Source organism: Urocampus carinirostris, chromosome 4, assembly GCF_059441175.1.
Source record: "Urocampus carinirostris isolate Australia breed hairy pipefish chromosome 4, RoL_Ucar_1.0, whole genome shotgun sequence".
NCBI classification, from domain to species: Eukaryota; Metazoa; Chordata; class Actinopteri; order Syngnathiformes; family Syngnathidae; genus Urocampus; species Urocampus carinirostris.
Genome location: NC_142352.1, coordinates 10,137,538 through 10,251,849, shown reverse-complemented (window position 1 = coordinate 10,251,849; position 114,312 = coordinate 10,137,538). Strand labels below are relative to the sequence as shown.

Sequence of the window (114,312 nt, the reverse complement as noted above, 5' to 3'; positions counted from 1 at the left end):
TAGGTGTGAATAAGCGAGTGAGTTGTCTGTCCCTGTGTGCCCTGCGATTGGCTGGCAACCAGTTCAGGGTGTCCCCTGCCCACTGCCCGATGATTGCTGGGATGGGCTCCAGCACCCCCGCGACCCTACTGAGGATAATCGGTGCAGCTAATGAGATGAGATTTTTTATTATTTTATTTTATTATGTTTATGTTTTAGACCCGTGAAGCTCTGAACCCGCGAACGTGGAACCGCGAAGTAGCGAGGTCCCACTGTACTCCGCTTTCGCTAATCCACTTCCGGGTGTTCCACCAGTTCAATCCGTAAGAAATCCACCTCCAGGTATTCCAGGCGGCCGTTGAAACTGCTGCTCGACGAAATCCTCGCAGTTCTCACACCGAAGGAGCGACGCGCTGGTACTCCCTCGCGCGACGAAGAAGACGGAGGAATTAACCTGTGTGGAAAGCTATTCGCTGTGGGATTACATCGGCCGCCGCTCGCGGGAGAGGAGCGAGCTTGTTGTTGGTCTTGCCTGCTGCACCTCAAACATGTCCTCCGCTCCCTCCTCCCCCTCCGGGCTCGGTCGTCTTGGTTGTTGACGCGAACATTATCTCCACTCGAGATGGCACAAGTCCAATGAATCGCTGGCCTCCCTTCCTCTCCTGCGGTGGATATCTTTGGGGATTGCGCTGCCGCGGCTTTTTCTTGAGCTTTTAATGCAACGCCAAAGCCGTTACTCTTGACTTTTATTCCTTCCTTTTTTTAACGGAGTGGCCGCCACCATGGAAAAACGAGGACCGGGAATACGCATGGCTAGCTAAGTCAGTAAGTTTATCGTCTATTATGGTGACTACAGGACTCGTTGAGTGTTTATCGTTAGCCCCGGGTTGGCTAGCTCGTGAGCAGATAGCCAGTCAAGGCGGCGTGCCGCAGAGAGGAAGCTAATGTAGCAGACCCCTGTGCTCATTGTTTCAGTGTACTCGTCAGATGAGCTGATCAACTCCCCGCGTGCCTCTTCCAGCCTTCCTAATAAGAAGTGCCCGCTCTCAAAAGGCAGCACATAAACCTCATACAAAGTACTCGAAGAACGGTACATCGTGTAAACAATTAGTATGCCGTCTCACGCCATTTTCAGAAAGCAATGGACGCCACTTAAATACAGATCATTAAATGGAGGGATTAAAGTGTAACACCTCATACCAGACACGAGCTCACTAATAACTGGAAGGCTGGTGCAACTTCTTGAATAGGTGTACCGGGGACCCCAGGGGGTCCTCGGGAGGTCGTTCTCACGAATGTTTCAAAGGGAAAATATTGTTAATGGAGTGACTGTTGAGGGAATTTCCCATTTGAACATGTGCCTGTCAACAAGAGTCCTTGCAGTGTTTCACTATGCTAGTAAACCAGTGGTACTGAACCCCACTAGTTTCTTATGTACCGTAATTTCCGCACTATAAGGCGCACCCCCCAAAAATTGTTTTTGGTCCTATATTTTCCATACACAAGGCGCACCGCATTATAAGGCGCTACAATTGAAATGTCGACAAAACAGTCAGATAGTTCAGTCAAACTTATTACCCTGTGAATTTCCCCACGGGGATGAATAAAGTATCTATCTATCTTAACATTCCGAAAGCTTGCAAAGAAGCAAATACGTGTCATAGACACGTGCGGATGCGGTGTCTGTACGATGTCACCAAACAAACATTTCTTAGTTTCCATTTTATTTTTTGCTGGCAACTGTGTGGACAGCAAAGTAAGAATTTTATTGTGCAGGGAAACTGGGTTCTTTACTGTGCATATGATAATAAACACTTTGAATTGAATTTAGTTTAAACATAGACTCATCACAGAAACATCAAGATCGTTCTAAAAAAAGATACCGGGAAAATATAAATCCGCACAGCTCACCTAAGTTCTCTTGCAGCCTTCACGTTCATTAATGATACGTAACCATGGTCTTCTTACAACCGTGAGTGTAGTAAATCCAGGAGAGTAAAATATTTACAAATACAGAATAGTAAAACTTGTTTTCTCAATCCCGTAGTGCAACCCAACATGTGATTCACATTCAACTTTTTCGGCCAATTGCAGGCTTTGTTTCGCCCCTTTAGCCTATGCGAGCCTGTAAATGATAAAAAGGATCCGCCCCTTTTACCGCCGGATAACTTTAGCCAATAGTGACTGATTCAAATGATGATTGACACATTGGTTAGGAAATGAAACGCCGGTATATAAATCCCGGCATACACCGCGGACGACTTTGCTTTCGGGGGAAAATCTAGTCGGCGGCTGCTTGCTTTAGTTGCAAGACTTTGCGACTTAGTATTGATCCATATATAAGGCGCATGGTCAGCTTTTGAAAAATAAAAAGGCTTTTAGGTGCGCTTTATAGTGCGGAAAATACGGTACATTTACTGAACCCCACTTCAGTGTAAACCGGGTTCGTCTTTGAAAATGCTTGAATCTTAATGTTCTTATTTCAAAGATTGAAAAGTGCTGGAATTTTGGTTGAAGTTCTAGAAATTGTTGCAGTTTTTCCCGGGTGTCCGACTCGATAGACCACGCTTTAAAGGGAGAAAAATAAATCTCAACTTTGCTTAAAAATGCATGCCTGTCAACCTTCACGGCTCCATGCCTGTACAAACTGTCGTATTTTAAAAAATACAAAATAATCGTACACTATATTTTTTTTTTTTCCGGAATGATGCATGATGGGAAATCCCCATGCGGCAGACGCATGCGATTGACAATTTTGCTTTTTTCCGTACAGATTTCCTTTACGTCGTACTCGTCTTAAAATACATAAAAAACTAACTTTGTACGGCAAAACCACATAGGTTGAAAGGTATGAAAATGACACTGACAGGCTTGCTGTGATGGCTTCGCTTTGTCAGTCCGTCACATTTATTTGTATAGCCCTTAATCACAAAAATGTCTCAAAGGACTGCACAGGATTACATTTACACCATCGCCTGATCTTGAACCAACATGCGGGCAAGGAAAAACTCAAAACCTCAGCGTGAGGAAAAAAGAAACCTTGACAAGTGGTTATCCCCCTTCCAGGACGACCATGTTGAAATAGATTTAGTACTGAGTACCAGTACACAAACAAAGTAAACATCAATAAAAAGAGAACACTAGGCAACCTGTTGAAATTTGACTGGAAAGTGCATGACAGCAACGACACTTCAAGCCTGTAAACTAGTCCAAAATGTCCATTACATCAACGGCGCTTCCCATCTCTGCCAGCTGGTCGATGCAGGCTTTGCCGTTGTATTTCTTCTTCCCTCGTGATTAACGTCAGCTAGCATTAGTTTATATGGATGCGTAAAATCTCATCATGTCGCTCTCAAGAGGACATGTGAAGAGACCAAGATGCCAGGGTACTGGAGAAATTGGAAAATTGGCTTTGAAAGTGCCCAAAAAGTGCTTGAAATTGTCCCTGAAAAGATGTACGATCCCTGTGTCAAGAAAATGTTTTTTTTTTCTCAAATTCAATACATCGTTTTTCCACTGGTACACAAAAATGAACAGTGCAAAGGTGATTGCTCGCAAAGGTATGTTGTAACATGTGTTATAAAAAAATACCCTCCAGGGCTTTCTTTGGCAATAGCTGGATACTTTTCCATTGTTGACACCCAAAAATTGAGTGTTTGTTCTGAAGAGTTGTGGATGAACCTGGTTATTCAGAATTTTCATAATTGATTTTTGTTGCCTTATTAGCAAAACACGAATGGCCGTCGCATCCATTTTGGCTTGTGCAGGGAAGTATCCGTCAATAGACTTTGCAAGCTTATCTAAGTGTGTGGCAATTGCTTGTTTCAGTTCCATGGATACATAAGTGTCACCAATTCCAGGCACTTGTTCCAGCTTACACAGTTGGCATGAGTTTGCATAGTTTATAGAACATATTTGCCAGACCACTTTATTTTTTTTTGCTGGACATAGTATGGATTTCAATAGGAAGAGGGTACATGATGTACTACGATGATATTCACATGTTTGATATCGGTCCACCGATTACCAGGCGGGCTGATTATCGGCATCGATATTTGGGAATTTGACGGATGTTGGGATTGGAATTTTTATTTCTTGGTCGGGATGATTGTTTAGGCTCAGATACAGCCAGGACGTTCTCTCCCTGTCTTCTGCCTTCTTTTTGATGCTTTCCTCCCCGTGCCTTTCGATTCCATAAGCAACTAGGGGCATAGACACTGAAGCAGGACGAGTAACGTTGGAGTGTAGTGAACAGCGGAAGCTCTGCTAACTCATGAGGCCCGACATGCCTGTCAATCAGACTGCTGATAATATTGAAATTTTTAAAAGTCAGTGGTAGAAAGCATGTGTTTGATTAAGAGATCATGTAAAAAATGTATTTAACTGGTTTTAGGGAGGCACGTTCAGGGTGAGACTGATGTATTGGCTCTTATCGTAACATTTGTCCGTCAATCAAGGGTATGTGTTTTTGATGGAGAAAGAGCATAAAAAGCATGTTAAAGTGGAACGCTGACTCATTAGCTTTCTTACCTTAACATCAGTTTGTCAATATGGCTCTAAAACAGGAGTGGCCCCACTTCTCAATTTGCGAGCTCAGCTGAAATTTTGATACACTTTTTGTCTGTTGATTTAAGTCATGTTGGCTGTATTGACATTTGTATTTATGTATTGTAAAAGACAAGTCCGGGAGCTTTTACGTTTTTATGTGCCTTTTTAAGAGATGTTGCTAAGCCTTAATTAATTCCTGCATTGATAGTCTTTGGTTTAAGTGACAGATTAGAATTATTAGTTGTGTTGCCATTCAAATGTACTGTATTTACCGTAAAAGGTTTCAGAGAGCTATTCGTGTTTGATTTGAATTCATGACAATTGTTTCTTTTTGCATTATTAAAAAATATTATGCCAATTTTAAGCTTTTACAGACAATATTGTTTTTAGGCTTCCTCTCAATACTAATTATCAGTTTCAGTATCGACCCTTAAAAACTCATATCGGTCAAACCTTACTCTTGAGTGTGCTAAATCCCGCGCAGAACAAATTGGCCAAGTAATGTCACGTCATCATCTTTAGCCAGGAATGGTCGAGCAGGGTGTGTCATCGCGTATAGACATGATAAGTCAGTATGTCTTAACTTCTGTGGCAGAGGCCCCACCATACCGCTGAGACTGACTCACCGTAACCCAGGGGTTTGGTCAAACCCAGGTTAAGAACCACTAGTAAACCTTGAGTAGCACTCTTAGGAGATAAGGATAACACTATGGCTACCAGCTTTCCATCCAAGCCAGATTGCCTGTAGGAGATTTTCTATGGTAAATGGTTTGTTTATAAGTCCCATACTTTACCCTAAGCACACAGCCACTAGTTAAACAAATATAGCTGCTCCTGTGTGTCATTTCGGTAGGTGGTATTTTTGTGTGGTTTCAAAGGCAGCTCATCAACATGAGCTTTGCAAGCCTGCCAGCAAGTCTAACTTGAGGAAGGAATTGTCCTGGTCAGACACAATCTGAGCTCCAGGAAATGCTTGGAGTTGAAACGGAGGTGTGGCCCCTGAGTAAAGCCCTTCTGAGACAGAACTATGTGTAAAACGTCTGTTGTGGTCGCACAACCGGTTTATAATGTGTTCGGTCACCCAAGTTTATGTCAAGTCTTCCGCTTGGAGAATTCTGGTAGTCGTAGTGTGGTTAAGGTTTACCCTACTCAAGCAAGGACACATTCAATACAATCACATCAAATTTACATTACCATTAGGCACACCGTACTAAAAGGCGCAGTCTGTTGTGTGTGCCCTTGCTGTATTTAACGCACACATAAAGCGCACATTATAATGGGGTTTGTATGTTATATACAATAAGCGTGCTAACTACCACCGCCTTACAACAAAGCACACACACACAAACCTATAAGAGTGCATATTTAATTAGAGCGGGAGCAATAATAAATCCGAATTACAACAAAAACACTTACAAGCATGCATATTTAAAACTACAGCGGTAGAAAATTTGAGTTTGGTGGTATCGATGACAACGTTTTAAAAATGATAAACAGGTGTGACATGGTAAAACACAAATCAAACAAGCACAAAAATAGAGCAGGAACAGAGTTCGATGGTGATGCGTGGTATTCTATGTTGTTCTGCATAACGCGCATACTTGTTCTTTTATACTGTATACTATCAACACCCATATCCCCCCCTTTAATGTTTTCATGGTGTCCTCTAATACATCTGCCTTCCAAGAAGAGCTGCAGCAAACTACTATTTTAATTGACAACCAGTCACTGACTATTGAAACTATCCGTCGAAACATCGGGTACATTTTTTTTCCTTCCTCTTATTTAGCATTAAGTTGATTTAATCACATGCAAAAGGAAAATGAACATAAGAAAAATGGGTACAATGAAAAGTACATCTTTTGTTGAACATACATTGAATTCGTACAGTAGAGATACCAATCCATAAAATAACCTGTATCATTTTTTAGGGATAGGCAAATAAATGCTAAATTAAAATTGGATAACCATTTTTTATACCTTATTACCAAGAACAGGCTCATTAGCACCGGTAGAAAAGTAAATAAATCGAGTGCATTTTTAAAAGTACATTTAGTGGTTAACTGGAAAGTCTGTAACAAAAGTAACGTAATTATTCTTAACAATTTGAAATAATTTGGTTTTAACGTCTGATGTTTGTGGTTTTTAACGTTTTAACAACTCACTTTTGTTCTACATGCATTTAATTTCAAATACAATTGTCTCACACTGCCTGGGATATTGCTCAAGCGCTCATTTATAGCGAAATATACGCGTCTATAATGTACGATGCATGCCATAGAAACTGTATTGGCTTAAACGGGACTTGCATCTCACCCAGGCGAGACAGACTCTGTTTTGTTCAATTGTTAGACATGCTTTTTAAATGTTTGAGTTAAAATGCAAACTTTATAAGCTTTGGTACGCTTACTTGTCATTGACACCGTCATTTTTGTATGTTTATGTTACCGCTCAAGACAGACACTATTGCGCATGAGTGACTCTCAGCAGTGATTATAATCATGTACCGGTGCTTCACTCTGTTGGAAAACCATGTCTGGCCACAATGGAATTCATTGTCTACTTTCTATTATCGATTTTTGTCGACAGTGTGGTATAATCGTTGGAGGCCTACTTACAAGAACATACGGCATATCACACTGTCGGGCGCGCCTTACTCTTTGAAGGAAACCATATAATTCTATTTACGCCTTACAGTTGTGAAAATAAAGTAGCTTTTTAAGTAATTTTTTTTTGATTGGACTTATTTAGCACAAGCAATGATGATTATTTTGTTGCTTTCTGCCATTTTGACAATGAACGCTATCTTCTGTAAACATTTTTAACGTTGGACAATGGTGAATCTTAGCACATTATACAGAAAAATATGTTACAGAAAGTTAAATGAAGCCAAATTACTTGGAGGACAAGTGTTTTCATATAGTGTATTTATGAACTGGTGTCAGAAACCAATCAAATAAAGTCAAGTGGGGTTGACACACAAATTGTGGTTTAAAGTTCATTCGGGAACATGGTTTGGCTTTGGGATAAGGTTTGTTAGTATAGTGTAACAACCTGGTTGTAGACTCGTTTTTTATATGGATATTTGGGATTAGTGTTTTAGACCATTTTGTCGTTTGAGTGGCCTCATTAATACAAAGTCAAACTAGAAGACCCAGCATTTACCTGCCTATGGCTTTTACCCAAGAGTTCATGAAGGCATGATAGTACCTCAACTTTGTACGCTTTAACCCAGTGACACAGCATTTTGCCACAAAGATAATTGTAATCGTACTTTCCACTCACCACAACAGGGCAGGCGAAGTGAGTGTCTGTTAAACGTCAATCTTCTCTCCTCCCGTTTAAGCATTCTTACATTTAACAGTTCTCTCCAACTGCTGTTACGCTCATGATACTAATTCGGAGTGTGTAAAATTGCAGAGTTGACTCTATCCAAATTTGTGTCGGTAGCAGTTTTCAGAACCGTGACATTAAAAGGAAATGGTTTTACAAGGAAGTTTGACTTTTTTTTCAATGGATTAATGTTGCCTCAAATTTCCCGTGAGACAATTTGCATTTTTCAAGGGCGACATTTGTTTGGTTTGCTTTGCACGCAAGTTTAATCTCAGCATGCATGCATACAAAACCTTGATGTTGACCAGGGGCTTAAGTGACGATAATGCATCTTGCTCGTTACTTTTGGTGAGTTTTTACTTTTGAGCGAAGTTTGTCAAACATGTTTTTTCTGCTTGACCTTGGTTATAAACTTCACTGGCTTACATATGTCTGATTAGTGCTGCCTTTGCTCACCTCAGTCACTAATATAGTCAAGATGGCGGCGCTCGCAGGTGGAGCAGCTAATGACTTTCCAGCTATTTTTTAACATTTCTTACTGTTCTCATCCTTGTTCATATCTGAAATATATGACAATTTTCTCAAACACTGTTGGCAAAATGCAGAGTGAGTTGATATTAAAATGTATGAATTGGCAAATAGTTTTTAAGTCAATCCGTATCAGTTGAAACAGTAGGTAATGGGTCATGCTGTAAAAAAAAGTATGTCCGTGTCCCGTGGTGTCCAACCAATTGAACAAATTACTCGCGCCAGTATTGCTAGTGAAAAAGTTGGTGTTGAGCCCCGATTGATCAATAACTTCTGGGTATCTAACACTTTGAGTTTATGCTACATTATTCTTCCAATTATTATGTTCAGGAACTTCTTTGCAGCATTGGGACCTAAATCGCTTGAATCAGTGCAGGTTATCATGCCATTAAACATTATTAGGGCCTTCTTTTGACAAATGTCTTGCTTTGTTGTTGTCTGCATCATGTACGTTTTTAAACTAGATAATGACAACCAATGCCCTACCAGAAATGACTAAAAAATCGCTGACAGTGCAAAGTATTTTAACCGTTTTGTAGTACTTTTTTGAACTCTATGAATTCAAAATACTACTTAGTATGCTATAGTTTATGTTCAGGCTCTGTATGATTACAGGCATTTCTATCTCCATTTTTAAAAGTAATGGAAATAATGGATATGTGAAGAACAGTTGTTGACAATATCTAGAGAAATATTTCAATTTTTTTATTACCATTTAACTTTAGAATTTTCTCTATTTGATAAGTTATTTCCCTACACACACTGTTTACATGTGACATACAAGAGTAACATTTGAACTATTATTTGAACAAAGATTATATCACGGTACATTCAAAATTTGTGTTTCGATGAAATCCTGAATGTAAGTGCTCATACAAGAACACAAAGCAGTACCACCTTGGTTACAGAACCCCTAAAAGCTATATAAATTAATGTGCCGTGGAAGCTTTATGGCACTATTGTTAACTTGTGTGTAAAAAAAGACTGCAGGGTCACTTTGTGGACTTTGTCTAATCCGCGTTTTATGATTTGATCTTTGAGTGCACTTGGAAAGTTGGCTACTGGTGCAATGTATTTTGCCATTAAACTAGGGTAATTTTTGCAACATGATAGTGCAAACAGTGTTGTTTAAATCTGGCTAGTCTCGACCATTAATGTTATAGCAAGATTGTACCTCTGTGTCTTTCATAAGCTGATATGAGAGCTTTGTTTCGAAGGTGCACATGTTTCACTTCCTTTTCGTACCGTCATGGACAACATAGAAAACTCAACATCTGGAATCCCCTTGTCACTCAAGCTTTTTATTTAGCATCATAAACCTTGGGAAAATTCCCCACTGCATTGCGGTCACAGTACCGTTTGATCATTGAATGGGATGTTGGAAACATGTACTTAGGAATCTGATATGGTACATTGCATTGATGCCACTTCAAGTTTTTATACTCACCATCATATTTCGACTAGTTTTTGAGCAGCTCAATTAATGTTTTTGGAATAATGGTTCAGCTTTTGATTTATGAGATCAAATATTGTTTACTGTCAGCCGGCACATGGATCATAATATTTGACAGTGAGAAAAGAAAGGATTGGTTTGTGGTTCACATTTTTGTGTGAATTGTTTTTCCTAAGGGAAAAGACAAAGATGTGACTCAAACTCTATCAGCAACATTGTAGTTTCATTTTTTTGCTTGCGTTATGATTTTGCTGTGTATTTCATTTTTCACATGACTGTCTAGGGTTTTTGGTCCATTTAGGAAAAAAAGGCCCACTCTGTTTAACTTCTTTACATTGACAATTGAATAGAATTTTAGTCAAAGTAACGGCTAAAATTCACATCAAACATAAGAAGACAAACTACTTAATTGACTTATAATGTGACATGGTTGTTGTAGTCATATAGGCTGTTTTTACCATTTCAAAGCCTGTTTATATGATGGAACTTTTGCACACCCTTTGGGTTAACACAAATAATCGTCCCTCAACAAGGACTAGGATTAATTTAATACTTTTTGAATACTTATGGTCTAAATAGTGTTCCGTGCATCCGTCAGTTGATGTGCACATATAACCGACTCTACATTTTCTTTAATTTGCAGAAGCTTCTGTGAACCTCAGATCACAGTAGAAAAATGATTTTTAAAAAATCTTTGTCCTTTTACAGTGGCAAATTTAAGTGTCTTTAATGGGCAACGTCTGAACATTTGAAGTTACCTAGTGTCACCAAGGTAATCGACCGTTAAACACTGCTCATCTTGGACTGTCTTCCTCAATAAGACACTTACCTGGTTACCTGCAGTTAATAGTCAAATTAAGATCAGAATATTATTATATTACGGTCATGTAAAGCCATATAGATGCGCACAGAAATCTGATTTAGGTCTATATCTGATTGCTCATTCATGTGTACTCATTCGACATGTCCGACTCCAGGTGCGCATTTTTGCGCATGTTCAATTTTCTCCGTCATTGATGCTTCAAAAAATCTGAGGATTTGTAGTTCAAGAACGAATGATATACACTGATCCTGTTAAAGTCTAAAAACACTTCATGTGATTGTGGCTATTGAGCTCCCAGAGACATTTCTGTTTTATTTAATTTGTCCCTCCACGGCAAAAATGTCAGTCCCATAAATATACAGAGCAAGTCCATGCTTTTGGGAAGCAGCGTACAAGCACAACTTGTAACCCTGAGTTGAAGTAACTGAGCAAAGTTTTGGAGACAAAGGAACAAAGACGGTACTTTTATTTAATGTCAAACCATAGAATTCAGAAACGTGTATTTGGGTATTAACGTCACCCGTGCTGCGCCACTTCCAGTAAGGTTATGCCCAAATGGGGTTAACTCTTGGCACTAGTCATGTAAATGGGTTATTTGGATTGGTCCAAAAACCTGAAATATCTTCTCAATTGGACTATTCCCTGCATGTATATGTACCCACTTTGTTTACATGGCTTCACCTTTAGGGTGTTTGCAGCATTATAGATTTTTCGCATGTGATGATGTATGACTTCAATATGGTGAGAAATGGGTTGCCTGTGAGAATTAGGACATCCCTGCAGGCAACCATTAATTTAGGCACATATTAGGGTCAGTATGTGCATGACATAAAACATTTGCCTCCTTCTAAATGTATTCATTTGATTTGGTATGGCCGTAACAAATTTAACTCTGTAGTAGGTCTGAGCAAGATTTTGATAAAGATTTTCAATCCATCCATCCATTATTTGCGCCGCTTATCCTCCCTAGGGTTGCGTGGGTGCTGGAGCCTTTTTCAGCTATTTTTGGGCAGGGGGCACCATGAACTGGTTGCCAGCAAGTCGCAGGGCACACAATACCGGACAACTCAATCACTCAGTCACACCTAGGGAAAATTTGGAACGGCCAATTAACCTGGAGTGCCTGGAAGGAAACCCACACAGGCACAGGGAGAACATGCAAACTTCGCATCGGGGAGGCTGCGGTCATTGCAATTGAAACCTGGACATCCGCACCTCAAGGCTGTGTGCTAACCACCCATTCGCCGTGCCGCCAGATTTTCCCATATTAGTATCTATTTATTGTTATTGTAATTAATTAAAGAAATTGCAGTCTTTCCCCACCACATTATTTCTGCATCCATTCTAGCTCAGAGGGCATTATCGATAGCCAATTTGTGCATTTGTATTGGAATTGTAAACTTATGATACATTTTTTTGGAACATCCATACAAAGTATTTATCAATGTACCTCAATCATTTTGCAAAGTCCCTTTCTGAAAAGTTTTGATGCAGTGCAACAATAGCTATTGATGATTATTTTATATTGGATACATTTAGCTCTAGCTTCTCCCACATAATGATCTGACCTGGAAAGAATCCCCTCCCATGTTTTCTTATCAAAGTTACAAGATAGGTCCTTTTTTTCAGGCCAGTTTGGGCATATCACCACAATTCATATTTTTCCGGGGGCACACCTCACACCATCTTTGTGGTGTGTTTTTAGGTAAATGGAAATAAAGTTCAATTGTAGTTTTATGTCAACCAGGGGAGTGGATTCTCGACTGGCAGTGCCTAATTTTCAAATATTTCCATGAAATCTGCTACCTTCCAGGTGGAGTAGTTATCATAACAAACCATTTGTCCATCTTCGAATAAGTCACTCAAAGTCCTGATACTTTTTTAACCACTCATACCAGCAGTGTCCCCAGATTTTTACTTTGGGGTTTTGCCATATTGGTACATATTTTTGAATTAACTGGGAGATTTTGCAAGTTTTGGGTACCCTCTGACAAACCATTTTGGAGTGATCTAGGAAAGGAATGATGTTTTTTAGAGGGCGCTGAAAGGTATTCTATTGGCTTAAAAGGGAAATTAATCTCCTGCTCAATAAGAAACCAATCGAGTTCAGCATTATTTTGAATCTAAAGGTTTACAAGTTCACACATTTCAAATGAAATACTTTAATAATTGAGGTTAGGCTGTGACACTCCACCCCTCCTACATAAGTAAAATGTATCTAGACAGATATGTGGTTTCTTCCCATCCCACAAATGTTTTATCATATTAACATAGTGCATCCGTATTTTTGGGGGGATGCATAATAGATATAATTCCTTTTATGTAATTTATGTGTGGTTTCAGCGACATTTTAATTGTATTAACTTTTTTCCACTATGTCCTATTCAATTTTCCCCACTTTTCGAGATCCATTTTTACTTTGTGCAAAGCCTTTTCCATATGAATCAAGAGTTTCCTTAATTTTATATATATATATATATATATATATATATATATATATATATACCACAGCCATATCCCCCTAGTGGGAGGTGGCTAGAGTCATTTCTGACTCTTTTTGGGTGATTGATTTAGAGGAGGGGATTCCCAGCCCCCTCGCTCAACCCAACTGAGGTGTTGGGAGTCATTAGGTGACCAAACCCCCCAATTCCAACCCCTAATGCTGAACGCCAAGCAGGGAGGCAACGGGTACCAATGTTTAAGTGTTAGCTATGACTCGGCCGAGGCTTGAACCACAACCTCCCAGTCTCGGGGCGGGTGCCATACCCCCAAGGCCACCGAGCTGGTTTTCATCAGAGAAACCGAGTTTCCTTAATACCTAGAGATAATTCTATGCCTAAATACACCATACTTTCTGAGAGCCATTTGAAATTAAAGGGTGCGGGGTATTCCTGTGTGTGCTGATATGGGAATAACTTCAGATTTGTGCCAATTGATGCAGTAACCAAAGAGTTTGGAGAATATGGAAAATGGAACTTGCTGGTTTCTGGCTCAGGAACAACTTGTCATCTGTAAAAAAGAAACAACTTATGCTACTTGACATCTTTTTTAAATAGTCACAGTTGTGATTTCATCTTGGTTCTTTATATTTAGTACCATTTTTCAATTCTATTTTCTTACAATTTTCTGTCATGGTAAACTAAAAGAAAAAAATATGTTTTGAGCCAACAATGCATTTTGAAGAGCTTTTACCATTATTGGGTAAGTATCCAAATCTGTATCAAATGTGCATTGAGTTTAACAATAAGCCAAAAGAGGAATTAATTTACACTTTTCCCTGCTATTATTAGCACCTTAGCACACATTGCCTTTAATCTACTCAGAAAACAGTTTATTTTCTTAGCCCCTCCTTCACATGTCACAATTGATGATAATGGTAAAAATAATAATCAGTCTCCTGAAAGACTAGCAAAGATAGATAAAAAGAATAACAATTATTATACTAACAATAAAAACAATTATAATAATAACATTTACAACGGAAAATAAGTAAATTTTACAATATTCTGTTCTCATTATTTATGTAATATGGTCCCTCGATGTCCATCAATATTTTTTAAAGAAGGGTCATATAACAAAATACAAAAGCAGTTTGTAAGCTATGCCTACATATGTTCTTCTGGATCTCGTTAGCTGGTTTGAGTTTTGCAAGTGAGTGTTGAGTTCATTGCGGCGATCAAAGTATTATCAGCCACAATCGGCACGCAGAAAAGATTTTCTGCTAATGGTCACCCAAATCGACAAAATAAAAATAAGCAAGTCTTCCAACTGGTGTTTTATCAAAAGCAATCAAACTAAGACACGACTGCTTAGGTCGATCGCTTTGCTACTGTGAAGGTCTACCCCCGTAGCGCTACAGACCAGGTAACCTAGACATTTAATGTATTGATTTAGTGGTCTTTTTCACATTGTCATTTAACCTAAAGATGAATAGCCACTTGGTTTTAATATTCTTGCGTAGTAGTAGTTGATTTATGATTCTTCTTTGTAAAATCGGTGATTTTCTATATGCGGTAGCCTGATCATTTAGTCTAAAGTATGCATCATATCCTGAGGGAAAAACTTGTCTTTATTTTTAATAAAGAGTTGGTTCTCTTGTGTAATTTACCATGTTGCATCATCAAGCCTAAACACATCATCTTTAAAGCCGGTTAAACGGATAAAGAAAATTATCTCATTAAAGACGAAGGTATGGGATGACAATGGTGCATTGAACCACAAACCGTGATAAGAAACGTACTTGTCAAAACGACAAGGCGAGGTAAAGGATGCTCTATCAAATACAAATTCTTCTCAGACACTCATTGGTATGTTACATTTTAATTACAATTTCTAACCTAAGATGTCCCTAAAAACATTAATTTGTATAAAATGTGCATTATTTAGTAAATTGAAATGAAATATTCACAGACCATTCATTCAATTGGCAACGATAAATAAACAGACCGTCACCTTTGAAGACAAGAAAAAAAAAACACAGTCTTGGTAGTGGAAATCCCCAAAAAGGTAGTTGAAAAAAAGATACTATTTTGGTAAATATCTGTCAACATTACGATACATATAAAAATTGTTAAATAAAAGACCATAGTAATGTAGTGCACTATTTGAAAAAGAGTCTTGGGGTGAAATATCATCACAAATACAGTGACAACCGTCCTTTTCACACAACAAAGCAAAATTAAACCTCTTACCGACAATTACCGTACAACTGTAATGGGAAATTTGCCAACTGATCAGATTATATAAAGATCATTTCACCTCGTTTGATAAAATTGCACGCAAATCTATCGAAAATAAGGCTTTAACTGGCATTAAAATGTCTCAAATCCAATTTTGGAAAGTCTGAAAAATGTAAACACAGATTTACTGTTAAATTCGGACTATAAGCCGCGACATTTGTCACAAGCTTTCAACCCCGCGGCTTGCGCAATTATGCGGCTAATTTTTGCACCTCGCTGTAAAGGTAAGAGTGAGGCAGGTGGATTATATATCTCGAGAAAGGAGCAAGTTTATTGTAACTTTACGCTTTGTGCATAAATGAAATTAGCATGAATAGACCCTCCTCATAGAAAAAGTGTCAATCAGAAGGGGAGCGCTAACTACCATAATGGGAATCATTGTTCGAGTCTGGTTATTAGTAAACGGAAATGATATGGCGAAACAAACGATTTATAAGAAGCCCCGCAAACGCACATAACGCGCACTGCGTATTGCAGTACCTCCGGGAACGGTGCATTCGCAATGATCGCAACAAGGCTATAGGGCTAGGACCTTAGCTTAGCCTTTTGGCTGAGAGTAAGTGTCCCGGCTCCTAGGCTTTGTAGCGTATAATGAACTGACCGATAACGGATAATGGATAATGAATAACGAAGATAGATCAATAACCCTTAAAAACCCCAAACCCCATAAGAAGCAACGCCCAACGAAGGAGAAATGTTTAAAGCGGATTCCTATTTTTGTTTCTGTCGGCATTATTAGGTGTTTCGTTGTAAATTTTTTGAGGTTGGATTCTATGGATTGTCTTCGTCTTAAAGTCATTTTCAAAGACATTCAGAGAAGTTTAAGACAGCCAGTGGACGTATGGTGAGTTACCTCGGCTTTATAGTTTTCGGGTCGGGATGTTTCTCTAATGATATCGTGACTCTCAAGAGTTTAAGCTTTCCAATGTGGCATGACGTGTTTCAGTGACTGGTGACATCATACAGACACATTTGTTTATCATAAGTACGGCGGCCCACTGGCAGAACGTTAAGGAGTTAATGTACTCAATTTTTTTAAAACTCTATGTACCGCCTTTCTTTGTAAATATCTCGTGTTTGAATGTGGGAACATGCTTCTTATAGTCAGGTTCGGCTTATATATGTAGAAAATCGTGTTTCTTTTAAAATTGTACTGGGTGCGGCTAATAGTCTGAAGGGAGTACAACACTTTTGTGTTTTGCTACAGTCCAAATTATTCATGAATATACAGTAGTAGTGTTGTTTTTCCAAAACGTTTTTCACTGGACCCAAAAGTCATTTTTCATGCATCATGATAAAATGTTTCAGGAATGTAGCAGTAGTGTTCCATGGAATTAGTAGTTATCCGCCAGTTTTTACCGGTGATCCTTGAAGTACTGTAATAATCCCTATGATTTATGTAATTGATTCCCAAACTTTGGAGAGTGCTATCTTTTTTCGGTAGAAAGTTTCCAACTGGACTGTGATTTAACAAACTAATGATAAATGTTTTTTTTTTTAAATCGCCTCAATCATGTTTTTTTGTTTGTTTCATTTGTGTTTTTTGGGGGGTTGATTTGGTGTTAAATTTGGTTTTAAAAGGCATTAAAAAGTATTTTTAAAGAGTCTTAAATTTAACATACCTTAAGCTGTTGGAACCCTGTTATTGTTCCAGCTCAATGTTGGGACTTGTTGTCAAACACTGCTCTGAACCTCTACAAATGTAATATCACCCAGAGCTGTTTGGTTAAAAAAATTAGTTGTCACATTTGACCATAATCTGTCCTTTGAGTTACACCTTAACTATATTCCTAGAACAGCATTTTCCATCTTGGCAACATTAAAAAGATTTGGCCTATGCTGTTTTAGTCTGATGCAGAGATTATAATTTATGTGTTTGTTACTTCCCGTCTCGATGACTGCGATGTAATCATCTCTGGTCTCCTGATGTCTAGCACCCAAGGTTTGCAGGTGATACAAAAGGCTGCAGCAAGGCATTTAACTAGGACAAGAAAGTTAGATCACATTACCCCGAATTTAGCTGACCTGCACTGGCTTCCTGTCAGTTTAAGATGTATTTTTATGTTCATGTTCATGGATATTCTGTTATCACTTACGTAGTTAATGTTGATGATGTCTGTGTACTGCAGCACGGCAGCGCAGTGGTTAGCGCTTGTGCGGCACAGTTCATGTCATGGGAACCTGTCGTGGGTTCAAATCCAGACTTCCTGTGCGGAGTTTGTATGTTCTCCCCGTGCTTGCGTGGGTTTTCTCCGGGCACTCCGGTTTCCTCCCTTGTTCCAAAAACATGCATTTCAGGTGAATTGGCCGGTCCAAATTGTCCCTAGGTGTGAATGAGCGAATGAGTTGTCTGTCCCCGTGTGCCCTGCGATTGGCTGGCAACCAGTTCAGGGTGTCCCCTGCCCACTGCCCAGAGATGGCTGTGATGGGCTCCAGCCCCTTGGCAACCCTAATGAGGATAAGCGGTACGGCTAATGAGATGAGATGTCTGTGTACTGTCTGTTGATGGCCTTGCAACATCCATTGCAGCCTGGTCATCCTGGAAAGGGGATTACCTCATGTGCGGCCATCTTTTTAAGGTTTCTTCATTTTCCTCACTCTGAGGTTTTAAAGCTTTTCCTTGCCCTCATGTAGGGGATGTTTTAATGGTGGTCTGTGGAGGCCTTTGAAAATTTTGTGATTGAGGGCTATAAAAATAAACATGACTTGACATGAAGGTGTGGTGGTGAAAAAAAGCACATGGGCTATTTAAACTTAGTTGGGCATTGTTAACACATATTTAACTGAAAATATATTTAACTTTCAATTTTTTTTAAAGGACACCTCAAATCATGCATCCTACTTTAAAGCCTGAGGCTAAAAATCCATTGAAGCTTTTGCAAACACAAAATTGAGTTTCGTTGTTAAATTTCCGTTGTAATGTATTGCTGTTTATTCTTATTTTTTTTAACGAATTGGTTGCAGTTTTCCCTTTTTTTGTAATTAAATTGATTTATACTGTGAAATAATAATACAAAGGAAATTATAAGAGCAATATGTGTGGGGAAAAATTCCTGTCAATGTAGAACATTTTAGCGTTGTACGCTAACTTTTGCACATAGAGCACGGTCAATAGTTAATGTTTAGTTTGTACGCATGGCATAGTTTATGAACTGTGTAACTTAACCGTCTTAATTGGGTTCAAACAGGTTATTGCCTTCATATAAAAACACTTACTAAGAAACCATAATGGTTTGACTATTTGCTCACAAATTATTGAGCATCACCCTAACCTAGCTTTTGAAAAACTTTGCCGTAATGCTTATTTTAAATGCAGTGGGTGCACTCCCCTTGCCTAAGGAAAAATGGTGGTGTTATCCCCGTTATATGCTTCTGACGATTAGTGCTTCGTCAGTCATGTTTTTAGGATGGCTCTTTTTGACCATCACGTCAAAGCGACTAAAGGAACATCATGAAAAACTGTTTTGGCCCTAAACACTCCTAGCCAAACAGATGCCCGCATTTTCCACCCTATGCGATGTCAGAGCTCCTTAGCTTCTAGCACCAGGGAAACAAAAACGACTATGCAGTTTTTTAGTTCTAATGGTTCCAAATGCGCAATTTTCACTGGGCTTATCTGACCATGCAAACTACGTTTACTACAATACAATAACCCTGCCAAAATCATTTCGCTCTCAGAGAAATATAGCAAAGCCAACATGTCTGGCAGGCAAATACCTGTCTGCTCCCTGCACAAATGCTGACAGTTAAGGGACTGTTCAGCACTTCAGCTCATACCATATGCGTAATGAGGAAATGAACCGATTTATCTGCAATAAAACCGAGACGCTACACTTTATAAGGAAAATCCTCTACCTTAACTTCAACAAGGAAAATGGGCTTCAAAATTGATCTTTATACTATGCTCATTTTCAAATATTGACACTTGATTCCACGCAATGAAACATTCCGTACATGTTATCATTGTCTCCATCCTTTCAATTGCATAAACATACTTCAAACATCATGATCCCTTGCCAACGAGGGAACCATAGACTTTGGTCTGTGTTTGCTCCCTTCCATGTCATATGTGCACAAGCTTGTAGCATTCTCATTACGAATGCTAATGAATACAACCGCGATGTAAATTCCATTTTGTCTGCCTTATTACTTAGTGTGTAATGGGGCCATTGGTAGAATCTGGGTCAGTTTTGTTACACCTTTTGTCATAAAACTGTTAATTGGCCTCCTTGCAAATCCTGTGTGCTACATATTTTAGCCAGCATCTATTTAAATGTTATGTGTATTTGATCAAGACTGTGCATTACCTAAGGATACTCAAAATACAAAACCACAAAACATTCCTTGCAACAATCAAAAGTGATACCTTTTTCTTTTTGTCCAAAACCTGAGTCTTTACAATGTTCTTTTTCAGTTCCAGTATGTGCCATGAATATAGAGGCTTTCTGTATTCCTCTTTTTTTCTTTGTCATGTTGTAGGATACCATCTGAAAAACTACATCACTATAAATTCATCTTTAGCACACCTAATCACCAGCTTTCTAATGGAAGTTTGAAAATAAGTTTTCCTTTCAGGGAGTGGTCAGAAATGTTTTTTATTTTATATTTATGTATGAGTGCATTAATAGAAAGTTTGCGTTTGTCAATCAACAAACGATACCCAGGTACGGAGCTGGAAATCCGGTGAGACAATAGCTTCCAGCCTTACCTGGTACCTTGTCAAATTTGATCTCAATCTGAAAACTAAACATTGTATTTTACACATTTTTATAATGGTAGGTCTAGGCGTTTCCACAAGTGGCCATTTAGAGACGACCAGTTAACAGCACTAAAAAATTTGCAACTGTGCATTTTACTTTGGCCATTTTTATTAGACATTTTGAAAGAGTTTAAAATTTTTCACTTCTCTGTCCAGAAGTCAATGATTGTGCACACTCGTGCATAATAATGGTGCGGAAAAAATGAATCCTGAATGGCGTTGCACACTTTGATTATGGGGCCTAATTTGAATACACAATGAATATCTGCGTAACGTTATGTTCATAATTTCTTTGGCTAACCATTGTGTCAATCCTCATTTAAATATGTTACGACTGGCCCTGAAAAACCCATACCAGTCTTTCCTTTTAATAATCGATTTTATCAATTTATTGTTGAAGCCCTACTGGTTTGCGATCCCTGCAATAAAGCACAGGGGCTTTCAGTTTAACATTATTAACAGTTTAATATATACATGCACATATTCAGTAGACACCATATTACCTGTACTTTTTTAAGCCGTAAAATAATACTTTGTATTAACCTCTTAACATTCCGTCAGCCTGCTAGCTGAACAACGGACTTTTGATAAACAAATACGTGTTTGCACAATGTCACCAGTCACTGAAATATGTCACATATCATTGGAAAGCTTAAACTCTTGGGATTCAAGATATGATTATTCTAATATCAAGTCATCACAGAAACATCACGATCAGTCTAAAACAAAATACCTGAAAACTATAAAGCCGGTGTAACTTACTAAAGGGCTCATCTTGTAGCCATCAAATTCAATGAAAATACGCAACCGTGGCCTCCTTACATCCGCAAGAGTCTCGTGAATTCAACCGTGTAAGATATATACTCCAATACACACGTTGATGCTGTCAGATAAAAAAAATATCTGCCTAAATATATGTCTCGTTTGAGGTTTCGCTCCAAATCACTCCTTTAAAAATAAATTGTCTGGTCAGATGACTCCTGGTCTTTCAAGTCAAACATTTACTACTCTTGTACAATGTTTAAAAATTGGCCAAAGTCAAATGCACAGTTACAAAACTTTTAGAGCTGTTTAGTGGTTGTCTTGAAATCACCACTTTAGGAAACACCTAGACTTACAATTAGAAAAATGTGTATAATACATTGTATGTTTTTAGATTGTGATCAAATTTGACATGGTACCAAGTAAGGTTTCACGCTATCTCACCTGGTTTCCAGCTGAGATGCCCATGCTACACTCATCTGCAGGCATTTGATTTGATTATTGAACTACAGGCGAGAATAAAGCCTTAAGTTTCTGTGTGTTCCAACTAGGATTACTTAATGTTAGTAGCACTTTTCAGTTTGGGACAAAAGTCTCATCTTTCAAAAGCAACCCCAAAAAAATTCCCTATTCTCCAAACTGTTCAAGAACAGCATTCAATTTACTCTGGGTACGTCTAAGGTTGGGATTTTAGGCTAATTTTACAGAAACCCTAAGAAGTCAAATACCGTGTTATTTTTTCTTTTCTTAGCATTATTTTGCCAAGGCAAATGCCCATGATCCACTTTTTGGTCCCAACTCACCAGATGAGAAACACCGATCTTGATCCATATCTAAATTTATGTAGCACTTTTAGCCAACAAAATGTAACTTGAGACAAATTTTACAGAAATGTTGAGGGGTTAAACAAGGTTCTACAAATTTGTCGAGCGGAAGGTTATTCATTATACACATCACATGTCTACACGTTGGTCTAGCCGAGCAGATTCGGATATCAATCAGTGTTTAGATCTTCACAACGTAGAATTTATTACAAGCTAGACAATGCGTATTACCAATCTGTGTGTCAGTAAATCTCATTGACGGAGCAACATGATAATCTTTTTTTATCAGCAGATACCTGACAGAGGCACAGGCAATGACAAAAAAGGCCGACCGACACTTAATCAAATTTGTCAGATTCCAAGGGGGCAAGCAGACAACTTTGAAATGCATTTCATGGAAAGCTGTGTTCTTAATCTTTGTCTGTCCTGGTATTAATGTTTCCAAGCACAGCTAGCAACCATTGTTAACATGACCAAGGCACGCCATGTACAGCATGCTCACATTGCTGCACTTAATGATTGAATAAGTGTTTCTTAGCAGCTGTGCGAAGCTTTGTTGGACTCCACATGATTTTTGAATGACGAGGAAATGGAAATAGTCCACACGTTCCCTTTTGTCATTCTACAACAAAGGTTATGATCCAGTGAGTCTGTTTTGCTTGGTTAATGTGTGCTAAAGTTCAAAGTAGATTTCACCCTATGTGGTCCCTTGTCAAAGATAACCCAGTGAAACTGGATCTGTGAAAAAGGGCAAGCACTGTGAGTGTTGCACAACCCACATGCCTTTTGCTCAATGAGGATCTCATTTGGACATATCCCACAGTGGGGGCTTTTTCTAAAGTGCTTGCAAAGCAGCTCCAGCTCAGGGCAGTACAGTAGGTCAACTGCTGATAGAGTTACAGCGCCTCTTTTGTGGAGGTGTTGAACAAATTAGACCCTGCAACTGTTTTTATAGTCAAACAGGGACAGCTGTCTCTCTCTTTAGCTTCACAAAACCTGCGAAGACATATCCGTAGAAAAAAAGCAGGCACAGAACTAAAACTATGTTGATCATAACCAGAGTGCTTTATAGCCTCTGTTACACAGATCATGCGTGAAAGCTTTATTACAGGCTTAAGCGTAGATAAGATGTCTTTGCTCTTCGACTCTGAACCGAACACCTGTGTGATATTGCTACTACTTCATCAACATGGAGGCATTTTTAGGGGAAAACAAGTCAAATGAAGACATTCTAATGTTCAGGGGTGCAACAGAAAACTACAATTATAGTTGAAATGATTAGTTCACTAATTGTATAATTATTAAAAAATGTAATTCTGTTGATTTATTTATTTGGCAAATTTTAATAAACGCAAGAAAAATGGGTGGAATGGAAAGTACATCTTTTATTGAACATACTCTGGATTCGTACAATAAATTTATAAAAATGCGTTCTTATCTAAAACCAACCAGACACTTTGCTCAGTCAGTAGTGACACAAATCAGTGAATAAAACTGTCAATTTCTTTTAGGGGCAGGCAAATAAATAATAAATTCAAATCAAGTAAACATGTTTTCTTAACGTAAACCAAGAACAATTTCAGCAGCAGTAGAACAGTGAATAAAACAAATAGGATGTCCATTTTGTGAAGTACATTTAGTGGTCAAGGGCAAAGTCAGTACCAAAAGTGCTTAACGATTCTCAAGCGGTTTGCATGCATTTATTCTCAAATGTTTGTCAAACGGTCTGGTATAACGCTCAAGCTCTGTTTTTATAGCGAAATATTCACAATGCATATCATCAAAACCATATTAGCACAAATGTTATTTAAAGCGAGTCTGAATCTGTTTGGTCCAAAATTCCGACATGCTTGTTAAAGTTTTGTGCGTCACCGATCTACCACAACGCTGTGCAAGGTCTGGTCTGCAAACTTTGCAAGTAGTTTTTTTATTGGCCGTATCCTTGGTAAAATGCTCCAAAAGTTTTGGTACGCGTGTAGTTGATTTTGACGCTGCCATTTCTGCTGCTTGAGAGAGAGACGCTAATGCGCTTGTGCAAGTCTCAGGAGAGACTTTATCGGGCTGCACGATTAACCGAAATCTAATTGATATAGCGATGTGACGTTGTAAGATAGTGTAATCGCAAAACACTGCGTTTTTTCTCCCAAGGATTCATATACCAACTTTAACACAGATCCCCAGAAATAGGCACTGTTTATTCAAATTAAACCCCTTAAAAATCCTGTAAATTTCACCTAAAATCCCAATCCAAGACAAAGCCAACGTAAATTGAATGCTCTTGTAGAGTTGTTTGGAGATTCTGGACTGTTTTTGTAATTTTTGAAAGGTAACACTCTAAGGTTTTGTCTCCAACTGTAAGTTAGAACACATATAGACTGTTTTTACTCTGATTTATTTTCTTTCAGTCACAATCCTGCAGATGAGTATAGTATAGGCATCTTAGGTGGACTACAGCTGGGACAATAGCATGGGGCCTTACCTGGTCCTAGGTCAAAGTTGGTCACAATCTGAATAACTGAAAATTAGGATTTTACACATTTTTCTAAATGTATCTCTAGGTCTGGGGTTGGACCTTTTTGATCAAATGAGCCATAAAAGCAAAAACATTTTTTTTAGAGAACCACACTACATGCAGTATTTTAAGGTAAATTTCAACAAAACTTCCAAACCCGAACTCCAGACGAAAAGGCAATTCTTTAGAGCATTTTATTTCCCTGTGTGATTTTTGATGATTTGCTAAAATGTATGAAATTATAATAATGCCAGAGCCTCTCTCCCATATCAATATAAATTTACAACGTACAATTTTTCTCCCTCCCGCAGCTACTTGAGTGTTGAGGTTAATTTTGAGGATCATATTTGTCAAACAAGAAGGATACCGACTTATTTAGCGAGAAATGAGTGCTTGCGCTATGTGTGCATAGCTCTGCCCATCTCTACCTCTCACTCAATTAAATTGGTCTTGGTGCTTTGCTGGCGCTTATGGGTGTTAACAGTTTTTTTCTGTGCGTTTTCATCATAAAGTATGTCAACAGTGAACATATATTGTTTAGTGAGCTTCCATATTGTGTAGGGCTGCAACTAACATTCTTTTTAATAATTGATGAACCGGTAGTTTTTTTTTTGACACACAATTCTCCTCGGATGCAGAAAAAAAACGTAGAGCTGGTTACCGGTCACAATACATTATGAAAGATGCAATGAAATGAATTGGAGATCTGGGATATGGAGATATGGGGCGGCAGTGGCTCAGGAGGTAGAGCGCTCGTTTTGGGATCAAGAGATCGCAGTTCGAATCCCGGCTCCTCCGTGTTACATGTCGAAGTGTCCTTGGGTGAGACACTGAACCCCTAATACCCCTTACATGGCTGCACGGCGGCTATTGGGAAATGTGAAGGACAATGTAAAGCGCTTTGGGAAGTCTTGACTTGAAAAGCGCGGATCGTCTTAAAAGGCATTGAATTATTTTAGAAATAAGGCCTTAATTTTCATTAAAATGTCTTAAATTTTCAAAAGTCGCAAAAATGTGAACATATTAAGAATTATATCTGTTCGGACTAAAGATTTAGTACCATTATTGATTGTCTTTTTTTTTTTAATAATTCCGCGATTTACTTACCACTATAACGGAACTATTAAAAAGGTAATGTAGTTTTAGTTGCTCCTTTAAGAGCAGACCCACAATACACATCGCAACTTCGGACTCAGAAGTTTACTTTGGACCTTGGAAAGTGTACATTTAATGAGAAGTGGCTGTCCAACAAACGTTTTTCACCATGGCTAAAAGCTATGCCTGGTAATGTGTACGAGACACGATGTGTTGTGCAAGAAGTATTTGTTTTTGTTGTTGTCGACTTGGTCTCGAATTTGATTTTAAAAAGCATTAAAAAAAAGTCTCAAAGTCTTGAATTTAACCTTGGATCTCAAGTCAAGGGGTAATGGCCGATCGGCCTGTGGCCTGGCTGACCAGTTTCGGCCAAGTGTGTTAAACATGTATTATTTTTTTTAACTTGGTTTTAGAACGCGTCATCTTTTTTGCACCTGTTACTCCTACATTGCAAACGATTGGAGGTTACCGATTAGGTATCGATTGATTTGGGTTCTTCCGGGCCAATACCGATCATGAGTATTAAGAGTAGGCCAATAACCGATATTTGGAGCCGATATTCGTTTGCTGTAAAAGCTTAAACATTGGCCCAAGAATGTTTTAGTCATTAAAAAAACTATTTGTTATGAAATTAAATTAAACTCAAATAGCTCTCTGAGAAATTAATAAATATAAATATATTAGAATGTAAACAAGATTATCTATCTACCTTGGTCATATCCCTCAAGAGGGGGGACCGACAGCAAGACAAACACATACAATAACAAAGAAAATAAAAGGGAAAAAATTAGCAAAAAACACACAGAATTTTTGGACCATGGCCAACCCAATTGCCCAAACACCCAAACAAGTTAGGCACCTCTACACCCAAGTTGGTCATGCTTTCGTCCCACCAGATGAAATGGGACACCAGAAAGTGGCCATGTCACTCGGGTCAGGGTGACACAACACACTCTTTTGTTCAACAGCAGGGCCCGACAGCTTTCACTGGTTTACCCCTGCCGCATCATACGGGTGTACAGCCCATCCTTAAGAAAGCGTCCACAATCCCACTATCCTTTCACAACACCTCTCCACTCTTTTCTATCACCAACAAGAGCTCTAGCTTCCATTATATTTAGACCTCTTTCCTGCAGTTCACTCATAACACCATCCATCCACGTCAATCGCTGCCTTCCTCTTGGTCTCCTCAAACAAGACTAATATGACTAATTTTTCACTTAAATCAACCCGTGCAGGAAATCAAATCGGGCTTAGCAGTAGCTTGTATAAAGGTGCATAAAAACTTCAATAGCTCCCTGAAACTTTTTACAGAGAATGAATTCGAATTTCAACACCACTAACAAGACTTAAATTAACTTAAAACAAAAAGTGCATGGAAAATTAAACAAAGCTGGCAAATAGAAATGTGTGGGCTCCCTGTTTTAGAGCCAGATTGACAAAGTGATGTTACGGTAAGAGAGCTAATATCTTCCACTTTGGTGTGCTTTTTCTGCTCTCTCTCTCAATAAACACACATTGCTGATTGACGAATTAATGTCATAATAAGAGCTAATATATGCGTCTCCACCTCTCTGAAACAAGTTAACCACACTTTTTACGCTATCTCTTAATTGCAAACATGCTTTTATGTTACTGACACAGGCATGTCAGGGCGAATTAGCTGAGCAATTGGATTGTTATCGTCTTGGCGCGTTCGTGTCATGAAACGTTGTCGCTTTTCCATCCGGACCAGGACTACAATGGCACAAAAACTTCCAGCGGATTATAATTAAAAGAATGGATTGTCGACACTTGGGCTAACTTGCCTGCTGGGACTGTTGTTCGCAAAAGCCGGCATCATTACCAAGGGGCTGCACGGCCCGGAATGTGACTCTGAAAGTAAAGAAAGTGAATCTTTTCATGGAGATTAAGCAAAGCCGTTCTCGTCAGAAAAAGAGGATGATAATTTTGATGGTTTTTTTAATATGGATTACTGGTTGAAAAAAATATCTGAATATGCACCAGTTCTGAATTTTTTTTTTATCCGAGTTGTTTACTTTGTAATCAATACTTAAATAAACCAAAACAAAACAACGTTTTGTATTCGTTTTATTTTTAAAGTCGTAACGCGGCAGCAGCAGAGTACTCCCGCACCCTATCGTGCTGTGCGCCCCGTGTAGTGTTAAATGGAACCAGCTACGGAGACTACCCCTTTTAACACGGTGTGCCCTATGGTCATAAAAATTTGGTATATTAAATAGATTACCTGTTTTTTAGATTCAATTTGTTGCATGCAGATATCTTTTTTACAATTGAATAATTTGCAAATACATCTGGAATAAGTTTTTATTAGAAAGTAAAAAAACTCTATTTTCCTTTTAATGTTGTCATCCTAGCCTGGAAGAATAATGGGATTTGACATTGGACAAAAGGAAATCATCTTGTAGACAACCCCATAGTTAAACCATTTTTCTGGATTTCATCTGGTTGTCACAATACAAAGGGCTAATGTACGTTTCTATTACTACCATTAAATCTTAGATACAATTAAAAAACGTCAGACAATTGAATAAAATGTGTGAAATGAAAGGGAACCCTAATCAACTGCATTTGTTAATGTAGGGCAATTAAAACAATTTTAAGGACGTTGTAATAACGTCACGTCATAGGTTATGTGAGCTCTGCGAAACAGGCTTTCACTCCAGGCGGAGTTTTTGCAGGATTAGGATGCATATTTTTCATTTCTCAGAAGATGGAGCAAGCAAGATTTTTTCCATAACTCGTGTGTCCCAATCCTCACAGGTTTTTTTGTATTCGCCACACAGACTTTGGCTAATGTTTACATGCTAACACTACAGCAGTAATTTACCGCAGTTCGGTAATCTTTAAAACCTTCACTGAGTCCTTGACGTTCATTTCCTTTCGGCCCCAAAGTTGAATGACTGGCACTCAGTCAACGTTGTGCAAGGAGAGTATAGTTTACTAATATTTTACTCTGCCAAATATGCAAAAGTTGATCCTTTTCAAGTTCAGGAAAGTACATGAATTTTGGGTGCAGTGCTTGAAAATGCTTGAAATGATATCCTATGTCGTGTTTACCGGCAGTCTGACTCGACAGACCGAGCTTTTAAATCAAGAAGAAATTTTAAAGAGTGCGTAAAAAGGACACCAATGGTGGCCCCAGTCCTCGTTATGAAGTTTTCTAACTAACTATTTGAATAAGTGTGAAGACTAGTTTTGACCTCTGCTCAGGAATCTGACTTGATAGAGAATGAGGACGATGCATAGGACCAATTTCTGGCAACCCTAAAGGTTTTAAGAAATGGAAGATATCCTCTTTATGCTGTGTCAGTAATTATTCCAAGTTCTTTGCACCTTTTTTCATTTTATTTCTGTGTGTGAAGAATTGTAGTTGATGTGGGAAAAAAATCCTCTTGCAATGCAACTGAAACGACGAAACCAAAAATAGAGCTCTGCGAGCAACCAAAATATTTACCTGAACAAGTGCGACTAGTGAAAAAAGATCATGTATTCATGTGAGACGCACTTAGCTACCTGTTGTGCCCCGCTCAGTCGTTCCTGTACTACAATGCTATCATGTAGGAAACAAAAACGAAAAAGCAGGAATTGTGAATGTTACTTTTAACTTCTTCTTATTTATTTATTTTTTTTAACAAAATGGGATAATCCCGGATTGATAACATATTCTGGGTTAATGCATTTGTATGGCCTTTAGAAACCTTTTGTATAATAATGTAGATTTATCAGTCGCTTAAGTAGTCTCTTTTTGTGGTAAATGAGTTTGGCTGGAATCCTAAAGCCTTAGTAAATATATGTGAGTGTTTTTAAATGCATAAAAAGATTATTTTAACAACTCTTAAATGTCAGTGGAATTGCTAACCTGTCAGCCACTGTGTATTTTTTATTTATTTATATACTAACTTGAAATATATTACCCATGGTACATTTTAAGGAACAGTTCCAGGCATCAGCTTTAGGTTATTTTTTGCTTTTAATGCAAGATTCCAGTGTCATCTCGAGTTGAAGAAGCACAGCATCATAAACAACAAGGGAGTTATCCCGAGTGACACCAACAGCAGGGGTTTATATAAAGACATCCAGTCATTTAGAGCAATGGGGCCTCCTTGGCTATCAAGGCAGGGTTTTGGGCTAAATTTCCCACAGTTGTCATGGTAACAAGGAGAAGTGATTATGAAGAAAGGGTTTCTTTTACACCAGTGGGAAGTATCATCGGGATTTGCACAGTGATCATCTCAGAATGAGCAGTTTATGGGAAAACATTTTCTTTTGTAATTAACTAGACGTTAGCTTCTTTAAGACTGGATTGTTTTATATTAATGTTTATAATTTTGTTTTCTTTTCAGAACAAAATGTGGCCAAATGGAACAGGAACGATTAGACCGTGAAGATCCTTTAACCCCTGCCCTTGAGTCCCAACCGTCCGAGATAGCGTTGGACCTCACAGAGGCAATCCTGGGCCGTTGGCACTAAAATGTCCCTAAGTGGTGGCACTGCAGGCGGGAAAGGTGTGGACTCTAATGCGGTGGACACTTACGACAGCGGGGATGAATGGGATATCGGTGTTGGAAATCTGATAATTGACCTCGACGCTGACTTAGAAAAGGACAAACTTGAGATGTCTGGGACCAAGGACGCCATGGCGGCACCACCGAGTGCAGTAGCAGCGTTGCCTGACAACATAAGATTTGTTAGTCCGGTGTCTGGCTCTCAAGGCAAGGAAGGCAAATCCAAATACAAGCGTAGTAAAAACTCTAAAGACAATAATAGCAAAGCTTCAGCTGGAGATGGAGCCAAAAAAGAAACTTCAGGGCGGACTCAAGGTGATCCAACTGGAATGGCAGCAACTGCAGTGGTTGCAGGCAGCAATTCAACCTCTGGAAAGAACATAGAGAAAGGGGGAAAAACCTCCAGAGGTGTTCTGAGTGGGAAAAAGGACAAAGAAGGGGCTTCGGGCAAAAGTAAAAAGGACAAAACCGAAGGAGCGGCAGCTGTGGCAATTGCTGCAGCGGAGAAAGAGGTTGTATCTCAAGTTCAAGTTGCTCTGGGGAACTGTCGTAATACACCCTTCGAGGGCACGCAATCAACAGACCTAGTGGATGCCAATCAAATTGGGAATATTGCTCTTGAACCTGTGGGGATATTACCAGCATTAACTACGAAAACGGAGCCGGAGGAGATTGAAAATGGTAATGCTGAATGCAAGACCCTGAAGAAAGTGAAAAATGAAAAGGTATGTTTTCGTATTTATAAGTGTAATTTGTGGCATGCTTTCTTGTGAGCTATGGTTATTTGTGAATGGCTAAATGGTTTTATTCGATTTAAGAGCTTTATTTGAGAACTGCCTAATATGTCAATAGTAAGAGGGTGTTTATAAACTGCATCTACGCAATTAAGGACATCAACAAGCTCATAGCATTATTTGCAATAAAACAAGACGTTTTTATTTAGATGTTTGGATACAATATTTTTGAATGGGCTGAGTGAACAAGTCAACAACAAATTGAATTAGTGTGTAATACAATAATAATCTCTTAATGTATTTTTAAATAGCCTGTACATTTTTTTCTTGTTAACCGGCTACTATGTTTATTGTGTCTGGACATAAATAAAGAACAATTAGAATTTTTCCCGATCCAACACAATATTGATACCATCCTTATGGACCGCAAATCATCATGTTTCGAATTCCTAATTTGTTTTTACCGAGACCCCAAAAGCTTTTATTAGTGTTACCTCTTTAGGTATGATCAAACATGAAAAGTAGATATTTCCCTCTGACAGCCAACAGCAATTTATCATAGGAAGTTAATCCATCAAGTCTGTTTTTTTGATTAGCATAATTTTAACACTATCACATAGTTACTTTAGAACAATGAACTGATCTTGGTAGTTCTTTAGCTTGTTCACTCTTAGAGCTGCTTTGTAACTGTGTCTATTGTATGTTTCGAGACACCCTTTTCATGCTTTGTCAATTTAAAAGACAGAAGAACAAGGCTGTGCTGAGGACAGTTTTTGTCTGTCATTGTGTTCCATTCCTAATCCCACAAGCCCTGGCTATGCCTGTTGTAGCAGTATGTGGGGGAGGGAGTTTGTGCAAAGCACGCCTTCATAGTTTTCCTGCTGTTTTAAACCTAGCAGGGGGGATGGTGTGTAAGAAAGCCTATTTGAATCTTTAAGGTCTGTTCAGATCGGATGCGAGCTGTATGTTAATGTTAGAGCGTTTCCACATTTGTCCGGCAGCATGGATACAGGGTTAAAAGAAAATGTTTTGCCCCTGCGCTAATTAAAATGTTTGTAGATATTTTAATGGTAATCAGTGTTCTTTACTTATGAATCATTGGATTTCTTCTTGTCCAAGGACATTGCAGCAAGCTGTATGCATGGGGAGATCTCAGGAAGTGTATCAATAATCAAATTATTCATGAGTTTGCCTGGCCGCAATGGATTTGAGAGGAAACCATTAACGCTGGTCTAAGTAGGCAATTCCAAATGGCAGGATCCATATGCAGCTTTCAAATCTATTTATATTCCTGGTCTGAAACATTGCGGTGTCCGGCAAGCCAAGGAGGTCGATTGTTGGTTTGGGGACGTAGTTGATGGACTCAATTTCTGTCTGGCAAAAACAAACAAGGAAACTGAATATTATTCTATAATATTTTTCTTGATAACAATCAACGGACCACGTGTGTTCTGAACAAAAGCCATTGATTGGATCACGGATCGATCCTAATCTGTTGCACTACCAATATTAGTAATGTCTGATATTTCTGTTTTGTAACCTGGATTAGTGGCATTGCTGAAAGTTGTTTGTAACATGTAATCATATTTTCCTTTTTTTCCTTTCCATTATTATTATTATAGTTATACACTCACTCCCTTAGGAAACATCCGATTTACACCTTTCAAATTTCACTTCATTGGAAACACTCGGGCCATGCGAACCCGAAGAGCTGTTATCGACCCTACTCGCTGTTTCATAAAATTGATCTTTGATTATTAATAAGTTCCTATTGCCTTCCATTGACACCTCAATTAAAAGCGCACATTTCTACATCTATCTGCTCCCACATACATCATCCAATTTATACAGTTGGAATTCCAAATCGTTGCAATACTTCATGGCTACAATATTTATTGAGTTCAGACTCTCACTTTTTCTCACTCACAGAATCACCCTTCCAGATATATCCATGAGCATCAAATAGATTAATCCCCATTAACACTTGCCTAAAACTGTCCTGGAAATGCATTAACATTTACATAGTCTTAATTGATAAAATAAGAACTAGGTTTCTACTATATGTGATAGTATGCAACTGCTCAGTTAATTCACAGACTAATTGCTCAACTAATTAAGGGCTCGCAAGGTCACACAACCCAACCCAGCTAGATTATATAAATGCTTTCATTATTGTATGACTGTAACAAACACTTGCCTGCCTGAGTTCGATCCTCACCTAAAAAACTAAAACTCATAAAAATCTTAGTTATATTTTACTTCTTTTCCTTAAAATTTCACGTACTGATTGCACTACTTTTTACCAATATTGTGCACCTTATTCTTGTTCCGTTTGGAGTTTTACATTTCTCAATGATTCTTCATAAATCAGCAGACCTCCAATAGGCATTTTTCAGATTTCAGAAATCACACAAAAGTGGAATTCACTTTGTCTAGTTTTAACTGATGTAGTAGTGTAATTTTTTTGGGAAGGGACGATATGCTTTGGTTACGATTGGATTGTATCACTAAGGTGCTGATTGGATTTATATCACAATTCTGAATAATTGCGATTCTACAAGAATTACAATTTGATGAAATTGACGACTGCGATTTCATTTTCCATCTTAAAAAAAAAAGCAAATTAAATCGTATACTTACGGGACAACAACCCATGAATGATGTTCATACAATACACATCTGCCAGTCCGGAAGCTGACATTTAAAAACATAATTAAGACAATGAGAACTTTGTCATCAACTGAAGTGTCATCGTAACACAGCGTACTACTTCTGCAATAAATAAATACTACAACAGAAATACTACGACTGAAAGCCTACAAAAATGACGGATATGACATCACAAAAATCGATGCCTGGTAGAAAAGTCAATTTTAGAAATTGCCCCCCAAAAAATCTTGATATACACTTGAATCAATTTCTTTGTCCCACCCCTATATAATTCTGTGACCTTTACTCCTGTCCCTTTTTTCACAATACAATTTTATTTTGTAAATGGTCTGCATTTATTTATATAGCGCTTTTCAAGTCAATGAAGACCTCCCAAAATGCTTTACAATGTGCTTCACACTTACCCACACCAATAGGGAGTCAGCCATGCAAGGCGCCTACCTGCTTATTGGGGGCATTAGGGAATCAGTGTCTTGCCCAAGGACACTTCGACATATAACACGGAGGAGGCAGGAATCGAACCTGCAACCCCTTGATCCTAAGATGAGTACTCTACCTCCTGAGCTATTATGTAATATCATAATTCATGTCATGGCAGCTTTATTGGCTTAATACCAGTTTTTATATTAAAGTGTGAGTATTCCCTTTCTGCGGTTTTGGAATGACATACACCATGGGAAATGTGTTCAAAAGTATCTTAAAAATTGTCGTCTTCATACATTGCTAAAGGCACTCTTATTGCTTTCTTAATGTTCATAAATATTCAGGGAAATTGGATTACAAAGTGAAATGGGAAATGTGTCGAGGTTCGTTGTGCACCCTGCATTTTAATTTGTAATAGATCGCTGTCCTGTCTCAAGCATTAATAATCAGAACTATTAGTATGCAATTTGCGAGCTGAGCTTTTTCCCTGCGGACTGGGTGTGACGGTGTAGCTTCATGGGTAGTGTATGAAGTTTATGCTTCCCAAAGCACTGAATCACACATGCCGTAGAAATCTTCTCCAATTTCTTCGCACGAAGTCGTATGCACTTCTGAGTGCATCTCACTCTCCCACCTCTCATTATACATTGTAGAGGCGTGAGACATTCCTCAGCTGTCTTGATCTGGCACCGGGCTTGATAAATGGAGCAACTCTCACAGAAAATTACATTGCCAGTGCTACGGTCCTACTTTCAGAATGGCATCTCTGCACTTAAATGAAATAGTTCAGCCATCACCTCCAGTACTGCTGTTGTTTTAATGTTCGATGGAGTAAGTGTATTTTTCTTCTATTGATAAGTTAAAAATGTTTACGCATTGTAAGAAATGTTTCAATGTTCTCTAATATTTATTTGGATGTAGTCAGTTAATAATTCAAACCTCGTGTGAATTCGTCTTATCACCATTGCAACGATTGATGGTCCTGTTGGAACATTAATGAGTAGACCAGGCACCCCGTGGTTTGGTGTAATTACTAGGATAATACAAAATCTTATCAAGTGGCACTAAAGCGGCACATTTACATACTGGCAATATTTAGGTCAAACAGTGTGGCACGCCCTCCCATGCTCCGTTAAGTGGGGCACGGGCGAGTTTGACCGTGGAACTTTTTAAAAAAACTTGCCTAAAATGTAAGTGCAATTGTTCCTCCACTACACTAGAGAGCAGTGGTGCTCTCATTGGCGGAGGGTTTTGTTTAGATTTAGCCTCTTTCAACTAGCACAGAGTATGAGCATTGCGTATGTAGTGTAGACACGAAGTGGACAGACCCTCAAGTGACCCCATGAAAATACATTGAACAAGACACAGCCGAAGAGAGACTGTGTAAAGAGAAAAATCTCTTTCTGAAAGCTATGATGAGGAGGTTTGACCAAGCGCACATGGCGCTTCAATGAAACCTCGATAAGAGACAAGCAAAGACCGACGTGCTGGCAATGTTAAACACGTTGGCAGTGGACAGTTCTAAGCCAAACAAGCCCCCCAAAAAGTCAAAGAAAAAGCACGACAAATACTAAGTTACAAAAAGTAAAGAATATTATTCACCGATTGTCGTTTTGTCCCCAACCAAGATTACGAGATCACTTAAAAAAACGATCAATCGATGAAAGGGCTAAATCACGTTATCTCCTGAAGCACACAGGCTAAATGTATTTGGTTGCATTACCTCTGTTTCACGTGAGACTTGTTTTGTCATGGTTTGGATCCTCACTAATGCCAAACCCACGTCCTCTGTGCCAAATATTGCCAACAATCATCCCACTTTGTGACTCCTACGTCAGCGAGCGTTGTTGGCATCATAAAAATGAGCAGAAGCCGAGGGTTGCCTGGTCCTGCTTTTAAAAGCTGTTTATTGCAAAACTTGCTAATTCATATAATCTGATGGTGATGTGATTAACCCCTTAACGTTTGGACTGTTGAGATGCAAAGTTGTGTCGTAACTTTATCATCAGTCACAATTATACGCCATGCCACATATCATTGGAATTCATAGGGATTCAAGATATGCTGACCATTTCCAAATATACTCATCACAGAAACATCATGATCAGTCTGAAACAAGATATCTCAAAACTATAAAGCCAGGATAGCTCAGCAATAAGTCCCCTGGGCAGTCGGCTCATGAGTTGATATTCTCTAAACATTGACTTGTTACATCCAGGAATGTCCAGTGAACCCAACTGTGTAAATTATTTACTCCAAAATACACAATAATACCAACAGATAAAAAGTAAATCTACCTTAAAACATTTCTGCATCTTTGGACATTACTTGTTGCAATTCGTTTGTTTCTCCAAATAATTACTGATCAAAAATAGACTCGTAAAATTATTTCCAATTTGGCCGTTAGCTTATAACCGTTTGACACTACTGTCGACCCACATCAGGCCTTTTTTTCACGGTCCATAGCTCACATTAGCCCTATTGGCCTCTATTGATAAAATGAACATTACCTTCTTTAGCCCTGAATATCTTTAACCAGTAGTAACAGTTTAAAATATTGATTGACACATTAGTTAGCTAATGAAATTCTGAAAAACAACGATACGGCAGATGTTGGGAGGGTATTCAAATTAGAACCCAAAATAAATGTGCGTCTCGCAACTCATGATCAATTTGTACGCACATACTACATGCGCAGATGTGTATTATCATTAAGAGGTTTTATAGCTGTAAACTGGTCGTCCCCAAATGGCCACTTTTGGAAGCGCCTAGACCTATTGTTGCAAAAATGTATAAAATACAATATTTAGTTTTTAAGATTGTAATAAACCTGACAAGGTACCAGGTAGGGCTTCAAGCTTTTGTCTCACCTGTTTTCCAGCTAAGATGTCCAGGCCACACTCATCTGTAGGCATTAAATTGCAATCAAAAATTCAAGCGATATTACAGACCTTCTATTTCTGTGCGTTTCAACTGAGATTGCTCTGTTTGTAGCACCTCCAGGAATCATTTCAGTTTAAGACAAAACTTCAGTGTTTTACCTTTCAAAAGAGACCAAAACTATCCATATTCTCAGAAAGTTCCAAGAACAGCATTCAATTTATTTAACGTACGGCTTGGTTTGTGATTTTAGGCAAATTTTACAGGGACATTAAGAGGTTAAAAAACATCAGCACTATTATTATTTTGCAGGTTTTTTTTAAAATGTGCAGTTGAGTTAATTTAATCAGTTTGTATGCATTATTGTTAATCTACGTATGTTTTCTAATTTCATTTTTAGTATATAGTCTAACATGGTCTGTCAAAAATGTTTATAGTTTACGAATATTCAAATTTTAGATTTTCTGTTACTGATAATGAAGCTATTCTTCGTTGTAAGTTGGTCCATAAATGCATTTTAAACTATCTTACAACCAGTGTTCATTTTACCTCTGAAAAGTGATGGGTCCCCAAAATTAAGTGTTATCGAGGTTGAAATTGTAAATCGGCGACAAATATATAAAATAAATCTATATATTCACTCAGTTTTAATCATCACAGTTTATTGGTAATACAAATCAGTTATCACTTCAAGATTTTTCAGTTCACAACAATATTATACATTCTACAAAATAATATTGCTGAAATAATTATATTAATCTGTATTTTCATTCAGTTTTAATCATCACAGTTAATTGGTAATACAAAGCAGTTATCACTTCAGATTTTTTAGTTCACAATATTGTAAATTATACTAAATAATATTGCTGAAATATTAGTGTATATATTCATGCAGTCTTAATCATCACGGTTAATTGGTAATACAAAGCAGTTATCACTTCAGATTTTTCAGTTCATATATTCTTCGTGGTTTGCTGTCACGCCACAGTTGTAATGCCTTCTCAAGGTCCAATCCATTATCATCCTCCTCACAGCGTAACCAGGAATATAATTTAGTTCATTTTGGCAGAAAAGTCCTTATCTTGCTTAGGAGTATTTTTTTGTTTATTTTCTTTCGCCGAGTCGTTCGCTCCAACACACGTGTTTTCCTAGCCTTTCGTGTTTTCCTAGCGATTTTCCGAAGAATTTCTCCGCTGTTTTTTCGTGCCGGAATTATTGCCGTTGTTATCACTTTCAGCATTGTTTCGACTTATTACTGACACTGAAAAAAAATTACCAATTTTTTGTTGATTTTCACCTTAAATCGACGACAAACACCACAACAATGACGTGATCTCGAAGCAACGAGATCTCGTTTGCCGAGATCGGCGTGCAGACGAAAACTCGAACCGCGAGACCAAAACAACAATGGTGGATCTGCCTGACGAAAAGTTTAGAGTGCGGTAAATCTTTGTTAAAAATAAAAGTAATCGGGTAATAATGACAATTTTGTGTCGAAAAAGTTGAGTCCCGGGGACGCACGTTGATTTGACACTATGCGTCCCCAGCAAAAATGATGCGTCTAGGACGCAGGGAGGCAGGCAAACAAGAACACTGTAAAACGATGATAAATTGTTACAGTACTCATTTCCCGGTTGATCCAAATGTTCATTGCCTCATTGCCATACATTTGGTATGTTGTTTGTCATAACAATATACTATGTTTTGATACACACAGGGGTGTCTTATCCTTGAAGATAAAAAATAATTGTGATTTATTGCACAAGGGTCCGTTCATGCCCTTACTATACAACCAATGCCTGTGGCATGTTTATCTGGTTTTGCAATAAAATTAAATAATCATGTCAACTGGTTTAAAGAACATGCACAACGATTACTCTTTTTTTGTTTTTTGTACCGCCTCGTCACGTGAACTGAAAAAAAAACTTGTGAAAATGGCTTTAGAATGGGACCTGGTTGGCCTACTTTATGTATTTAGGAAAAATAAATATTCAACAATTGCGATGTAATGGCAAACTAGGCTATTATTATATGGTCAAATGATGTCGTTTTTAATTGTTTTCGGGGAGAACAAAATCCTCCAGCTGCTGGATGTATTCACACAGAAGTATTTTTTTTTTTTTTTGCACACAGCAGCGCTTGCTCTTATTCAGATATCTCTATTTACCCCTTAATTGCAGCCGTGGGGAAATCGGGTAACTTTCTCCTTGTTTAAACAAGTTCACGTACAAATCAGCAACCAAAACATGTCACACAAGGCTTTTGTTTGGATTCTTTTGTGCGGTAGTTGTACCACATAGACAATAGAGCGCGGGTTTGGTTTATTTTGCAGCTGGCTTAGAACTGGTGCGGACCAAGGAATCCAACTGATTAATCAAAACAAAGCATTGCGATGGCACATGTTGACGTAATGCGATTTATGCCTAGTGCTCTGTATTAAATGAATGTAAATGGGAGGAGTTTCTGACTGTTAACTAATCACAATGCAGATCACAATGTCAGAAGAAAACCATGAAAAGTAAACGACAATATTGAATGGGATTACAATTTGAGATATCAAGAGCACAGAAAGTACACAATTAAGGCAAATATAATTGAAAATTAATAATTTTGAACATCATAAGATTTATTCTTCCAAATATGAAGGAGAAATTTAAAAGCGTGTGGATTATGTGAATTATTTCACAAAAGTTCAATGTACGCACCGCCTGACAAATGGTATGCATCAAGTCAATAATCTGGCTCCTGCCAAACATGCTAAAGCATATCCTGGGTAACCGTCTCCCGCAGATCACAATTTATTTTCATTCGATTTACAACTTGCTCATTAGTTAATACCGAGAAGTACATATATTTATTACAATGAATAATCACCATATTCAAAGAATATAATTTTTTTGTTAAAAACTCATCAAAGCTTGAATAACTTGTTTCACAATTTTACAAATACGCATTTATGTCCTACATGTACAATATATCATCCCCTAATGATAATTGGCGCACCTATGGATTTTTTAAAAAGTTATGATTAAAACTTATGTCTTTACAGTGCTTCTACAATGTATTGTTTTTCAATTGTGTCATGGAAAATCCACAGAGTGGAAGGCAGTACTTTGTATTACTTTTTTTGTTTTTTTTAGTTAAACTGTGTCTTTGATCTTGATGTTTTATTTTTATGTACACCTTCTCAAAATATAATTTCATTTTCAATCAGGCTTATTTTCGTTCCATGCTAAGTCCCAATGACTATTCCTAGTTTTGCGACACAGTATTTTGGAGTTTCAGTTGTAAGAACAGCAGTATTTGTCCTTGGTAAAAGAGTGATGCTATCTGGATTTTTTTATTTGTTTGCATCAGAGTAAGTGTATTTGTATGGATGCATGTATGTTTGTCTACATTAGCAGAAAGCTATCACAGACCTGTCAAACAAAGCCCCTGTTATGCTTTGTCCCCCCACCTCTCCTCTTCTCTAAGCTTTCCATGAAGTGTGTTGCTGTGTCTGGATCAGACTGCTTAGAGGAGAGAGGCATTTGGGGGAAGGGCACAAAGGCTTGTACAACTAATTCAGCTCATGAAAGACATGTGCAGCAAGAGCAGCTGTCTTCCATTGTTTGCCTGCAAATTTCCAGTGATCCTCATTTCTCACCTCACTGCATGAGTAGCAAGTTTTGGAGAAGGAAGTTAAAACTGGAACAAACCCCTTAAATTATGTTGTTTGTGTTCTTTGTTCAATAGTCCGAAATGAAAAAGAGTCAATTGCTTTGCAACAGTTGCAGGAAAATACCAGCTAGATTAAAATGGATATTAATGACAGGTTTTGGTTGCCAAATGTTTAGTTTCTAAGAGTGACCTTTAATAAATTTCAGATTTATGTCTAATCTTACTAATGAGGACAGCCGCAGGTTTTCACAAGCAGACAGGAAAAATGTTCTTTTTGAGCAGGGATCTGAGGGAGTGGTGGTTTGTGGGGTAGAAAAAGGTGGGCTTCTGGGTGGGGGTAAGAAACTGCCTGAGGATAGTTGGACAGTGTTATGAATGGATAGACTCTTTTAACAGACTATACACTGAATAGTATGTCACAGGCTGCTGCGGCTGTGAGAGGCGCTGCAGAGAGCTCTTGGATTCCTGAATCCTTGAGGCATGTGGTCTGATTAACAGAACAAAACCCACACAGTGGGGAGGAGCAGACATGGCTTTCCCCCCACAAGTGGAATTTTCTACCAGCGAGGGAAGAGGTGCCTCAAACGGGGTCAAAATTTGCAATGGCTGGAATGAAGTTGGCACACTCGTATGAGTACTTCTACACTACATGGGGTAAATCCACTTAATGTATCTTGTTTCTATCCAATGAGTAAACTATGTTGTTGTCTTTTTGTGAAATGTGGATTGTCTTAATTCACACTGAAGCATCACCCTGACAAATTTGAACCAGATTTGGATTAGTGGGACATTGTAGTTAAGGAGTTGACTAGAAGGAGGATACAAGAAGGCACAAAAACCGCTAAATTGGTGTCATTTCTGTCTTCTACTTCTCACATATTATCCTTTAAACGTCATGTGGATTTTCTAAATATGGCCTGACCACACGGTCTTCAGAGTAATTGCAAGTTGCCAGTCGATGATGTGAGTTGCAGTATTCTGTAATCGAGGTTTTAAAGCTTCATTGCAAACATTCATTATCTCGCTGAATATTCAAAACACCAAGACTGTGAGTGTTTTTCCATTAACTACCTCCGTGTAGGTAATTTGTTTCACTGGATTTGACTGTAAATGTATTGGCTTGGTACAATGACAAGCTAATCAAAGATCAAAGGTCTTTTTTGTTGTATAATTGGGTATTTTGGAAAATGTTTTGTCCAGTTTCGAAGGCTGAGTAAGGTCAGACGCAGAAGGAAAGTTCCAGGTCAAAAAAGCTGTGTTGCCCTCATGACAACTGCTTTGCTTGAATAAATAGGTTGCTGTGTTTAAAATAAAAAGTCTTAAAACTGATGTAATTTATTTAGGAAGTGTACAACATAAATGTTTAGTGTTTATTTGAGCTTTAAGTTGAAAAGTTTAGCAAAATAATACTACTACCAGTATTATGGCGTCGCCTCCGGTTTCGCCCGTTCAGACTCAAGATAATGGCAGACAGGACTGTTGCATGTTCAATTCCCGATAGAGGATTAACAAGGCAATGCTGCAAGTTTCTAAGTGTTTATATAATGTATAAAAATACCATATCTTGTAAAAGTTCAGGCGGATGTAAAGTTTATACACTTTATTTTCGTGAAACTATTGGCACATGGTCTCAATTTATTGTCTATTACTGTTGCAGTTTTCACCATCCAGAGAAGGAAATGAAGTCTTTAATAATACGTCCCCTGTGGTCCTGGTCCTTCTTTGATGGAATAGTTTGGAGTCATATCGGTTATACTAGAGGTGTAAGTGAATACACATCACATGTTTTGGATCGTGTGACCATTCAAAGTGGCTACTATTACAGCCAGATAGCGATTTTGAAGACAAGCACATGTATATTACTGCGTTGAAGGAAATCACAAATGAGGGCTGCATCATGTAAAATGTGGTCTAAGCCTTATATTCGATATGAAGGCGTTAGGGCACTTTTGACATCCCCATAATGAACTCCATTAGAGAGAATAGTCAGATTGCAACACAAATGTGAGAAGTCGTCTTTTGTGTATGTCATTTGTGGTTGTCTCGGGTAAAATCCCTCGAGCTTATAGGGAACCCAGCGACTGGACATTGACTCCAATGATACTGAAAAGGAGCTGTGGCGTATGTGATAGATAACGTTCCCTGATTTTCGATCTGTCTGTATAAATTGAGGACCTAGCTTTCTGTATATCTCTTGTACGTTATAATTTTTGTTAACATTGAATGAGGTACAGTCAAACCTGCTGTTTTTTTCTTGTTATAAATTATACAATTAATGTTGGCAAAAACAAAACGCCCCACAAGTGAAATATTTTTAGAGGTCACCGCGGTGTTTTGAGTTAAGACTGCATGCGTTGTGGAAAAGACTACCTCGGCCTTTTCACCTTTGCCCAGCAGGAATTGGCTACCGAGCGCCCGAATGATCAAACATGTTTGATACACAAAGCCTTTAATGATGCACCGTTTTTCTCCTAGAAGTGCCACTTACACGTGTCACCAGAAGCAAAATAATTATCGCCAGTGGTGTCGCACGCAGGGCTTCAGCGCGTTAAAAATTAAATACTTTCCGCCTATTGATGTAGTTCTGCAGTTTTCATCTAGCACTCCAAAAACAAGAATTGTCTTTCTTAAGACCTGTCTTTCTTAACTGGTGGGGCGGGACTCAAAATTGGGTTTTGCCTTGGTAAAAAATGCTAAGAAAACAAAATAACTGAGGGTCAATGACACTCTTTAAAGTTTGCATGATCAGATATTGTAATCTGTTTGTTGCAGTTAACGGAAAAGGACCCCCCTCAAAATTCACCAAGTAGCTCCCACACACACCATTTTTTAACATGCGCTCTGCTATACTCTGCTCGGAGCAATAGTCGTTTGGAAATGATGGATCGCAGCAACACGGGTGCTGTTCATTTAAGCCAGAATGAATGGCAAAAAGAGCCGCCGCGCATGACACAAATTTCCCCCCTTGGCTCCTGCTTTCATGGCTCGCGACAACAGCTATGAATATCATTTTTGGGCGGGCCAGAACAGTACGCTTCTTGACAAAAGAACCATGTGCCAATCCCTGCTCGCAGCAATATGGGATTGGGGATAATGGATTTTGGCCTCATGAATGTAGTATACTACAGGGGGAAATACAGTAATGGCAAAAAGAAAATTGCCAGGCTTGGCAAAAGTACGTTCTGCCGGTTCTGTTCGCACCAATATGCAATTAGGGATAATGGATCGTAGCCACATTGTGCAGTTTCCCTTTTGCTGGACAGAACTGCAAAATAAGACCCCCAGGCCTGACAAAAATGTTTTCATTTTATATATGTGCATGTTGAGTTGGTTAAAAATAGCAGAAGCTACTGAATTGAAGCATTTTGGATTTGAATAAAAATGCAGCTAATTGAGGATTGAAATTATTATGAGTAATATGAAATTATTACTTGAAGTCATTTTGGTTTTACCGGTCATTGTTTTTTGTTTTATTTTTTCAAATATGAATTTATTCTACTGTCTGTAGTTTAAACCACCTTCTGTTCAAGTAATTTGAGATGTATTTATTTTCTTGATTTGGGTTACGGCTTCTATATAGGGTGGGATGGTGGATCCTTAAGTCAGACCAGTTGAGAACGAATTCGATACACCAAAAACTAACGTTACAACTACATTGAAAACTAGCTTCATCTTGTAAGCCAAAAATTTGCATCGTCATCTATGTCAGAAAAAAATGTCTCCTGTTCTAAAACATATCAATATCATATGTTACGCTGAGAAAGAGAACTTCCTTTGCTTTAGTCAAAGCTGAACGCTTATATTGTTTTACATGCCAAAAATTATTTTTTAATTATGTCTCCAAATGTTTTTTTCTTGGTAGCGCTGAATGCTACCTCTCTTGAAACAAAGGCTAGTAGAATTTGTTTTCAATAATCAAACAAAATGTCTGGTCAAGCCATCTGCCAAGTAATGAAAAATCCAAATATACCAGCTCTCACAAAAAGTGTGCTGGTGTTATGTGGTCCCCGAGCACTGGTTGCATTTTTATCAACCTGCATGCTGCTCTTTAGTGTTGCCAAGTGGTTCCCTGGCGCTTATCAAATAATGTTCACAAACTGAAAAAGATGTGGGGGGGGAGAAATATATAACACAGGATACTGGTTGTTGCCTCAAACGCATCTGTGTCATATAGTGTGATGTGTAATTTAGCTGCAATTCTAAACTACGGAGCTGCTCTCCTGCTTATTTTCTCTTACCACTGTTCGAAGAGCTGTCCGACCCGAGCTCCACTCTTTAAAAAGGGGGCATCATCACAAGATGATCTATGTTTTCCTATTTCATTTTTATAAATACATGCTGAAGTAATTTTCTTATTACATTTCTTTAGTGTTATTAAAGCAATGAAACATACTGTAATGCATGAATATTGTAATAAATTTAAACTTGAAGCGGTATCATACAACAGAGTAGTCATGTGGAGAATCCTTCTCCACAGGAAGCACTGGAGCCAACTTAGTCTTTTTGATAGTGGGCTTATATAGCTAATATAGATACAAACACCATATGTTCATGTTCAGGCTTATATAAGGCTTTTAGTTTTTTTGCAGCTCCTGACAAATTTGTATTTTGTGTTTTTCGTCCAATACGGCTCTTTAAACATTTTGGTTTGTTGACCCCTGACATAGGGATTCCTTATTTCCTCGAACTGCAACAGCCAATTTTTCCTCAATTGCCAAAAGTTTCTCCATGATCACTAAATTGTCTATGCATGTATAGCAGATGCTTCTAGCAAAATCTTTGCAAGTGCAACAATACATAATACAACACAATACAATTTACTTTTATCTTTGTAACCATGCACATAGAACGAAATGTCGATACACCTCACCCGTACAGTTTAACTGTAGCGAGCCGATGCAGCTGCAGCCAAACAGGGCGCAGCCATTTTAGTCATTAGGTGACCAAACCCCCCAATTCCAAACCTTAATGCCGAGCGCCAAGCAGGGAGGCAATGAGTACCAATGTTGTAAGTCTTAGGTATGACTCGGCCGAGACTTATACCAGCGACCTCCCAGTCTCAGAGCGGGCGCCCTACCATCTAGGCTACCGAGCGGGTATATGTTGCATTCTACCACTGTCTATGCTGATAAGGCATAACTCGCGCTGAAGCACAGAATGTTGTTTTGATTCAAACCTCGAAGGATCTTATCTCACGCGTTTGGGATACTCTCTTCCTACACGACAGTTGCACTGCCCAACAGGCAACAACGCCCGTCTGTGCGAACCCTGATTGAATTCGAACACACTGCCTCAGCTGGCTGGTTCACAGTGTGACTATAGTAGTGTTAAAAAAAACATTATTAACCCCCTAATTTGATTTTTTTTTTCCTTTTTTTTAATGTCCACTAATTTGTAGGACCGAGACCCCCAATATGTTTACTACATAGGAAGGTGAAAGTCTTAATGTTGGTGGTGATAAACGTTTTAATTTCTGCACAAGTGGTTTCAAAGTTGATATTTTTCCATCTGAGTTGTTTAGCTTTGAATGCATAGTGTTTGGTATTTAACACCGTCCAGTGGTTGAAAAAAAACTTCTCTCATTAAAAAAAACTATTTTGGAGAGAAAAAATATGAAGCAAAATACATGAACTTTCATATAAACATGCAAATCTCTTCAGAATATAGTCGTAGGTAGAGAAATTTGCATTAATTCTACATAAGATGAGCCTCGCCTAGAGGGAGCTGACAAAAATGTCTGCCGTCTTGCTACTTCAGGTACCAACCAAAACCCTGCTAGAGACTGGGCAAAAAAAAGAAAGAAAAGTAAATTGGTCTTCATGGTCACTTTGAGAATCCGTTGTTTGTATTCTTCATTGTGCCTTTTCGTCATCTCGTGGTCAAATTTTACACAGTGTTCCCTTAAGGAACAAGTAAATCATATATTTTTCATCATGGCTGATTGCAATCATTTCCACAAGTTAACAAAGCAGCAGTGTTTAATCTATATGTATTCTTTTCTCTAAAATGAAAAGGAAGAGATCAAGCATTCCTAGCATGGGTCTCGTGCGGGTGTGTTGCTGACCCATTTCCGGTTCCTGTGGACGACGTCTTAGTCCTTGCGCTTCAAATTAGTATGGTTCTTTGTATTCACCATTTACCTCAATTCTTAATTTTCGCCATTTTAACTCGAGATTTAGATGGTCAGCCATTACACTATGGGATTTTTTGTGTAGACTGTAAGGACAACTAGGGTTTCATACGTATATGCAACCATTTTTTCATGTTTCTTTGTAACATCTTGCGATTTTCAAAGATGACATCCCCTGGAAACTATCAAGTTGTTTATTGTGCGATTTAATCTTGTACATTTGTCCTGATTTGAGAATGGCAATAAACAACAATAAAGCCTACATAGTAGTAGTAGGGAAATGTGAATTTTCCTGCGGGGATTGAGAAAGTATCTATCTATCTATCATCCATATAGTATTTTTCTATTTTCATGTACTGTATAAACAAAACAAAAGAGACAGCCATGCCATGAACATCCACGTGAAATGATGAATGCAATGAGCTAGGCCTTAAACGGGTCACAACAATGACTGACAAGGACAGGAAATGCTAATGCCGCAATATAGGAGTGCATAGCCACAAGGCAACAACATTGGCCTACAATGAAATCTTCAAATTTCACTAGCGGAAATGTGGCTACAACATAATGACCACAACACTTTACAACATTAATAAAAATCACCTGCAACTAAAGTGTAAATGGTTGCAAAAGAATAGCATGTACTAGTTTGCACTTTGGTCCACTAAACTTGTGCACATTCACACCTGTTTGGAGATCTTAAACAAAAGTTTAGTCAACAGGTTTGCATGTTATTGTTTACTTTCTTCTCAAAGTGGCTAAAAATCAAGAGGCCATATTACGTATGTATTCATGTATGATTTGTACTTGTGCAAGAAAAATGGTGATCATGGTGGATTGTTATCGTGTCTGGGAATTCACTTGGGCGGAGTCGGGAGAGAAAGCGATAACTTACTTTTAGAAGACGTCCTCTTCCATGGTAAAAAGTGGCCCAAAAAGTGTTCTGACAATTTTCTCAACCGCATCAAGCTTTCTTATTCCACTTTCATTTCAAAAGGAACTGCTCGCCTCTTCTTTACACCAACCATATTGAATGGATGCACGAGATATTAAACAATAAAAACGTCAAAAAAACCTCAACATGATGGAAATGAAGACACCTTGAGAAGAAACCGCACATGAGCTAATTCCCCATTATACAAACGTGCGCTTCTTGAAATATTTGGAGTTTGACAAATTTGTATGGTGTTTATTTTACATAAGATGAGGCTCACCTAGAGGGAGATCACATTATTTGTCCACCATCTTGCTGCTACGGGTGATAATTCTTCAATTTTGGATCATGGAAAGAAGTTGTGGGAGTGTAGAATATATTAAAGAAATATCTGGTTTTAAGGGTTTATTTTGGAGTTATGAATTGAGGGAGCACCAATATTTTAGTTGCCTTGAAAATATATATCTTTTCAACTTCTTTACCTGAGAGCTAATGATGATTTTCTCCAAACGATTTATTGTGGTAAGATATGTGTAATATGTTTTATATGTAGCCAAACAACAGCAAAAATAATCCATAATAGATGGACAAAAATGATTATGGTTTGTGGTAACTAAACCAAATCTTGCCATGCAACTACTGTAACGTGAGCTAATGCAATTTAAATGTGTTTTCTCAGTTTTGACACTTTAACTCCGAACACAAATGACGTGACTGATCCACTTTGTTCTCATTAAAATCTTTAAGGCTTTCCAGTTTGTTGAGTATTACAACACTGTGATTCAACTAGAGCAATCGTCCTTACTTCCAAATGACAAGTCTGAGAAACAAGTCGGATCATGTGCCCACCCCTCACTCTTTACATGTTTGCCTGGGAGCCAAAACGTCAAGCAAGATAACATAGTGCATTTTTGTTTGAAGATCTTTCTCAAGGACTGTGCTACTATGTCTTCTTTAACATAATGAACCATCACGTTTCAATCACAAATTGGCTTTAATTGTTTTTCTAAGATATAGATGTAGGTATCTTATATTTTTAGTTGGGAAATATGAAAATTGTGAGGTTTGGCAGCCGATTGTTGTGCATACATGTTTTATATCCTGGAATAACACATCACAGATGAAAGGATTTCCTCCCCCCTCTATTTTAATCCACAAAGACAGATAGGCCCTTGTGATTATTTCTTTAACGGTCTCTCCACTCACCTCTTTGCTTCCAGCGTCTTTCTGTTTCACTCTTAAAAGGGATTCGAAGGGGATTATAACCATCATGGATATTCAAGGGAAGAACAGTTCTGTCCTTAGGGAACAATGTCAAACATTCATGATGCAATGGATTCTGCTGGAATATCAGTGGCTTTACATTACTTATTCATAATAAGTCTATTAGAGAAGAGATTTTTTTTGTTTAGTCAGTGTTTTGGGACTTGAATGAAGCAATAAGTGAACATTTGATAATCACAAAGACGTTTTTCCCTGTTTTGCAATATGAAATCTAGTGATGTGAAGGTAAACATTCTCTCTCTCTCTCTTTTATATATATATATATATATATATATATATATATATATATATATATAAATCACTTAAGAGGATGGTATTTATTTTCTCTCCAGAAAATCAGAAACTACATAAATTCAAATCTATATTGATATCAAGGCGATGACTCTTTAATTATGGTTTGCTTTCTGTGTTTTTTTGAGGCTTATGATGCTTCATTCAAAACACTTCCATACAACAGCACAACACTTAACGCCAGGCCCCATTATAACTTTGGTCCGAACTGGTCAGTCTTTAGTTTTAAAAGAAAAGGGAAAGGCTGATTTGACATGTAACGTTACTGAAATGAATAACAAACTTAAAAAAAATTAAAATAATAATAATCACATAAATTAGCCCATTTACTATATAAGACAGTCACTGCATAATATCCAATTCATTACTGACTGCATCATGACATTTGACCAATCAGTCTGATTTGATGATCCCGATTTTTTAAAAACTTTTTTTGCGACACATATCATCCTTCACCTTTAATTTCATCCCAAAACATTAAATCCGATTGAAATTGGACTATTGCCAGTATTACGGTAATGTAAAGCTATGCAAACACACACAGAAATCTGATTAAAATATCTGCCTTCTCTGAGACTCCCTATGATTAAGGGCTATACAAATAAACATGACTTGACTTGATTACTCGTGCATGTATACTATTTTGAATGGTCTTAATTGCTTGTACGAATTACCGGATGTCCAGTTTCTCAATCCAGGATTGTTTCTCTGACAACCTAGTCATGTCTGCTCTCTATCTTTATAATGTGCACGAGGCATGTAAACTGGCTGTTGTGATCGTGTGTGCTTTTGAATTTTAGTGAGCAGATAGGGGTGTTTTTTCCTACAGTCCTGCCTGTGTTTGTGTGTGAACGCTGATTTAATCAAGATTGACAGTTTTGTTGTATTTGTTGATTAAGATTGACAGCTACCCAACGACTCCAATAAGACAAAACGGCCATTATGAATCCCTACACAGTTATCAAATTGACAAAATAGAAGTTTGGTGGACCTAATAATATTAAATGCATAATTAGCATTTTCTGCCACTCCTATTACCATATCTGCTACATTGACTGAATAAAGCCTCTCTATTTACATTAATTCACACATCTACTTATTTTAAATACGCCTCACGAGAATATAACTCCAGACAATAAAATGTTTCCATCTCATTCTTAAAAACAGTAAACCAATACTTCAAAATGTCTTATGTGTTTCTAATGTCATCAAAATGAATAACCCATGTTCGGTTAGTGACAAGCACATTGGTTTTTCTCCAACAAAACCTTGCAGCTTTGACAAGAAACTGATTGCCTCTGGACTTTGTCTACCTTTTTTGTCATTTTGCGTCAATGCAGCAAGTGCGTTGTTCAATCCAAACAGCTTTACACACATTCATTGAAATAACACTACTGTGTTATGATGTTGTCAGTAGAGCAGCCACATAAAGCTGCCTTTTAATAGTGAGTCACTGTGCCTTTATTGCATATTGACTTGTGGAAAAATTCAATTTGAAACCAGGCCTTATAAAGTCAGTTTAGCTAAATTGTATTTCTCCATCCCGAGTTCAGTTATATTCTTATAACACTCTTGCAGTGTTATATTGACATACCCAGTTTTCTCTGGAGTCACCTCATATAAATCCCATTAAGGCAATGTCAAATCTTTGTTCTTCGAGGGATAAGAGTCACATGCAAGAAGCAACCCTGAAAAGCAGCTTACACAAATACTTGAATAGTCAGTGGATATTTTATATGATCATGACTGTTAAAGAAATCTTTGTTGGTGAGAAATAGTCCAAGGGTTAAGAATGCATTGAGCCATGTCTTTGCACTTATGTAGTTTTGTACTTTTGGACTGTGTGAAGGCTGTGCTGTTTCCATACTGTGATACACCCAATGTTAAAAATTGGAATTTAGCTATATCTTTAAGCAATCGAAATCAATCAACCAAATGTTATTTGTATTGCACATCTTAGGCAATTATTACAAACTCAAAGTACTGTTTAAAAAACTTTTAAAGTAAAATCACGAAATCTCCTCTTCTTTCCCCATCCAACAACCAGGAATGCCAAATACATACTTATTAAAAAGATAATATAAAATGATGGCAGGCACATACAAACCATGTGAGGAAAGGAGCTGTTTACATTTTTGGATACTCATCTGTTTCTCTATAGCAGTGTTTTTCAACCTTTTTTGAGCTTGGGCATGTTTTTTACATTGGAAAAATTTTGCGGCACACCACTAACCAAAAATGTTATAAAATGACACTGAACAGTATGTTTAATTACAATGTAATTTGTAGGTTTTTACAGCACATACACTTGACAATGACATAATATTTGCAGAAAATTATTCAGAAATGTTTTTAAAAATTTTCAATTTTAAACAGTGACATTGGAAGATTTCTCACGGCACACCTGACGATCTTTCAAGGCACACTAGTGTGTCGCGGCACAGTGGTTGAAAATCCCTGCTCTATAGTATCGAAGCGCATGGTCCATCAAGAAATTTGATGTAACAATGTGTTTTAATAAAGCACTGAGCTTAAGGCTGACGTGTATATATTGCGCATTGATTAGCTCTGTTCACAAACCTATTGACATCGAGAAAATAAATCAATACTGAAGGGATGAAATATCTCTTCTGCTGTATTTCTCATTTGTAGCCAATTGCACAATTTGCAAAGGACCTAATCCCACTCAGTCAATAGGCAAGTCAAAACATCAAATAATTGCATCTCTCCGATAAGAGATGTCGCTCACAAAAATAAAATGAAGACATCAGGCATTTTAAACATCTTGTTATTAAGTGAACAAATGGTTGAGTCCTCCAGAGTAATCAAACCACAATATATTCAGCTATAACATTAACAATGAGAAAATACCTCATTAGTTTTAACATGACTCCAGTGATTAATTCAAAACTAAATGGTCCCTTTGTTCAAGAAATACACAACCCTCAGAGATATAGATAAATATAATTCAATCGTTAACATTGAAGAGTGATGAAAGTGCAGAGTATTGTGACCAGGTTATTCATTTTATGTTTTGCTTTTAAAACAAACAAATGGTATACAATATGGATTCATTACAAATGAACTGAAATAAGTTTTTTTCTGTGTGTTCAAATATTTCTTGTTCAAAATATTAGAATATCATTGAAAATAAGAAAAGGCTTGCAATTCATCAATTGATGTGGATGACATTTTTATTTTTTTGTTGCCTGACTTTCTTCAGAGACCGCTTTAATCGATGAATTTCTCTTCAATGTAACAAGCTTCTTATGCTACGAGCTGTCTCTTTTGTTTCACTGACAGCTGACACCAGCTTATCACAGTCGCACCCACACTACTCGCAAATTTTTCCTCGACTTTATTGCCTGGTGCCATTAAAACCTGTCTCTGATTGGCTTTCGCTGTTAAACCCCCAAATATGACTATTTTTGTTGGACAAACACTCAATCACTCAGTTAACAAACTGAAACTATGGATCCCTGAAAACACCACTATGGTTTGCGGTTACACTATCGCGCTACGTCACATCTCAATATCGATTTTGTTTTGGTTACTCGTGCAGCCCTACCTCCTAATAGTAAAATTTAAAAAAAACTATTGATTTTAACCGATAAGCAAAAATACTGGCACTAGCATATAAACGTGCATTTAAAATAATACTTTTAAGTCAATAAATTTGCATTTGCATAACATGAGTCTCACAAAGAGGGACTTGACATAACTATCCGCCAGCTTACTGCTTTGGGTACCCAAAAAACAAAAATCTCGCGAAAGGCTGGGCAAAAGAAACCAGAGGAGAAATGGTGAGGTTTGGTTATTTTGAGGCTCCATAGTTTTTATTCTTTCTTGTGCTTTTTAGCACGGGTTTTTGGTTGTGCTACATCATCCAGTGACAGCTATTGGTTAGATAAAACAACGTCAGTTTAAGCAACAAGCATCCTTCTATCGTAATCCACTTCAGTCAGTTTTGTCAAATACTGTGCTTGATCCCCAGAGACCATCCACTGCGACTGTAGATTCATCGAGCAGACAAAGATGGATGTATGATTAGTATTTGTGGACTGCAGCTGCAGACAGACTGAAGAAAAACTACAATGACTGCACTGGCTGTTTATTTTTATCAGGGCATTAGGAGATTAGGCACTCAAACTAACAAGGTCATCAAACTCAGATGGCTGTAAGCAGCAGACCTCTGCTAAGCAGCTGGCAGCAAGTTGAGTTTTTTTATGTTACAGTGGGCTTCGCTTTACCCCTGCTTTCCTGAGATTATGCAGCATGACTAATCAATGCTTTGGATAATCTAAACAGTGTGAAAAAATATTTGTCATAAAGTAGCTTTCAAATTATAGTCCTTACTCAATTATTTTGATGTAGTGGCTAGGGGTGGGGGATACTAGGAATTTTGGCATTAAACCAATTCCAAATAAATACAGGGTAGTTTGATCAATACTGATCTGATACTTATACTTTTTGCTTAGAAATGTGATGATCATTGAACGATTGAACCTTTCCTCCTTGAGTTAGTTTACATTTTGCTCAACATAGCATAAAGATGTTAGGCACTAAAAAGTTTTATTTATTTAATGAAATAACTACATTGCAAAGTTTACAAGCATAACAAAATAAATTTAAATATTCTTATTTCAACAATTTCAGAACAGAAGACAAGAGAGTCAAACCAAAAAGCAGCAATGTAACGAAAATACAAATACTGTATAACAATGTCAACAAGACAACTAAAGTACCTTCCATTGTAGAATAATTTAAAAATAGTCAGAGGTGCAAATAAAGAATCAATTGTCTCTCACTGGCTCTGTTGCATTAGTGGCCTTCGATTTACAGGTTTTTGTTCAGAAACTTTATCATGTTTACATTTTCGGTACCATCTCGTTGTTCTCTGCAGAGCGGGCTTTTCCCATGTGTTTCATGTCAAGTTGCCACAGAAGCAGACCACTTTACCACACAAATGAACCTTGGATTTTGGTATAATATCAATTGTGATTTTTCAGACTAATATTTGAATTTCAATGCGATTTTCGATTTTAAAAGAAAAAGTGCATTTTTTCTGTGGTAGTTTTGGGTGAGTACTTAATCATAAGAGTCATTTTTTAACATTAAGAAACGAGCTCTCTCATCCGGGGAGATTTAATAAGGTTAATGTCTGCCGACACGGTGGGTCTGTGGCAGAGCGTGCTGCTTGCAAACTTTGCCTCGCCTATATTGGCTAGTACCTTGAAAAAATTCCCCTGATTAGTTAGCGCCTTCAATCGTGAACTGTGACAATTATAGTTGGCCTAACACTCCATCAATCAAATAACAAAGGGAGGAAAAACCATGAACATGGAACTATAAATCCCTGAAAAAACGCATTGTCTTGCGAGAACTCAATCATACTACATCTAATAGCAAACTCGTTTGGATTTTGGTTGATCGTGCAGCCCGACCTGGCATTGTCCTTCCCTGTGATTGTGCTTCCTATTTTTTAGCTTCTGGTGGAGTCAAGTCATGTTAATTTGTACAGCCCTTAATCACAAGGAGTCTCAAAAGGGCTGCACAGACCATAGATGATTGCAAACCACAGACTATTATGCTGCTTTTATTTGTATGTCAAAATGTATAAAAATGGGTCAAATTAGTTTTAAGTGTATTCAAACCATTTGTTAGTTGCAAATGAATAATTATTTCTCATTCATCCTTTAGCAGCCTTTTCCAGGCTCATGCCACTTCCACCCAAGTTTGGGGTTCCGGCAGATCAGGGCATTGAATTCATTGTTCTCAAAATAAGGCCTTAATTGGCATTAAAATGTCTTAAATCCCATTTTTGATAGTCTTAAAAATTTAAACACAAAGATTTATTAATATTTATCTCGGGGAAAAAATGCGTCATGACTGTAGCAGAAGAGGTCATTGGAATTAGTAGCTATCTGCCATTTCTGACTAAGGGTCCATAATGGACTGCAAACGTTTTTGTTTCACTTGTGTGTGTGTTTTTTGTCAACTTGGTTCTTTGTTTTATTTCAAAGGGCATTAATAAGTATTTAAAAGCCTTGAATTTAACCTGTCTTAAGCTGTAGGAACCCTGTTGTTACTATCTAAACAATTGACAGTATTTGTTTTCTGATGCTGGAAAGTGAACCAGTGTTTTAGGTATCATCTATAAATCTATTTTTGTTTAGTCTAGTAACTGCTAATACAAACTATGATCTGTAAATTCCATGTATTTAATCCTATTTAAAAGAGGCATTTGTAAGGTTAGAACTTTAAACGGAATGTCACTCCGCTGTGCCGCCTCACTAAAACCTTTTGTAATGTACTACCGTACGACCTGCTATTATTAAATTGCATCGTCACAAAACACATCTACAGCTTCAACAGAATTCGGCTGTTAATGGGTATTCTGTAAACAAAACTTCTATGTTGGCAGCATGTCTTAGTAATTTTTGTTTATGTGTAAATCTATTGTCTCGTTTTTTTTTTCGGGAGCGTAAGGGTGCACGAATCCATGGGTATAGTTATAGCCTGGCTGTGGTCAAATTGTTATTGTTATTTACAAAAAATGTATGGAATTAATTTATTGGTGGAAAGCAAACAAAGTAGTGTCCTGGTTCAATTTTATTTTAAGGACCTTTTTAAAGTCGTGTTTTCGCTTTGGTTTGAGATCACCATTAAAAACCCTTCCTTGTAAATGAAATTGCTAAATTATCATTTGTGGTCCCTTTCAATTTAATAAAGGTGAAAGCTATTTTTGGAAATTCAACTCTGAGCCAAATTACTGCTCAGAGTTTCTAATAGTACATTTTCCTGCAGCAGGTTTGAACTGTGACTTGAACTGCTGACCCCTTAGTCAATGGACTACCCGCAGCAAGTGAATAAGAGCCACCCCATCATGGGAGCATTTGCTAATCTGTGTCCTAAGACCTTAATCAAAAGGTCACAAACAACTTAGTGGGTGGGCAATTTTCATGGGGATTGTGTCCATGCATATGTGAAACATGTACATTCTCTAACACACTTTGTACTTTGATAGAATGGTTTTGACAAGATGGGGGGTGGGTCGGTGGTGGTCTACTTTTGACACCATTAACTGGAACAAGACTGATGAGATTATTAGAACTATTTAGGCTAGTATTTTGGGTTAAACATGTCAATTTTGTGATTTGCTGTCACATGGAATAGCCCTTCAAAATTAAGACACTCCTGTTTAACTGTACGACTGTCGTAATACCAGTTCAACTCTGAACTTCAATGACAATATACCAACACTGTTTACCTCTGGAAGTTTTCCATAGAATAAAATTATATTTTTAAAACCTCAAAAGAAAGCACTGGTGCTGAGTCTTGCACCTTTTATTATGCCATATTTAAATATTTATTCTCAACATTTGATAGGGAAATTAAGTTGTACAGTATACGTCCTTCATCCTAGAAGTAAGTCATGAGTATATACTGTATAAAATTGAATTAAAGTAGCTTTATTATACTTTGGTACTTGGCCATAATAACCGTTCAGAATCTGTATATGTATTTGTATGCGTTTTTGTCTATTCCAAAATAAAAAAAATATACCTAATCAATGATAATTTTTTAAATGTGTTTATAACAAATATCCTCAAAAAAGATAAATATCAATTTAACCAATTACTTCACCTTTGAGCAGCGGTTCAATGATAGAAACTCAAGCACCATTCTTGTATTTCACAATAATTTGCTTCTTCAACTTGATATGTGTTCCCACTGTTTCCCTCTTTTTTTCCCCATTTTCACTAACCTTCTTGGTACCTCTTATCACCAAAAAGCAATGAAACACACCAATTCACAATAAATCCTCAACACTTGTTCACTGTCGATCTCTCTCAAAATGATGCTACCTGACTGGGCTAGAGTAGCTAAGATGTCCGCTTATCTCACTCAGCCACGCGCTCAGCTGTGTTCAGGTTTGAGTTCTTATTTTTTATTTGAATACCGAAGAAAATGTTGCTCAAATTCTACGGATTGGTTTAAATGCCGAGTAGTTTGGGTACTGAGGTCCTACCGGACAGTGGGACCTTTTATACAAGCACCTTTAAGCATGAGAATTTCCGTATACAAGATTTATTTGCTACAAAAATCCTGTTTGTCATACAACAGCAAATCCAGGTAGTGAATTCCCAGAGGCTACGTTTCGAGACCGTTACTGACCACTCAAAGCCAGCACGAGCTTGTCCCAGTTTGTGCATGCAAATTACTACAGGAAAATTAGAAAAAATGTGCTGTAAAATATCCAAGTCAGAAACTACCTCTAGAGATTGTTCACCACCAGCATGCGCTTCCCATCATCAGGCACCTGATTCTGTGTACTTGGTTATACCTGCAGTGTGCCTGTATTCCCAAGCAACTTTGTTTTTATCGCATCTCTTTAATTGCATTTTATTGCATCCCATTTTTGTGTCTTTTGTTGACCTTAGATAGCCATGACTTCCGGATAGGGAAACAGTAAGGTGTCTGAGGAAAAAATGAGAATGATCACAATTGAAACAAAGTTTAAAAAAAAATAGACAAACATGAGCATAGTGTTCATGTGAATATGAATGATTCGCTCCCTAACCCGACACGGTGATGGACAAGATTGTTCCCCCCGGAAAAACAGAGACACAACCACAAGCCGCCCCAACTCACCCTGCCCCAAACAAAAATCAACTCTGTAATGGCGACAATGGTAAATGGTTAAAATAAATTCTCATTTGATTTATTTAGTATTATCTTATTTAACTCATTTTTTAAAATATATTTACTATTTGAATATGTTTTTAGTGATTAGGAAGATGTTTTAGAGCTATTTAGTGTTATCTTTGTTGCTTTTGGGAGACCGGGAACAAAAATGTTTTATTTCTTATCGGACGCAATTTTCTCGTTACTAAAGCAGTTCGAGCTACGAGCATGTTCCTGGAACTACAAATTAAGCTATTATGAAGTTGTCCCTCTGTATTCATTTTGTTAAAAAATCATTACGCTTATGTTTGGAAAAATACTGGCGTTCAACTCAGTAGTGCAAAGTTTTGAAATGTTTCTTTTAGGAGAGGTAAACCTTCATTGCTTATTGGTGTGATCCCTCTTGGGCCTCTTAATTTGTTGATAGAACCACATCAGTTGCCATAGTAAACAAAGGAAATTCATGAGTAGCAGGTTTCTTTTTACTGCAGTGTCAAGTTGCAAACTGATCGAGGAAGAAATCATTTTAAGTGACTGGCGGCTGCAGGTGTCAATGACAGCCTCTCGGTTTCTTGTCTGTTTTCCCTTTGCTGATAGATAACATTGAGTGTAGCAGAGCAAACTGACAAAGAAATCCTTGCAGTCTCAGCTCAGTTTATCTGGATTATTTCTCTCAGCGCAGCCTCCCCCCATGCTTGACGCGAGTGCATGACCTTGACAAGAATGTAGCTCATTGTTAGTTTTGACTGAACTGTGTTCAGTTATAGACAGAAGAATGGTAAAAGAGGGATATCTCGTTGGAAAGTGGAGAATCAAATTTGTACTGTAAAGGAAATGGTCACACTTGTTATTGATGAGACGTGTTATACTTGTAGAGAAGTATTTAAAAAGGATTGAGCGGAAATTAGTAGCAATTGGCTAGTTTTCAATTATATGATTAGAATGTCCGATTAATGATATACAAGCCAACTCTGATTCATTTAAAAGTCAGCTTTGTGTTCTTATTCTATAACAAATGTCTTGCATAGCTTTTAAGACAGCAGCAAGCTGAGTAAAGAAGAGGGAACTATTTTGTTGACAAGGTAATGTTGAAGACAAATGGTAAGTATACCAAACCACCTGCTGTGTGTTTGTTCATTAAGCCAGAGAGCCCTTTATTTACCATTACTTGCAATAATGTAAGTGTACAAACACACGATTGCAACACAGTGTTAAAGGCCCGGTCACACAGCCTTTCACGGGCGTATCGAGGCTGAATCACGGCCAGAAATTTCTGCCCGTGAAGCAGACGCGGTGGAAAATGTGCAAAATTGGCTAAACCCGCTGTTTACCCGTGGTATGCCCGCGAAACAGACGCCGGCGACTGTTCCGCGTCCTTATCGCGGGTAACCGCGGCTGCATCGCGTTTGACCGTGATAACACCGCGATACAGGCGCAGAACAAACGTGCTATGACCGTGCTCCACCCGCGATTACCCGCTAAAATTTTGCGCCCTACCCGCTTGTAACCACGTCTTGGCCGCAGCCGTAGCACGTCCTAGCACCTTCGTACCGTGTCTTTACCTCGTGTGTACCACGTGTGTTTCCTCCGCGGGGGTGGCTGGGTTCTCCCTTAGAGATAGGGTGAGAAGCTCAGTCATCCGGGAGGGACTCGGAGTAGAGCCACTGCTCCTCCGCGTTGAGAGGAGCCAGTTGAGGTGGCTCGGGCATCTAATAAGGATGCCTCCTGGACGCCTCCCTCGGGAGGTGTTCCGGGCATGTCCCACCGGCAGGAGGCCCCGGGGGCGGCCCAGGACACGTTGGAGAGACTATGTCTCTCGGCTGGCTTGGGAACGCCTCGGGGTCCCGTCGGATGAGCTGGAGGAAGTGGCTGGGGATAGGGACGTCTGGGCTTCCCTTTTAACGCTGCTGCCCCCGCGACGCGACCTCGGATAAGCGGAAGACAATGGATGGATGGATGGATATATATACTGGACTGTCTCAGAAAATTAGAATATTGTGATAAAGTTATTTATTTTCTGTAATGCAATTAAAAAAACAAAAATGTCATACATTCTGGATTCATTACACATCAAGTGAACTATTTCAAGCCTTTTATTATTTTAATATTGCTGAATTTGGCTTACAGCTTAAGAAAACTCAAAAATCCTATCTCAAAATATTAGAATATCATGAAAAAGTATACAAGTAGGCTATTCAACTAATCACCTGAATCATCTAATTAACTCGAAACACCTTGCGAGGGTTTCCTGAGCCTTAAAAACAATCAGCTTGGTTCAGTAAACTAAATCACAAGTATGGGGAAGACTGCTGATCTGACTGCTGTCCAGAGGACCATCATTGATACCCTCCATCAGGAGGGTAAGACACAAAAAGAAATTTCTCAAAGAGCAGGCTGTTCACAGAGTGCAGTTTCAAAGCATATCCACAAAAAGTCTGTCGGAAGGGAAAAATGTGGCCGGAAACGCTGCACAACCAAGAGAGATGACCGCAGCCTTAACAAAATTGTGAAGAAGAGCCGCTTCCAGAATTTGGGGGAGCTTCAAAGACAGTGGGCTGAAGCTGGAGTCCAGGTATCAAAAGCCACAGTTCACAGACGTGTCCGAGAAATGGGCTACAATAGCCCTATTCCCATGGTCGAGCCACTTCTGAACTCAAGACAACGGAAGAAGCGTCTGACTTGGGCTATGGAGAAGAAGCACTGGACAGTTGCAGAGTGGTCCAAAGTCCTCTTTTCAGACGAAAGCAAGTTTTGCATTTCATTTGAAAGTCAAGGCGCCAGAGTCTGGAGAAAGGCTGGAGAGGAGCAAAATCCAAGTTGCTTGGAATCCAGTGTGAAGTTCCCACAGTCAGCAATGGTTTGGGGAGCCATGTCAGCTGCTGGTGTTGGTCCACTGTGTTTCATCAAGTCCATAGTAAATGCAACTGTGTACCAAGAGATTTTAGAGCACTACATGCTTCCATCTGCTGAAAAGCTCTATGGAGATGAGTATTTCATTTTCCAGCATGATCTGGCACCTGCCCACAGTGCCAAAACCACCAGTAACTGGTGCACTGACCATGGCATCACTGTCCTTGATTGGCCTGCTAATTCCCCTGACCTGAACCCCATCGAGAATTTGTGGGGTATAGTTAAGAAGAAGATGAAAGACACCAGACCTACAAATGCAAATGAGCTGAAGGCCGCTATCGAAGCATCCTGGGCATCAATAACACCTCAGCGATGCCACAGGCTGATTGCCTCCATGCCACGCCGGATTGATGCAGTAATCCGTGCAAAAGGATTCCCAACCAAGTACTGAGTGCATCAATGGACATTTTCAAATGTTTGATTTAGTTTTGCTGTTATCAAATTATTTTTTGACTTGGTCTGAGGAAGTATTCTAATATTTTGAGATAGGATTTTTGAGTTTTTTTCAGCTGTAAGCCAAAATCAGCAATATTCAAATAATAAAAGACTTGAAATAGTTCAGTTGATGTGTAATGAATCCAGAATGTATGACATTTTTGTTTTTTTAATTGCATTACAGAAAATAAAGAACTTTATCACAATATTCTAATTTTCTGAGACAGTCCAGTATATTTAAGAAACGTTTCCAGACGTCACCGCTGTGTTTTGTATACATATTTGTTTGCCCGTTTTTATTTATTTGTGTGTGCATATACATGTATGTACAGTATGTACATGTATGTAAAGTGAGTACACCCCACACATTCCATTTATTTTTTTTTTATCAGATTTTTAGTCACCTGGGATACAAACATGGAAATATGTGAGTGTATGGAATTGTAATACAGCATCCGGGGTGAGAGTCTAAAATGAAGGAAACAAACAAACAACTAACCCAATACACTGACATCAATGGCAATTAAAGAAAAAGGAACTAAGAAAAAAAATAAGAAAAACAACAGTACCTCGTCAATCCTAAACAAAAGCAGAATATGTAATTATACCCGTTGCTATGGGTGGCTCCCCGCCCATGAAACACCTGAATGTATAATTGTAAAAGGAAGGGAATAGTTAAATCAATACATAACCTTTCACAACACCATATACATGAGGCAGTAAAATAAATAATTCAACAAGGAGGTTGGAACAGTCATCAGGAGATTCCACCAGGTTAGTTTATCAATCGGGGATATCTGGGAAATTAACTTTTCTCACATACTTTTAAAAGACCTGACCATCTTGCTTATCTGGAGAATCCTTAAGTGAGTATCTCGTTTTTTTTTCCAGATGTGAACATTGTCGGGTAGATTTAACCTACATAGTGTGGGAAAGTGTTGCTGACGACTTCTATCTTAGTAGGATCAGACGACGTGCTAGTAGGGCTAAAAAGTCGATGTTGTGTATGGTTTTGGGTAGTTTTAAAGTACTTAAAGATGTTCCAAATAATGCTACCATACGGTCTGGTTTCATAGGTGAGCCATATTTGTTTTAGTTTGGGTGATTTCCCCCCAGAAATGATGTAGAGATGGACATGTGGGTGTCATTAGCTGGAGATTTATTGCATCATGCACAATTTGAGTTACCATTCTTGAAAATGTTTGACATTCTATGTTTAGTCCAATGAGCCCAGTGCATTATTTTAGTCTGAATCAGACCATGTGATGCACATATTGAGTAGGTATGTACTCTCTGCAGAACAGCTTCCCAGAGTATATTTGGTATTTCATGGTCAGTTTCCTGCTCCCGTAGTGTTATGCTTTTTGTCAGTCAACCTTTACTCAGGTCGCATATCTGGCCGTAAAAATGGAAAGACTACCTTCAAGACGAGGGAGAGGAACGAGGAACTCGTCTAGTGCAGTTCCTTCTGAAAGAGTAGAGAAGCAGGTGTTCAACTGAATCAGATTTTTAAAAACAACTTTTTATTATTTCCTCCTGTTTAAATATTTAAATTTTGGACCGGTAGAAACAAAAGCATATTCTCTAGTGTAAAACAATAATAAAGTGTTTGTCAAATAACAATAAACAAAAATATGTAAGAATGTCTGCTATATACCTGCATATATGGAAAACCCTTTTTTCATACCACCTGATCCAAAGACTATATTAAATTTGGACTTATCACACAAAAAACTAAGAAAGAGCCATGAATTTCATTTTATGTGTAGCAACATTTTATTCGCCAAAAATATCAAAAATGTAAATCCGTTTTTGGGGGGTTAAATCTTTGAATATGATAAACATTTCCAATGTGTAAATGATATATAATAGGCTATAGCAGTTCCCCTTTTGATAAGTGAAACAAATATTTTTTCTTTTTACTTTATTTACTATATACATTTATTTTTAGATCTTTTTTCTGAATTTCTGCAGCATTTTCTGTTCAATAGAAAAGTGTTAACTTTGTAGTGGTTGACTGTTTCATTCTTTTTTTTGTAATGATGCAATGTTCAAATAAAGAGCTTTCGATAGATAGATACTTTATTCATTCCCGTAGGGAAATTCACACTTCCAGCAGTATCCTTCTGTTGAAAAATTGAATAATAAAATAAAGATATAGAATACAAAAATACCCAATAAAACGTTTAGCTATAGAGTATTTAATTAGTGCTACGGAAATGTACTGTAATAAAGAAAGCTTCTTTTTTTATACAAGAAATGGTCTCAAGGTGCCCTCTGCCAGACCAAAGTTATACTACAACCCCCAACTTCATAATAAGATTCAATGCACTTTTTTGCATTGATTGAACGTGCTTAGTGGCTCATTAATAGCGCAGGACAACGAATTGATGAGGAAATTAGTTGCCAATGCTTTGAGGAAATGTTTTTATTTGATTTTATCGATTCATTATAGCAGCCCAAGTTTGTACGGCTTTATCTTACGGGTCATGTCGAAGAGGACAGATGCATGCTCCACTTAAACAGGGTACTTTGAAATGTGTAATAGTAAGAGGATTACGTATCAATAATGGACATTTATAATGGTTCATGCAAAAAATCGAGGTGGCGTTTCCCAGTGGTTTGGTCTAAAGGAACTTCCTGCAACTGAAAATGTAAGCTACATACTGTATTACTGTCATGTTTACCCATATCAGGAGAATTTTGTCTTAAAAACAAATATATCCGCGATTTATTAAAGATCTTACAATCATATCTTGATAAATGCACACGTAAGATTAAAAATTGCTTATGTAAATTGCTGATTTATTTGTGGCTCTGGATAATACATGATTCACATTTGATTTTTTTCTATCAATAGTACCGGGGAAATCAGAAAATTGGATTGGAAAGTCTTTAAAAAGTACTTGAATTTGGCCATGAAAAGAGTGTACGAACCCTGAATCTTTATTTCCCAACCAAATGTAGTGTTGATAAAGCTACACACTTCCTACCAGCCTCAGTGCAGGGTTGAGGCCTCAATAAACCGATCAAATGTCTGCCAAGCCTTGGCCTGACTCTTGTCTCTTGCGGTTCACAAAAATGTAGTGACATTACACTGCAAGAGATGAGCACTAAAGCAGACTATAAAGTACATTTTATGTATGCAGTTTGCACACACGAGAAAGGCTGAATCGGTTGATTTACGAGTGATCATCAACCTTATTAGTCAAGAAGTAGTTGGCATGTATTGCTCCGTTGAAATTTGCTCCTGTATACAGAGAAATCATTAAAATTATAATGTTGCAACATTCTTCAATGTCCACACTACGTTTCATAAAATACTCTAGACAGTAGTTGCCTGTTGCTGTGACTTATATTACAATTATGGTCACTCTGGAAATGTTTACTATGTTGTTCTTTATGGTCTGCATAGCTTTTAACCCAAAGGTCAGTTAAACATTACTTGCCAGTGTGTCTCGAAATACAGACCGTTGTGTTGATACACAGAAGAGAACTTTGAACGTGATCATCAGACAGTAGTTGAAGTTTAAAAATATATGAATACATTTTTGTTAACATGACCAAATGTGTTTTTTAGGAAGATAAAAACACGATTAAGTAAAGTCATGTTTATTTGTACAGCGCTTAATCACAAGGAGTCTCAAAGTGCTGCACAGTCCACAGATTATTGCATACTATAGACTATTATTACACCATCTCCAGATCTAAAACCTACACGAGGGCAAGGAAAAATTCCAAAACCTCAACAAGAGGAAAATGAAGAAACCTTGAGAAGGGACCACACTTGAAGTCATGCCCCTTCCAGGATGATCAGGCTGCAACGGATGTTGCAATAACAAACACTACACAGATATTGTAACATGAAATATACGTCATTGATAAGCTATAGAATATAAGTGTGTTTTAAGCCTAGATAGGGGCCGATGGAGAACGCCTGGAACCTGCGGATCTCTTCTTGGCTCTTGGGATCATTAGTAGACCAGCATTTATTTTTACATGACCGCAATGATGCTTTTAATATTGCTTGTTTTAAAAAATAGCAACACTTAATTAAACAAAAAAATTAAGGACACTTTTGAAAATGAATAAATGACTGGTTTGGGTGCTAAATTGTTGTTGTTTTTTTTACGAATGTTTGTGAGTCAGAAAGATATTGTGACATTTATAGACCTCTGTTGTATCATATGAATGTTAGTCCTCGACGTAACACAAACATTGTGAATGAACTGGTGAATAAAGATTATCAATTGAAAATAGAGTGCCAATAAAAGTATTTAACTTCTGCAAAAGTATTCCCTTGCTTAGTTTTCATTACTTTCTGTACCTGGATTGCATTTAAAAGAGAGATGGTATTTCCTTTCACTATATTGTGGATAACTGAGCTACATCCTGCTAGGCAAAACTGATATCTTCTCATTGAGGCCACACATGTCGTGTTATAACTTTGATTGAACTCAACGTCTTGAATTTCACTGAAAAAAGACTTAAGTTAATCTTTGGCTCTGTTGGGCATCCAATTGTGCTTGTGTCTTTTAGCACCTTTCTTTAAAAGACAACTGTCTCATACACAAGTTTTAAAGTGGGCAGTGATTTAAAAAATTTTTTTTATCTACAAACTGGTACTGTTATCAAACACGGCTCTTTTATTCTCAGCAGCTGGCCAAGGTTAAGACTCTTTTCTCAGCAGCAGCTTGTAATTCTTGCCATTACATCTCGCCTGGAATAGTCAGACACTTCTTTCTCAGGTTGCAGCTGTTTGCTTCTATCTTGAGCTCATACGAGGGAGCACATCACCCCAATTTTGTATCTCTTTACTGGCTTCCTTTGTGCTTAAGCAACTACCCAGTACCCCGGGTAGGTGGACCATAGGTTGGTCTTAAAAACTAACCTGAAGCTTAAGTTGCCTGTCCCTCTCTTTCAAATGGATTTTGGTCAAATTCTATGGAATTGCTCCCCGTATTTCCCTTTAAGACATCTCTAGGCTGAGCAAACATTTTTTCCAATTTATGATGAGTCATTTTATTTTATCTTCAATTGGTTTCTATTACAGTAATTTCTCGTTTTTTTTTTAACTTAAGAGCAGCTTTCACCAACCCGATGCCCGCGGCGACCATATGCAGTGCCCGCGGGCCCGTTCTAAAAATACACCTAATCGCAAACCCACAATGTCCAAAATATATTTAAATTTTGTTGTGTTTTTTTTAAATTGCATTTACAGTAATTAAATGGTTTTAGATCAGGGGATGATGTTATAATAGTCTGTAGTCTGTACAGCCCTTTGGGACTTCTTGTGATTAAGGGCTATACAAATAAACACGACTTAAATGTTTGCCATGAGTGTATGTAAAGTGTGGTTTTTATGGAGTTACACTAAGGGACATTAGGAAATCCAGGTTGGCGCTAGTGCAGCACGATTCACTAAAATCAAATCGATCTTGCGATGTGACGTAGTGCAGTTGTCTATTTGCAAGACACTGCGATTTTCTTTGCAAGGATTTATAGTTCCATGTTTGTGTTTTTTGCTCCTCCTTTGTTATTTTTGTGAGAGAGTGTTTGTCCAACCAGAATTGTCACAATCCGTTTTTTGAAGGCGCAGGCCAATCAGAGGCAAATTTTAATGGTATGACCCAATAAAGGCGCAAGGCAAGGTTTGCAAGCAGCATGATTTGCCATGCAGCCACTGTTTGAGCAACCCAAACAACGATCCTCTGAAGAGGGCGCCGTTTTCTTTACTCAAAAATAAAAACTAGCGCAGAAAATTGCAATGCTGGTCTGAAAAATCACAAAATTGTGCAGCCCTAGTGTCTGCAAACGTGTTTATTTAAACAGCAACTTCTATTTTAAATTAAATAACAACAGGGTGGCAGTCATTATATGATGAAAGGCGGCTCATTTTTTTCTCATGCTTCTCTCAGCATCATCTCGCGGCCTGGATTAAATCAGTTGGCATGCATGATCCATCACTTGGCCTAAAGAGATCATAGTACAGAGTGTTCCGCAGGACAACATGTTGGATACTCTTTATGTTTTTCTCCACAGCTTTACAGATCTCTGCTGTTGTGAACCTAACAACCCTTTATAGAGGAGCTATACGAAATCTGGAATTTTGTCACTGTCTGCTTCAATCTCCTGGCCTAAAGTCATGATTGCAGTCTTAGCTGATTCAGGATGGGTGTGCTAGTGTGTGTATTTCATAAATGGGCTTAAATAAACTCTTTTTTCCCCCCATCATTTTTAGAATAAAATAGAATTGTCTTTGTTGGTATTGTTTAAAAACGTTGTGGACATCGTATGCAATGTGTTTAGACATGGCACTTCAGGGTAAAACATGGTATAAAGACTTTGAAGAGAATTTTTTTAAAGACTCTTAGAATAAATAGGCAAACATGGAGTATTGGTTAGCGCTTTTACTATAGTGAAAGCAGGCTTTTTCTTACTTTCACCATTTTCATACTCCACTGACAAAGAAACATACAAAAAATGTGGGTGTGAGCATAGAGTCATTATCCAGCACTACTCCAGCCCCCATTCCTTGTACCTAATGTGGATAATAGCACTCATCATGGGGCAACTTACTAATGTCAGCACATTTGGGAGATAACGGATTTGGAGGTAATCAGTTTTCAGTGTCTGTAAGATGAACAACTCAAATCTTTTAGACATAGTAGGATACATAGTGGTGTATGTGTGTGTATATATATATATATATATATATATATATATATATATATATATATATATATATAATTTGCATTTTAATAAGTTATCGTTATCTAACCATTTGTAAGGATCGAAAATACTAAGGGTCAATCCATATGGCTTTTTTACAGCCGATACCGATTTTTACAATTGATAAGAGGCCGATAACTGATATTTGGAGCCGATAAACATCTGTTTAAGCTTAATTGGCATAAGAAAAGTGAAAATGTGTTATGTGAAAAGGATTCGTAAATATGAAAAATATTACCGACAGCCCTAAGTTTTGCTCCAGTCTGTGACTGTGCACAGTGCTGAGTGGGCTTCCTGCTTCAGTGGCTCCGCCTCCAGTGGCTTTTCCAATCAGAGAAGGCGCAGGGTGGGTAGCGCCCAAGTCAAAGGGCAGAAGAGGAAGAGAAAAATATGGCTTGTCTGCTGCTTGGTGTTGTGCTCAACTATCTTCTTAGGATTGTGCCGATACCCGTCAAATATCAGTAACGATAATCAGTTGATTATTAGAATACCGTAAAATATGTGTACAAAATGCGAGAGCAAATTTTGATTAATGGCCACTTCATATTGAAAATAGAACATAATAAATCTTGTTGAGAGCATTAAACCATGACAATCTATCCAGTGGCTCAAATCAAAAAGAGATACCCACTAAATGTTTAAAGAGATACTAAAACTTGAGTTCACTTTCCACTACTTTTGTTTTCTTTAGGGCTGCAGCCAACGATTACCGTATTTTTAGGACCATAGGGTGCACCGTGTTATTAAAAGGCACAGTATTTGTGGCTTGTTCTTTTTCCGTATTTAACACATACACAGGGCGCACTGCACACTAGAGTGCAGGGGTCCTCTGCTGTGACAACACACACAAGCATACAAGTGTGTTTTTAAAAATACAGATGGAGCAAAAATGAGTTTTGATGTGGTTTATTTAAGATTGATTACAAAGTTAAAGAGTGATACAAACGTGTCAGTTGGTTTTCTAGCTTCCTCTACTTGTAAACCATCAATTCATTAATATTTAATTGTCTTGCGGCTGCTCGGTTACCATGTTCTTCAGCGTTGGGTAGAAATCAACACACCGTGGTGGACGAAAACACAGAAAGCATTCAATGGAGGGAAAGTCAGGTTTTGGATTTAATTGATATCTGGGGTACAATGCTGTTCAGCCTAGCACCCCAACCTTCAAATTGCTGCATACGCTATGGCGTTAGCATCCATGAGTACTTGCGCAAACAATGACGTATTTATTTCGTATTTATTTGGAAATGTAAACAATCTCACAAAAACATTGGATTTCCCCCTAAAATCTGAATTGAGCATTGATTCTGCAGAAAAGTGGAAAGTCTAGTGAGTTTCCAAACTTCAAACAGGACCTCCCATTTCAAGTGTCATTCCAATGATATTTTTCTGGTCGTGGGTTGGAAACCCGACTTCACTTTTTTTTTTTACCTTTGAGGTTGTATGTAGTAAAATACAAGGGTGATAATTCCGACTTCTTATTTTTCTGGAGTGCATCATAAGCTCTGCAGTGTATCCTCAGCTATGTTCGCTGCTAGGGCGCCCTGCACAGTTGGAAGAAAATCTGAGACTTATGTGCGCGGTGTGGTCGTGAAAATATGGTATTTTAAGAATCAATGAATCGGTCGATTATTTTTCTTAGTGAATCACATTTTAAAAAAAACAATTATTTTCAATTGACTTTATTCAAGTATTGATGTTTTGAACATACAGAAAAATAGTGCACAAAACAAAAATATTTTCTAACATATAAAACAATATAGAATCCAAATGTTTGACAAATAGCTTATTAATATACAAAAATGCATACAATTGTATGCTTTACACATGTGAAATACTTTTTTTTAATAAAGTGCAAAAAAAGAGAGGCAACATCGGAGCTCAGTGCGAGAACTTCCTTGCATCAAGAGGATTTTGTGCATTTTTAACATTTTCTATCATTTTGCACATGTTTAATTGGTTGCACTGAAAGAAGTCCTCGAATTCTTTTACACTCATTCTTTTTGGCATCAAAATATGGTCTTAAGTTACCCTCTGGTGGATCAAAGTGGTACCACAAGAATTTCCTCTCAACGTCACAATGAAATTCAATGCACTCTTATTTGCATATATTTAACAAACTGAGTGTCGCATGAGTTGCGCGACTCAACAAAACTTTGATGAAATTTGTTGTAATTCTAGTTATCTTTGCATTTTGCAACACTGTATATGCTATCACATTAAGGAAGTTTTTATTTTGCGCTTTGCTCCACTGCCACCCAACATTAATTTGGCTAAAATGGTTGCTTTAGAACTCGGCACACAGTCATTACACTAGGAATTGATGCACAGTGATTAAGATACTAATGATAATTGGCTATTCCAGCCTACACACACACACCAATTTGCCATTAATTTGCAGATAATTTATGTTTTTTGAACAAATATTTGCTGTGTTGTTTTTTTCTATTTGTGTTAGTTGAACTGACAGATGGCGCCTGTTGTTATTGTCAGAACAACCCCATTCTCAATAAACATTCTGGTGGTGTGTTTTTTTTGTTTCCTGTATTTTCATCCTTTGTGTAATCATAAAAATGGGGAGCATTCTTCCATTCAACCATTCTTTTAGATTTGTAATCATAAAACCGGTAGCATTCTTCTATTCAACTATTTTCAGAAGCCATTGGAGAGGAATGTCACTAGTCACTATAGATTAGTTTATTAAAATACTAGTTCCCATCATAGTTGGTCAGAGTGACATTGCTTTTTCCACTTCTATTTATTTTTGTGTGTATGTGCAAGATTGCAATCCATTTTCAAACAAAGGTCATCGTAACAGTACATAGGCTGACTTGGATTAATGCGGTTTAGTTCCCAGTGCAAATGTGGTAAAGGATGGTTGTTTTTCTTGTTGCCCAGTGAAATACTGGCTTCTGGTCCAGGATGTCATTAGCCCAAAGTCAATTGTGACAGATTCCAGTGCCTTATAACCCCGAAAGGAATAACCTGGCGAGAACATTGATCATTAAATGAAAATTTATACTAATGGAAGTATCAGGTTTTAAGATAAGTTCAGTTCAGCAGTGGAACGTTGTGGCAATCTTTTAGTACCTCACGATTCCATTACAATTGCGATTCAGGGGATACGATTACATTTATGAAAGGATTCATTACTAAATCTGCAAAATATTTCCCCGAAAAAGATTAAAACACAGTTTTCAATAATTTAAATAACAAAGAAAAAATTGTATTTATTAGAAGTGGGGCACTGTGCTTGATTCAATTGTATCCATCTAAGTTGCCGATTGGAACTATATCACGACTCTCGATAATTGTAATGCTCCAGGTATTGTAATTCAATATAATAGATGATGGGGATTATATTTTCATTCCTATAAAACTAACAACCTAAATCATACACTTCTGGGACAATTAACCATAAATCATGTTCACATAATGCACATTAGTCTGTGTCTGGTTCTCATTGTTCGTTTTTCCTTACTCACCGCTTCTGTTTGCTTTCACACAGTTTTACGTACCAGATATGACGTCCCAAAAAAACGAGGGGGGAGAAACATCAATTTAAAAAAATCACCCAAAATAAAATCACGATATATATGTGCATGGATCGACTTTTTTCTTTGTCCCGGCCCCAGTATTTAATGTGTTTCCATACAGTCTGTTCAAGGGCAGCACGGAGGCGCGGTGATTAGTGCGTGTGCGGCACAGTTCTTAGATCATGGGTTCAAATCCAGCTACCAACCTTCCTGTGCGGAGTTTGCACAGGAAGGTTCTCAGGAAGTTCTCCCCGTGCTTGCGTGGGTTTCTTCCAGGCACTCCGGTTTCCTCTCACATTCCAAAAACATGCAGGTTAATTGGCCGGTCAAAATTGTCCCTAGGTGTGAATGAGTGAGTGAATTGTCTGTCCCTGTGTGCCCTGCCACTGGCAAGCAACCAGTTCAGGGTGTCCACTGCCCGGAGATGGCTGGGATTGGCTCCAGCACCCCCGCAACCCTACTGAGGATAAGCGGTGCAGATAATGGATGGACAGTCTATTCATACAGCAAAATGACAAAGCAGCACATCATCATTGGTTTAAGTCCAAACGACAAGTTCGGTATCCAAACTATTGATAAAGTTTGATCTTTTTATAAAAATGAGTTTGTGAATGATTGAAATGAAGTTTATTTAGGCACAGCACAAAACGTAAAAAAAACAACATCAACCACTTGTTAAAAAAAGGGAACAAAAAATACCTGTATCAAAAAAACAGCTTAACAATACAACATACATAAACATTTGCCCAAAGAGAGTAGCTGAAGCCGAGACTTTTCAGTCCCAACCCCTGTTACTTTTTTTCTTTGCAGGGAAGACAAACTCTAAATCAAAAGAAGAAAACAGAGCTTTACTTCACAAAGCAAAGTTACAAAAGAAGGAAATTATTTTTTAAACCCCTAGTAGTACCGCTAGTCAAATATGTTTATTTTTACAGCCCTGAATCACAAGACGTCTCAAAGGGCTGTACAGGCTACAGACTATTACAGACTACAGACTATTATTCACCATCCCCTGATCTAAAATCAACTTGAGGGCAAGGAAAAACTCAAAACATAAGCATGAGGAAAATGAAAAAAAACCTTGAGAAGGGACCGCATATGAGGTGGTCCCTCGTCCAGAATGACCAGGCTGCAACGGATATTGCAGCATGAAACAGAGGTCATTCATAAGCTATAGAATATATGTGTGTGTTAAGCTTAGATTTAAACAGTTCCCCTGAGGTTGCAGAACGAATCTCAGAGAGCAGAGCATTCCACAGCACTGGGAAAGTTCATCTTTTCATATTTAATTTAAACCACAACAACAAAAAATAATATATATAAATAAAAAACAAAGTAACAATAATTAAATAAACATAAAATATGTAATATATAATATTGTATAAATAAATAATTAATACAATAATCTAACATAAGTGAATAAAATGAGAGGTTTTCCTATCCAAAAAAACCCTAAAATTTTATTAAACTGATATAAATAAATAACAGCAAATAAAAAAAAATAAAAAGAGAACTTTTCCTATTTAATAACCAAAGAAATTATTGATATGATAATATTCTTTAGTATGATTATCTAAAATACGTGTAATATATATTTTTAAAATTGACATGCATAAGGGACATTTTAAGGTCATCATTAAAACCTCTTCATAAAAGAATAGCTTTTCGCGTAGCAAAATTGTTTTTAAATTTTGTGCGAAAATATTAGACTTTGGACCTCAAGATTATGAGTGTATGTTCTGAAGAAAAACAACTGTTGAATATTTGTTGACAGTCGGTGCTTAATTGTTATACTAATAATAGTGATTTAAGTTACACTATATGTTCAAATTTCAAAATGTTTGATTATATGAAAAGGTTTGCGTGTATGTTCTTTATGTCCAGCGTCTTTCTTTTTGAGTGCATCATAGAATGAGTTTGGAGTATGTTCGAACTTCTGCTAAGACACCTAGCTGTTATTATTTTTATTTTTGCAATCGGGGAACAACAGTAATAAACGACGTGGTTATGAGACATCCAAACACAGCATTTTCAGTAAACTAACATAGGTAGTATTGCATACCCAAATCGATTCAAATTAGTTTACTTCAGAAGCGCACTGCAGATAAGAATGGATCAATTCCCACTGCTAGCAGTGCGTTGTTTTTAATAATGTGTCGTATCGACTTCCAGCACCTGTCCATGCAACCTTATTTCTAACGCCATGCCCACTCCATCACGTGAACACTTCATCACCTTACTCTTCCCAACATTCACACGTAACTTATGCCTATCACACACTCTTCCAAACTCCATGACCAACTTTCTCAATGTTTCCTCAGAATCAGCCTCAAGCGCTGTGTCATCTTCAAACAACAACTGAAGAAATGAGTGGAGAGGTGTTGTAAAAGGATAGTGGGATGTTTAGACGTGTTCTAAGGGATGGGCAGGGCACCTGTATGATGCAGCAGGGGTAAACCAGTGAAAGCTGTCCGGCCCTGCTGTTGAACAGAAGAGGGTTTTTTGTGTCACCCTGACCCGAGTGACATGGCCGCTTTCCTGTGTCCCGTTTCATCTGGACCAACTTGGTTGCCGAGGTGCTTAGCTTGTTTGGGCATTTGGGTTGGCCATGGTCCAAAGACTTTTGTGTGTGTTATTCACTGCTTTTCCCCTTTTTTATTTTCTTTGTTTTTGTATGTGTTTGTCTTGTTGTCGGTCACCCCTCTCAAGGGATATGACCAGGGTAGATGATAGATAGTTAGATAGATAGATAGATAGATAGATAGTTTGTATTGTGTATGTAGGGATTTTTCTCATCTTTCTGTTTAAAGAGGTATTGAAATAAACACTTTGTCGGACAGACAAACAAGCAGCATCGGTGCATTTGTTGCCTTGCTGCTTTGTTGTTAAATTACCAGTAGTCTTCCTGGCTGACTTTCCTCCACCCACGCTCTTGTCGAGCACCAGTGCACTCCATCGGTTGCTCCCTGGTGACTTGCTCCTCCCTTCCTGTCATTTTCCTTCCCCATGTAGGCAGACTGTCTCTTCATTGCTGTCACATTGTCGAAGCAGGTGGAATCACTTCTTGACCCCGTGCACCCAGCGCCCTTAACACTACTAGCTTTTTAAGTGAAAGATTTAATGAGCACTCATTCTGTGAGATGACGGGCAGTATGGGTTATACTTGCCAGTGAAGACGTATTGGGCTTATCTGCATTACTAAGGCACACAAATTTTCTTTGCTGGCTTTCAGTGTACTGTTAAAAAATAGTAAAGAAAAAAAAACGTATGTTCTCGTTGACTTATCTCCTTATAACAAGAAAACATTTAAGGGAACATACCCATTGTTATCCATGCACAATTTTCCCATCTACCTTTGAGTATCTCTTTGTATGATCTCTGTGTTTATGACAACATGTTCCGGAATTCTCTGGTGGGTCTCGTCGCTTTAAACACTGTCTTTTTTTCCCTTGCAGATGGAATCTCCTGTCTTAACACCAGTACCTCCCCCGCTTCATCTTTTAGCTGCAGTAGGCAACAGTGAGATTGCCTCGCCATGTGAACAGATAATGGTGCGTACACGTTCAGTAGCGGTGAATACATCAGACGTGGCTCTATCCACGGAACCCGAGTGCTTAGGACCCTGTGAACCTGGAACAAGTGTCAATCTGGAAGGCATCGTGTGGCAGGAAACTGAAGATGGTAAGTGCAATGCTTTTCCGTATCATGGTGTACAAATATGTTTATTGTTATCGTGCGTGAACATTCAAAGCGCCTTTTCTTTGTTTTGTTTCTTATGCTTTTTAAGTTTATTCAAACATATTTTTGATGAGTAAAAAAAAATCAAAGGACCCATACTTGGATATATGGTGCAGCTGGAAACTGTTTTTTTTTCTTCTTGGATCATTTCAGATTGTTCACGTGCAAGCCACTCAGCTGAAAAACGAGCCTAAGATTCTCTCAAGCTATAAACTATCAAGTGTTTTTCCTCTGCAAATATTGGCCTGCTCGGTTTGGTTTGGCCCAGCTAGTCAGCGGAGTTTTATGTTGCTGTCATACTATGGTTGCTTCATGTAGTGTGTAAAAAGATGATGTCATCGCTTCCACTGATAAGCAAATTCAAAATCAGTTGTTATGGCAAACTTGTATTGCTTGGATCTTCATATTTGAAAGGCGGTTCAATAGGCAGGACATAAAAAAACAATGTTTTATTGAGGTCTTGGAATCTATCTGTGGGAAATCGGTTTATTCATTCAAGATAACATTTCTGAGGTCAGACACATATTCTTGGATGAGAGGGCATAGCTCGTTGTTCTTCTTTTCAGTCTGGTATTGATTATGCGCTCACATTTGCGCCTTTGCTCCCATAAAAAGATGAAGTGTATTTTGTTTGATCAAGTGTGAACAATTCGTTCCAACCATGGTGCATGCTAAAATATTGGACAGAGAGTTAAAATAATTGGGCTGACGTCATTTTAAAAGAACTCTACCACCATTTGAATCAGTTTTAATAAATAATGAATACCAAACAGTGTTGAAATAGCATCAGAGGAAAATGATATCTGAATAAATAATGAAGTCCAGTAGAGTGCTACTTGATTGCAGAATATAAGTTTTGACATATCAAGTAGAGGTACTCTATATGTGTGTGATAGTATTATTATTGTTTTTTATAAACTTTTTTTTTTTTGTTACATTACAGTTGTTAACCCACTGTTATTGGGATTTTTATTTCAATCATTCAATGTCGTGTGTCTTGAAAGAAGAAATATGACACTTTAAAAACACAACTTATGTTACATTTTACTCAGTAATTTATTCTTATTCAAGTATTTCAGTCAGTGAAATGCTAAATTGGTGTGAATGATTTGTGGACTGGGAGTAAATGGGCAACAGCCAACTCGTATGCTCATTCCTGAAAACAAACTTGAATTGCATCTGGCTTTTATTCTACTTTCACTGTAAAATAGATCTTTTTTTCAAATGAATTATCTTTGTGATAAACTGATTATTTAATCTATTAATAAATTCAAAGAAAATTTGTAATAATGAACTTTAATTCTCCTCCTAAAAAATAAATAATAAAAACTTAAATGCACTCTCTGACTGCCTTCTGAAGACCAAATATGTTTTTTTTTTCAATGTAGCCCACCTCCTTTATGACTTGATCATCATCCAGCCCAGAGATGTTTCGAAAATTCCTTTTTACTTTCCTGCTACCAAATATCCTGCCATTCACCCAACAACTGTTCCTCATTTCAACTGAAAGCGAGTCAGGCAAGAGCCTGCGGCAAGGGTGGGAGTTACTCAAGGCGACTTCTGTTAGTGACACAAACATGGCTCAGAGCCAATACCAGCACTGCATTTGTCTTTTCTTATTCTTTGCTTTTCACAACGTGACTGCCCCCGCCTTTTGTCGACCTGTCTTTGATAGGGTCTGTCCTTTGCATGTGCTCTCTCTAAACTGCTATTTTGGCTAAAACAGGCTCTAGATTGGTCTGCTGAGTGGCATGTCTGAAACATCCAAGACAACCTGTTTGAATACTTGAGTTTACAGTTTTTATTGTATAACATCTACATAAGTTAACAGTAACACAAGGGAGTTATCACACCAACCGTAGTCCTGTTTTTACCTTTGTACAATCCATAAAGTGCATAATAGTCTGTCACTCATGACATTAATAGTTGGCAAGTTTCACCAGACTTTAATACACACACGAAAAGAAAGGAAATAATCTATACACACTGAGGGATTCTCAGCAAGAGATCAAAAGTAAAATGAAAACATTGCACTGTGACTAGCAAATGTTTAGCATGGAGTGCCATGTCTAATCTCTTATGTGCACAATGTTTACAAAATTGATATCAACGACAATAAAGAAAATTCAATTCGATCAAATAAGAATGATCTCTTAATAATCCAGGTGATCAGAGCATGCATTTAATCTTTGGAGTATATTAATTAATTGGCTCAACTAAAATATTTTCATCTCAATCCATTACCTGAACCAAAAACATTTTTTTTGAGTTAAGGTTACCAGTAAATCTGCCCCGTGGTCAGTTCGGGAGGTGGAGTCCATGAACGAATCAATCAGGAGCCCGACGGAACAAAATGGTGGTCAAAACAACTTCGAAGCAATAGGGTCCCCTAATGCAGAAGAATTGCCGCATACACTACTGCAGCAGCTCTGTGCTCTCCAGGCGGGCATTTGTTTTTGTTTATTTTTGTCCTTCTTTTGTTGGCGTACTGCGATGCCAACACATCATATAGTTGCATCGACTTTGGACTACAGGTGGCTCATTTTGCCGATCACAGACGATTTTCATAAAAAGATAGCCTGCCGAGTTGGCTAGTTAGCTAGGCTACGTAAACAACAGCACAAGCCGGCATTATTGAGCATACTCCTCTCAAAAATCAATTGACAAACTGGAATGATGGATGGCGACACACACCTTTGTGCAGAATTGGAAGTCAAATCATCTCATCTCATCTCATTAGCCGTACCGCTTATCCTCATTAGGGTCGCGGGGGTGCTGGAGCCCATCCCAGCAATCATCGGGCAGTGGGCAGGGGACACCCTGAAGTGGTTGCCAGCCAATCGCAGGGCACACGGGGACAGACAACTCACTCGCTCATTCACACCTAGGGACAATTTGGACCGGCCAATTCACCTGAAATGCATGTTTTTGGAATGTGGGAGGAAATCGGAGTGCCCGGAGGAAACCCACGCAAGCACGGGGAGAACATACAAACTCCGCACAGGAAGTCTGGAGGTGGATTTGAACCCACGACAGGTTCCCATGACATGAACTGTGCCGCACAAGCGCTAACCACTGCGCCGCCGTGCTGAGTCGTGTTTATTTATACAGCCTTTAATCACAAGGAGTCTCAAAGGGGCTGCACAGACTATTATTAGTGCCCCATCCCGATCTAAAACCCACATGAGGGCAAGGAAAAACTCAAAAACTTCAGCATGAGGAAAATCATGAAACCCTGAGAAGGGACTGCTCACGAGGAAGTCCCCTTCAGCGTTTTTTTTCTTTATTTGTACTGTCATTTTTTTTTTAGATATTTATTGACTTTTGGTTCTAAACAGTTATTAGTTCTAAACAATTGTTGCAGAATACATATATTTATTTTATTTGATCTTTAAATGTTTTACATTGTACTTTTTTACTTTGTTTATTCGTCTTAATATTGTATATCTTTGCCAACTAGCGTGCAACCGTAATTTTGTTGTAGCAATACAATGATAACAAAGGGGATTCTGATGAAAACATGTCTTTCAATTTACAAAACAAAATGTTTATCGGAATAATTTATTAATAGAATAAATATCAATAGTGTAAAACATATAACATTAATCCTCTTTCCATTATAATAATGCCACGAGTAATAATCATAATAAATTAACACAAGTTGAAAAATAAGCCAATTTGATGTAGTGTCGGTCGCAATTTTTCCCACGACTGAGGTATGTCACCCATGCATGTTGTGGTATGACCTTGTAATAGAAAAGGCAACACAGAAAAGTTATTTGTACCTGTGTTGTGGTCAGGGCGAGATGAGGCGAGGAGGACTGGACCATGTAGTGGGAAAGAGGTAGTTTGATTAAGGCTTATTTACGCTCCTGCGTCTCCCTTTGCCGAGGGCCATTTGATCATTGACTGAGAGTTCCCTGATGCCGGTGCCACAAGTAGAAATGGGCCTTTGGTTGCAGATGAAGTCAAGTTATGTTTATTTGTTTAGCCTTTAATCACAAAGAGTCTCAAAGGGCTGCACAGACCACAGACTATTGCAAACTACAGACTATTATTACACCATCCCCTGATCTAAAACCTACACGAGGGCAAGGAAAAACTCAAAAACTGGTTAGTTGTTGCACCCTTTGAAAAGGGTAATGCTAACATCTAAGAAACTGGGTTTTTAAAAACCCAAATAAGAACATTTCCAAGTTTTTGCCAAGGTTGTTATGACTGTTCAGTACCCCAATGTAACTGATATTGGTGTCCTATTTCTGCATGTAAACGTGGTGTTACTAAGGATGTAAGTGTGCGTTGATTAGAAAAGAACATTAGAAAACAAAATAGAAGGAATTTACACTTTAATGTTGTAGCCGCAACATTTGCACTACTCAAAGTTGGATGTAAATATATATTTTGATTTTATTAATATTATTCACTTATGTGGTCCATTTTGATCTGTTATGAGCTCACTAATGCATTCGTCAAATTCCAACCAACAGTGCAATGGAAACACAAGCCTGATCCACGTTTTATAATATAGCGACCCAAACTAAACACGGACGCTCGGTGGAAACGTGGTTAAAGAGATAAATGAAATTAGATTTGTGACACTGTGTGGTATCTGAATACAGGAAATGAGGAAACATAGTAGGAGAGTTTCTGGAAAAAATGCTTCAAAATATGTTGACATAGTAAGGGCCATTAGTAGTGTTTTTGAACCACCCCATAAACCACTGCAAGAGCAGTCACATACAGAGCTGTTTAAGCATGTAGTGCGTGTGTGTGTGCATCGCATTTCGCATGCCAGCCAACAGCTGCTTCATCACCTCTGCCTTCCAGCCCTTTGAGAAAATGAACAGCAGACAGCCCTGGATACTTTGAGTGTCACTCCAAGGGAACTGTGCAAGAGAAAGAAATTGATTTACAAGCAGCAAACACAGTGCAATCATAGAAGTTTGACCTCTGGACATTGCTGGAAGAAATCTTGGTTGATAGCGCAGAACACATCCCCCCATGTCATTTGAGCAACGATAGAGCAGCTTATTTATCTTTAACAGGACTGATGCAACAAAATGTGGTTTATAAATCTTCACCAGTTATGTGGATTACTGCCTCAAAATTACTAGATCACTCTTTTTTGGGGTGATGGAGGAAAATGGGTCATTAAGAGGAGAGGAAAAGCTAATATGTGCAGTTGAGTCAGTCTGGTGGCAAATGAAGCGTAGACAGGAGAGTGGAGGCTGTGGGGGTAGGGGGTCATAGCCGTGGTATTTTGAGGCCCAGTACTGACACAAATCCCCTCAGCACAGAGGAGGCTGTGGCAGCTCCCAGGGTCATGTCAGCATAGCGATAGGCCAACCCCTCCCAAGCTTAGCATGCTGATACCTCCAAATGTCATCTCTAAAGTGCTGGAGAGCTTTATTGCTCTTGAATTACAGCCCAGAATGCACTAGCTCCAGCTCTAGGCTAGAACGAACACAGAGGGGCCTCTTTGGCCAAAGAGTCCTGCTCTCACTGCCAGTGCACCTCATTCCCCTACCTCAAAGCCACATGTATGCAGACACACACACACAGCAGGCTGTTCGTTAAGCAGCCCCCCTACGATTTCCAAGATCCCTAATTGAAAACTAAAGTGGCCTTTGTGCTGCTTTAAGAATAATTTATTCATGATATATAAAATTTGGAAATTTACAAAAGACTGCTTTTGGTGCATTCAAATCTGTTAACCATTTTTGGCAAGAAGAATAAGTATGATCAAGTGCAGCGAAAATTTTTATTCAGAACAGGCTATTGCCCAGATTCATGTTCTCTAAGGTCATCTTCTTATCCACAGTTTCACTTATGCAAAACTAGTTTGTCGATCAAAGACTTTGGTGAGCAACATTACGATCACAACTTGTAAACGCCCGAGGCGACACAATACAGCACACTTTTTGAGCAAGAAGAAAACTGGCTACGGTACTGCATTGAAATTAGTGACTGGAACAAAAAAAAATATTTAACGTAAAAAAAAGTTATACACCTTTCAAAAAAGTACTCTTATGCTTTTTGCATTTTAGTTTGAAAGTGTACCAACATGGTTAAAATATACTCCCCTTTTATGCATGTTTTTGTTTGTATAATCCTCATAGTAGTGCAAGATTATAGTCTTTGAAGATCTGACATGAAAAAGTCTGCAGATTACATAAGGTAGATAATCAAAGCAGTTTATAGTTATGCTGACTGATCATGTCAGTGTGCAGCACTATGCCATTCTGGGATTTTCATTCTCATTGAAGTCATTACCAGATTAAACGTTGCTATGCCGCTATGCATGTTTAGAACCATCCGACACAAACATTCCTGCAAACACAAGCCAGGTCAGGATTTACTGTTCCAAATTGTATAGTGTTGACTTGTGAGCTAAACTGAATCAAGTGGTGTAAATGTGGCTCTTCATCACACTTACAATTGCTGTTTTATTGCTCATGTGAAGATCGCCTGTCATTGACCTCACTTTTTGCTGCGACAAGAGATCATGGTCTGTTAACAATTTATTACAAAATGTATGTCTAAAACCGTTGGTGTCAGAGGGCTTCAAAATGTTTTCATATTTTACCAATTGGATAGCCTGCACCATAATACCACTCCCCCGATTTGCCAATTGATTGGCTCCTGCATTTTCAGCCAAATGTTTTTGTCAAACCCTATGAAAGAAACATTGTAGTAAATTTTCAGGGAAAATTCTAACACTGTTTAAAAAAAAGTCTTTGTAAAATACTGTTAAACATATTTTGATAAATCTGCAGTCTTGATAAACTTGAGCTATAAATTTCGTCTTTGTATTGTGTTACAAGAAGTTGCCAGAGTGAGGCCCACAGAGACTTTCTTCTTACTCAAATTGGCCGGCAACTCTTTTTTTCCGAGTGCGTAAATAGCCTTGAAAACATCAATCATAGCCCTGAAGGAATTGTAGTCCTTGCCAGTGTTTGTCATAAGATATCATGTTTGCTATATACATGTCAGCAAGTGCTTGAGCAATGTGTCTTTGGCAGAACAGTCTCTTAATCTTACCACCATCTCGTCAAAAGAAAACACCAGAGGGTTTCTTGAAACAGAATCATTGTGGACTTTCCCAGGTGACATTTAACAAACAAACAAAACAAACAGAAACTCATGCCTCGTTTACATTTTTTTTTTCAAGAAAGAAGGTTTGTAAGCTATTACATCCAGCATTTGACAACATCCTTGGCATGCATGGTATGTTAGGTGGCTATTTTTAGTGCACTAACACAAAAAGTAAATTGATTCTGATGGAGTTGTTTGTCTGATCAACAGCTGCATGTGGTTGATAATATTCCAGAAGTGAAAACTGAAAAGCATACTAATGCTCCCTTCTTCTGGGATGAGAAAAACTGACCTTCTTACAGGCTGTCATTCCTGTCAGGGAGTGCAACTTCACATTTTACATCCTATCAGCCAGACTCTAGCATGAAAACATTTCAGATGGGGCCCAGATGGAGTTCCTGTAAAAGATGTAGGCTTAAAAAGAAAACCTTACACGTTTTTTTTATCCCTTAGCCACATGTAATTGATTCCAGATTGACTGCGAGCAATGTTTTCTGTAGTACGTGTTTCTATGTTTTAAGTACCAATGCAAATTATATTTATTAGGGTAAAACACTTGCTGTCAACTGGTCCCATGTATGCTGTGTTAACCCTTGTGGTAGCAATAAATACAGACGCTGCCCTACTTATGAACGAGATGGGTTCTGAACGATGGTTCATAAGTTGAATTTGTTAGTAAGTTGCGCCAGTGCTATATTTTGTATGGAATGTATGTTTAGGGTTTATATAAGTATGTTTAAGGCTTGTATAAGTCACCTGTATTTTTCAGAAACTGAAAACTAAACGCTTAATAAAATAATATGCTCTATAACGTTACAAAGCAGGATGAATGATAAATCATATTACTGAAAAACAAAGTTACACATTAGGCGTTTACATTCTGTCGTATGTGAAGCCCTTTGAGACTCCTTGTGATTAAGGGCGTCACAAATAAACATGTCTTGACTATAAAGATAAATAAAATAAGTTTAACTTACTTTTAGAAAATTTAGGCGACTCCCCCCACCTGCCCCGTGGTAAAAAGTGGATGGACAAAAAAAGCGACTCAACCATTTTCTCAACGGCATCAAGCTTCCATATTCCACTGTCATTTAAAATAAAAGGTCCCCCTTCGTCTTTAGGCTTTACACCAACCATGTCGAATGGATGCACGACCCAGCACGAGATATTAAACAATAAAAACGTCGAAGTTCTTAGCATGCTAGAGATACAGTGCACTGTGTATACACATAAACCAGGAAGTAGAAGCCAGGTTTCTTCTTCGGGGTGGATGCTGGGTGACCTATCACAGCGCCACTTGGTGGAAAGAAGCACTACAGCACTTTCCTCTACTCGGATAAAGTTGCACACAATACAAAATCTGACTTACAGTAATGTCCGGATATTTTTCGACATCCTAAAAAAATGTTCGTATTTACCGTTGTTCGTAACTCAAATTTTTGTACGTAGGGGAGCATTTTTATACATAACGAATCACACAAATTTTACAGAATATGTAAAAGTATTCTAAGTGTGATTTCTAAATGGAACGACTCAAAATGTTCATTGGCATCAGAGCTATGTAAATGTATAGTTTTTAGGATTATAATTGGGCAAAAAAACATGTGAACTTTGCCAGTTACAGTATGTCTGAAGGTCTTCGCCAAACCCTACTAAAATCCAAACCATTATACAAGCATACATAGTTTTGGAGCCGACTTAAAAAAGGCTAAATTATTGTATGATCCTTTGGCTCTACCTAATGGCAAAGGGGTGTAAGTGCTCTCAACACAAAAAATCGGCATGTTTTTATCTGTACAAGCGTAAATAAAGAAATTGGTTGTGTAATTGCGGTAAATGCATATTTGCACTTCACAATTTTATTTATAACAGGTGTCTATGCTACAATATGTGTCGATTCTTTTATGTTGCAGTATCAAGAGTATACACTAATCTCATTTCTGCAATGCCTTAGAACAGTCAACAGGTGACATTTTGAAATTCAGGACATGATAGACTCCCCATGCTGTTTTGTAATGCTTTTTTTTCAATTTAAAGCGAGAATAAATATAGACAATGTCGCATGAAGGTTAAGTAAACTCAGTTAATTATTTTCTAAATTAATTCATCCTCAACTTTTTGGGAAAACAGATGTATTTATTAGTATCAAAGTAGGCTCATGTACAGTTATTACAATTTCACATTGGGGATTTAATAGGCACCTTTAAGATACAATATTTTAACATAGTGCTTTTTTGCATTTTGGGTATTTAATGATTGAACGTTTATTTTTTCCCCCTGAATTTCATGAAATGTCAAGTTCTCAGTTTTGTTTACTATCAACAGAGGTTTATACCTTTGGAAAACAGACATCCCTGTTTTATTTAAACTGTTTGATCAAACATAGTGAGAATTTTAGTAGCAGCACAACAGCTGTATTTACATATCTCTGACAACTACTGGTATTATTAATGTTTTCAACCATCATTTAAATGAAACTGTGTATATCCCCCCTATTTCAAGGAGATATTAAATCAATCTGCAAACATCTGCGATTGAATATTTTTTGGACAAACAAACAAAAATCTAATCTTACTGAATCATAACGGATTGTGGGAAGAGCATAATGTCAGTGATTAAATTCATGCCCGCTTAAAAGTTAAAAAAACAGGGACTCGGAGTTTGTCCCCAAAGCTACGTCGTGGGACGTGTCTCAACAGAGGAGAGGTTGCAACAGGAAAGAACATTCACTTGTGTGGCTTCCCAAAATACTCTTGACGTCAAATATTCCTCTCCTATTAACCTCCTTTCCAGGTAATTCTATACAAGTGAGCAGTAGTTTTGGGGGGCCTTCCTGAGGCTGCCTTGTCTTTTTCAACAGCACTAAATAGAAATGAGTGGTAAGAATGACTGGCTAATTCCTCTCATTAAAGCAGACTTCACTCTACTGTCCTTAGTGAATGAGGGTGTTATAAAGTGGGACAGTTTTAAATCTCTAAATCTTTCAAAACCCTTTTTTTCTTATCACATTTTAAAAAATAAAATGAATGTTTGGGGAATGGTTTTTATACATTCCACTTTCTATATTTAGTTTATTGTTTCATGTATTGAAACAATAAATAGTCACAAGAGCGGTATACTCCTTATGGTGAGCCTATAGCAGTGGTGGAAAATGTTAAGGCGCTCCGTCATTTTGAAAGGTTGAAAATTGGACCATAAACCCCAACAGTAGTACGTCCTTAAATTGTGCAGCACAGATAGAAGGAGGCTGAGAAAAGAGAAAGAACAATGACAGGTGGATAATAATACATTTCAGTGCAAGAGAAGTCTGGTTGAGTCCAGGGTCAGGCTCAAGTTATTAGCTCTAAAAGGGCAGGGACAGTTACCTGTCGGTTGGTGCTACCGTCACGTTGGAAAAACAGTACAAGTGCACCTGTTACGGCTTGGGCATCAGACGTGAAACTAACTGTTCAGACTGGAGGGGCATTAAGATTTTTAATTTATGCATGGAGGGCTAAAGTTTATGAGAGACACAGACGAGGCTCGGAAGACATGAAATAAAACTGGAACCTTTTCATGTTCAAGATTTTCATGCATGGATTGTTGTGCAGGGGCAAGTAGGAGGGTGCACAACAGCTCTGGAAAATATCGTCCGGTATTCGTATTGATTTTATTCCTGAACTTTATCGGGTCTTTTTACGCAGTTACATGAAATTATGTTAACAATTATTTTAAATCGAATCACATGAATTCCATTGTTAACTCTTGATTGTACCACATATTTAGCATTATCTTAATATTAATTTTTAAAAACATTTTTTAATACTAGATTACAAGGAAAATTGCCTTTACAGTATCAAACACTGTAGGGTATCCTTAAATCTTGACAACAAAAAGTTATTCTGCGTCTTCTAAATGCAATTCAGTGTAAGTGGGCTGGAAATAAACAGTAAAGCATAAATATGTGCCGGGGCAATTCTTCAACCACAAGGTGGCCTTACCATTTCTTGCTTGATATTAGTGACAAAAGCGGTGCATTTTATTGTTTAATAACGAGTAAATGACTTACAATGTTAAACAGTTACAATCATAGCATTATATATATCACACACAGAAATAAACACCAGTCTTTACTGTATGCAGTCAGACTGTTAAGCAAGGTCGTGTCTTCACAATGTCACCAGTCACTGAAATATGTCATGCTACATATCATTTGAAGGCTTAAACTCTTGGCATACAAGATCTGAAGACCACTTTAAATTAAACTCATTACAGAAACATCAAGATCAGTCTGAAACCAGATACCCGAAAACTATAAAGCCGGCATATCTCACCCAAAAAGTGCTCTTGTAGTCAGCTGATTATACAATTCCCTGCAAATTTAGGGTCATTACATCCAGCACCGTCCAGTAAATCCTTCTGTCTAAAATATTTACTCCAAATCATACGATAATCGAGACGGATACAAAATAAAATCGGCCTAAAGGCATTCCTGCATCGATTGATCTTCCTTGTTGTAATCTGTTCGTTTTGCTCCAAAACTCCCCTTAAAAAATTAAGACTCGTCAGGCAATTTCCAATACGGCCATTAGCCTCTGACCTTATGATTGACATTTCTCTGCCAATTGCACGGTTTTTGTTTTTTACGGTCCTTAGCCTGTTACAACCTAAGAGGTCCTGTATTGAAAACAACATCATGGCCTACTTCGGTTTTGAATATTTTGAACCATTTGTAACTAAATCAAATGATGATTGACTCATTGGTTAACCAACGATATCTGAAAAGAACCAACACGCATATATTTTGTATTCACATTAGGCCCGCCAAAAAACGTGCTCGAAACCAGTCGTGATTTATTTTAATGTCTATCAAATTGCCTAAAGTAAAATTCACACATGCAGAATTTTTATAGCTGTAAATTTGTCTTCTCCAAATAGCCCCTTTTTGAAACGCCTAGACCTACCGTTCGAAAAATTTGTAAAATACAATGTTTATATTTTCAGATTGTGATTAAATTTGACAAGTTGCCAGATAAGGCTTCAAGCTATTGTCTCACCTGTTTTCCAGATAAGATGCCCATGCTACATTCATCTGAGGCATTTGATTACCAAAAAAAAAAAAAACAGGCGCGAATGACAACCTTTGATTTCTATCTGTTCCAATTCCGATTGCTCAATGTTAGTAGCACTTGCAGTTTTTATTTCAGTTTAGGACAAAACCTCAGCGTGTTGCCTTTCAAAAGAGACCAAAACCGTCCATATTCTCCAAACGGTTGAAGAACAGCATTCAATTTACTCTAAGTACGTCTTGAATTGGGATTTTTTTGCCAATTTTAAAGGAGCCTTAAGACATTAAATACATGGTTCAGTTGTGTAGAAGAACACTGAAATGCCCAGAAAGATTTCTAATCTGCAGCCGAGTCGAATTTTGAACCTGAAAAAAATGCTAATTACTGTACTTCATCTGTGCATGTGTGTTCTGGAAAACCCATTTAAGTGTTACATTTGCAGTTTGTGTGTGCTTGTAACCAATCAAAAAGTCCATCCATATTCAATTAGAGCTCAGCTGGTTTGTCCTTGCAGGGGTGTCTGCCAAGTTAGTTATGATGTATTTGGGTCTGAAGTGTTGCTCAAAAATCTTGTAGGGCTCAAAGGGACAGGGATAGTACGGGTGCTTGCATTTTTGAAGATGCTTGAATTTTCATGTTGTGTTTTCAAGGATTAAAAAGGTGCTTGAATCTTGAGTGAAGTGCTGGTACAACCCTTTCCCATTTCTGCAGAGATTTCATTATAATGTTTAATAGAACATTACCGACAGTTTCTCGGCACAACATCGGCTCCTCCGAGTTAAATGTCCAAGTCTCCTTGGTCAAGACACTGAATGCCTAATGCCCGCGATAAGCAGGTAGGAATCTTGCACTGCTGGCACTGCTATCGGTGTGTGAGTGTGCTTGTCAATCGGTGAGTGTGAAGCACATTTTAGAGCGCTTTGGGATGTCTTCAGTGACTTGAACAGCGCCATATGAATGCAAGCCATTTACCACAGAAGAAACATGGCTTTTACAAAACAAAAAGAAGTATGCAAACAAAGGCCATGGCTTACTGGAACGATATCCTCTGGTCTGATGAGACCAAGATTAATTTATTTGGCACTGATGGTGTGAAACATGAGTGGTGACAACCAGGTGAGGAGTACAAACATGTTTGTGTCGTGCCTAAAGTCAAGCATGGTGTTGGGAATGTCATGGTTTGGGGCTGCAAGAGTGCAGCTGGAGTTGGGGAGTTCTGTTTCAGTGAGGAATACATGAACTCAAGCATGTACTGTGAGCAGAGAATGATCTCCCCGGCAATTTTCCAGCCCGGCAATGATCCCAAATACACCTCTAAGATGACCAAGGCTTTTCTAAAGGGGCTAAGGGTATGGACTGGCCAAGTATGTCTCCCGATCTAAACCCAATAGAACATCTTTGGTGCATCCTCAGGCAAAAGGTGGAGAAGAACGAGATATCAAATATGCCCCAGCTCTGTCATTTCGTCATGGAAGAGTGGAAGAGCATTCCAGTGACAAATCTATGGCCAGGATGATTATAGGGATACTGCAAAATAATATTGGCCACAAAAAATATTGAACTTTAACTTTAGGGTTTACTCACTTTGGTTACCAAGGGTATAGCTACAAATGGCTATATTTTGAGTTTTTTTTAGGGGGAAAATAAATTAACACTGCTATAGAAGGTTTACATAGACTAACTTTCATTGTGTCAAAGCGATGTTTCTTTAATGTTGTTCAACTGAACATAATGATGAAATCTCTGCAGATATGTGAGGGGTGTACTCACTTTTATGACATACTGTATTTGCGGCTGACCCAATATCCAGAAATCATATGACTTCATAAATGCGCACACAAGATTGTCAATTGCAGATATACACATCAGATTTATTTCAATGGTGCTGGAGAAATTGAAAGATTGGCTTGAAAGTTGTTAAAAGCGATTTGGCCACAAAAAAAGGTGTATGGACTCTGTAGGAAGGTAATGGATCATTGTGTTCTACTTTACAGAAATAGCTTTTATCTATTTGCTGCATTTTCATGAATCCCCTCATTACATTTATAAATGTAATACTCATTCATTTTCTTTAGTCTTATGATATTCATACCCAGAAGGTATTTCTTTAAAACTGTCCAAAATAATACCCTCTGTTACAAAAATGCCGCAATCAAAACCATGAGTAATAAAAAGAGGTTTTAGCTCTTGCAGTCATTCATTTATCTTTCCTTCAGTTACATCCTACCTCAGTCAGCTGCCAAAGCATTTAGGGATTCTGGCCAGCTGTTGAAGGCATTTGGGAAAAGGCCCGGGATCTTTTCAAGTGCTAAAGTGGATACATGTGATTTTTTGGATGTATGTACTTCTTAAGTACAGACAATATTAATATTGACGTATGTATTTAGCTCTTTGTGGAAAAAATATATACCTGTATCAGTATAATGAAATCCCTAGACTTACACATATGTGTTTCACTTATATAAACCAGCGACAGGAGAGAATAAGTCATCGGGATAAACTGTCTTGGAGGGGAAAATATTGTGGGTGGAGAATGGTTATACGATTGAAAAGAAGTGATTATGAAGGAGAGAGGGAAAATGAGGTGAGCAAGAGAGTTTTCCTCAGCTAGTAAAATGCTCATAGGAATGAAAGCGGCCAGCCAGCATTCCTGTGCCATTAGATGAGTTAACTCACTGCAGCCCTTCGTTTCTCCGCATTGCTGAAGTTGCTGAGGTCACTGTCACAGCAAAGTGAATTGGAATGGTGATGCATGCCAATGTTGTTTAGCCTACGTGGTTGCCCTTCAACATCCGAGGCGGCTTGTCGTATGACGCCGATTTAAATAAGTGCAGACTTGAGGCCTGCATTGGTTTGTAACGTCTGTGTAAAATTCCTATATGTGATTATAATGTTTTGTAAATTTGAAAACTGGTGCCAGATAAAAATAACACGCTTCTACATCCAAAAGAACACATGTTAAGTCTGATCTAGCAGAACCAAAATTAAATTTGAAATGCAAGGGCAGAGAGCCGACTCTAAATAGGCCAGATTGTGTCACTCAATCGGAGTGTTAACAAATTCACTTGTGTCAAATGACGGCACAGAAGTGGCAGATTGCTGTAATACCAATGAAGTCACTATGCTTTTCCTGCTCACTTAGACACTTCCATCTAGATTAAACTGTTCACACCACATTTAATAAACCCAAGAGATTATCTAGGTTCAAAAAGTAATCCAGAAAGAAATCATATTTCTTTCAATAAGGTACGATAGTGGAATGTCAAAAATGATAAATAATTGCACTCCAGGGGAATAGCCTGGACTGCAAGATGGTTTATTTGAATGGGAAATATGCTGAGTGTGTTTTCCCTTGTAACCCGAGTGTGATCATCCCTTAAGGGACCTCCTGTCAAGTAATTTGGAAGATTTAGTCATAAATCAGTCCCCAAACCATTACACTATTACAAAAAGGCTCTGGAAAACCTCTTTGAAACCTCCTGGTAGAAGATCCATACATTGATTTAAACACATTTTCATACTTATGTGTATTGTAATTTGCTGATGTAATATTTATTCTTAAAATGTATTTTCTCTTCCAGGTATGTTGGTGGTGAATGTTACCTGGCGAAACAAGACGTACGTGGGCACACTTCTAGATTGTACACGGCATGACTGGGCTCCACCTCGGTAAGAAATGTCTTACTTTTTATTCTCTTTATTTAAATTTATTAAAGGGTTTGATGTGCACAACCTTTTTCTTTTTTTATAATATACGCATCCCTGTGCATAACTCAATAGAAGCTTACTTTCAGTGGCATAATGTTAATCATTTATAAATGGTGTGTTTTAAAAAAATATATAAAAAATATTGTTAAGAATACTATTCTGCTGCATCCAAGAAAGGTTATGCTCGTAACTTATAAGTGTCCATTTTCCTTTAGTTTGTAGTTATGGTTGATTCAATGCAAAACCAAAGATACCCACAGTAGAAAATTGTCTGGAAAAAAAAACAAATTTTCACATTTCTGTGGAAATTATCGACAATGTCCTCATAGATAAAAAGGGAAAAAGAAATGGCCTTTAGTGCCCATCCTCCACATGTTGACCTAATTTAGTTGCTGTTGGTAGTAGGGTATATAGCCAATGTAGTTAATAAAGTTATTGTTCACTTGATGGCATTTCCTGACTCGAGTTGTGCATCGCAGACAATATATTTTCCGACCTTCAACTTAACCTGGAAGGGTGTTGACAAAAGCCTGGCTATTATGACTTGGTATTATTACACAGTCAACCGACAGATAATAATCATGTGTTTTCAACTTGGATACAGTTTTTAATTTCTCACTTAAACATTCCTAGAAACACCACAATCTCAGAAATAACACAATGTCCCATCACTTCAAAATATTTCACTCTGTTTACCTATCTAGCCTTTTTTTCTGTCACATTTTTATTGTGTTTTGGAGAACTATGCCCCATGAATTGTGTCCTTTGTTCCAAACACTGATCAGCTGCAATATATTTGACATTTACTGCTGTGACATATATCAATCGCTTAATTGTTATATAGATTTGGCTATTTTGCCTTTCCCAGTAATTGAATCATCCATTTGGTTGCAGGTTTTGTGAGTCCCCTACAAGTGACCTGGAAATGAGGAATGGCCGTGGCAGGGGTAAACGGATGAGACCAAACAGCAACACTCCGATCAACGAGAACAGCAACTCATCAGACAACAAAGGCGCGACCAATAACAAGACACGTGCTGCTTCTAACAGCAAAGGTCGCAGGGGCAGCCAGACGCCATCGGAGCGCCGCACTCCCCCCAATAGCAACACTGAGGATATTAAGGCAAGCCCTTCCTCAGCTGGAAAACGTAAGGCCAAGCCTACTTCAGACATGGAGCCCAATTCCAGCTCAGAAGACACTAAAGGCAACAAGCGCATGCGGACAAATTCTAATAGTGGAGGGGTTGCATTAACAGTCTCTCTCATTCCCTCCATCAAGACTGAACCACTTCCACCCCCCCTTGATCGGACGTGTGCCTCACCTGTTCTCATTGATTGTCCTCATCCCAACTGCAACAAGAGGTACAAGCACATTAACGGTCTCAAATACCACCAAGCCCGTGCCCACACTGACGACGACGTGAAGCTCGAATTGGACGTCGACAGTGAATATGGAGAGGACTCGACACTTCACCCTGAACCTGAGAATTGTAATGGCGCATCTATCTCACACAAGGGATCTTTTTCTCCAGCGCGGTCGGTCACACCAAAAGGAAAGAACTTTGATGCTCATAGTACTTCCCCATCGCCAGGAAAGTTTTGCTCTAAGCAGAACAAAAAGAAAACCGCTGAAACTGAACCAGAAGTAACTACCCCAATGGAAGGCTGCGACGACGGGGCTTGTCTTTCTGATGAAGCCAGTAATGATGGCATCAATGAAAAAAGATGTTCTGACAAGTCGAAAAAGGGGAGCGCCAAGGCCGATAAAACGGGTTCAAAAAATGCCAAGTCACCAAGGACTGTTGCTACTGGCCCTCCAGTTCCACAACAAATGTACGCTTTTCCTGCTGGAAACCCTAATTCCTCACCAGGGCTTACCCCCATTTTGCAGGGAATCCCTAAAAGTCCTCAAATGAAAGGCACACAGTCAAAAACCCCTGTTGTTGTAGATCCTCCACCAAGTAGCTCCAAAGACAAGAAAAAGAAAGATAAAAAGAAAAAGGATGGTGGTAAAGAATCCGACAGCCCTAAGTCAATGGGAAAGGGTGGAAAGCCGGAGGAAGGAAAGCCGGCGTATGCTGAAGTACCGGAACAAGGAAATAAGACTGACGGGCTTCTTAATGGATCATCAGACCCTCACCAGAGTCGACTGGCTAGCATCAAGGCGGAGGCAGACAAGATATACAGTTTTACGGATAATGCCCCAAGCCCTTCCATTGGAGTGGCCAGTCGAATAGACGGGAGCGGGATGCCTCAGCCTCTAACACCTTTGCACATGAACCAAAATGGTGCTGACAACTCGTCTGTGAAAACTCACAGCCCTGCGTATTCAGACATCTCAGATGCTGGTGAGGATGCTGAAGGCAAACTAGAGAATGTTAAAAACAGGACTGAAGATCAGGCACTCAGAGAAAGTGTCAAAAAAGCCCTTTTTCCTAATCCGGGACCCAACAAAGAGTCTCCATACTATACAGGCTATGAGACGTACTACTCACCCAATTATGTGAACCCCAGTCCCGGTGGACCAAACCCAGGAAACCCGGTGACAGAAGGTCAAGTTAAAATCAAAAAGGAGGAAGACCAGGATCAGGTTGAGGAGAAGGTCAAGGTCGAGGTTCACGAGGATCGCAAACCAGACATTGCTCCTGGTCAACAGCAGCAACAGCAACCCTCTGTCATTCAACAGCGATCCAACATGTATATGCAGCCACTTTATTACAATCAGTATGCCTATGTACCGCCATATGCCTATCACTCAGATCAGGCGTACCATAACCATTTAATGAATACCAACCCAGCCTATCGACAGCAGTTTGAGGAACGCCAGCGACAAATGGCTGAACAGCACCGTGCTGCTGAAAAAAAAGCGGACCTAGCTATGAAAGAAAGAGACGCCTCTATTAAAGAGGACTGGAAACAAAAGAACCCGATGCAGCTAAACCTTTCCAAAGCGCAAAGTCAGTCGGAGCTTGGAAAAACTCCGCTGCCTAGCAGTAAATCCAGGGACTCGCCTTCTGAGGTTTCGTCCAAGTCTTTGGGAAGCATTAAGGTGGAGGACAACAAGACCCAACATGCTGAAGGTCTGAAGATGAAGCTGACTGAAGGGGGGCACCATGGCAAAGAGGATGCAGGCAAGCAAGCGCTCGATCAAAGAGCACAGGCTGGTACCGAGGCTGTGTGGTACAGACAGGTAAATACATTTTAAGACTGTCAGAAGAGAACGGGCCTTATCTAGCATGGTGTTGAGACCTCTGTTTGGGGGGAATTGCAAATGAAAATAAATTGTAATGGCTTCTTCTATAAAAGTAAATGCTTTCAAGTTAAACGTGTTAAGAGAAATGTACAATTGCATAATGTGTACGACAGTTATCCCTTGCTGTATAACGTTTACGTTCGCGATCATGCTACTTGGCGAATTTTCATCGAGCACTGTGTTCTGCATTCTGATCGGCTAAACTGACGGAATATGCTTCCTATCGCTTACGAAGTTTGACTTCTCGACCCGCTAAACTTGCTTTGGAGCCAAATGCGTGTCATTGGCATACCCTAGTGGCTCCCTGGTGCTTTTTCAAAAATGTTTGGTTTCTTCAGGACAGAAGTGGAAGGTAAATGCAGCAAAGTATCATCTCAAGTTAAAGTGGACTTTATTCCATAAAGTTGTGCATTAAAATGCAAGATTATTTTGAAAATTATAATTTAACAGTACAGAAGAATGTGTTTTGATAAAAAGTTAATAATTTACAGTACTTTTGTCAAACAAATACTTGAGCGTGTAAATTATGTTTGTTCTTGAGTAATAAATAAACAAATGTTTCTACTTCGCATGTAAAACGACAGATTACTGTATTTTCTGTACAGACAAATGATGGTATTTATATTCCTGACAGATAGTTTGGGAATAACAGATATGATGCATAGCCACCTATTTTTCTGCACTAATTTTCCATGGTATTTTGTGTAATCTTGTGTTTGAATGAATGTATGTAGGCGGAAATGGATATATTTCCAGGTGTCTTTTTTTAGTTTTGTGTATATACACCTTGATGGAATTTGAAAAACATATTTTTTTACGCTAGACGTGTTTATATGTTGGATAAACACTTTTTGTCTTCATGATCATCTATTTACTTTCTCTAACAACCAGCAGTACCCTGAGAGCCAGAAGGCTCAAGCAGAAGGTGAACACCAGCAACAACAACCGCGGTGGAAAGACGAACGAGACAGAGAACGGGAACGTGAGAGGAAAACAAAAGAGGAAAGGTGCCGGCCCAAGGACTCTCAAAGCGGGCCCAAGGAGGACAACAAGGAAATTAACGACCCCAGAATGAATTCTGAGGAACATCGGACCTTGAGCAAAGACTCTCGCACAAATGCCCACTTGCAGTTTGCGTCGCCACTAGCACAGCACCAAGGATACATGCCATACATGCATGGTTACCCCTATGGACAAGCTTATGACCCTAACCACCCTGGTTACAGGGGCATGCCTTCGGTTATGATGCAGAACTACCCAGGTATGATGCGAAGTTACATTTCGGGGAAAATCTTGGTTGTCAAGAAGCTGAGATATTTAATTATCAGTTTCACATACAAAAAAAACACTTAATTCATTAAAAAATATGTTGATTTCTTAAGGAAATGCTTTTTGTATCAGATTGCACATAAACAAAGTCCCCCTAAATAGCGGCTAAATAAGCCCTTCTTAAAGTTCAGAATTTTGGCAATACAAAACAGCTAAGACGAAATCCGCTAATGTAATTACTAATGCGGCTGGCATCAGCCAGGGGCTTAAGCACTTGTATTGCTTGGGCTGCAATGCACCTATCGAGCTAAGCTAAGCGCTATAGTTAGGTACCGCATCAGTGAAGCTAGCGTCATTAGCGACATGGTCTTCTTCTGCTTTTGCTTGTCACATTGATTGCATGACCAAACATTTATGGTGTTAAAATGGGACCGTAGTTAACTCTCACAATGTTTTAAGAGCAATAAGGGGAAATACTGGGAATCTTGTAAGCTGGATACATTCTTATTGTTATTTTTGACAACGACCAATATTCTTAGTGCAGGGGTTTCAAACTCCATTAACTTAGGAGCCACCAGAGCTTGGGTCTAGGTGTGGTTGGGCCAAATGGTGTTTTCTGCAAAAAGTAAGAACATTTCATTGTTGTCAAATATATATTTTTTTAATTTCTTGCACAAAATAAGTTCTGTAAATAAAAAGTGAAAATTAATTCGTAATCCATTATATTCTAGGGTTGCACTTCAAGAGGCAGTGTGTAATATAGTTTTTTTAAAGTCTTATGCAAAAAAGTATAAAAATAAAACACTCAATTCAGTAATAAATTATTCCGTGATATGCTAGGGATGCACTTCAAGGGACAGTGTGCATTATTCAGTGCCTCATGTTAGGCAAAAATGTCTTTCATTTAAAAAAAAGAGTATTGATTGAAATAATTGGAAAAAAATCATGAACTTATAAGCTTGCATTTTTAAATAGTCGTAGGTCAAGAAATGTATCACCCTAACCTTAAGTTTATATTAATTTTTCATATTATGAGCCTCACTGAGAGGGAGATGACCTCATTGTAGGCCATCTTGCCGCTACAGGACCCAAAACGTGGGAAAAGTCTTGGCTAAAAAGTCAAGAAGACAAATTTAGCTTTTTTGTGTGTCTTAAAACCTCCGTAGTTTGTATTTGTCCATGTGGCTTGTAGCACTTGTTTTCCATAACACAGCGACACCCCATAGTCAAATATTACACACTGTTATTGAAATGACTTTCACTATAAATTTTTAACAAGAAATGTAATTTAAAAGTAAGTTACTTGCAGGTTGTAACTTTTTACTTACAGGGTTTGTACGAATGCTTGAAATCGCTTTAATTTTAATGTTGTGTTTTCATGGATTTATAAGTGCTTAAACTATAGATGAAGTGCTTATATATGCTTGAGATTGTTGCTATGTTTCTCTACAAGTCTGCCTAAAAATGACGCAGACACTGCTCTTTGGTGGCTTTGCTTGGCCATTGCATTTCTTCTTTCTTCGTTGTTAATTGCAGTTGGCATTAGTTTGTACGGCATTGTCCTATGAAGCGTCATCTCCCCAACAGGTCACTCCTAGACAGGGCAGTATGAAATGTGTACTAGTGCAGGAATCATGTATCAATTATGGGCCATAAAAAAAAAATTAAGATAGCGTTTTCCAGAACTCCATGCAACTGAAAATGTAAGCTACATATTACTGTCGTTTTTACCCAACTCCTCGTTGGGGAGAGATTTATCTTTAAAACAAATATATTTGGGACTTATTTAAGATCTGTAAAACATATGTCTTGATAAATGCACTCTCAAAATAGAAAATTTCATATGTAAATTGCAGACATATTTTTGGCTCCGAAAAATACATAACACACTGATTATTTTTATTGTTATAGAACTGGAGCTTCTGAAAAATTGGCTTTGAAAGGTGTACGAATCCTTAACTTGTGATTTTTTTTTTAACACTCGTTTTCGATAGAATGCATAGACCCTTAGTGGTTAAATCATACGCCATGTCCCGTTAATGTTCATATTAGAAGGGGGCCTCAAGCTAGCAACCTGAAGGTCAAAGATGGCTCCCAAACCGCGAGTATGCGACCCCCTGCCATAGAGCATGTTATCCACCCATAAAGTAGTACTATTTGTTTATTAAAACTCGTTCTATTGCTCCCCTACCATGCGTTGTATTCCTTATCATTATGCAGACTGTATAAATGTGTTATTAATGCTTGTTGTTTTTACTATCTAGGTTCTTATCTTCCAGGAGGTTATCCTTTCTCTCCATATGGTGGTAAAATAGCCGGAGCTGAAGAGGCCAACGACAAATCCCGCACTAGCCCGAACGTAAATAAAATGGCTACAGACTCCAAAGCGCTGGATATCCTACATCAACACGCCAGCCAATACAAAAGCAAATCCCCGACAGTCGGAGACAAGCCACAGCTTGACAGGGAGCGGGAGCAGGACCGAGGACCCGGAGGAGAAAGGGATCGAGAAAGAGATGTGGACCGGCCGCGTTCATCGCCTTCGCAGCGGATCATGCCCACTCACCATCACCTGGCATACCCCCTCTACGATCTGTCCTACACTACAGGTTAGCCAAAGAAAACACACGGCAGTGTTTACCATACCATAGGAAAATTCGAGCGGGCCACCAGGGTTGAATTGGTCCCACTAGAGTCAAGTAAACTTATTCTAAAAACAATACTATATTTTCAGGACCGTAAGTCGCACCGTGAGAAAGTGCGAAGTATCCGTAGCTGGTGTTAAAAAAAACTAACGATATTTTATCTGTCGTATAAAAAACTCAATTATCTCTGCATCTTTGTTCTTTTCCTTTCTTTCAGTACATTTAGTGTTGCTTATTTTATATAGCAGTGCAGGATTTTGCAGACTTCATCTTCATTAGCAATCTACAATGACATTGTGGTTGGCTACCAGAGACTGAGATGATCCGGATTAAAACTGAAATGGGCAAGATGAATAGAAAATTCCTCCTCCCCCATATATTTTTTTATACGGCATACATAATTTGAAGTGATTCACAAATGTATAAAATATGGGTAAAACATATAAGCTGAGTGTGCAATCTCTTAAGTGCTCATAATAAACTCACATTTCATTTCGTTAATATAATTTGATTTATCTTATTACCTTATATTTTATGTTTAATTACTTTTTGAAAGTGATTTAGTGGTTATAAAGATGTGTTTTATAGCTATAAAGGGTTCACTTTGATTCTTTTGGGTAATCGGGAATTGCTTATAGCAGTGTTTGAAATAACGTCTGCCCGGACGCCCGGGCGTGCATCTTTTACGTCGGGCATACAACTTACACAACGATGTCTGCCCGGGTGGCCGTCAACTTTTTCTAGGAATAAAAACCTTTCATTTTTATTTTTTCATTTTTTTCCAGATCAAATGTTTGATTTATTCCGATTTCGAAATCTTCGTTCGGTTTGGAAATTTCGGTTCGTTAGGCAATTTGCATACTCACCAGCCAATCAGAAGCCTGCATCGAATAACTTTCCAGTGCCTTATAAGGTCGTGCATTTGCATATATTTTCTAAAGTAGACGCACAGAGAATGCAAGAAAAATGGATAAATGGTTAGGAATCAAGCCAAAACCTCAGCCCCAGAAGAAATATTCAAAAGAAGCTAACAAAATTTATGACGCTACAAAACGTAAACGTACATTAAAAGCATCGTGGAAGTTTGTGGCAGACGACGCAACGCAAACATTGCATGAATGAAGATAAGTAAATAGAGGTACATACTGATGGCAGATGGAAAACAGCGATGTCATATACATGCAATGAATGTTATAAGTAGATTTATAATAAACTTAATTTGAAAATGTTGTTCTGTTATATATTCTGATTATCATCCTTAATACTTAAAAAAAACTGGGGTTTTTTTTTTTTTTTTGCGATTAGTCATCTTATTGTGTTTCAAGTTGTGAAAAAAGTTGCCTGCCCTGGTGTCTGGTAACTTTTTGTCATGAGTTTCAGACACTGCCTATAGTTATTAATCATTTCACATCGGGTAAATATGCTAGTTACACAAGCATTTCGTTATACGAACACGGTCCTGGAATGAATTAAGCCCGTATAAAGAGGTACCACTGTATAAAAAACTAAGATTGTACCTACATGAAAGGAATTTCACCAACACAATCCAAATTATTACTTTGTCATCTGAACCTGTTCCAATGGAATGCAACTAGCTGCATGTGGCAGTCAACGATTTTTTTAAGATTGGGATTCCGGGAAACAACTTTTTCTTGTTCGAATACACTAACAATATCGCAGCCTACAGCATCGTTGAATTCAATTCTGGTCTTGGCAGAAATTAGTTATGCGTGCGTGTATGTGTGTGGTGCATCCTGCAGATTACTGTAACACAGTGTTGGTCGACAGCTCAATATTTAGTCTGCTTGTATAGTGTTCCTGAACAAACAGTATTTTCTCCACATCATTCTCACCTTTCAACCCCTGACCCATTTTCATGCCTTAAAGTAAACAATAGAATGAAAAAACAACTAAACCGCTCCCTTCTTTTGCCACGTGGGCAAGCTTTAAGCGTGGTGCATCTGGACCGTCGTAAACTCAGAAGCCCCCCTTTAATTTTTTACGACTTGTTCGCAAACCACCCTCCCCCTCCCCCAAAATGGTTCAGCGACCCACTTCTGGGGCCTAACCCAAATGTTAACTCATTGCTTTACTTCAGTTAATTACACCAGACAGGCGCCGCCGCATCAAAATGCCAAAAGCCTCAAATGCCAAGAATCCTGTTGTTGCAATACAATCCTCAGTCAGTCAGTCATTCAACAAATACATTTCTTCACTGAACCAAAAGTGTGCATATCATGCCATCCATTTTCCTACCTGATGATTCAGTAATCTGCAAACAAACATAATAAGTAATCCATTGTATTTTTCGGACTATAAAGCGTACCTAATAACCCCAAGGTGGCCAGAAATTTGAGGTACAGTATAACCCTGGGGCACTGAGTATGGAAGCTAAGATGGGGAGTGCGTGCAATATTTATAAATGTGCATTACTAATCGACACACTTCCGTATTCGAGGAATGATTGTGCAGTTTTCTCTATGTTTAGGGTCGTTGTCCTGTTCGAAGGTAAACTTGCGCCCCATTCTCAGGTGAAATGAAATGAAATGAAAATAAAATGATCTGCATTTACATAGCGCTTTTCAAGTCAATGACTTCCCAAAGCGCTTTACAATGTACTCCACATTTCCCAATAGCGGCCTTGTATTGCAGCCATGTAAGACGCTAACCTGCTTATTGGGGGTATTAGGGGTTCAGTGTCTTACCCTAGGACACTTCGACATGTAACACGGACGAGCAGGGATTCGAACTGGGATCCCTTGATCCCAAGACGAGCGCTCTACCTCCTGAGCTTCTGCCAGGTCTCCTGTAGACTCAGAAATATTTTCTGCCAGAATCTCCCTGTATTTGGCACCATCCATCTTCCCATAAACTCTTAACAATCTCACCGGGTCTTACTTAAGAAAAGTGACCTCAGTGCCTGATGTTGCCACCCCCGTGTTTGACAATGGGGACGGTGCTTTCAGGGTGTTGTGTAGTCTTACGCTCAATGTAACACTTTGCATTATGCCCGAAAAGTTCAATTTTGGTTTCATCTGACCGAAGGACTTTGTTCCACATGATATTCTTGTCTCCTTGTGTCGTCTTTCAAAGGCCAAACGAGCCTTATTTTAGTATTCTTTCAGAAAGTGCTAAAGCTCAGGAGGTAGAGCGCTCGTCTTGGGATCAAGAGGTTGCAGGTTCGATTCCCGCCTCCTCTGTGTTATATGTCGAAGTGTCCTTGGGCAAGACACTGAATCCACAATGCCCGCAATAAGCAAGTCTTCCAAAAAAAATCAGGCCATTATTCAGTATTTTTGCTATCTTCAGACAAGGAACTGCAATAGTCATCCATATCAGTAGGTGGCAGTAGATTTTTATATACTTTTATATACTAATTACCTGCTCATGAAATAGCATAGTACATTTAATAACTTAATTTGTTTTGGTTTAAGATTGCACTGTAAAAAATAACAACAAAGCACGTCATTCTTTTTTATTTTAAATATTTTCTTCTTGTTATATACTAATTATCTGCTTATGCGGTAGTACAGTGAAGTATTTGACATAAGTTCATTTTCAAACATTTTCGTCGGACGGTGTTATATAGATAAAAGTGTACCTTGGTTCAAAAAGGGTTTAAAAACTCTATTAGACACTCAAAAGGAAATTATGAATGCATTTTAAATGTCTTTAAAATGAATCTGACTTATTGTTACCGTTTGCAGCCTCTTGCTGCTGTTAGGAATGTAATATTCAGTGCAGCTGCTCAGATTATCTGTTTTAAGTAGGTCTCCTAAGGACAGAGGGATAACACTTGAGATAATAGTTTGTAGAACCAGCTTGGAAATCGAGACAGGCTGCACTGACATCTAGTGGAGGGTCTTGCAAATTACAGCAGTGACCAAAGTAAATCCTCACGTGAACGTGCTAAATGAACAGCTCATCTAATGGGGATTTATGTGTTTGTTTCAACAGGGAAACCTGACCGCCACACCTCAACCCTGCAAAGATTCATGTGACTGGCTCACGTGAGGAAAGGATCCCGACTTATTCCCTTATAGACATCAGTTCAATGGTGTTTGTGAGTGTTTAGTTGATATCTGCCTGAGTGTCGGCAGCTCGTTGACGTTTTTCCGGCCCATACAAAGAACCTCAAAAGCATGGACTGCTTGAATCCAAGTTCGAAGCCATCACTCTACCCCTTCATGCAGAGAAAAACACTTCCACTCTGTTTATCTAGTCTTTGCACTGTCAACAAATTCAATGCAAAAATGGACTATTGGACTTATGAAGATTTTGTTGGAGGGGGTCGTATACAGAAGATTCTAGTGGGAGGGGGAAGAGGGGGCAGGGTTGATTGCCTTTCGGCAAATGGGGAGATGATATAAACACTTTTTGAGAGAAAATCCTCCTGGGATGGTTTCATCTCAATGAGGCTGGCATTTTTTATGTCAGGACGCAAAAACTTGACAATTGTTCAGTTCTATTACTTCGGGGGGTGGGCTAGTTGGGGGGGCGTTTGGATATGGCAACTGCTGCTTGCTTCAGAGACTTAAGAGCCTGAAACCGAAGTTTTTACCCTCACCTTCACAATTGTTTCGCGCGTCGAAAATCTCGGGTTCTCGATTCAGGGATGACTTCGGCGTGTTTTTTGGGTGGGAAGGGACCTCGTCGCGCCTCAGACAGAATGATACAGTGCCTAGCGAAAGTATTAGCCGCCCCTAAAACTTTTTGTCCTTTTGCCACATTTCAGGCTTGAAATATTTCTAAGAATCAACATGTGAGACACAATCGCGAAGTGGAACAAAATTCTTTCCACATCGTATATTTAATATATATACAACAGGGGAAAACATGAAAAATAGGTGCAAAAATTTCAGCCCCCGGTTCTCTCAGCTCAGCCAACTGACTCCAGAAGTTCCCTGAAGATTTCTGAATGGTCCAATGTCGACCTAAATGACCAACAATAAGCGTGAATTATGTCTCAGTTTAAATGCACCTGCTCTGTGATGGGCTCAGAGGTCTGTGAAAGCAGACAGTGGAGAACAGACAGCTTTCTAAAGACCAAAAAAACGGCCACAGGCAGGTCCAGGATAGAGTTATTGGAAAAGTTCTAAGCAGAAATTGGATACAAGATTTTGCAACATTCACACATCTCCTGGAGGACTGGACGAGCAATAATATCAAAATGTGTCTCTAAACATTCAGCCCAAATAAGAAAACTAATCAGAGAAGCAACCAAGAGGTCATAAGCAAACTGGATGAGTTTCAGGCATACACAGCTGAGGTGGGACAATCTGCATAAGACAACTGTTAATCATACTCTGCATAAATCCACCCTTTATGGAAGAGTGGCAAAAAGAAAGCCCTTTCTGAAAGAATACCACGCAAAAGCCCCTTTGGCTTTTACAAGAAGCCACATAAGAGACCAAAATAACAAGTTTTTGCAACGCGTACTTTTTAATTTTTCATTACATTATAAGATGTTGGATATATTTTTTTCCACAGTTGTGTCTCGCATGTTAATTTTTAAAAAATATTTTTTTTAAAAAATGTTCATTTATAAGTCTGAAGCTTGAAATATGGCAATATGTTGAAAGGTTCTTGGGGGGGGGGCAATACTTTTGCAAGTCACTATAAATGCGATCAGTGTCAACGATGATATTGATGCACATCTTGGAATGTCTGAGTTTTGGTGTCAATGCTGCTTCGCCTCACAATCAAATGGTGGATGAAGCCATTTTACCTTGATGATCATATCTGGACATGTTCAGTTTATCCTTGTTAATCGCACGATATCTGCTGTGTTTGTCCGCCATCGACATCTTCGGTGGCTTCACGTTCATCTCTTTATCATTTTTTTTCCTCACTTCAGCTCGAACTTGCTGATTGATATCGTTTTGGGACAGCACTGTCAACTAAATGTAAGATCGGGCCTCCAAAATCCAGCCCGACCCGACACGCTGTTTTAATGCCCGACTCTGCCCGATCCAAACCGGTTAATTTGATTTGCAGGACCGAGCCAGAAGCCAACCCGAAAGTTCATATTTTATTTGTGAGGACTCGGGAGGAGTGGTGTTTTTGTCTGACCCCAACACTCATCGCACTCCCGGTTCTCTGTGTCCGACGGCTACAAGGGCGTGCGACACGCAAAGCCTGTCTTTGATAACGAAATCTAAGTTAAACAAGACTGCATAAACATTTTTGTTTCTGCTTAAATTACATTAACTGACACTTTCCCATCATTGCGGGATTTACAAAAATTGACAGGTTGAAATTGGACCATAACCCACAGAAGCATTATGTCCTTAAGACACGCGGCACTTTAAGCGAGAGAGTCGGAGAGACAAAGAAGAACAATGATGCGCGGATAATTTTTTTTTTTTAAAGTCAGCGAGAGAAAAACCCGGCCTGACTCAAACCTACCTATCTATCTACCCTGGTCATATCCCTCGAGACGGTTGACCGACAGCAAGACAAACACATACAAAGACAAAGTAAAGGGAAAAAGTAGCAAAAAACACACACAACATTTTTTGGGGACCATGGCCAACCCAAATGCCCAAAGACCCAAACAAGTTAAGCACCCCGGCACCCAAGTTGGTCATGCTTTCGTCCCTCTAGATGAAACGGGATACCAGAAAGCGGCCACTCAGGTCAGGGTGACACAACACTCTTCTGTTCAACAGCAGGACCCGACAGCTTTCACTGGTTTACCCCTGCCGCATCATACAGGTGCCCTGCCCATCCCTTGGAACGCGTCCAACATCCCACTATCCTTTCACAACACCTCTCCACTCATTCCTATCACCAACAACCTAATCATTAATATTTTAAATGAAATCCGGGTCGGGCTTAATCTTAAGGTCTTACCTCTACTCTCAACCCTAAAAGATATTTGCTATTGTTTTTAATTTAGCACCACTGCTCAGACAGGAGTTAGGGATTCAACAGGGGCTGAAAAATCTGTCACCTCCATTTTCATCCTGCTATCTCCTTTGAGTCAACGTGCATTTTTTGAGAAAAAGAATGGCTGAACTCCATTTATGTGGTGGTGTTTGATTCGTACTTAATCTGTAAGGGTAAAGTAGACTGCTGTGATGTTGTCATTGAAATCAGTGAGGTTTTAGTACTCCCAGACTACATACCTACAGTAACAGTGGCAGTACATCTAGTTTTTATCAGACGGTGGTTGTGACAAGTGCATCTGTTTGCTCACAAAGTAGCTCTATTATTGCGGTAGTCAGCAAATCCCAGCGGAAAATCCAAACTATATTCTAAAAGTGTATGAAGAGCCAGAAAAATTCATGTTTGCTTTCGACATAATGGAAAGTGCTTGTGTTTGTTTTCAATGGTGCAGAGTATATTTATTGGCCAGCAGTCGGTGCCTAGTTGAACATTTATGTGCAGACGCAGAGACGCTCGCTCGTTTGTCCTTCCCCAACTCCGATATCTGTCCTGCAAAACCCCCCCCGGCGCTAAAGTGCCCGTCTAGGTGCTTGCAAGGATGTTTACAGCGTATTTTTCTGTGTAGGACATTCACAAACCCTCGACCCTCTCCCACCCCCTCTTCAGGAGTTTGTGAAAAGTGTACATTACCATGGTTTCTTTTTTTTTTATACAATACTCTGTAACTTGCCTTTGTAAATTTGGGCTGGAAAAAAATAAATCTTTTTATGAGACAATCTGTACTGATAACTACTCACTGACTTCACCTGTCTTCAATTCATTGGAGAAACATGAAAAGTTGAGCTGTAGGAGTGACTTGACACTCAATTATATCTTCCGTTGGAGAAATCTGCCACACTTAATTGTGGAAATTTGGAGACCTGCCTCACTGAGATAAAAGAGTGGATGTCACTCAATTTCTTGCGTCTTAACTCTGAAAAGACTGAAATGTTAGTTATTGGTCCATCTAAATGCCGCGACTTGTTCTCAAAAACTGCTGTGTACATTGACAAATGTCACATCACACAGTGACTCAGTTAAAAATGTAGGTGTCATATTTGATCTGTCCTTTCAAACACATGTGAAGGAAATTACTAGAACCGCTTTCTTCCATCTTCGTAACATTGCTAAAATTCGTCCTATACTGTCTCAGTCGGATGCGGAGATTATAATTCACGCGTCTGTTACCTCCCGTCTTGATTACTGTAATGCACTACTCTCCGGTCTCCCGAAGTCCAGAATCAAGAGTCTTCAGCTGGTACAAAATGCCGCAGCGAGGCTTTTAACTAGGACAAAAAAGTCCGATCACATCACCCCAATTTTGGCTAACCTGCATTGGCTCCCTGTTAGCCTAAGATGTGATTTCAAGGTTCTCTTAGTATTATACAAAATCATACATGGACTTGCTCCCTCTTATCTTTCAGATCTGATTTGCCCCTATGTCCCGGTCCGAAGCCTACGATCTGAGAGTGCCGGTCCTCTGGTGATCCCGAGAGCAAAGAAGTGTTCCGTTGGTTCGAGAGCGTTCTCCATCCGGGCCCCCGTGCTGTGGAATGCTCTTCCTCCTGAGATCCGATCTGCAACCTCAGTGGAAATGTTTAAATCTAAGCTTAAGACTCACTTCTACGCTATAGCATATGAATAACATATACTTTTCGTGGACAATATCTCTGTATTATTTGTGATTGCAACATCCTTTGCTGTCTGGTAATCCTGGAAGGAGGATACCACATGTGCGGTCCCGTCTCAAGGTTTCTTCATTTTCCTCATGTTGAGGTTTTTTGAGTTTTTTCTTGCCCTCATGTTGGTTCCAGATCAGGGGATGGTGTAATAATAGTCTGAAAAAAATAGTCTGTGTAATAACCTGTGAAGCCCTTTGAGACTGTGATTAAGGGCTATACAAATAAAAATGACTTGACTTGAAGCCTCATTTTATGCGGCTTGTCGGCAAATTTAATGAAACGTTTGCTCATTTAGCACACAAAATCTTAACAGCGTCTTCTTTGTTTTTCGATGGTAACAGAGGCTATACTACGGGGCGTCAACCCAAGATATTAAAAAGAAAACATGTCTGGAACTGCAAAATATTAATGGTTGTAAGACTTGATAATGAATGCAATGTATGCCATATGTAGCTATATCAGCTATACTGAAGAAAATAAGTATTTGAACACCCTGCTATTTTGCCATTTTTCCCACTTGGAAATCATGGAGGGGTCTGAAATTTTCATCGTTGGTGCAATTCCACTGTGAGAGAGACAAACTAAAAAGAAAAATCCAGAAATCACAATGCATGATTTTTTAACAATTAATTTGTGTTATACAGCTGCAAATAAGTATTTGAACACCTGTGTTTCATCCAGAATTCTCACCCCGAAAGACCTGTTAGTGCGCCCATTAGAAGTCCACCTGCACTCTATGTATCATTCTGATTCAGATGCACCTGTTTGCTGTTAGCTACATAAATACCCCTGTCCACCCCATGAAATCAGTAAAACTTTAACTTGTAACATGGCGAAGACCAAAGAGCTATCCAAAGACACCAGAGACAAAATTGTACACCTCCACAAGGTTGGAAAGCACTGCAGAGCAATTTCCAAGCAGCTTTGTGAAAAAAGGTCCACTGTTGGAGCAATCATTAGAAAATGGAAGAAGCTAAACATGACGGTCAATCTCAATTGGAGTGGAGCCCCATGCAAGATATCACCTTGCGCGGTCTCAATAATTCTTAGAAAGGAGAGGAATAAGCCCAGAACTACACAACAGGAGTTGGTCAATGACCTGAAATGAGCTGGGACCACCGTTTCCAAGGTTACTGTAGGTAAAACACTGAGACGTCATGATTTGAAATGCATGGCACGAAAGGTTCCCCTGCTTAATTCAGCACGTTTCAAGGCCCATTTTAAGTTTGCATATGACCTTTTGAATGATACAGAGGCGTCATGGGAGAAAGCGTTGAAGTCAGATGAGACCAAAATATAGTTATGTGGTCATAATTCAACCAAGGATGTCTGGAGGAAGAAGAATGAAGAGTACAATCTGAAGAACACCATCCCTACTGTGAAGAATGGGGGTGATAGAATCATGCTTTGGGGGTGTTTTTCTGCACCTGGGACAGGACAAGTGCACTGCATTAAAGAGAGGATGACTGGGGCTGTGTATTGTGAGATTTTGGGGAACAACCTCCTTCCCTCAGTCAGAGCATTGAAGTTGGGTCGTGGCTGAGTCTTCCAACACGACAACGACCAAAGCACACAGCCAGGAAAACCAAGGTGTGGCTCCGTAAAATGCATATTAAGATTCTAGCATCACCCAGCCAGTCTCCAGACCTGAACCCAATCGAAAATCTTTGGAGGGAGCTCAAACTCTGTGTTTCTCAGCAACAGCCCAGAAACCTGACTGATCTAGAGAAGATCTGTGTGGAGGAGTGGGCGAAGATCCCTCCTGCAGTGTGTGCAAACCTGATAAAAGACTACAGGAAACATTTGACCTCTCTCATAGCAAACAAAAGCTACTGTTTCAAATATTAACATTCATTTTCTCAGGTGTTCAAGTACTTGGTTGCAGCTTTATCACACACATGAAGCGTTAAAAAAATCATGCATTGTGATTTCTGGATTTTTCTTCTTAGTTTATATCTCACAGTGGACATGCAACCGATGATAAATTTCAGACCCCTCTATGATTTCTAAGAGGAAGAAATAGCAAAATCTTCACTATACATTGGCGCATCCTGTGGAGAATGATTCACGTAACTATAGGATACTACCTCAAGTTTAAACTTTACTACATTCTTAGTGGATTACAGTATTTTTCATTGTTTTGGGTAAATTAAAGACCTGCAATAAAGGAAAACAATTTTATTTTGAGGATTCAAAAAAACAACAAGATGGAACATTCATTATGTGCCACTTATCTGGGCAACAAAAAGAGTGCATTACAATCCAGCATGCATTTATAAAAATAAATAGCAGCCCTTGAAAAGATTGAGTAAATAAAATCACATGAATACAGTTGAAATGGGATTTCTGTGCAGTTATTTTTCTCTACCCTTCGGGGTTAATGGTCAAGCTCGCGTCCGCCGGTTCGTTTAAAACAGCCACCTGCATAGCTTTTAATGGCGGAACTCTTCTATGACAAGACAGCGGAGAAAATGGGAAATACAAGAGGACGAGAGATCCGCCGGAGTTTTGCTATGCGGCTGAGTTCACAAGGCAGGAGTTCAAGCCTGAAAGCCGAGACTTTGCGTCGCAATATATGACTGTGCTGCATTCGAGTTGATAACTTTTTTAACACCCCTAATTGAAATTGGTATATTTATTCGACACATTTTTACAGGATTGGAAGCCGTTCAATGAGTCAGTGTCATGTTTGTCCTTCCACATCAACAATTTTAAAACAAAGATTTATTTATTTTTCGATTTGTAAACATTTTTGGAAAAGGGCCATGGAGACACTGGTTGCCGACTCCCACATTGGTGGCACTAGAAAATGTAGTACTATTTACCATTTTATATATATAGTCAGGGCAGCACGGCGGCGCAGTGGTTAGCGCAGTTTTGAGGTCATGAGATCGAACCCGCTGTGTGGAGTTTGCATGTTCTCCCCGTGCTTGCGTGGGTTTCCTCCAGGCACTCCGGTTCCCTCCCACATTCCAAAAAAACATGCATGTCAGGTTAATTGGCCGGTCCGAATTGTCCCTAGGTGTGAATGAGCGAGTGAATGGTTGTCTCTCTCTGTTTGCTCTGTGACTGGCTGGCAACCAGTTCAGGGTGTCCCCTGCCCACTAACCGAAGACAGCTGGGATGGGCTCCGGCACCCCCGCGACCCTACTGAGGATAAGCGGTGCAGATAATGGATGGATGTATATATATCGTCATTTCAATTAAAATCAAACCCTTTACAAAGAAGGTTTTACCTCAATATATGTTAGTAACAAAAAGTTCCAAATGCATTAAGATCCAGCTTGTCAAACAAGTAACAAAATCATGTTTCGAAATAAAAATGGGATCTTTATTTTGCATATGGTCAAGTTTCATTGAAGTATTTGAAAATGGAAAATAAACACTACTTGAAATATACTAAAACATAAGAGTATTATTATTTTTATTATTATTAGGTCAAAGGGCAACACGGCGGCGCAGTGGTTAGCGCGAGTGCGGCACAGTACTGAGGTCGTGAGATCAAACCTCCTGTGTGGAGTTTGCATGTTCTCCCCGTGCTTGCGTGGGTTTCCTCCGGGCGCTCCGGTTTCCTCCCACATTCCAAAAACATGCATGTTAGGTTAATTGGCCGGTCCAAATTGTCCCTAGGTGTGAATGAGTGAGTGAGTTGTCTGTCCCTGTGTGCCCTGAGGATAAGCAGTGCAGATAATGGATGGACGGATGGATTATTCGTGTTTATTTGTATAGCCCTTAATCGCAAGGAGTCTCAAAGGGCTGCACAGACCACAGATTACTGCAAACCACAGAATATTATGACACCATCCCCTGATCTAAAACCTATATGAGGGCAAGGAAAAACTCAAAAACCTTGAGAAGGGACCGCACATGAGGTAATCCCCTTTCCAGGATGACCAGGCTACAACGGATGTTGTACTAACAAACGATAAAATTAAAAGTAAAATATAAATGAAATCAAAGTATGATATAAAATATAAAACTATATAATATATATATAATATATATATATATAAAATAAAATATAAAATAAAATATATATATATATATATATATATATATATATATATATAAAATATATATATATAATATATATATAAAACTGAAAACTCGTGCCAACACTACCTCATACGAAAATAATGTTACTCAAGTCTTGTTCTTGCACATGTCGACTGCACTACGTTTAATGCTCAAATTGCACAATGTCTGACCATTTCCTTTTTTTGCACTACGATGTCTATGCTTGCACCAATGTATATGCGGACTATTTTTGCACCATGATGACTTTGCACCAAATGCAATATTGCACAACCGTTACGATACAACGTTATCACGACAACCCTGTATGTAACATCCCACATGCTGACATTGTTGTGTAAATACCATGTAAATTATAACTATAGCCTTATTCCCCTTGTTTTATAACATTATCTTCTCTGTTCCTTTATCTTCTTGCTCATACCCTCACTATGTGTAAAACTGGAGTGTCATGCCCAATTTCGTTGTCACAATATGTTAGCCCATTTGTAACAATGACAATAAAGGTATATTCTATTCTATTCTATTCTATTCTATTCTAAAATGAAAACTAAAATCAAAAGGATGACAAAGTTACAATGGATTTAGCATTAATAAACAATACATAGATATTGTCAACATGAAATCAGGTTATTTATAAGCTCTAGATTACAAATAACACTTGTTTTGGACTTGGGAACCTTGGAACATATATTTTTTTGAAAACCTCCAAAAGTAAAAATCAGACGCAACAAGATTAAGGATAAAACGTTTTGCTATTCAGTCTCAGGGAGTTAGTACATTTGGGTTGTCTGTCTGTGTATTGTCTATACAACCGTTTGAGACTTGATGAAGGGGTTTTAACAAACTTTATTGACACAAACACACTACATCACACTCCAACAACGTGGCCCAAAGTAAGAGATTAAAAACATTGCTAATTCATACCTCATTACTAATGTTTCAATAAAATAAATAATTGTGGCATGATAACAAGGTTACCATGACATGTGAAGTAGTAAGAGGGGGTAGACAAAATCACAGGCAGAGTAAAACTTGATCTGGAAATGGGACCCATGGAAAATAAAAACACCCAATGTGTACAAGAACAGATTTTTCTCTGCTTGAGGTTTGGTTTGAACAATTTTTCTCGACACTTTTAACAGCAATTAAGCATATTCACAATTTCCTTATATCATATTCCAACCATATGCAGTGTTTATTTTACCTCTGAAAAGTGATGAGTCCCGGGGACTCGCATGCTCAAAAATCTATGGGTCCCAACAGAGTTCTATGGGTCCCCAAAATTTAGTGTTATCGAGGTTGAAATTGTAAATCAGTGACGAATAATATAATAAAATCTATATATTCATTCAGTTTTAATCATCAAATTATTAATTTTCTGCATCAAATTATTGTTGGTAATATACTGATATACGTTGATTTAAGACTATGCGTCCCCAGCAAAAATGATGCGTTTAGGACGCAGGGACGCGGGCAAACGAGAACACTGAATATGAGGTTTTAAGGCTAGACATATAAACATAACTTGACATCACATCTTGAATACTTTTGTTTGGCGGGCCGGTCGAAGAAGCTCGAGGAGCCGCATGTGGCCCCAAGCCGTGGTTTACCAACCACTGTAGTATTTTTGTAGTATTATCTACTTGTTTTTTTGTGGTATTTTCAGTGTTCTCATTTGCCCGCGTCCCTGCGTCCTATACGCATCATTTTTGATGGGGACGCATAGTGTCAGGTCAACGTGCGTCCCCGGGACGCAACTTTTTTGACACAAAATTGTCATTTTTACCCGATTACATTTTTTTTTTTAACAAAGATTTACCGCACTCCAAACTTTTCGTCAGGCAGATCCGCCATTGTTGTTTTGGTCTCGCGGTTCGAGTTTTCGTCTGCACGCCGATCTCGGCAAACGAGATCTCGTTGCTTCGAGATGACGTCATTGATGCGGTGCTTGTCGTCGAGGGAAGGTGAAGGCTAAGTATGCCTCAGAAAAAAGTTAGTATTAGGTGAAAATCAGCACAAAATTGGTAATTTCTTCAGTGTCAGTAATAAGTCGAAACTTAATGCAGAATGTGATAACAACGGCAATAATTCCGGCACGAAAAAACGGCGGGAAATTCTTCGGAAGATCGCGGAGGCAAGGAAAACACGTGTGTTGAAGCCAACGATTCGACGAAGGAAAACAAACAAAAGAATACTCCTAGCAAGAACTTTTCTCCCAAAATGGACTCAATTATATTCCTGGTTTCGCTATGAGGAAGATGATAATGGATTGGACCTTGAGAAGGCATTACAACTGTGGCGGGACAGCAAACCCTGAAGAATATATGAACTGAAAAATCTGAAGTGATAACTGCTTTGTATCACCAATTAACTGTGATGATTAAAACTGCATGAATCTATAGACTGGGGAGCACAGCGGCACAGTGGTTAGCGCGTGTGCGGCACAGTTCTAAGGTCTTGGGAACCTCCTGTGTGGGTTCAAATCCAGCTACCGGACTTACTGTGCGGAGTTTGTATGTTCTCCTCGTGCTTGCGTGGGTTTCCTCCGGGCACTCCGGGTTCCTCCCACATTCCAAAGACATGCATTTTCAGGTCGATTGGCCGGTCCAAATTGTCCCTAGGTGTGAATGAGCGAGCGAGTTGTCTGTCCCTTTGTGTCCTGCGATTGGCTGGCAACCAGTTCAGGGTGTCCACTGCCCGATGACTGCTGGGATGGGCTCCAGCACCCCCGCGACCCTACTGAGGATAAGCGGTGCAGCTAATGAGATGAGAGATAAGAATATATAGTCTAATATTTCAGCAATATTATTTTGTATAATGTTCAATATTGCTGTGAACTGAAAAATCTTGAAGCGATAACTGATTTGTATTACCAATAAACTGTGATGATTAAAACTGAATGAATATATAGATTTTTATTATATATTTGTCACCGATTTACAATTTCAACCTCGATAACACTCAATTTTGGGGACCCATACATCTCTGTTGGGACCCATAGATTTTTGAGCATGCAAGTCTGCGGGACCCATCACTTTTCAGAGGTAAAATGAACACTGTATTTTTGTAGTATTTCTGTAGTTAGATTTGTGTATTTCTGTAATATTCTATACGGGAGACTGTTAGCGGCATTAGCATAATAGCATAGCAGTGACGCGGCCATTGGGCTGCCCGTCATTGGGTCCAGCGTAAAAGGCGGGATGCGATTATCCCGTGCGCTCAGGGGAGAGGAGGAGGCGGGCGCTCGGTCAGTCGCTTTCGGCCGCCTCGGAGACGGGCCCGCTCCGCTGCACTCCGGGGAAGGACGCCTCGTTGGACGCTGACGCCGTCTCCTCGCAGGCGTTCATGGGATGCACCATCTACGCCGCCAGCCCTGAGGCCCGGCCTGCCGACGAGGCGGCTGGGAGAGACGCGCGCCACCGCCGCTCGCCCCCGCGCTGCCGCCACCTTCGTGGGAACTGCAGTCAGATGATAGCAGCAAGGTGAGACACGCGCCTCGCGGGAAGTGGGTGGGCACGCTTTGTATCAGGGTTCTCAAAGTCGCGGCCCGTGAGCCAATTGCGGCTACTATAGAAATGGGTCGACAAAACACGCCGCCAACTAGTGGCGGTTAAACACTTGTATTACTCCCTGGGCAAGACCCCCTTCAAGCGCCCCCATCCTAAAATGGCCAAGACACGTATTTAAAACGAATAAAAGAGGTATATATATATAT

The 114,312-nt window shown here is 38.6% G+C and overlaps 2 protein-coding genes across 5 annotated transcripts in view; both read left to right on the top strand.

Moving 5' to 3' along the window:
* Positions 1-325: 325 nt before the first annotated feature.
* Positions 326-103,470, top strand: znf609b (zinc finger protein 609b). Of its 4 annotated transcripts, none has more exons than XM_088333617.1 (8): positions 326-804; positions 29,723-30,609; positions 74,647-74,872; positions 90,654-90,741; positions 91,675-93,970; positions 94,928-95,294; positions 97,567-97,911; positions 101,905-103,470. In XM_088333617.1, the coding sequence occupies exons 2-8, from the start codon at positions 29,851-29,853 to the stop codon at positions 101,946-101,948; spliced, it is 4,125 nt and encodes a 1,374-aa protein (XP_088189743.1). In that variant the 5' UTR covers positions 326-804; positions 29,723-29,850; the 3' UTR covers positions 101,949-103,470. The 4 variants fall into 4 exon arrangements, with proteins under 4 accessions (XP_088189743.1, XP_088189744.1, XP_088189742.1 ...); XM_088333618.1 differs by having other exon boundaries at positions 94,925-95,294; positions 97,582-97,911; XM_088333616.1 differs by having other exon boundaries at positions 327-800; positions 94,925-95,294.
* Positions 103,471-113,800: 10,330 nt separating this feature from the next.
* The window catches only part of gramd2aa (GRAM domain containing 2Aa), a 68,752-nt gene continuing 68,240 nt past the window's right edge, over positions 113,801-114,312 (top strand). The window contains exon 1 of the mRNA XM_088333614.1: positions 113,801-114,079. Coding sequence (XP_088189740.1) covers positions 113,943-114,079 — 137 coding nt within the window. The 5' untranslated portion in view covers positions 113,801-113,942. The remainder of the gene's footprint in view (positions 114,080-114,312) is intronic.

Coding starts and splice junctions, on each gene's coding strand:
- znf609b (XM_088333616.1), top strand. CDS start 29,851: ATGTCCCTAAGTGGTGGCACTGCAGGCGGGAAAGGTGTGGACTCTAAT. Junction 74,873..90,653: donor GTGGCAGGAAACTGAAGATG/GTAAGTGCAATG, acceptor TTTCTCTTCCAG/GTATGTTGGTGGTGAATGTT. Junction 90,742..91,674: donor CATGACTGGGCTCCACCTCG/GTAAGAAATGTC, acceptor ATTTGGTTGCAG/GTTTTGTGAGTCCCCTACAA.